Source organism: Rhipicephalus microplus, chromosome X (genome assembly GCF_043290135.1).
Source record: "Rhipicephalus microplus isolate Deutch F79 chromosome X, USDA_Rmic, whole genome shotgun sequence".
NCBI lineage: Eukaryota > Metazoa > Arthropoda > Arachnida > Ixodida > Ixodidae > Rhipicephalus > Rhipicephalus microplus.
This window is the reverse complement of record NC_134710.1, coordinates 328556749-328700927: the sequence shown is the minus strand read 5'-3', so window position 1 is coordinate 328700927 and position 144179 is coordinate 328556749. Positions and strand designations below refer to the sequence as shown.

The 144179-nt window shown below is 44.6% G+C and overlaps 6 protein-coding genes across 8 annotated transcripts; 3 read left to right on the top strand and 3 right to left on the bottom strand.

Moving 5' to 3' along the window:
* The first annotated feature begins 9678 nt into the window (after positions 1 to 9678).
* Positions 9679 to 32796, top strand: LOC142777247 (uncharacterized). Its single transcript, XM_075881572.1, has 5 exons — positions 9679 to 9767; positions 9857 to 10044; positions 11514 to 11610; positions 23653 to 23777; positions 32523 to 32796. Exons 2-5 carry the CDS (start codon positions 9892 to 9894, stop codon positions 32523 to 32525), a joined length of 378 nt encoding a protein of 125 aa, XP_075737687.1. The 5' UTR covers positions 9679 to 9767; positions 9857 to 9891; the 3' UTR covers positions 32526 to 32796.
* Positions 32797 to 67961: 35165 nt separating this feature from the next.
* LOC119186934 (putative nuclease HARBI1) lies at positions 67962 to 97350 on the top strand. The gene is made up of 7 exons (XM_075876674.1): positions 67962 to 68080; positions 68638 to 68825; positions 69489 to 69758; positions 70576 to 70845; positions 73281 to 73358; positions 75508 to 75632; positions 78151 to 97350. Exons 1-7 carry the CDS (start codon positions 67962 to 67964, stop codon positions 78151 to 78153), a joined length of 1053 nt encoding a protein of 350 aa, XP_075732789.1. The 3' UTR covers positions 78154 to 97350.
* Positions 80590 to 84641, bottom strand: LOC142775324 (uncharacterized). The gene is made up of 4 exons (XM_075876673.1): positions 84445 to 84641; positions 82527 to 83652; positions 81961 to 82236; positions 80590 to 81051 (listed from the first exon to the last, which is right to left on the bottom strand). The coding sequence occupies exons 1-4, from the start codon at positions 84639 to 84641 to the stop codon at positions 80590 to 80592; spliced, it is 2061 nt and encodes a 686-aa protein (XP_075732788.1).
* Positions 97351 to 104261: 6911 nt separating the features above from the next.
* LOC119174825 (uncharacterized) lies at positions 104262 to 110555 on the bottom strand. Its single transcript, XM_037425921.2, has 8 exons — positions 110153 to 110555; positions 108514 to 108626; positions 108113 to 108428; positions 106992 to 107128; positions 106697 to 106835; positions 106100 to 106174; positions 105835 to 105955; positions 104262 to 104419 (listed from the first exon to the last, which is right to left on the bottom strand). Exons 1-8 carry the CDS (start codon positions 110553 to 110555, stop codon positions 104380 to 104382), a joined length of 1344 nt encoding a protein of 447 aa, XP_037281818.1. The 3' UTR covers positions 104262 to 104379.
* A 136-nt stretch (positions 110556 to 110691) lies between these two features.
* On the top strand, positions 110692 to 115533 carry LOC142776269 (uncharacterized). Of its 3 annotated transcripts, none has more exons than XM_075879625.1 (5): positions 110692 to 110906; positions 111721 to 111834; positions 111894 to 112043; positions 112308 to 112376; positions 112903 to 115533. In XM_075879625.1, exons 1-5 carry the CDS (start codon positions 110694 to 110696, stop codon positions 115081 to 115083), a joined length of 2727 nt encoding a protein of 908 aa, XP_075735740.1. In that variant the 5' UTR covers positions 110692 to 110693; the 3' UTR covers positions 115084 to 115533. The 3 variants fall into 3 exon arrangements, with proteins under 3 accessions (XP_075735740.1, XP_075735739.1, XP_075735741.1); XM_075879624.1 differs by having other exon boundaries at positions 112900 to 115533; XM_075879626.1 differs by lacking the exon at positions 112903 to 115533 and having other exon boundaries at positions 112308 to 112620.
* Positions 115534 to 129752: 14219 nt separating this feature from the next.
* Positions 129753 to 143799, bottom strand: LOC142775323 (uncharacterized). The gene is made up of 4 exons (XM_075876672.1): positions 143650 to 143799; positions 143429 to 143534; positions 133241 to 133421; positions 129753 to 131638 (listed from the first exon to the last, which is right to left on the bottom strand). Exons 1-4 carry the CDS (start codon positions 143797 to 143799, stop codon positions 131437 to 131439), a joined length of 639 nt encoding a protein of 212 aa, XP_075732787.1. The 3' UTR covers positions 129753 to 131436.
* Positions 143800 to 144179: the final 380 nt, after the last annotated feature.

Here is a 144179-nt window from a genome sequence, read left to right as displayed (position 1 = left end):
GCCAGGCATCCGGCGTTGTCGGCGGTGCCACTCTCACTCCCTCTCCCATCGCAACAGCTGCGGGATCGCGCGGTTATCCTCGTCCCTAGCAACTAGAGCATGTGGTACGAGTGAGTGTAGGAGAGGGTAGGTGCAGTGCTTCGCCATTTGCTCTCTCTTCTCCCTGCACCCCACTTTCTCACCCGCTTGCCGTTCGCTGGCTGGGTGCCTCTCAAGAACATCCGGAAATGTGTGCTCGAGACGCCCCTGTGAAATGCCGAGCCGAGAACGCTGTTTGTTTTGTTCACTTCATAGTATTCTTATAGGACCTTTTTTTTTTGGAGAGGAGGAGTTCCCCTTTTCTGGGCTGTTGCACGAGAGTACAAAAGCCGACGTCACAGCCTCGGCAGTGAATTTTCGGTAGGGCCACGCGCCCTAACAACAGCTCAGAGAGGACTATAGCGGCGCCCAGGGAGCCTTGAGTGAAAAGGTCGATACTCGGCGAGAACTTTTCTTGGCATTGGAGCGAAGGCTACAGAGCCGATTCGCGGGCATCCTACCGCCAGTGAGTGTAGGTTCACAAGAGCGCCCAAATAGAAATAGAATTTCCCATTTATTTTCTACCCGGAGCCATTTGAGACCGAACTGAAGTCCCACCATTAGGTTAGTCGTATTTACTTTAGATTATTCGTCGTAATTTGCGTTTCTGAATGCGCGAGGAAGTCCCACGTTTTTACGTGCCCCTCAAACGCTAAGCGGGCGTCTGCGTCGACACGAAACGCTGATGGTGCGCCGTCGTCATTTAAAGGGGTCGTGAAACACTGGCTCTAAAGTGACAATGCGAAGCCACCGGTGTCCACACGCACTAACTAGGTGACGTCATCATACGTAATTCTTCGTCTATCGAGGAATGCGGAACTTTTCGGTACTCGCGTGCGTGCAACTGGGACACTCGTCAGCGTCTTTGTCATACGCAATCAGCGCTATTAAGCAGCGTCCTTGTGGGACGCGGATCGCGTATGGTAGACGCTGGTGAGCGCCTCTTGCGCGTGCTCGATGTGCCATAGAGTTCCGCGTTCCTCGATAGGCAAAGCGTCTATGCAGGTCCACTCGGGCTGATCATACAGTTAGCGCTTGAGGCTGCTGATTGTGCCGCATTGTCGTTGTAAAGCGACCGTTTCACGACCCCTTTAAGCGTCACGAGACGCGCGCCTAAACGGACTATTTGTCTTAGTGCTACAAATGCAGAAGCTCCGCCTCCGTAGCTTTCCCTTCAGTGGTGGTGGGAGTGGTTAGAAGATGAGAAAAGGCACCTAATTTCTGCAACCCGGACGGGAGCACGGCGCAGTGCCAAGTTGTCACCGAGTGTATATATATCAGGTTCCCTCCGCGTCAGCAGCACGAGTAAGTGAGCTCTGCACATATCTACCTATAACGTTAGCAATTTAGGTTCTAGGAGGGTCAGAGTGGTGTCTATTTGTTCGTGAAGATACAAGGAGTTCAACCGCTACAAATACTGCTATTACAAACGAAAATTTTAAATTTTAGGAGCGGAAAACAAGGTGAATCTCTGAAAACAACAACAGTCGGACCACGTGTTTTTTACGATCGCTTGTAGCTTCGTTAATATTCTACCGGGAAACTTCTTACTTATAAAGTTGAAAGTCCTTAGGGTAGACCTTGCGCTACAGAAGTTTGATCAGGCTAGGTTTAATAGTTGCAGAGTTATTCCGCAATCAAAATTAAGCCTAATCACTAAAAAGATCAAATTGTTAATATCACCTCGCAAACGCATTTAAATTTTTTCCGTTTAATATAATAATGAACCGCACACCATAGGCTACCAGGAGGCTCAATTCCGTACACTCTAGGCCCTTAATTAAGGTGGTAATCAGCAAAAAGCTCATTTCATTAAAACAAATTTTCAAAAAGAGCTACAAACGCCACCGAAAAATAGCTAATATCTTCTTTTAGAACACAACAGTCCGGTTTTTTCCGTGTAAAAATAATTTTGATAGCTTAAGGTAACCGGAAGATACAGAGTTAGAAAGAATATAACAAAAACCGCTAATAAACTTGTGGTGCCCGCGTCTTCCCTCGCTCAGAGGAGGAGGGTGGCTCACTGCTCGGGAGAAAGGTACGCCCGTCAGATCAAAGTCTTGAACCACGTGCTTTTTTTTCCTACGATCGATTTTAACTTTGCTAATAACCTTCCCGGCAACTTCTAACTCATACAGTGCAAAGCCCTAATTGTAGACCTGTCGCCGCTCAGGTTTCATCAGGACAGGAGTAATAGTACCGGAACTATTTCGTGACCAAAATTAAGCCTAATCACTAAAAATATTAATTTGGTAACATCACCTCACAAACGAATTTAAATTTTATCTGCTTAATATATTAATAAACAGCACCCCATAGGCTAATCGGAGGCCCAACTCCGTACTCTCTAGACCCTTAATTAAGGGGGTAAGCAGCAGAAATCTCATTTCATTAATACATTTTTATAAAAATAACCACAAACTTGACTGATACACCGCTGAAAGCTACATTTAGAACATAACAATCCGGGTGCGGCGATGGCGTAGTGGTTAGAGCATCCGCCTCACATGCAAGAGGTCCGTGGTTCAAATCCCGGTGCCGCGCAGTTCCCAACCGGAAAAAAAAAATCCGCGTGCGGATGGAACTGCATTAAGAGGCTTGGGGTGCGGCCTCACCTGTAACCACCGCCGGGAACGCACTCCCTCACCAGAGAAGGATTGGCCACCCTGGTGCAGTATCTGGCCACTACCTCCCACGTGCATACGTCAAATAACTCACGGCCCTCAGTTCCCAGCAGCTGCGAAGCAACTGACCAAGGTGGCGGTCAGATCTGCAACGCAGCAGAGGGTGCTAAGAATCTCTGGACTACAGGACGCCATTGGAACCTGAACTTGGCAACGTTTAATGCTAGAACCTTATCTAGTGAGGGAAGTCTAGCTGTACTATTCGAGGAGCACTGGGAGTGGGGTTCCTAATTCACAGAAACATAGCTGGCAACATAGAGGAATACTATAGCATTAATGAGAGGGTGGTAGGTATTGTAATTAAACTGAATAAAAGATACAAGATGAAGGTAGTACAGGCTTACACGCCTACATCCAGCCATGATGACGCTTCAGTTGAAAGCTTCTATGAAGACGTGGAATCGGCAATGAGTAAGGTAAAAACACAGTATACACACTACTGATGGGAGACTTTCATGCAAAGGTAGGGAAGAAGCAGGAGACCAGGCAGTAGGAGATTATGGCATCGGCACTAGAAACGCTAGAGGAGAGCTACTAGCAGAATTCGCAGAACGCAATAATTTGCGGATTGTGAATACCTTCTACCGCAAACGAGAAAACCGCAAGTGGACATGGAGGAGCCCTAATGGCGAAAATAAGAACGAAATAGACTTTATAATGACTGCACACCCAGAAATCGTGCAGGATGTGGAAGTGGTTGGCAAGGTACGATGCAGTGACCATAGAATGGTACGGTCTCGAATTCACCTAGACTTGAAGAAGGAACGACAGAAACTGATACGCAAGAAGCCAATCAATGAGATAGCACTGAGAGGGAAAGTACAGGAATTCAGAGTGTCGCTGCAGAACAGGTACTCGGCTCTTAGTGAGGAAACCAACCTTAGCGTAGATACGATGAAGGATAATCTGACGAGTATCACTACGGAGTGTGCAGTGGAAGTTGGAGGCAGGGTAGTTAGACAGGACACTGGCAAGCTTTCCCAGGAAACGAAGAACCTAATTAAGAAGCGTCAAAGCATGAAAGTGTCAAGTACAACAGACAAAATAGAACTGGCAGAGCTTTCGAAGCTGATTAATAGACGTAAAGTATGCAATGTAAGAAGGTATAACATGGAGAGAATTGAACAAGCTCTGAAAAACGGAAGAAGCGTCAAAGCAGTGAAGAGGAAACTTGGGATAGGCAAAAGTCGGATGTATGCACTAAGGGACAAAGAAGGCAAAATAACTACCAATATGGATAGGATAGTTAAAATAGCGGAGGAGTTTTACCGAGATCTGTACAGTAGCCGAGACAACCACGACCTTAATACTATAAGAACTAGCAGTAACCCAGATAACACCCCACCAGTAATGATAGAAGAAGTCAGAAAAGCTTTGGAGAACATGCAAAGAGGCAAAGCTGCTGGTGAGGATCAGGTAACATCAGATCTTCTGAAAGATGGAGGACAGATTGTGTTAGAAAAACTAGCCACCCTGTTTACGAGGTGTCTCCTGACGGGAAGGGTACCAGTCTTGGAAGAACGCTAACATCATCTTGATACATAAGAAAGGAGATGACAAGGACTTGAAGAATTACCGGCCGATCAGCTTGCTCTCTGTAGTATACAAGCTATTCACAAAGGTAATTGCTAACAAAGTAAAGAAAACATTAGAATTCAATCAACCAAAGGAACAAGCAGGATTTCGAACAGGCTACTCAACAATTGACCACATTCATACTATCAATCAGGTAATAGAGAAATGCTCAGAGTATAACCAACCACTATACATAGCCTTCATAGATTACGAGAAGGTGTTTGATTCAGTAGAAATATCAGCCGTCATGCAGACACTGCGGAATCAGCGTGGATGAAGTATATATAAACATTCTGGAAGAAATCTACAGGGGATCAACTGCTATCATAGTGCTTCATAAAGAAAGCAACAGAATACCAATCAAGAAGGGTGTAAGGCAGGGGGACACAATCTCCCCAATGCTATTTACCGCGTGCTTACAGGAGGTTTTCAGAAGCCTAGAATGGGAAAAGTTAGGGATAAGAGTTAAAGGAGAATACCTTAGTAACCTGCGCTTCGCCGATGACATTGCATTGCTGAGTAACTCAGGGGACGAATTGCAACTCATGATTACGGAGTTAGACAAGGAGAGCAGAAAGGTGGGTCTTAAAATTAATCGGCATAAAACGAAAGTACTGTACAACAACCTCGGAAAGAAGCAGCGCTTCGAGATAGGTAATACTGCTCTTGAAGTTGTAAAAGACTATGTCTACTTAGGGCAGGTAATAACCGCAGAGCCTAACCACGAGATTGAAGTAACTAGAAAAATAAGAATGGGGTGGAGCACATTCGGCAAGCATTCTCAAATTATGACAGGTAGATTGCCACTATCCCTCAAGAGGAAGGTATATAACAGCTGTATCGTGCCGGTACTTAGCTACGGAGCAGAAACCTGGAGACTTACAAAGAGGGTTCAGCTTAAATTGAGGAAGACGCAGCGAGCAATGGAAAGAAAAATGGTAGGTGTAACCTTAAGAGACAAGAAGAGAGCAGAGTGGATTAGGGGACAAACGGGGGTTAAGGATATCATAGTTGAAATAAAGAAGAGCAAATGGACATGGGCCGGGCATGTAGCGCGTAGACAGGATAACCGCTGGTCAATAAGGGTAACTAACTGGATTCCCAGAGAAGGGAAGCGGGCTAGGGGGAGACAGAAGGTTAGGTGGGCAGACGAGATTAAGAAGTTTGCGGGTATAAATTGGCAGCAGCAAGCACAGGACCGGGTTAACTGGCGGAACATGGGAGAGGCCTTTATCCTGCAGTGGACGTAGTCAGGCTGATGATGATGATAATGATGTAGCTACGAGAGCCCGAAACGCATACCGCCTTTCTCGCGACAGAAAAACGACACGTGCGGCGAACGGTGTTATTGGCTGTGCGGCGTAAAAAAAAAAAAAAACATTCTTCTAACGCTGGGTTCGCACGTGCGAAACGCCGTTTTGGACGCTACGCAATGCATTTGAATTTCTTCGAGATTCCCTTCGGAAAGGGGGGGACATTTTTTGCCGCTTTCCTTTATATATTATATTTTTAATGCTTGTTTTACCAATGTATTCGGTTTTAAGCCATACGTTTTAAACGTATTCGGCTCGCAAAACAACCTTATCTCTAAAATGAGGGGCGCCCCCTTTTTCATGGCTGCATTATTACCTGCGGTGGGTGCAAGCCATCGTGTTGGCAACAAGCTTTGTCCACATCTGCGTTCCACGTCGGCTGACCGTTCGTCGAGAAGGTGTCGGAGGTGAGCTAATGTGGTGTAGCCCCTTGGATGTGGGAAAGATGCGAGAAGCTATAGGCCAGAACGCTGAGTGCTAAGAGTTCGTCAATGCGATTTCTCTCGCCGTTGTTGCGATGGATGTGGCATAAAGTCTAGAGTGGTGAGATATTTTTGATATTCAAGCTATTCTCGATGTAACGAACGCGAGGCCCCTTTAACGATTGCGACGCTTCATTACTCCCTCGATAAAGAATAAACCTAGTGCTACAAACATTTTTGTCGCGAGTTTGCGATGCGAGCTGTCTCCCGGGCTACTACGCTACGAAGCCACGCTGACGCCTGGCTGCAGCTCACGCGTTTGCATCAAGATGACCATGTGCAAAAATCAGTGAACGTAGCATAGAGAAATCTGTCAAGATGGAAAGTCGAGCGCTAGTATCGGTTTTCATCACTCATTTTCGCGTAAGTTTTCGTCATTATTTATTATAAGGTATACGCTTTATCACAGGGGGAAAAGCGCCGCCATGCTGCAGTCCGCGCCGGAGTACAAAGGCTGAAAGCGCAGCCTCGGCAGTGCTTTTTTTTTTTTATGGTCACGCCAATTTGCACAGCTCAGAAAGGAGTATGGTGGCACCCAGGGAGCCGTTTTTAAAATTGGCTGTTCACGAAAACACTAAATTTGTGACACATTGCCAACATTTGCTCATCTGTTTACGTACACCTCATGACCGCGTTATCAAAGTTGCCTGTCAGATAGCTTTTTTTTTCTTTTTTTCAGTCTTCGGAGGAAAACTGAAAAAAAAACAGATAGAACATTGCAGTACACCTTCGCGATTTCACGCTGACCGAAGGTCTTGCAGTTTTTCTTTTGAACCGAGCCAACGGCGGGCTAAAATCTCCGGGGCCGTACTTGTAAGGGCACTCTATCCGCGCGGAAGCAAGGAGCAGGCTTCCTTGCTTCCGCGCTTTCCTTGCGGAACGATTTAGGTGTCGACCGAGAAGCAGCTAGGGCGGGGTACGGGTGGCGGGGGGGGGGGGGGGGGGGGAGCTTTTTATTTGGAATTTTCGCCTGCCCTCTATGCCCCCCCCCCCCCCTAGCGGGCATAGTGAAAACATAATACATCAATTCGTCAGTGGTCCTTTAAGCTGTTCCGCATCTAAAAAGGACTGAAATATGATGTCGCATTGAAATTCGGGTGTCGATACTTCGGAGCGAAATTGAAACATGAAACTGAGAACTTCGTTTTTACCAGTCATAATAGTATATACACATTAGGTAGAACAAACAGGGGTCGTTGGAAGTTGCCGGGCCACTATTCCATATTTTATAACAGCTTGGCCTGGGAACTTTTGACTACCCATGTGCATTTGAACTTGAATTATGGCCTCACAGCAGTACTGATTTTCTCTAGATAGACAGTTACATGGGGTAGGAAAAAGGGCTTGCAAGTATCTGAAAAACTGGCTATTCGGTTAAACCGAAGAAAAGAGAATCCGGCCTTGAAAGCTGGTTATCCGAATTTAAAGAAACGGGAATTCTGCTTATCCGGTTTGAATGAACGTGCACCCGGTCATTCGAATGTTCGGAAATGAATATATAGTCTCGCTAAGAGCTTATTCAAAATTTAAGTGCTATTGCATGTGCACCGACACAACATGCACAGCTCATTAATTCATTACTGATGTAAGCACTAATGGCCCATGCTAAGACTTCCAGTTTCCCAACTGTGCATGCACTCTCACACCCTGCAGATAACGGAATGTTTGTGAATGCATAATCACTAGCCACCTTTGAAGAGGCATTATCACAAGTGATTCACGTAATGTCACCACATTGCAATGATGTGAGGATGTCAATAAGAGCAGTTATCAGACTTGTACAAATGGTTGGAATGTCTGCTACAAACACGAGAATCTAAGAAAAACAAATATTTATCCTAGCATTACAAAATGAAAATGTCTTTATTCGATTATCTGAAGATCACTGTATTGTTAACTGAATAACCAACCGAATATCTGATCAATTCGCTTTTTGAAATCGAATAACTGGTTAAACAAGTTTTGCTACAAAACCGGTTTAATGTTGATGCCCTAATAGAAACCCCACTCTGCAGTGAAACTACCTTTTCAGGGAGGTTACACGCAGGAAACTACAAGTCTATTCATTTGTTTCAAGCACTTCGAAAGTTTAGAGTTGCATCAAAGCAAATTCAAATGCAATATTATAACATTTGTACAAATAGTCAAAGCACTCGCATATTTGTTCATGGAAAAAAATAGTGATCTGCACTGTGTTGGTGTACTCCACCTGGAACAGCAACATTTGGCTGACATTTTTGCAGTGCTATCTTCTACCTCCAGAGTGTGGTCTTTTTTCCAACATGCAAGGTAGATAGATCAGTGTGTCTTTAAATGTTCTGTCGGGTTACATGATGAACGCCATCATACCAGTGGAAGTACTTCACTTATTACCCTACTGCGACACGTAATTTGCCTGTAATTTGATTCACTTTTTGTATAAGCACGACAGTTCGATTTCTCTCAGCATTGCAAGTTACATATTAAGATGTTCTGCATAATCGTTCTGTACTTTTCTCATTTCTACTCATACGAATGAACTTTTGAATCCAATTTGTATGGCTTCGAGGTAAGAATATTGAATATAGGTGCCTGCCTCTCTTCAGCTTTACACAAGCTTTCTGGAGGATCGTTGCATCTTATTAGTTGTGCTTATTTTGTTGGTGTATTCCACCTGTCGGGCACAACTGCAACATTTGGCTGTTTTGTAGCATGTGGGATAGATCAGTGCCCCTCCAAATATTTAGTTGTCCTTCCCACAGCTTTGCATGTTGGCTGTCTTGTGTGCGACCTCATATCTTGCAAGCGAAGCGAGGCATTGAAACACTTGAGGCACTCTTCTATGGCACTCTTTAGTATTACTTCATTTTATTAAGTGAAATGATAGTAATACATGTGTGCCTTTACTGTTATATAGCAATAGCTGGGGTGCTTGTAGCTTGTATACATACAATTACAATCCTGAATCAGGTGCATATGATCTTTGACTATTAAACCAAGGTTCAACAGTGTAAGAAAAAAACGCTGCTATATACTGGAAACACACAGGACAAGAGCTTTTTCTTCTTTTTTTCCCGTACTGTTGAACTTTAAGTATGCCCAGTCAGCTGCTTTGCCGACCGAAATGTCGTGGGGTCGAGTCCTTCTTGGGAGGTAGCATTTTAAGGAAGGCAGAGTGCTGGAGGGTCGTGAACTCGGCCTTTGGAGCACCCCAAAAAACTCCAGGTGTTAAAGGATTCTTAGTCCTCGACTACGGCATCCTTCATATGATTTCAAGACATGAAAAAATCTCAACTGGATTACTGTTGAGGTTCATGTTGAAGTGCTTGAGATGCTTGAAAAATTGGTTCAACATGGGACCATATTCAAATGTGATCCAACTGTCAGTGTGTTGCACAGACTGTGGGCTCATAGTTAACTTTATTTTGATGAATGTTCTTAAAGCCCACTTTTTTTATTTGTTCCTTCTCAACCTAAGCTTGCTCATTAACATGGTAATTGGGGACAAAATACTCCTTATATCACTTTTTCTTTGAACTTCACTTCCCGTTTTTTGTCGCATATGTGCAGTGTTTCACGGATAAGAGACAAGCATTGGACAATACGAGCTCTTGCATCATACACTCTGCATCGCGCTCATCTGTGTCATCCTGCAGGTACCGTACGAAAAAAAAATTATAGCAAGTTTACCCACTCACCCTGTTTGATCGCTTGTTCGACTCGGTGCTTTCTTTTGTTTTCGCAGTTGTTTGGCTTTAGCTTAAGAACAACACACCAGTCATGCAGGCCAAAGCGCGAGACGGGAAATTGGCCGCGCTCGAAAAACTGGGCCGGCAGAACACTTCTGTCAGACAGCGGTCTTCGCCAGAACTCAACATGAGCCACAGTTTTATGAAGAAGATCCAACAGATGCAAATGGAGAAACGGCGACAGGTACGTAGAAGTGCTGCAGTGGCAATTGTGGTCGGTGCATTTCCTCGGGTTGGCGCACGGTGGGAACCATAGAGGTAGAGGGTAATGTGGCGCGGCGATCATCGAGCCATCGGGGAAATGATGGGTAGTGCACGAATTCGCCTACTGTTTGTACTTGCATGCTTCGAGCGCACTTGTGGCTTTGTTTATTGCTGTGTTTTTTGTTTTGTTTCGAACGAAAGAACAGACCATTGCAAATATCATGACCCGATTTAAATTGCTGAGCCCTAAAAAATGACGGTGGTGAAGTGCAAGTGCTGAACATTTGCTAATTGCCATCTCAAAGTAAAGCGGCCCCCACCACGTGAAGCAAAGCGAAGCCGAAAGAACTACCCACCATTTTCATACTGGCTGAAGTGCCATGCGTTGCATCTCTCTTAGACACTAGCACCAGAGTTATCCCTCTAGTTCTTTTATAGGAAATTCTGTGGTGCGAATCATCAAACCGAGCACTAATTCTATCACGTGTCTTCAAATATGAGAAATGCGAGAGAATCTAACACTTCATTGTGGTATCTCTTGCGGGTGCCAGCGCAAGGCGCTTGTTTCTTGTCACAGAATTACCAGGTAACCATCCGCAAAGCTGTATTTGCAGACAGTCATAGTTTCGGATGTTTTATTGTTGTTATTTGCCACCACGTTTACTCTTTTGAGCCAATAATAAAGTGTTCGAAGGGAACTCATTTGGTGAGATAAGAACACAGTGATAACAGAAGCGAACGCTCGCCAAAACATGAAAAGATAAGATAGTGACGCATTTACTTTTTGGCAAGTGTCTTTTTGTTTAGCATCCTTTTTACGGAATTTTGCAAACATGTTTTCAAAACAGTGAGGGCGATAAAAATGGTACATGCAAGAGCATGCTTGAAAAAAAAATTAAACAGACAAAAAAAAAAAATAGAAACAGTACTGCGGAAATGAGGTCAATATGTTTGGTAAAACACTAAAAACACTACAAAAGAAATCCATAATAATCAAGATTAGAATGTTGATTCGATTATTGAATTCCGTTCAGTTATAGTATGAAATAAAGAGAATTCCTAAATATGTTTGTTCTAGCACAGTAAGGTGTTAATGCATCTTGTCTACAGTGACGTGTCGTTCTGATTATTAGGGGCGATAGATATATCTGGGGGAGTAGTTCGTGTGAAGCAGTTTAAGAAATTCATTTTTCAGATTCTGTTTTCTTGTCTCCAAGGTTCAATATGTATAGCTTTCGTAATTTCTGAGGGCGAATTCAATCTTTAGAATTTGTAAAAAAATATAAGTCTAACTGCCTTTTTCAGCACTCTTTCAAGGTTGTTGATATTAGTTTTAGTATACGGATCTCAAACAATACATGCATATTCCAGTTTGCTTTAAATTGAGGTGTTATAGCTAGTTTTACAAGACTTATTGCTGAACTGGACAATCTTGTTTACCTCACGTAGCTCGCATTGAAGAACGCTGCTAGGATTAATAAAGAACTCCGGGCGGTTAGCCCCCAAAGGTCAACCAAGCCGACGATGCAGATATACAGGCCGCCTGGTGAGTTCATTCAAACCTGTTCACTGTTCTGGTTGCCCCACTATTACTGTGTACCAGTGTCCACCACGAGCTTTTACACATGGCATGTCAGAAGATATTCACTTGTTTCACATGCACGTGGGCATCTTCATGCACAATGTCTGTTTGTATTGTTCTAAGGCCAGTATAGTTTCTGTGTGTGAGTGAGCGTTGGTGCCAAAGTGTGGTGCTATCTTCATGTGCCATTATTTGCAGCATTGCCATCTATGATAGTCTCGGATTCCACGACCTCTTATGTAAATGCTTTGCTATGACTTTCCTGGGGACATGCCTGGGATACTTAGCCAACAGCAGATTAGAACGCAAAGCTGGGCACAGGTGTATTTGTACAAAATGAGCCCATAGAGACCAGGAGAACCCTACTAAGGAAAAAAAAGTGCACACTCAAGGAATCAGCATCACCACATTCACCCTTAAAGGGTCAATTATTTTCATTGCTTATTCGAATTCTTCAGATGAATCTATTTGAGAAAAATGTCGTAATTTTTAAAGTGACTTTATGGTGACAAATAATCATTTGGATTTATCCATACACATAATTTATCTATGAGTAACAGCAAGATAAATTGAAGAAAATATTATATGACTGTTAAAAAAATTAAGTTGCAGTATCTGTTCGTGCAGTTCACAGATGTACAAATGTAAGTGGACGAAGTGACGTAAGCTGTAAACACGGAGGGAGAAAAGCCACTTTTGATCTGGCCAGCTTTTTTCTCGCCCTGCGCGCTTCTCAGGTGTCACTTGCTCATCAACATCCGTGTCTCAACTGATTAGTAACTCCTGATACGTTGGGCTGACATTTCGTGAATCATATTTCGATTCAGCGGTTAAGTGATAATTCGAAGGAATCTCCTCTAGACACACTTGCAGCAGAGAAACTGGCGTGCGCTTTCATGGCACAAGCAGACTGTGCACATGAGAGTACTGAACAAAACTGTTAATTTGTGAGCACTTCCCGAAAGCGAGAACAAGTCCGAAAGCCATAATATATATTCTTCTTGTCAGCGAAGAGACGGAGCGGTTTTTGTGAGTCCCCAGAACAGGAATTAAAACCACAGTGCGGCATCATTTGTGTGAGTCGGCACCTGCATGCAAACGAGTGTAATCACTTACTGGGGCGAGATAAATGAGAGAACAATAACTCGTTCGCTTTTTGAAGGACTCCAAACCAGAAAGCCATCTGTTACGCAGGCGCAATAGGCAGAGACTGGCTGAAGGACGAGATCAAAACCAGTGAATACACTGCTGTAGTAAAGCTTAAAAAAGCATGGAGAGGCATCAGTACTAGACAAATTTAATGTATTCCCAAAATGTGGCAGCACACACCAATCAAGAAAAATCATGCAGGCAATGACATAAATGTACACCTGTGATTGTCTTGATGTATTTGTGCGCCTTTGCCCATCAAAAGGTTAACCCTTTCACAACCAAAATAAAAGAAAAAAAATGTGCCTCAGTCAATAAAATTTTACTCCCATTTTGAAGACTTTTGTTAAAATAATAATTGTAGCATTATTTCCATTCGCTGGCGTTCAATAATTTCACTATGTGCGAAGAAAGAGATCTCGAGAAGGCGGCTTCACTGCATGGCAATACAATAATAAAATTACAATACAATAAAAACAGAGACGAAAGTGCCCCAACATGGACTGCTGTAACCATCAAGCATCCAGAAACGCATGTATGACGAGTATCATCTAAATTGCTTTTTTGCAGCACCACTTCCTGCTGATGACAAGTACAGGTCGTTATCCGTCATTTTATTGGAAAATCTTATGAAGACTATACTCATAAACGGTTGAGAAGCTGTTAAAGCTGGCACCAACTCTTAAGATTGGCTTCTGTGCTGGCAGTTGTTTGAGATGTCTGCAATGCTTGATTAGCTTGCTTGAGATGTCTGCCGCATTGGATTGGCCTGTAGGTTTTGACCACTTAAGACACTTCAGGGGTGTGGTACCCGATCTGATGAGAATGCTCCGCATGGTGACTTCTTTATTAGCCCACTGTAAAGCTAGTGAACTGAAGAATAGGCAATGCCTCTACAAAAAGTGCTCTTGTCTGATCATGCCCTCATCGAACCAAATCTACTTTCACGAATGGGTGGAACGCTTTACCAATGTCAGTTCACTTGGCAAAATTTTAAACAGCCTAAACGAGAAAGTGCTCATCACTCTTAAAACAGCAAGCAACGCAAGATCAAAATGACACACCGACCCTTACTTATAACCATTTTTTCCTGCATTCTTGGCTTGTCTCATATTGGCTAGCTGACTAAGACAACTGGCAGAGTAAGCATACGAGTTTTTTTTTTCTTTTTTTGACGCAAAACACTGGTGCAGCACCCTAGCTGTATGTACATGTACAGTCAGCAGGAAAAGTTTGCGGGGGACATCAACTAATGCAGATTCTTTCTATATCGGTTATTAATGCTTGTAATCAAGCTGGCGACTGTATAGTCCGGAATGCTAAATGCAGTATTGAACATTCATTCAGAGATTATATTTCCAGAAAGAAAAAGAGAGAATTGAGATTTATCTATCATATTGTCACGAGCCAAACAAGACCTAGTTCACCTGAACAAGAGCAACGAAAATGTTCTCTTCTTCTCCGCAGCCCAAAACGGGTATGAGCCACAGCGGCTTGTTCATCAATGGTGGCATTACTCTCTCTCCCAAGAAGCATCGTCTCGATGCTGAACATAAAATAAAAAAAATGACACAAAAATTACCATGCAAGAAAAAAGAATGGCGTTAGGCGGAATATTATAGTTGTTTGTGAAGTCAAGAGCTAAATGAGAAATAAGAAAAATAGGAAAGAATAAAAGGAAAGGACAAAACAAAAAGAAAGATGCGAAGGTACCAATAAAGTGCACTCACTGGTTATTCACAGCGCGAAAAGTATGGTTAGAGCTGTGAAACGTGAATGACTTCAGTTTACGGGGTGAAACGGGAACGTCTCGAAGTGCCTTCTGGGAGAACCTCGTAAGTGACGCACGACCTTGTAAGGGCCGAAGTAGCGACGAAGAAGCTTTTCTGAACGGCCACGCTGTCGGATAGGCGTCCACACCCAGACTTCATCACCAGGCATGAAAAGAACTTCAGGGTGACGACGATCGTAGCGGCACGCGTCTGCAGTTTGGTGATGTTGAATATGGTGACGAGCAAGTTGACGGCCTCTTCTGCGCACTGCGCGAATTTGGTGGCATCCGTGTGGTATATTCCTAAGTTGTCGGGCAGGAGCATGGCGTCGAGCATCGTCGTGACCTTGCGACCGTGAATTAAGCGAAAAGGTGTGATACCGGTACTTTCTTGAACAGCAGTGTTTTACGCAAAAGTTACGTAGGGAAGTATTGCGTCCCAATTTTGTGATCGATGTCCACAATTCTTGTGATCGATGTCCACATACATTGACAGCATGTATCAATTGTCTTATTGAGTCGTTCAATCAGCCCGTTTGCTTGCGGGTGGTAAGCCATTGTTTTATTATGTTCCGTGCCACTTAATCGCAAAGCTTCCTGCAGCATCTCTGCAGTGAAAGCTGTTCCCCGATCAGTTATGACGACAGCTGGCGCACCATGACGTAAGATGATGCTGTTAATGAAAAATTGGGCGAGGTCTGCTGTGGTGGCTTTTGGAAGTGCCTTTGTTTCACAGTAGCCTGTTAAGTAGTCAGTAGCGACCACAATCCCCCGGTTTCCAGATGAAGACATGGGGAATGACCGCAGCAAGTCCATGCAATTCTGATGAAAGGGCGCCTTTGATGAGCCTATTGGTTGCAGTAATCAGCTGGTCGTAAAGGTGGAATCTTACGTCACTGACAGTCGTGACATGTGCGAACATAGTGCTTCACAGTCTTTGCAAGATGTGGCCAGTTGTAGGAGCGTGTGATTCGTTGCAGTGTACGCGTATAGCCGAGGTGTCCGGACAATGGCTCATCATGAAACGCACGTAAAATGTCACCACGAAGCGTAGTTGGTGCAACAAGGAGATACATAGCTTGTCGCACTCATCCACTGCTATTTGCCAGTAGCCGCTACGCGAATTCATGGAGGAAAAATATTTAGCCTTGCATATACGGTCCAATGAGTAATCTATCCGGGGTAGAGGATAAACGTCCTTGTTGGTGACCTTGTTCAGTTTATGGTAATCAACGCAAAAACGCAACGTATCGTCCTTCCTCTTTACTAGCACAACTGGCAAAGCCCAGGGACTGGTAGATGACTGGATGACATCGTCATGAAGCATCTGCTGGACTTGGTCACGTATAGCATCTTCTTCTTTTTAGACACCCTATAGGCATGTTGTCGGATGGGTCTCTCGGTGGGTTCCGTGATGATACGATGCTGAGCAAGTGGTGTCTGTTTAACCTTTGACGTAGTGGCAAAACAGTCTTGAAATGAGCCGACTATACGCAAATGGCTGTTTCGTTGAGCCCAAGGTAGTCTCTCGTTTACGTCGAGAGTGCTTGCGAAGGCCTCGTCAGGGTGGCCTTTCGATGAAAATGAAGCTAACGTGGACGAACCATCGGCATCGGCAAGTTCTTCACAATATGCAACGGCAGTGTGTCTCGTTAGGTGGCGATATAGGTCGCTGAAGTTCGTGACCAGCAGTTGAACATGCCTGTTACTAGGCTGAATGATTCCTCGGGCAACACAGATCTGTCGTGAAATAAGGAGAGACAAATTGGTCTCTGCAACACGGAGCGCTCTTTTCAGGAATTGTTTTTGTCAGTTGCAGCGCAAAAAAGATCCTCGAACGACACAAGTGATTCACAGAGGTCGATGACGGTGCCGTATTCACGAAGGAAGTCCATTCCTAGAATGAGTGGCCGAGAGCACACGCGCAATACGAGGAAAGATTCCGTAAATGTCGACGTGCGTATTCGAATGCGTGCCGTGCACATACCAGTACGCATCCCCAGATGGCCACCTGCCGTGCGCAACTGGGGTCCTTTTCACGGTGTGGTAACCTTCCTCAATTCAGATGCCAGTGTGGCGCTTATTACGGAATAGTTGGCACTGGTGTCGACGAGGGCATTGACAACATGATTGTCGACGAAGATGGCGATTTCTGCAGAAACAATCTTTTTGCTGTTGGAGAACAATGCAAAACCGGAATGGTCCTCGTCCGGTCATTGCGTTGAAGGAGGGTCTTTTACAGTTTGCCGGGCTGCGACTTCACCCCCAGAAGTTGCCGTTCCTAGTTTCCCCTGCGGGGACTTGGTGATCGGATTCTGGAAAGAGCGGAAGATGATGAGGGCAAACTGGGTGACGTAAACCGGCGAGGCGTGGTGATCTGGACTGATGGTGCTGAATAGTCGAAGGAGTTCGCTGGCCCGTGGATATAGGGTTCGATTCCGCGCATCGAACATCAGCTAGGGTGGAAGCCACCGAGACCTAGTCTGGTATTGACAGTTCCGGTATATGTGACTCGCTTCGCCGCAGTGATAGCAGAGCGGACGGTTATCCAAGGTATACCACGTGCTTGCCTTGCTACCACTTTGTCTTGAGGCAGACGGCAGATAGGTGGATGTGCTCGGAAACCTTGAGCCGAGAGGCTGGCTTGAAGCAGTGTCGTGGAATGGCTGCATAGCCTGGTACCTTGGCCGCATAGCAGGATCTGTAGCCGGTGGCGCAGAAGATCGCAATGCCGCTGCGTATGTCAGGACTGGAGCCTCTAGAATCGATGGTGCGATGGAGCCGGGAATGTGATGGCCTGCCGGACTTCTTGTCTGATTACATCCGCGAGGGCGGACACAGGTGGATGGGATCCCACTGCCTGAAGCTGTCGCAATTCATCCCTAACGATACTTCGAATGAAGTCTGCAAGGGCTTGTCTCTTGCTGTCAGAGCCAATTGAGCATGCGGTGGCTGGGATCTGGAGTTCGTATAGTGACGACCACTGCTGCAGACTACGTTCCATCGTGGTTGTCTCACTGATGAACTGAGCGACTGTCGTCAGTAGATTGTGCACGAGCCCAGCGAAAAGCTGCTCTTTTACTCGGTGCATCCAATGCCGCACCTTCTTTGTCTCTGCCATGGCAGGATCCGTGCGCTTGAAAAGCCGAAGCATGTCCTCGACAAACATGAATACCTGTTCGTTCGGCCGCTGGTTTCTACAGGATATGGCTTGTTCAGTTTCCTTCTTCTGGGTGTTGGGATAGGCGTCACGGAGCTGTCGGCTAAACTCTTGCCAGGTTGCAAAGGAGCCCTCGTGGTTCTCGTACCACGTTTTCGCAGAATCCTTTAAGTAGAAGTAAACTCTGCGCAGCTTGCGAACATCCTCCCATCCGTTGATACTGGCAACCCGATAGAAGTGGTCGAGGCAGTCATCAACATCCTCAAAAATGTCTCCATGGAACGGCTTTGGTGTCTGTGGCGCATGAAAAACATAAGCGAGAAGAGAAGCATGGGCATTCCTGGTTTAGACCACCTGGCTTGTCATCGGAGTTGCCATCTTTCTGGGTGTTGATGCCAAGGAACAAAATTCAGGGGGTAACCCACACAGGTGGCGACTGCTTCTTGCTGTGGGAGATGTAACTTTCTTCAAATGGCCGACACAGCCGAAGTACACGTACCCAGCGTCTCCACCAATAGTGTCACGAGCAAAACAAGACCTACAGCCAGGAGTTCATTTGAACCAGAGCAATGAAAATGTTCTGTGCTTCTTTGCAGCCCAAAACGAGTACAAGCCTTAGCGGCTCATTCATCAATGGTGGCAATATTGTGTCTTGCAAAGTTTTGCTCTTGAATGTACATCCTTTCATATGCACGTGTGAAAGATAGTCTTTCTATCTTGCAACTATTTCAGCACATTGATTTCATCAACCAGTGTCTCCTCCTCAACACATGGTTACTGTGTGACTTGTTTCTCAATTTAGATTGCAATTTACATGGCTGTGGATTGATTACCTTGAAATAACTTACCTTCGAATGCACTTACGTTGTCTTTAATTCAGTGCTCGCAGGCATACTTTTGGCATCACGTACTTGGGGTTTTGTCATTATTCCTCAGTCTTCATACTGTATTTCAAATGTGAAGCATTTGTTTGCGAACTACAGCATTTTTGAGTGCTTCTATCTACGTATCTATCAATCTAACCTAGTCACCTATATCTGGGTGCTTTTGTGATCAGCTGCTTATTGTGGTGTGAACAAAAAGTGGCACTGGAGGGTAAGCGGGTTTGAAGAATATAACTGTATTGTCACGACATGAATAATTGTGCAAACCCTTTCCCATGCATCATCGAACCCTCTGCTCCCAAGAAGTAGCACATATCCCTTATCCCACGGGCCATGATGCATGGTTATGTTGGGTAAGTGATCGGCAAAATGTAACTACCCAGAAACAGTGAGAACACAGATTGTTAATTTAAATGCGAGAGCATCGAAGGGGCTCTGCAACACTTTTTAAAGTAGCCATTGAATTGTTTCAATAAAGGAGATTAATGCCTGATGAGTTCACCACCGCGAAAAGTTTTAGAATCCATCCAGTTCGAGCAGAGTTACATAGATTTATAGCACACTGCAATTGCATTCTCTCTTCCCAATGAAAGCACTGGAAGCTAAGCAGGGAGAGAAGGCACAGAGAAAGAAAATACGTCACGTGCATCAAGTCTCCTTGAACCCTCTTTGTTTTCTTTTTCCTCCGAATGCGCAACTTGTCAGTGCGATAGCGCATGCACAAGTAGACAAGTCGTCCACTCCTGTGGCAGCCCCAGTAACCACCGAGTGCGCCATGCTCAAATCGTGCCATGTAGAGATTTTTGAGCCTGTAGTGTCGTTTGTTGAGAGAAGAGATTGAATTTAGCTGACTTTAAGAACTTATTGTGAATTCTAGGCTGCGTTCTGTGATATAATCCTTGTGTTCTTGGGAGGCTCAGCTACTGATCGGCGTTTTCTGATGATGCAAAAAGTGTTGCAGGGCCCCTTTAGAAAAACTGCTATTGGCAGCACTGACCCAACAAATGCAAAAAATAAATATCAGTGTCCCAACGGAAATTCAACACGAGCATTCTGCCTGGCAATCAAGTATTCTGCCAAGCAGCCATGCCACATCTCAGAAGTGCTTTGGAAAAAGATCCTTATGTAGGCGGAAGTTTGGTGAAACGTAAATTGCAGTTGCAGTGCTGGATATCTAATTTTACAAATATTACAAATATACTCCTGTGATGCAGTTATGACATCAGGCTAAGGGGGGCGTGACAATGGAAATGGTAGATTCGATCTAAATGTTAAATTTTTACTCTTATTTTCCTACACAATCCTGAGACCATGTTTTACACCATGGTTAAATATTAGACCAAGATAAACAGTACAAGTCAAGAAAAAAAAAGCATTTTACAATTGTGCTGTCATCACAAAACTATGACTATTTTGAGCATTAGAAAATTCATATCGGCAGCTTTCTGTTATCAAAGTGCCATCTTATTGGCATCATTGTAAAGAGGAAAGATCGGAGCTCAAGATAGCATCAGTGCTGTGCTTCTTCAGTGAAAAATAAAGTGAGCTTTCTTCTGAGTTTCATTTTCTCCGCGTCTAGCTTCATTTGTTGAGCAGTTGCTGTCAGTGCAGATGTAGCAGTTCAGTTTTCTGCACTTACACTAATAAACTATGAACCAATAGCATTACAGCACAGAATGGGCCTTTGTGAATATTGTTATCTAAAAATCTTGGTGAATGTCAGATTCATTAGGTTTGGGATGACGATGAGAGCCTACTAAGTGTTCCAACTCAGAAGCTACATTAGACACCTCAAAGCCATTTAGGTTATGATATCAGTGCAACAAATCTCATTAGTATCTTGAATTTCATTATTTTACCTCCATAAATAATTACAATGATTTTCATTGCCATGTTCCTCCCTTCTTACTGCTTTAATGCCATCCCTTGAAATTGATCAATGCCGCACTAGCCAGGGCTACTCTTCTCACTAGCACAAGTGTGACATATCAAGCTATCCATTCTGGTGCTTTTAATTACTACGTTGCTATTAGCACAGTTATACGAATGTGAACAACTGGTTCAAACATATTCAACTGCTGAACATGCATGTGTGCGCATCTTTAGCATTATTTTCTAATGTGTCGCTTATTACACACAGAAAAAAAATCACAGCATGTCCACGAAGTGAATGATGATGAGTGGGTCAGAGCGCTGGAGGGTTTCACGGATAAACCTTGAACCCCCCACGAATATCGCCCACGGGATTATCAAGGACGTCACAAACACTGTCTATATTTATACAAAAAACTTCACTATTCTTAAGTGGTAGCTATACGTCGCTTCCGTTCCCCCTTCATTAAAACGACTTTATGGTTGGTGAAGTGGTGGATCGGTGATGGGGCATAGTGGGATGTTTGCAAGGCGAAGTAGTTAGCAGTTTGCAAAGGTGGAACTATAGGCAGTCACGTACATACATAAAAGGATGGAGAAACCCGTGCCTTTAGGAGCTTTGCCCCGAAAAATTACGCCGGTTGCCTTTCATCCGCATGCTTCACGTAAGATTGATTTCTATGGTACGTGAGATATGTTGTAATTTTTAGGGGCCAAGCTCCTAAAGGGGAGTGTTTTTCCATTTCTTGTGTGTATGTACATAACTGACCATACTTCCACCTTTGCCGACTGCTCACTACTTCGCCTTTGCTAACATCCCACTATGTCCCATCACCGATCCACCACTTTACCGATCATAAAGAAAGTATTGTTGAGAAGTAGCCAATATGAAATGGAATATGGTCATATACTTGTATCCGGGTGGACGTTGAAGAACCATAGACTGTCCGACTGTGTCCATCTCTTGATTGTACACGTGACCGCCAACAGCTCCAACTTTGCAAACTGCCCCTAATTCGTTCGTCCTTCCAAACATCCCACTATGCCCCATCACTGATCCATCACTTCACCAACCATAAAGTCATTATAATGAAGGGGGAACGGAAGCGACGTATACCTGCCATTTAGGAATAATAAACTTTCTTGTATAAATATATACAGTGTTTTTCTCAATCTTTGATGATGTAGTGGACAATATTCGCAGATGGTTCACGGTTTAGCGATTAAACTCTCCAGCGCTTCCCCCCCCCCCCTCGTCATGATTCACTCCAATATGCTGTAATTTTTTTTAGTCTTGGCATAAAGAAACTTGAATAAAGAAATCAGGACTATGATGCGTGTTGCAGCTATTTGGGCTGTTTCTTCTGTGTTTAATTCTTTACATGGCTGCGGCCAACCTCCACGCTTGGTCTGCTTGTTGTATTGCTGCTCACAGCTGCTAGGCTTGCTGGTAAGTGCCTTTCTGGTTCAGCTGCAGGCAGGTAACTGTGGTACCTGGAAGTAGAAATGTGCTGCGAAACTCACTCTTTCTATTGGTGCAAGGTTCCTGCCCATGATAATAAAACAGATGAATTCTCTCATACGTGATGCTCTCAGCAAAAGCAGAGTCCTGTACTTTTACTGGTCATGAAGCTGAGGCGAGAGTTTGATATCGAGGCAGGAGCAACGACTGGGGCCGCCCTCATCGGCACTGGAAATCCGGAGCGGCCCCGGCGCTGCAATCGTGCGGCACTCGCCGGAACTGTGAAGTGTAAATGTACCCTTGAAGACTAGTTACATCTTCAGAGTGATGTTACCTTCAAGTAGGTTTGGGAAAGCTCTAATACAGTAAAATGTTGCATCAAATGAAGCCTTGAAGCTAGAAGTTTGACGGCAACTAGCACGTGCTGCTTCCACTCTAAGATATGCTACCGCTACAAAAGCGTGCTTTTTTTTTATTGAAACATCTAGTAAAAATCTGTGGACAATCCAGAGTTATTCGAAAACTCTGGTGGATTTTAACGTCTCGTGGAAGTGCAGTGGTTGCAACTTTTGACAGTGCATATCCAATCTTTCAGGCTATATATACATTACTGTTTCTATACAAACTTATATATCTTAAAATAGCCTGGTATTTATTGAACCAACTGCCAGTTGGTTCAATAAATACAAGGCTATTCTACAAATGAGGAGGGTCAAGCAATACTTCATGTAGGTTTTGCCTGGTTTTCATGCATTTTCTTTCTTTATTTATTTGTCACTATAGTGCTGTAGCATGCTTAAAGTTTAATTGGTCGTCCAGTACAGTTTTCCAGTTTACTCTGCTATGTAGCTTACTTATGCTGCGTTTTCCCTGTCCTTTTTTTACTGTTTTTATTATTCTTAAGCTTGTGAAAGCCTTACACATCTCCTAAAACATGAAAATTGACTGGCTTCATCCAGCATCAGCAGCAAAAACATGTAGTGCAAAAAATTATCTTCTCGTGCTCATGTTGCATTAATAACGAAAATTAATTTTTTGCACTTTTACAGCTCGCGCAAGTTTTGTACAGTTTTTTGCTCCATCCATGAGCCGTCACCCTAACAAGCATCAGTTGGTAGGGCTGATGTATCTGTTGCAGGCACGGATGTGTGCTTTGAATTTTTTACGCGATAGCATTAAAGAGCTCGTTTTGCAGAAATTAATCATATGTTAGCAGTTGACACGGATTTGCGCCAACGAGAAGCCTTCTGTGTCTTGTTCTGCGAGCACGTCAGTGATGATATGAAGCAGAGAGCACTTTAGGGTCTTGGGTTGCCATATGCTGTCATTGCTTGGTATAATGCAGACAAAATTATGTATAAACATGGAAAAAAAACCAAGTAGAAAGCAAGGACTAGTAAGAGATATAAAAAAGGGGGGGAGGAAATAGGAAATAAAAAAATAAGGAAAGAAAAATAAATACTAAAAAAGTGCAAAGGAGATAAAGAAAAAAAGAGGTAGGAAGAAAGAAAGAGAAAATACAAGAGAAACAAATAAGGTTGGCAGGCTCCGCACTTCAGGCTTGCCACCCCTTGTGCAAAGCTGCCTTAATTTTTCTTTATTCGATTCTTATGGCAATGTTTGAGAAACACATATGGTTAGTATTGGATGTAAGCCGTAGCTAAAACAGAGGTTCTCATAGCTGTTCTCGTGTGCTGTTGCTTTTCAGAGATGGAGCGCCAACAACACTCCAGTCCCCCCAGCACTGAAGACGCCAACAGGTGGCCCACGAACGGCGATACTGCCGCCTGCGGCCCCGTGCCTGACCCGAAGCCAGGACCGAACCACTGCGAGGTTGGTTGTGCAGCTCTTGCAATTTCGGGATTTGCCCCTTTTTTGTGTAAAAGTATAGAAAATTGGGCGAGTTAGTAGGAATTCATTAGGGAAAGTTTCTCGGTGTGCACAAAACATAGAAACATGCGAGGAAATGAGACGAGCAATTTTCCTTCCTTACATCTGCTTACGATGTGACTGCCGAAAAACTATCCACAATGAGTCTTCAAACAGATGCCGTTTAGCGAATTGTTCCTTGTATCTCGTATTACGGAACCATCAACATCTTGAACAGGCATGTGCCACCGAAATTTGGTAAACCCTACTACTCGCTCTGCTGGTCAGCTGAAAACAAAAAAAAACTATGGTGAGGCCAACATGGCTATGCGAAGCTCTTGAGCATGGTCAGATCATTCCAGTTCTTGTCGACGGTTAGCACTCTGAGCGGAGAACCAAAAATACTTCACTCAGTAGTTTCTGTTGAAGTACCCTTCGGACATTCAAATAGTTTCTCCAAAGCACAAGAAAGGATGCCATGGCATTTGCGTTTCGCTACTTATAGCAGAGAAACCTTGGACTTATTTGATACGAAATAGTGGCACTGCTGCTCGTGTGCATCGAAGCATTCATCGTGGGTCTTCGTTGTGGTGTGGAAAAAAAAACATGCTGCTGAACCAGCGTGCACAGAAATTGAGCCGTACAGACACCGACGTGCTGCGAGTTGCACAAAATGTACGACTTCGCTAAAAGCTCTTGCTATAAAGTGCTGTTTTAACCCAAACTATTTCTGTCAGCTCCACAATTGGTCCACAAAAGTGGCTGCCAGCCTTAAAAGTTGTACCGGTTCTCACCCATGTGTTAACTGCAATTTCTAGCATATACGGCACAGCCATCACGTGCGCACCGCTAGTCTAGAGCGCCGCAGTCTCACGAGTTGCTTTGTTGTACACAGAATGCCAACGTTCTGATGCCACTTGCGGTTGCTTTGGTGAATCCAACGTGGAGCGCAAAATTATTTCCTTGAAATAGTAGACTCTGTACTTTCAGGGGAAAGAAATGGTATATATTCAAATTAATTTTAAGCACTGTCATTACTACTCCCTCTGCGGAACCCTGTTTGTGAGCCCCCTGGCACCTCTGCATCCTATGAAGTGATATTGATGGACGAGGACAAGAGGAGTGAGGTGGTTTGTAGGGACTACTGCACGTAATCATTTTGAAAACTAGGAGGGCATGACACTCTAACGCCTGCCACTTGCGCCTATCGTGCCCGCATTGAGCTTAGTGCATCTACGCATTAGCAGGATAAATGCGGCTAAAGGTTGCGGACTTATCGAAGTGCGGCTCCAAGCGATCCCAAACACCATTCTGTCTGTTCCAAAAGAGCTCTCTCCTTTCTGCTCCTAAATCTGCGTTGATTTTTGAACTGGTTGAACTGCCACTAGAAAGCTCCAGATTGTTTTCTTTAGTTTTGTGCGTGTAGGCGGCATGCAGTCCTGACACGTTTTGCATTGTTGATTGTGATGACGTTGTGAACTTGTTTATTCTCAAATCAGGGATTCTCAAGCATGTTGCTTGTGGGGAAGGCTGCTAAGCTCCATTAAGTACCAAGGAACCTCTACCCCCTTTCTCTTTCATGTGACAATTTTTATTCCGTTCACACTACATTCATTTGCAATACATTCTAACGCCAGGGTATATGCAAGATTCACGCACTGGCATGCAACTTGACTTGTTTTCATTGCATTAACAAATTGATATGAGGCTCAGTTACACTAGGACAGTCGCATGTTGACTGCTGGATTCAGCAGATTCCTGTGCTTATTTTTCAGATAGAGTAGCGTTGCAAATGCCTGATCACAAGCATACAATGTTGCAAATAGTTGTAGCATGCCCCTTGTCTCATTTTCACCACCTATTTTTAGACAGGAGAAACGTGCATGGCGGTAATATAAGGCCTCCTCGAGTGCCATAGCTTAATTACACAGCCTTTTTTCATAGTCTGGCTGGTTACAAGCTGTTTCTGTCATACACTGACTTAACTGAGATGGGCCATTTGGCACTCGGGCGCCCTTATAAAGGTTCCTCAATCTGATTGCATCCTGGGTTCGCCGAGTGACCGAGCGAGTGAAGAACAGGGCAAAATTTCAAGAGTGTCGCTCATTGGGCAAGTCGATGCATGCTTAAACTCCAGGAAGTACACTGAAACGTCAAAAAATGCAAAACTGAGAAGGCAGAGACAGCACGGATATGGCAGAGACAGTGAATATGGGAAAAACGTATAGCGGTTCACGTAAATACCAAAGAAGGAGTCTACAGAACGCACTTTGAGAAACAGTGCTCTAAATTGAAGCTGGTTGAGGTACCCTTTCATACATAACATTATTCCTAATAATAAAAATGATGCTTCGGAAATACGACCAACTCGAGGCTGTCAGTGCCATCGGCTGTGTTACGACGCTGAAGCCCCACTCTCTGACACAATGAAGTGAGTTTGCTGAACACATTTGCTGGTGAGGGCATTATGCTGCAAGCATCATTAAACGTCTTCTGCTGCAGTGGCATGTCACACTGGCAGCAGAATGCACTCATTTGAATGCACTCAATAGCCCATGTAAAAGAGGTACTGGTAGACCAAGCTGCTGTGTTCTGGTCAGAGACCATAGGACATTATATTGAGCTAGTTTGGCAATTTTTATGCAGTGTAGCAATCACTCATTGTCCTTTGTTATATGGCTCATCAAGCCTCTTCTGATGCATCAGATAGTTCTTTTTTCTACTGTTAGAAGAATTTATAAGTTACTAATACCAGTGAAGCAGCTGGATTTTTCAATGTATTCTTGCCAAGGGCCCCCTCACGGGGTTGTATTTCAAAGTTTCAGTATTCAAATGGGAAATTGCAAGATAATGCCTTTAAATCCTATTACCGAAATAATTTTTTGAATGGAGTCACTATTGGTGGAATCACAAAACCAACTAAGCTGTGGGGGATACTGCTCTTAATAAAGGTTTTTATTCCTAATTGAATTAGATTAAACATGGTGAGGTTATGTAAAATTGTGTGCCCGTTCAAATTTCAAATACTATGCAATTATTTTCTACAGTACAGTGTGTAGTTTTTAAAGGAGCACTGACATCAAATTTGGCACTCTAGGTAGCACACACTAGGTAGAAGACAATGTGCACGGTTTTGCTTCACAAGAAACATGTATTGCAGTTATGTAAAAAATTTGTTAACAGGAATTCTGTCGAGCGAACCAACAAACTTGTCTTCCTCGAAGTTCTGTTCTTTCCTTGAGGAAGAGGAGTCAACTTGTGAAACATTAGGTTTGACAGAAACCTCATTTACAGATTTATTCATTGAAAGCTTCTATCGTCTCCTTTCTGCCATATTTTTGTATGTTCCGGTAATGAAACAGACGCTTGAAAGTCTTCAGCCATCCATACCTGTACAAATTTTGTAGCTAGCAGTTTTTTGAAAACAGTTGTATTGTCTTTCGCAAAGCACTCCTTATACCAATATGCTCTGTGAGCAATACGCAAGTAAAATTTTGTACACGAATTATAAGGCTCGTATGAGTGCACTAGTGTGGGTAACAAGAGAAAAACTTTCGCTTGGCTGTGTGTACTTATTCAACCGTCAAGTCTGAAACACTGGTTGGCTGCAAGCTGAACATTCATGCAGCATTCTCGTTTAGCAAATGTCATTTCATGTATCACTATTTGCGATTATAATGCTTAAAGATCCTTGCTGCCATGCTTTGCAAATGACAAAAAAAAATCCATGCTGTGCTCTCTAAAATGATTTCCTTCTTTAAATATGGGGCGAGCAAAACATGGAACATTTATTTTCTGCACTGCTATCATTTTTCAGAACATTTATACTTGGAGCAGTAGATTGTCACTGGAAATTCAGGTGTAAGTGTGGACACCATAATAGTATAAGTTGTATGTGTAAAGGCGTGTCTACAATAGAGGAACTCGACACTTATTTTGGTCGGCTGATTGTCTTTGGGAGCGTTTTTTGTCTAGTCATCGGCCGATGTACACTGCAACGACACAAACAGTCTGCCTATGATCTCAGGGAGGCTTCGTTCGCGCCTTGTCATGCCCACAGCCTTTAGTTGGCCAATTCTCAATTGGAGTCACACTGGGGGGCACACGCATTGACACCTACTAAATTTACACAAAAGATTTGCGACTGCTTCTCATTTTCAGCCATCCTCCGGGCGTTCCCATTCTCCCTTTTGGGGTGAAGGGCCAGGGGGTCGGGACAGACAAAGACAAAGCGAAGGAATGACTTCTGTGGAGTGCACAAGATGACCATTGAAGGAGCCCTCCAACACTATTCAACCCCCTATGTTTTATACGTGTGTTGTGTACACGGAAGTACACACTAATGCAGCTAGTTATTTGACTTAGAAAATTCAAAATACAAAAAGCAGAGTATGGACCCTCAACTCTATTTTCACAGGGTCACTTGACCGCATTTCACTTGCCCGTGTCGTCGGAAGGCTACCCCAACTAAATAAGCTGGAAGCGCCTACTCAGGGGAACCTCGCACCTCACTGTTGCTTGTTTCTTTTTTCTTTTGCAAAGTAATGTTGACCTTGTTGCTACCATAATTGACGTCTTGCTTGACGCATGGCTTGCCACAGCGTGAGTGAGAGCAACTGTGTCGAAGCGAGGCATTTTCTGCTGTTTTTTACAATATCCCAAGTCACTTTCTCTTATTCTGAGAAAGGTATTTGTGGAACCAGAACAGTGAAGTACTCTAGAGCCTTTGCATGCTGTTAGATGAGCCGCCCAACAAACAATGGTGCACTGCACCTCTATTACAGTGCATGTGCAGAAACAGATAGCTCGTATAGTCGAGAAAGCAAGAAGAGGGAAGAAAGAAAAAGAGGTGCTTCGTATGGACATCTGACCCGCGCAAGCTAAAAATCCAGTGCCGAAATGGCAGCCAGCATCTCTGTCATGCTTTGTAGTCACCGTGATCTTTTTTGTTGTGGTTCCGTCTGTTCAGGGTTTGATGAAGAAGCACAGAGAAGAAAAATGAAACAGATTAGTAACCTCAGTTTGATCCTACACCACGATCGCTTCTAGCGTTACATTTAGACAATCATATGGCGGCAACTTTCTAGTGTCATTTCCGTCCGCAAAGTTCAGACGAGCGTCGCTACGTGGCGATAAAGTTGGCAGCGATGTGTAGTTTGTTGCGTAACTAAAATACTAAATCAACTGCTATTAGCATTTAGACCTATGCTAAAATTATTTCCACCTACGGTATCGGTCTCTGCAAACTACAAATAAAACATAGCTTGTTCAATAGTGTTGGAGAACACCTTTAATTAGTGTGCGAAGCCTTTTACCTCTGCCTAAGATCTCTCTCTTAGTTCTTAGATTGAACGACAAAGGCAAGTTTTTGCTCGACAATCGATCTTCTGACAATCTGCGGGTGACAAGTCTGCTAATACGCTTTGCTGGTGTTTTCGGTCTGCCATCATAATACACGACGACAACGAGCTGTCTATGAAGCGTCGTTGTTTTCGGCTCAATGTGACCAGATTGTCAGGTGCCATTGTCGGTGGGTAGCTCAGCCGATCGTCTGCGTCGGGGTCGTGTCAGCGTCGGGTTGCTGTAGTGCAAACACGCCTTAAGCAGACCAGTGAGTGCAAGCACATGTGTAAATATAACCATAAATACAGACCACAACGAACATCATGGTCTGGCTCAGCTTATGCATGGAGATTCCATAGTGTGAGCAGTTGTGCTGTAAAATATTTAACATCTCTAACTTCTTACATTTCCTTGAATCAATCTCGCAAGGATTGAGCCAAGCGGTAGTTCCGAAACTTTTTCAGGACATAATTGTGGAAAGCTTCACCTCCTACATCACCAAAGTGAGCTTTTATCATAGCACATGTGTTGTTAGGTGGAAGTAAGATATGCACCTGCCAATTTAGCTATAAAGTTGCACTTTTTGTTTGCTTAGTGTTGTGCACAAGGTAAATGATTGGAAGCATTGCATATTATTGACCCTGCCACACTACTCAGGACAACAATGTAGTTTCACTGTGCAAAAAAGCTGTGGGTATAACGAATGCTCCTTCTTGTGCACTCAGAATTTCTCTAGCTTTCAGTATCTTTCAATTGGCACTCAAATGGTGTGCTCAAGTGTACATGAAAAAGTTTTCTCAGCTACTAGTGGCAAGTAGCTGATCTAGCATTGAGTAACTTTAGAGCATCTGTGCAGCTGCTGTGAGAAATGAGGCTCTGATGATAGCTGGTGCATAATCACCTATATTTGGCAAACTTTCCCATTGTTCATGAGACAGCATTTTATTATTTCGCATGTGTGGTCTATCTACTTTCTCTCACCATAAATGCTACCAAAAGCATGCCTCTGAACTAATGTTTTTGCTGAGCTGCATTAATGACTAATTGGAATTGAAAAAATTTTCTTCTGTGCTTGCAACTTGCTTCTAGCACCGAATTGTTGTACACTCTCAATGAGATTGCTGTTTTGCCGCATGAAGAGTTATCACCTAACTTTCTTTTATCATTTTTAGATTTGTTGAATTTGTTTTTCTATGGAAATAGGTTTCTTTTTTTCATGCTGCTTCTCGAGATAGATAGATATAGATAGACAGATAGATAGATAGATAGATGGATAGATAGATAGATAGATAGATAGATAGATAGATAGATAGATAGATAGATAGATAGATAGATAGATAGATAGATAGATAGATAGATAGATAGATAGATAGATAGATAGATAGATAGATATATGTGCATATTGGGTACTTTTAAAGGCCTGTAGAGGCACAAAAAATTTTGTGGCCTAATTGCCTTCTTCTTGGCTACTATTCGCCCCTAGATTAGTTTATGACTGGTGATGCAGGCACTGGTATTTCATTATATGGTTCCAAAACATGGCAGCTGAAGTGTGCGTGTAGCTCCGAATGTTCAATTTTGCTCTTTCATTAGAGTAATTGACTTTATCCAGAGAGTGGTGCAGTGGCCTAATAAAATGTAAAGGTCAGTGTCAGATAGTAGCACAAATATGAAGACTACAGGTTCGTAATGCCAGTTAAGCCCTCCTCTTTTTCTCTATCTCTCACTCACTCACTCTCACTCACTCACTCACTCACTCACACACATACATGCACATACACACACAGGGGTAAGTGCTTTGAATGCCTTGTTGACACTTGTTTAGAACTGTTTGTTGCATGGGGGCTGATCGAGTGGCATTCATCGAGATTAGATATCAAATATTCTACACTTCGGGTGACAACTGAAAGACTAGTGTTCATAAGGCAAAGACAAGACAACACCAGCACTCACTAACAGTTGTATGTGTGCATTTCTGGGGCTGGCTTTGCCTTCTGCCTACTGGTTGTCAGTGCTCTCCTTAAAGATTTGTACCAAGTTTTACCCTCCGATCAATCCTTCTAGGATATTTTATGAACTGCTTGTATAATTTTTTAGTCCTGGGTATAGACAGCAGCTGTTAGTTCATTTTTATTAAAAAAAATTCCTTGCGAAATGGGCCTCAGTTTGTTTCACTGCTGTAAATGAAAGTTTGAGCACTAATTATTATGATAGCAACGTTTAGTCACTTGAACGATAGTAAGAAAGTCATGCAAGATGAGTGAACATAGAAAAATACAGCTTAGAACTACATTGTTATGCAAAACACGATTGCCAAACTCCAGAATTTTGGCTTCAGTCTCGGGAGTGATAATTTCGATTTGACTATGCAGCACACATTTACATTTTGGCGAAAAACTGTTGTATTTAGTGATTTAAATGTAAAAAATAGAAGTGGTTTCCACTGTTTTAGGTGGCAAGTCTGGGCTAGTTTTACTGCCCTAGTCTGCAATAGTGTTTTTCTCATTTTTTAGTTAGTTTGCCAGTTCTACATAGCGTGTTTGTTTTTTATGCTGCATATCTATAACATAAATTGATTTGGACTTGGACAAGACTTTGCAAAAATAAAAAATATGTTAGGACATCATTTCTTAAACCTTTTCATGTGGGCATGGAGAACAGTCGTTAGTTCAAAAGTACACTGAGAAGACCTGACAAGTAAAGGTAGTTTGTTGCTTGTATTAAAGCAGTTAATTGAAGCATTTTACTGCAATATAAGAATTTGCTTTTTCTGTGTGCACTTAATTTTCAGGAATCAAGTTTATGATCTTGTTGAGAACTTGAAGGAAGGTGCTTGCACCTGCTCAGATTATATCTGTTTACCAACGAGACAGTGCTGATAAATGCTTCAGGCTTGTATTCGTTAAAAGTGTTCCAGCATGTATTACAGTGCAGAGGTGTAATACAGAACCAACACAGGGATGGATGGTACGTCCACATTACAATTTCACATGACAACACAAAATATCTGCCCATGCAAAGCTGGTTTCGGTAATGTTACCTCATTTTTGGTCAGGCTTTGAAAGACGCAGCCAAAACATTCACTTAAAAAAAATTTAAATTGTTTTCACTGTAATTTGGCACCACTCAGTTTCCTTCAAAATGAATTCTGTGCTTGTGCAGTTTAACCTGCAAAATTCTTTCCAGAGCCCTTGCAGTGCGCTTGTGAGCTCTGATAATTTTTTTTTTATTTTCGAGTATGTGCTCGAAGAGTTCTTGTTCTTCTGGAAATAGAAGAGAAAAATTTGTTATCACATATTTGTGTCACAGTGCACCTTCATACATGCAACTGCCCTAATTACTATTTCTACTTTTTCCACATTCCAGTAATGGCACTACATCTGGCACTTCATTGCCATGTGCTTTATGGCTCCAGCAAAGCTGACAAATAAATATCTCGGATTTTACGTCCCAAAACAACGATGTGATCACCTGAGACACCCTAATGGAGGATCATCTCATGTTTTTCAACGTGCACGGATATTGCACAGTACACAGACCTTTATCACTTCGCCTCCATTTAAATGAGACAGCCGCGGCTGGGATCGTACCCACGACCTTGAGATAGGCAGGCACCTACTCTAGCCACCGATTTTCCAAGGGGGACAAAGTTGACAGATTAACAACGACTATTAGTGATCAGGCCGAGTTGTTCAGTGTACTACTCAGATTGATACGTACATTGAAATAGCTGGAGGACTTATATTTGTATGCTCACTACTGATGTATATGCACTTCAAGCTTTGTGCAGTACGCCCTGCTGTAGATACTTTTCATCGAAGATGGAAATGTGTATTGTTAATTGCATTTTGAAAGCAATGTTACCGAGTGACCTTGCGTTTACCGCCCCAGAGTAGTTGTCGTGGTCAGCAGTCAAAACTTTAACGCTCGGTGCTGCAACGCAGTAACTGCTAAGCCAGCAGAGTGTCATTTTTTTGTTTTTTACTTGGTTGCCAAGGAAAACAGAAGCACAGCAATAATGACCTTGTGTAAACTCTGGACTGGGTACAAGAGTGAAATAAGAATCTTACTCCACCTTATGTGCACATTTATATGCTTTATCTCCTATGTAATGTTATGCCACTGCCTGCCAGTCTTCTCTTAAAATGGACCTCGATGTACAAACTATGTATTTTCTTGTGCTGTTCACCCCACTAAACCTCGTTGCTATGTAAATGGTTTCTCACTTGTGTAGTTGCGTGGTTGCTGTCGCCACCGCGGAGTGCTGCTGCTGCATTGCTGTGGCTCACCTACATTTTAAAATGACATAACATGACTTGTACCTCATGTTGCACAAAGGTCATATGCCATTTGGCGGTCACTAAATGCATGGTTGATACCTTTAGGAGTATCGAATATGGTTCAAATGTTATGAATATGGTTCAAATGTTTCACTAGGTAGATTTCACTAGGAAGATTCGACTGCAGTAGATGCTACTGCAGTCGAATCTTCCTAGTGAAATCTACCTAGTGAAACGTCAACGTTCCTTATTTCTTTTTAACACAATGATCATGCATAACAGACGTTGTTGTGCCCTAATAATGATGCATGACAGTCCTTGTGGCTCTCCACACAATGGATTTTACACGAAAGTGTTTGCGGATGTATTATTGCAGAGGGTATGGTTTTTTTCCTCTCAAGGTAATGCAATTAATTGCTTGGAAGCATTACACATTTATGTTTAAGATTATCTGCACTTTTCTATATCAACAGGTCATCAAAGTACTATGCCTCAACTAGTGAAAAACGGTGATTTTTAAAAAAATTATTGCGGCACATATAAAGAACGCAGCGAACAGTACAGTTGTCTGTGTTCTTCTTCACTGGACTTCCATCGGGAGCTGCCCCACTTTAGAGTTTGCCAGGCCAACGTGTGCAAGCTTAGACTGCGTGCTGCATTCATTCCAAGTATCCAAGAGTATTTGCAAATATCACTGATGTGCTTCTGTGTCTTTTCATTAGGTGAACTGCTGCTTTCACCTTCTTTCAATCGTTCTAAAATTTACAAAATTGTCTAATTTTTTCTCAGATTTGCATTCCTGATAAATATGTGGGGTTTCACGTCCCAAAACCACCATATGATTATGAGAGACGCCGTAGTGGAGGGCTCCGGAAATTTGACCACCTGGGGTTCTTTAACGTGCACCCAAATCTGAGCACACGGGCCTACAACATTTCCGCCTCCATCGGAGCTTACGCTAATCCAAGCTTACATACTTACAACCCTAAAAGAGTGCATATGTTACAGCACGTGTGCGAACAATTACGTAAAGGAGCCTTACCTCGTGCCTTGGAGGCGCTCTTGACGTCGCACCATTTCTCTCGAACCTCGGCGGGCGTTCGAACGATCCCTGAGACAGCGAATAATGTTGCCGTGATGTTGTCCCAGGTACTGACGAGAACGGGGAGGGGGGGGGGGGGGATTCGTCTTGTATCGACGAGAATGGCTAGCTCCTCTTGTGAAATTCGGCTGTCACGCTCGCTTAGGCTGGTTCGCCGACATCTTCACGTTGACCAGGAACCCTTATCAAAACTGGGCCTCATGCGTGAGCGCACTTGCGATAACCGCCGACCAAGTCATCGTCGATTTACCTTCTTTCTCTTTAAAAACGGTTATCACTGGACACCCGGCGAAACGCGATCACAGTATCCAGACGTTAAGGAAAGAAAACGCAGGAGGAACTATTTATTGCATGTAGTGCGCTGAAGAAAACATAATCTTGGGTTTTCGTCACTGCTTGACAATGAGAGCGGGCTTTGGAAACTGTCACCTACTAGGACATTAAAACGAACATTGCAATAATAGACATGCGGTATATGCCACATTAAAATAGTTTTCTTAACTGGGTGGGGTGAATAAAACGGCTCTTAGGCACCTGTTCCTGTGTTGAGCGTCGTTCTTTGTAGGCCGTCATTTTAGTCGCCTGTATGACATTCCGCTAGCCACGGGACGGTACACTTCCACAGCATGTGCTGCAGCGTCGCTCTGGCTCCGCACGCCTTACACGCGTCGGACGTATAAATTTCTGGGTAGCAGAGGCGAAGGATCACCGGATTCGGGTACGTGTGTGTCTGTAGTTGTCTCCAGGCAACCTGCTGTTTCTTGTTTAGTTTGGCGTGGGGTGGTGGATATTTGCATCTGTTCCCTCTCTAGTGTTGCGTGATGTCTCTGAAAGTGGTCATGCGATCCCCCCACGTCCATTCCCGCATCGCTGTCGAAGTGTGAAAAATAAATGAGAAGGGGAAAAAGAAAAAACACAGAGAAAGATTACCTGGCACAACGGGTGGCTCCAAGAAGGCTCCCTGCCCCCCCCCTCTCTCCCCCCCGTCCTCGTCAGTGGCCCCACCACCAGTAAAAAAAATCCTGGCGCCGCCCCTGCTTAGCACACGCACCTCGAGTCATGCGACTATCTTCTTTTGCCGATTCATAGTCGATTGCTGAGATGCTTACGCGGCCAAAACAGAATGAAAATAGGCAAAAACAAAACAAAATGTGAGAAAAAGTGCAAATGAGGTATACGTTAACGATTAAAACATCAAAGATGTTATACAGAAATTGACAATTATCGAAAAAACTGAAATAATTAGGTGAATAGAAACAAGTTGTAACATTACGTACGAGCAAGGCGCTCCGAAATTCCTTGCTTCAATAAATCACCTAATAACACCGGCACTCACATTTTTCGCTGAGGGGTGCTCTAATCGTCGCTACTTATACATTTCACAACGAAAGCTGTTACGACATCACAACAAGGGTCGCGTGTGGCGCCATAGATGTCCGCCGCCGCCAGTGTCTGCAATCACTCTCGCGCGAAATGAAAAAAAAAATTATGAAGGGAGAACATTAAAAGGGCTGCGGGACTCGAACCGTGGTTTTCTACGCTTAAGCCCAGTGTTCTACCACTGAACCAAGCCGCTGCCCACAAGCCGCTGTTCACAAATCTGTGTATATCGGAGATTTTGTAGATAAGCAGATAACGGTTGTGGTATACAGACATGTCTGAGTTTCTCTTTGCGAAGCAGTGTATAAAGCTTCTTATGGGTAGATGGCTTTTTCGCATCCATAAACGTCGGATATAGATGCGTTTTTCGAAATATTTCCCTATCGCTGGATTAGTCGAAAAACATTGGTCCATTCTACATCTCTCCAAGAAGTCAGCTAAATGTCTAGGTTGATTGAAGTTGGACCTTTTTATAAAGTTAGTGCAACTGCCTTTGCGAATGTTTTTACTTACTGGACAGAATAAGCTGATCGGCTTATCAATAATGTGTTGTTTGTTTCGTACTAGGGCTATGAGAGTTCTACCTATAAATCTGTAAGCGCGGCTAAATTAAAATCGCACATTTATTGGCCAAACTTGTACTCCTCAGCCACTTTGCTTAAAAGAATAATTTTCTTGTGCAGGTAAAAAAAGCTTTGTAGCATTTCACCGCTTTGATAACGAATTGATTCGATTGATATGTGAGGTTTCACGTCCCAAAACCACCACATGATTATGAGAGACGCCGTAGTGGAGGGCTCCGCAAATTTCAACCACCTGGGGTTTTTTAACGTGCACCCAAATCTGAACACACGGGCCTACAACATTTCCACCTCTACCGGAAATGCAACCACCGCAGCCGGGATTCGATCCCACGATTTCCGGTTCAGCGGACGAGTACCTTAGCCACTAGACCTTCACCTTGGGGCGCTTTATTAAAGAATGAATTTTTACTTTGGTGTGGGCCTTGGTTGCTAAGACATGCTTGATTTCCTGGCGAAATTGACACACTAAAGCGACAGCTTCACGTTTTATTTCGTTGCGTTAGGCTAAGCTCAAGTTTCCGATATTACAAGATGAATACTTTACAAGCGAAACAGTCAGATATTACAAACGAAACACAGTCTAGTGCGACAACATCGGTGCGGCCTTTGTGGACGTACAGGAGATCCGCCAGAATATTGATGCCGGCAACATTTTTGGCGAATGTCCTTCACCCGTGCGCGCAGTGCCTGCCTGCTGGAGTCTTTCGGCAATGCCACCATGAAGTACATGCTAATCTACGTCTTAAACATGCTGTCACTCCTTCGTCGGGGTCCATACTAAGTTGCGAGGCGAGTTAGATTACGCTGAACTGGCATACCATGTGTCCTCCTGAAGCGGCACTCGCGGAAACCATCAACACGTACGGAATCCTAAAACATTGATAACGCCGCACTTTGGTAATACGTAAGAGAAAAGGTAAATATACGAATTTGTATGAATCTATATTGACTGTACGCAACAATAGGTAAATCGCAAATAAAAATGTTCGCAGAAATTACGCAAAAATAGCGGTCGCTTGCAGCAAACCAGGCTGTAAATTCGGACGTGGTGTTCGTCTGGTGACCTGAGCAGTCGGCCGGTCGTGATGTCGCACATCTTCTTGCTTCCCCCGCCTTCCGCTGCGTTCAGCGACGTGTCAACGCAGGCACCCTCGTCTTCAGGGTCAGCGTTGCGAAGGCGTGGCCCAGTGGCCACGAGAGCCTCAAACTCCTTCAAGAGGTTTCTATTTCCCGGACTGAGGCTTCGGGCAGGGCTACGGCAACTGGAGCATTCCGTTGGCTCTTGTATGACTGCACTTCGGACATACGTCGCTGTCGACGTGCGCTTTCGTCACGACGTATTGGATTAGGGCTCAGGCCACCAGTGCTTCTGCTTCGGATTTGTTGCGGCCACTGCCTTCGTACACTCGCATGGCCACTTCACCGCGATGTCCAGTGAGATACATAGAAGGTGTTTTCAGAGGACATCGTTCACCATTCACTTCTAGGGTGGCCCTTGTTTAATGTCTTGAAGAACCTATTCTCCGCAGAACTTAGCACATGCGAGCACTGGCAAACTTGATAGCACCCTTCTTAGTTGATGTTATTGCATCGACCGACAATTCTCTGGGCCAGGAGACAAACTTGTGCTTTCCATAACTGCTGGCCATCTGCGAAAAGAATATAAGACTTCAGAGAATGATTTCGTCATGGGTGCTGCCACATGTGTCGGTAGGCTGCTGCATTGCTCGTCAAGGCGCGTGCATGATGCTCGGTGTTATTTACAGTTCCGCTATGTTTGAGACCTCCCTGAAGGCGCATATGGCAGACGAAACAGCGTGGCGACCCGTTAAATCGCAATACAGGCCGTTTCGCGGCGGAGGGGCGAAAGCGAATCTGTTTCGCCTGCAGCTCTTGAGCACCCGAAGGCCTCATCCTTCCCGTAGACTTTTGTTGACGCCTCACGAATACAGTAGGGACAAGTCTTCGAGAGGAGGGTGCCTTTCGGAGCTCTGGCCATCTGCAGCGAGTTTCGCGGCCTCAGTGAAGTCGAGCTGTGCAGGTTCAGCTCGATGCTGTGCAGGTGAAATTCCTTTCCGCATCCGATGGTCTGGGGCGGACGAGATACCAGAACCTTGCTGCTTCGACGATGTGCCTATGTCGACCCGTAGCAGCAGTTGTCACCGCCGCAACGAGTTCCGATCAACATCGTCCGGCTGGTGGACGGGTACAGGCAGGTCGTCGATCAGGCGCGGAGGAACCAGCAGGCCGCTTCGAAATACACTCTGGGGCGTTGCCGAAGAAGGACTGACTGGACACGCAAGGCTTTGTCACTGTTGCACGAACGCTGGATAATTCGGCCGACACTTCGTGCCTGCGACACATAAGAAAATAAATGAAAAATGCGATTTCTTTTTGTAGTGGCACCAATGCGAATAACACAGTTATATCTAACACTATTAGAACATATAGCGTTTGCTGGATATCAAGCGGCGATTGCAATATGTGGTGAACAAATTTTCAAAAGATTGGGCGTACGATGCCATCACAGAAAAAAGAAAAAAAAAATGGATTTTTTGTGGTTAAGCCTATGTGAACAACTATACCACAACTAAATCTAACATTAATAAAAGATATAGCGTTTTCTGTATGTCAAGTGGTCATTTAATTAAGTGGTGAACCAATTTTCAAAGAATTGGCGTAGTTTAACAATTTGTTACGTTGTTGCACCACGAATGGCGTCGTCCTCGATTTAGCTATAGAACAAGGGGACAAGGTACTCGTATATCACTATTCTTAAAAGTAAGTATTGCTGGGCAAGATAATTTAGTTGACTTCAGTTGCATCAAATATAGATCTGAAAAGAATCGGAGAAGCTTGAGTACAGCGAGTATATTTTTCCCAGAAGGAAGACCACTCGGACTGGATAAGGTCTCCAGTAGTTTCGACATGCCAGAACGACGCAATCCTATGCTGTTGAATTCTCAGATAAGTGCCCGAGGTGGAAGTTGAAGGAGATATCTGCCATACGTTTTCCACAGTTTATATTTCTTTAAAAATGGTATATGACAGCCACACACCCTTTAGAGGAGAGTTCAACTGAAACATCGAAGGTTACCACCAAGGCCCGGAATACCTTTTCTTTTATTTTCACAATAATTGCACGTGATCCGACATGGCATTTCAATGCTGATATAAAAACAGCATGGAAGAAGAGCTCAGACCGAAACTATTATAGGCGAGGAAGTGGCTTAGCGTGAATAACAAGCGATTGCATATACTAAGAAGAGGTTGCATGACTTGTGTCAACAGAGCAGTGGCCAAACAGAGAACAAAGCGCGTGCACGATGAGAGCGAAGGAAATAAACCTGACCACCATAACCACGCGGTGAAACATGCCTCATTTACACATTTCGAGCGCCCACCAATGTACGTCGAACGTTGTGACGGAAAATTTCTGCCAGTAAGTTTAAAAGAAAATATTAGGAACCGTGGTTTCGAATGCCAGCGCGTGCTTTCTGGCACAAGAAAAAGAAAAAAAAGTTCTCTCGTGAGCACCATGACGGCGCGCTCGCGCATTAGCGTAACGTTTCACACACACACACACACACACACACACACACACACACACACACACACACACACACACACACACACACACACACACACACACACACACACACACACACACACACACACACACACACACACACACACACACACACACACACACACACACACACACACACACACACACACACACACACACACACACACACACACACACACACACACACACACACGCACGCACGCACGCACGCACGCACGCACGCACGCACGCACGCACGCACGCACACACACACACACACACACACACACACACACACAAGAAATACTACGCGAATGGGAATATCGCTTTCTTAAATGGACAGTGGGTATCGATCGATCCACAAAGGATTGCTCGCAAGCCGTGAAGTCAGCTGTTCCGATACGACGAGTGTTTCTCAGGGCCTGAAGGTCAACGCCAATGGAGGTCTTGAGAAACGCACGGCACATGCCAAACACTCGGCGTATGCAGAAAGCCCGGACACTGGCGATTGCGGCACTCAAATGCTCCACCCATAACCTATGGGCGGACGACGCTTACCTCCTTCTGCGGACATGACTGGCACCGAACAGCAGGGAAGGCAAGCCTCCGACGAGCGTCTGAGCACATGGATGACCTGCCGCTGGAATGGCGAGAGCCACAGAACACCTACCTGCGCGAGCTGCTCGTGAGACCGAGCTCGCTTCTTCGTCTTCTACCGAGCACACGCAGCCCCTAGCACAGTCGGGGAGCACAGCGCGGCTAGACACGAATTATTTGTGATTGTTGTTGCTGATGCTGATGCTGATGACCTCTGATGGATGGCGCTTACCCACAAAGGGGGATGGGCCAAGAACCGGGCGCAGGATACTTAAATAAAACTAAAATGAAAATGAAGCCAATCTGAAAAAGTAGCTTAAAATATCACTACCAAAAAACAAAAATGTTTGCTGAGCAAACGGTCAAACCATCTTTTGTTTTTGAAAGACATAACTACGAATTATAAACTAAAGATCTGAAAAGGTAGGGGTTCACTAGCACGGTAATCTTTTAGTTGAGTTGATGTAATCAAACACAGCGGGGCATACATACCTGTGGCAGTAACCAAATGAAGTTCCGCCACGTGATAAAATTATTGGTAGATTGACTTGTATTCCTAGCTTTTGTAATGGGGCTAATAAAAATCTTTTTCTCTGATAAGAATAACGATGACAGAATAAAAAGAAATGTTCAATTGTTTCAATTTCGTTGCACCAAATGCATAGCGGTGACGCCTTGAGCCGAGCTTTGTTAAGGTAATAATTTAGTTCTGGAACTGCACAACGCAATCTGGTATAAGTGACCTCTAACTGGCGAGGTGCACACCACTGTTTATTCCAGAAATAGCTCAAATGCTCGAAATCTTTGAAATTATCCAAATTACCTTTTCCCCATTGCAGGCAAGCATTTCGGAACCTTAGCGCTGTTACGCAAGCCGTATCTGGCAAAACTGGGATGGTGGGCCCACCCAGTGATACTGCTGCTAAAGAGTCCGCCATTTCGTTCAAATATAATCCGCGGTGGCCTGGTACCCATAGCAAATGCAGTTTTTTTACGTTTTTAGGTACTAAATGCCGAAACGTATTCATCAGCTCTGAATTTACTGCCGCAGAAAGGGCATTACAAACTGATAACGAATCTGTTATGATAACTGCTAATGATTCGCTTGAGGGCAATTTGCGTAGGGCAAGAACAATGGCGAATAATTCTGCAATGAATACCGGGGTATAATCTCGGAGTCGAATCGAAAAGGACCAGTCCAAAGAAGGAGTGAAGATGCCAACCCCAGCCTTTTCTTTTGACGCAGATGCATCAGTTGCTATGATATTGATTATCTCTAGGTGAGCTAGATAATCTGCTAACTGGTCATTTAAATACCTATATGCCAATTGTTTCGCGTTATGAGGAAATATATCATCGAATTGTATGCTAACCATTGACTTTAGGTTGTGTATTGGACCAATATGTTTAATTTTTACATTCAATTGCTGTAGTAGCGCTTGTGCAAATACTATTTGCGGGGTGTGTAGTCGTGACCAATGGGTTTCGAGAAATAAAGTCGGTTCTTGAATGAAAGCGTAAAATGAGTGTCTTTGGTGTGAACTGTATATATTTAAGAATGCTTGCACAGTAAGAATTTTAAACCTGTTTAGCAGAGAAGGTAGGCGAGCTTCCATATACAACACGTTATTTGCAACAAACTTTGGTAGACCCAGACACAAACGCAACGCTTCTCTTTCCAGTAGTATGTTGGGTCTCATTTTATAAGCTGCGCTTTCAGAAAATATTACACATCCGAATTCCATGATGGGCCGCACATAAAGTTTATATATCATTATTAGCACATCTCTTCTTCAACCCGCTTTAAGGTTTGCAAGCTTCCGTAGCCACCCCATGGCCCGTGTTGCCTTGGAATACACATCATCAATGTGACTTCTCCAATTTAATGTGTCATTATATATGATGCCCAAACATTTAAGGGAATTCACCTGCGGAATGAGCTCATTACTGTACATTAACGAGATGTTGATAGGCTGCAGAAAAGAGAATGCAAGAAGCACACTTTTCTTTACGTTCAGGGTCATATGAATATTTTTAAGCCATCTTTCTATCATATTGAGATAATTTTGTAGACTCTGGTATAATGATTGAAGGTCGGTATTACTTACAAAGAAAGCAATATCGTCCACGTACACATATAACTGAATATCCGTAGTTGATGGAATGGAGCTTAAGAAATGTTAAATAAAACTGGCGACAGGACAGCCCCCTGTGGTACGCCACGTGACTGCTTATATCTATTCGATGAGTACCCATCTTTAAAGCAGTAATATTCTCTCCCTCTAAAAAACTCCGACACCCACGCAGTGATGTAGTTGGGAAAGTGCCGATATTCCATCTGTTTTAATAAAATTGAATGCTCAACCCTATCGTACGCTTTAGCCAAATCTAGAGTAACTAAAGCACAGTATTGGCGCCGACGCCGAGCCAGTTGTATTCGGCTCTCTAAATCAACATGCGCACACCATATTGAGCAACCGGATCTAAAACCAATTTGACTGGGGTTTAATATTGCGTTACTATTAATATACTTTATTACCCGGGCATTCAAAATTCTTTCAATTAGCTTAACCAGATTTGACGTGAGTGATATCGGCCTTACATTGTCCGAGGCGTATCCTTTTTCTTGCTTTTTAAGAAGTGGAATCACTTTAGACAGCTTCCATTCCGCAGGTATCCAAGCTTTTGTCAAAGAAAAATTCACCAGAATAAGTACTTCAGTTGGAAAAATCTCGAATATTACTTTTATCATTGCATTTGTTACCCCGTCTGGTCCAGGTGCCGAAGGAGACAAGTGCCTTATTATCTCTGCCAGCTCATCTAAAGTAACCTCCTCGAAATCCTCGCCTGCCGTTGGGTTCACAATGTGCAGTTGTATAGTGCACATAAATCTATCTTGGAGCCCTTTAGCAATATTTTCTACTAAATCAGAGAGATCACGGGGGGAAAGAACAGAAGAGTCAGTATTTTCAGCGGGTGGTAACATCTTTTGAGATCTTAAAAATCTGAAGAGCGCTTTTTTGTTTTTAGCCCTAGAAAGATACTCATGTCGTTTCATATTATAACCATCTTTTGCTGTACTTACTGCACGTTTGAAGTCTGCTGCTGCGAATTTATAATCACACCAATTTTTTGGACATTGGTTTACCAGCAGTTGTTTCCATGCTGCTTTCCGTTTTCTATAGCTCCTCATGCACTCTTCAGTCCACCATGTACTAAAAGAACCTCTTGTGGCCGAGTCTAATTTAAACGTTGCGTGTTTTACTGATCTTTTTAACACTGCACATAGACTCATAGCCCTAATGTCACCTTGTATGTCCTTGCGGTAATCAAAAGTAGCCCTCAAGTCTTTTTCTAATTTTCTATAGTTGAGGAATGAGCGGGCCTTTTCGGCGACATGTATTCTTGGAAAGTTCAATACAAAACTAATAGGCAAGTGGTCACTGTTAGTAGCACAGTCTAAAGTTTGACACGAACATATATTTAGAGATGAGCTTGAAAACGTCAAGTCAATTACAGATTTAGAGAGACCTCAGACAAAAGTAGCAAATTGCGAAATTAAACAAGATAAATTCTTGTCAATAGCCCATTCCCACAAGCGTTTTCCGCTTAAATCTGTTTTAAAACCCCAGGCCACATGATGTGAATTGAAGTCTCCAGTGATTATTATATCCTTTCTGCAGGCAGAGAACATATCGTCTAGACTTCGTGTGTCTTGCACCCCGGCTGGGAAATACGCATTTACAAACGAAAAGGGAGAAGCGTCTGGTAATATTATGTCTACTATCAAAATTTCGCAATCTGAAGTCACACAACGATAAGAGATCGTAGCTTTGTGACTAAACCTAGTTGCTATCAAGACAGCAAGCCCACCACCTCTGCTAGGTCGGTCCAGTCGAAATAGCCGATAATTTTTTAGGTAAAACTTCTGGCTGGTTGACAGCCAGGTTTCTTGCAGTGATATAATATCCGCGGAAAGTTGTGAAGAAAGGTATGATAGATCTGTGGCTGCGGAAAATATAGATCTGCAATTCCACTGTAATATGGTTAGTGAACCTATTTTGACGACAGAACCGTCGCAGAAACTGCTTGGTCCCAAATGTCTTTTCGCAAAAAGTCTTTCTTAGACATGTTCTCAAAGAATTTTTTTTAGATAGATACTTTTTAGATTTCGAATTATGCGAAGAGTTTTTTGAATGGGGAGATCGGGTTCGCTTCAGAGCCTTATGAGAGTCCATATCCATATCTGCACATGCTTCCGAATCATCCGTAAGATCACCGTCTTCCGTTGTTTTGGAAGTCCCTGCCTCAGGAGAAATTGCTCGCTGACATGTTGTCGCACTTTCTATTTCCGTACGCTGCGATACCAATGATGTCTGAGGAGCCCAATCGTTCGTAGATGCTACACGTAGAATTTGAGATAGTTGATTGGAAACCAATTGTGCCAAGCTTTCAAAAAGGTTGTTTGCGAGGCGTTCCGATGCCCTTTCCATAGCCTTCTCTGTGGCCTCTGCGATAGATGTTGCGAGAGATGCATCCATGGCGGCGGTATTACGTGCTGCAACACCTGCATATCCTTTGGATCTCTCCTGCATTTCTGCAACGGCTTCTCTCCGAGAGCACCGCTTGCGTTCTACAATATCCAATATGGCAAGCTCCCTTTCTTTTGCTGCACAGTCTGCGGAGTCTGCAGGGTGCGCCCCATTACATAAGCAGCACCTCTCTTTCTCAGAGCTGCACTTGCGGCTGTCATGATTTTCACCACACTGACGGCATCTAAAAACTGATCGGCACCCTCTGACGCTATGTCCATATCGCCAACATTTTAAACACTGCAGGGTTTTGGGAGAAAGTGGCTCTACCTTATAGATCAGTGGCCATGCCTTAATTTCGGAAGATCGGACTGTTCCTAAAAAGGTCACTATCACCGATTCCGTTGGGGATTTTATTTTGTCAATTGTACGGGTGCACCTGTACACTGAAATTACACCCGCCACCGAAAACAAATCGAGCACTTCTGCAGGTGTCAGGCTTGTGTCTACACCGCGGACTAATCCTTTCGAGCATGCGAGGTGTGCCGGAATAAATGGGCCTACCGGATGCGCTGCGAATTCGGAACAATGCAGGAGCTCACGAATGCATTCCTGATCTGCGGAAGAGCACAGGATGCCTCCACGACCAAACTGGCGGACCTCAGTGATCTCCTGAAGATGCGAAGTGGCTTTTCGAAGCTCCACTTGAATCGCTTTTGGGTTCTTCAGCGGAATACTGCCCCCATCTGTAGGTACCAGGGCCACAGGGACACTTCTCGCTCCACTGCGTAACAAATAGTCTATCGGCCAATCCTTGGCGGGAGTGGAAGCTAACCAAGGGGAGTGCCCTTGGCCGGGGGAAGAAAATGACATCAAGATCGAATGACTCGCTTCAGCTGAGAAAGACCAATACAGTTACCGGAAAATAACGAACTCTCAAAGAACAACAAGGATGCTGCCGCCCAATCCTGAGCCCGGGCAGCTTCTTCATAATCGAGCCTCACAGTCGAACAGTCGTATTTGGTCTGCTTCTGCATGATTGTTAGCCACTCAACAAGATCATTCCTTGTTCTTGTTCACCTTCACTTGAGGCTCATAATCACTGTGGAAGATCGGCCAAGAATTGAGTGGTCTTATATTAAGCGGGCGTGTCTAGAAGCTTTCTCTGGTCTTCTAGGACCGGGGTCGATATTACAATCGATGCTTTTCAAATGATCGAAGCACTAAGCCAAAGTCGAGCATTAATTCTCCCTATTCGTGAATTCGCGTAGCTATAGTGACAATTTGTGTTAGATCAAGGAAGAAAGCCAGGTCTAAAAGAACTCGAAACACAGGTTGTTCATTTTGACCTTCCAGATAATTCCCCCAATTGATACGCGGTAAAATAAAGTCTTAGGTCAACATAGTATAATAATTTGGATGGTTAAACTTGTATATTGGGAATTCTTAAGCAGTACCATGATTTCTTCAGGAGTATACTGGGGAGTGATACACCACGATAACTAAAAATATTGCAAATAGTCATCTTTGTCGTGCACGCAACTAGTTCCAATTCCGGTGAGATGAACATTTCAGTACAATGAACTGAAATTTTCGGCCAATTCACACGTGCAACATTCATAAAACTGGATAGCCAGCCCTGCAACCACAATAGAAGTTTGGCCAATACGCCTAGATAGGGTCTATTTTTCGAAATCAGTGTCAAGATCTGGCGGGGTTCTGTGGTAGTATATTTGACTGCCACACTGAATGCTTAAGTTTGAGTCCTGCTCTGCTGTGATACTGACATAAATTCTTTGAATTTGTCGGGCCGACGCTGCCGATGGAATAGCTTTTCTTAACGCTCTCGCTTCAAAATTAGCCAATGTTCGCGCCGTTCTAGGGTAGAACTGTAAGTCATCCGTGGCACATACCCGCATACTATGGCGTATACCCAATCGTGCTATACTTGTGCGTACCATACGTATTTGGAGGAAAAAGTTTGATGAGGCACGTGATGAAATTGTCACATTTATGTTATGACGAGGCTGTCGCATTCGTCAAACCATCGTACTCTGCCAAACTAACTTTGGTTCACTCCAAGTGAAGGGGGTGATCGCGAGGGCACCCAATCGTAGCTGGTCAGATAGATAGATACGCATATACATTTATAGGCTCGCAGAATTCCCTGCAGTCCGCGTAGAAATGTCTCGTATTTAAAACCACCAGCCCTTCGCTCAAAACGGCTAAACCACAGCGAAAACTGGAAGGGTGGACTTAGCACATCTTCAAAACTCTCTTGCGGCAACTACTACATTTACACAACACTTGTATGGTACCCAGTACACGATAACTCGTCATCTTTTTTCGAGTAGTTAGTGCACTTTGCCATTATTCATCATTCTTCGGAAAAGCGTGGTGTTCGCTTCACATTTGTAAGGCATCATGTGCATTTTGTTGATGCTGTGGCGGACGACAGTAAAGATTGGTTCCTGAAACATTTGTGACGAGGGGAGGGGGCGGCAATACTCAACGACTATTTCGCTGTGTCGCCTGGGGTTCGTACTTCAATGTTGTAAAACGTGCTGTTACAAATGTCAACGTGATTCCTCAGCCGACATAAATCCTGCATAGGGTCAGTATAGAACGTATTCTATAGTTACAAACAACATCGTAGCTTAGTGGTAGAGCACTGGCTTGTCACGCAGAGCTTCGGCTCAAGTCCTGCCCTTTGTTTCAGTTTGTTTAGTTTCTTTTTTTTTCGCGTGATTGTGGGTACAGACACTAGCGTTGGTGGTGGTGGACAACTACGGCACCAGAATCAGTCATTTTTTGTGGTCTCAGAACATCTTTGGCTTTAAATTCACTTAGGAGGAAAACATCTCTGTCGCACTTCTCGCATTTTAGTTACGTACATGGACTCAGTCAAAAATTTGTTTGTTTCGATGATTGCTCTGTGCATATATGCTCCTTTTAGAGACAGGGGGATCTTCGTTGTCAATCAAGTCTGTGAGCGCGAAAAACAGCGTCTGTGAGCTTTCGATCCCCCCCCCCCTCCTCCACACTCTCTTTCCACAAAATAAATGTCAGAAGGCAAACACACAAGCTGGTCGTGGAGACGTCGAAATTTGTGTCTCAGTAAAAAAACTAAATACGAGTTCTGCACACTACGTATTTCGGTATGAAATAGGCCGCAATATGAAGCAAACGGGCGACCGAGGTGATACGAGTGGCCCTGCAATCGCCACCCTGATTACTAACAGCTTCCATAGTTGTACATGCAGAGCTCTAAATTGTTGCAGCGGATCTGTATATGGCACACCTCCTTGGAATCGTGGCGTCGTTGCATTTCCAAGAAACCCCACGTGAGCTCAATTGAAGTGAATAACGTCATTGTGTCACATATCTCTTAAATTTGTGATATCATCGTTATGCCTACGTATTTGGAGTGTCATGCGGTTGCATCACTACCACATTACGGCGCATGATTACGTCATCATCGACATCGTAGATTAGTCAAATGTTTGTCGACATCGGAGGTAGTGCCACGCCTCATGAAGTGGAGAACGTTTCAGTGGAGCGGCCCGCCCTTCGTAGGCCTTTCGTCACATCTGTCGTGTGAAGGCACCGGCCACCTTGGCGCAGTTGCGCGTGGCAAGTGTGGGCCCACTGCGCATACCCACGCTGGAAGATTTGCCAAGAACCGGGTAGTTTTAACAGAATACTTTATTTTGTTTGCTTATTTTTTAGTGATAAAAGACCTGGATAAAAATAATGAAATATTAGATATTGACCAATAAGAATCATGGATATAGAACATGAAGTTGATGATTTCAACAACAACAATACCAATAACAACAATAATAAGTAGGTAAATAAATAAGTAAAAAAATAATAAATAAATAATAAAGTACTTTGGGAACAAGTATTCAACACCAACTCATTTTTGTCATCCTTTTGTTCTTAACTTTCTGTCAAGGTCGCCTTGTCTACGCTGTTAAAGTTTGGAGGCCAGGTTAAGTTCCTGCCTACGGAAAACTAGGTCAGAATTCACGCATTCATTTTCTCCATACTCGGGGAAAGATACTCCTACTAAACAAAATATGCTAGCCCGTCACTTCAACATTTTTTTAATGAAAAGCCGGCACTCTTGTTTCCCGTAATGTGTGCTAACGTACCCCTTTGCGAGCAGACACAGCACGCGGTCAGCTTTCATAAGCTGCCATCCGCACCCGCCTTGTTTGAACATTCTGGGGGGCCGTTACCTGGTCCACTTACAACTCGCTTCACATGAACGTTCGCGTACTGTGGCAGCTTCTGAAAACACGGCGTCCGAGACCAGCCCGAGCAGAATGAACTACGTCGTCGTGGAGAAGATCGGGAAAGCACCGTGCGTACTGCGTCGTGTGCAAGGCTAAGTGCAAGTTCAACGGCGAAATCCTGGGAAGAAGGTCAGAGTCAAGGGCAAAGCGGAAGGCGTGCCGGCCACGTTCATACGAGAGGTGTCCATCCACATGGCAGCTAAAACACGACAACGTAGTGCGTCTCGTGTACGTTGTCATGACGGCGTCTGAGGCTGCACACTTGCTCTTCGAGTGTATGACCATGGACCTTAGGAAGCGCTTGGATGCACGGCTCGAGCGCATGATCCTATAGATGGCTCCATCATTAGGAAGTGCCTCAGCCAGATCGTTTATTAGTGTGGCAGCAAGGTCAACGACACTTCGAAAAAAAAGAAAAGCAACAATGCGGTGTGGTATCCCGCTACGTAGGCGCTTCCAGCTTACTTTATTGGGGCAGCCCTCCATCGTCACGAGATAGTGAAATCTGGTCATGTGACCCGCGAAACTCGAGTTGAGGGTCGGCTTTTCTGTATTTAAAATTTTGTAAGTATACCTTCAGACGAAGTGGCAGTGATAACGGCACGCAGACTGCGTGCCGTTATCAGTGCCACTTCGTCTGCATCAGTCTGCATGTGCTTCAGTATACTCAACCCACGAATAAAACATGCTGCTTTGAATAGTGGTTGAGGGCCCCTTTAATTTTCCGGAGTCCTCCAGTACACCATCTCTCATAATCATGTGGTGGTTTCGGAACGTCGAACTCCACATATCTATCTATCTATTCGTTAGACGCATGAATTACGTAGGGGGTGCCGTGTACTCCGCTCCCCGGCCAACTCTACCCAGGGAGTTCTCGATAAATATATCTTTTCTTGTCACCTGTTTCAAGAAGAATGCCTTTGCTGGTTTGCAACACATTGTAATTTGTACTCGAAGGTACTATCTCAAAAGGCGCCAAGACGAGCACCAATTACGTGAGATATTGATGTTAAAGTGCATTGACACCATCATAGAAAAGCTAATTGTAGATTTACGGACTCATTGGTCGACTTACTCGTACTCCGACTAAGATAGAGCCGCGAGTCCGAGTGAGTCCGGTCGAAAAATGTTTTTCGTAAGCGTGAGTCAGCCTCAGTGAGTTCGGCTCAGGATATCTTTGGCGAGTGCATGTCTGAGTGAGTCTTAAGCGCACAGTACTTTTTCGCAGTGGGTCTTACTGAGCTCCATATGTAATCCTGCTTTTTCTGTAGCGTATTTTACGTCGAGAAATATTTGTGAATTGGTGCCATTATTGGTGAAAAGTAGGATGTCATCTGTAAACTATGAGGTATTCAGAGTTAATTTTTTATTTCTAACTATTTCAAGAGTTCAGTCATTTTTCTTCTAAAAATGCATGTAGGAAATAATGGGGGGATCGCATCCAGTCGGCCGATCTTTTTTCGTCGCAACATTTACTTTTCCTTCACAAATCTGTGTATATCGGAGATTTTGTAGACAAGCAGATAACGGTTGTGGTATTCAGACATGTCTAAGTTTCTCTTTGCGAGGCAGTGAATAAAGCTTTTTATGGGTAGATGGCTCTTTCGCATCCATGAACGTCGCATAAAATTGAGTTTTTCAAAATAGTTCACAATCGCTGGATTAGTCGATAAACGACGGTCCATTCTACACCTCTCCTTGAAGTCAGCTAATCTAGATTGATTGAAGTCTAGGTTGATTGAAGTTGGACCTTTTTATAAAGTTAGTGCAACTGCCTTTGCGAATTTTTTTACATATTGGGGAGAATAAGCTGATGGGCTTATCAATATTGTGTTGTTTGTTTCGTACTAGGGCTACGTCATTTCTACCTATAAATCTGCAAGCATGGCTAACTTAAAATGGCACATTTATTTGCCAAACTTGTACTCCTCAACCACTTTGCTCAAAACACCTATTTTCTTGTAATGGGAAGAAAGCTTTGTAGCATTTCACCGCTTTGATAAAAAATTGATTTGATTGATATGTGGGGTTTAACGTCCCAAAACCACCATAAGATTATGAGAGACGCCGTAGTGGAGGGCTCCGCAAATTTCGACCACCTGGGGTTTTTTAACGTGCACCCAAATCTGAACACACGGGCCTACAACATTTCCGCCTCCATCGGAAATGCAGCCACCGCAGCCGGTATTCGATCCTGCGATTTGCGGGTCAGCCGACGAGTACCTTAGCCACTAGACCTTCACGGCGGTGCGCATTGAGAAATAATAAATTTTTACTTTGGTGTGGGCCTTGGTTGCTAAGGCATGCTTGCATTCCTGAAGAAATAGACACACTAAAGCGACAGTTTCACGTTTTATTTCGTTGCGTGAGGCTATAAGCTCAAGTCTTCGATATTACGAGCGAAATATTTTACGAGCGAAACAGTCGGATATTACAAGCTAAACACAGTCTAGTTCGACCACATCGGTGCGGCCTTCGCTGACGTACAGGAGATCCGCCAGAATATTGATGCCGGCAACATTTTTCGCGAATGTCCTTCACCCGTGCGCGCAGTGCCTGCCTGCTGGAGTCTTTCGGCAATGCCACCATGCAGTACATGCTAATCTACGTCTTAAACATGATTTCGCTCTTTCGTTGGGGTCCATACCGAGTTGCGAGGCGAAATTACGCTGAACTGGCATACCATGTGTCCTCCTGAGGCAGCACTCGGGGAAGGCATCAACACGGCATCCATAAATCGTTGATAACGCCGCACTGTTGCACTACGTAAAAGGAAAGTCAAATATGCGAATTTGTACGAATCTATATTGACTGTACGCAACAATAGGTCAATCACGCATAAAAATGTTCGCATAAATTAAGCAAAAATATCGGTCGCTTGCAGCAAACCAGGCAGCCAATTCGGACGTGGTGCTCGTCTGGTGACCTGAGCAGTCGACCGGTCGTGATGTCAGGCATCTCCTTGCTTCCCCCGCCTTCCGCTGCGTTCAGTGACGAGTCAACGCAGGCACCTTCACCTTCAGGGTCATCGTTGCGAAGGCGTGGCCCAGTGGTCACGAGATCCTCGAACTCCTTCAAGAGGTTTCTATTTCCCGGACTGAGGCTTCGGGCAGGGCTACGACAACTGGAGCAATCCGTTGGCTCTTGTATCACTGCACTTCGGACTCAAGTCGCTGTCGACGTGCCCTTTCGTCACGACGTATTGGATTAGGGCTCAGGCCGCCAGTGCTTCTGCTTCGGATTTGTTGCGGCCACTGCCTTTGTACACTCGCATGGCCACTTCATCGCGATGTCCAGTGAGATACATAGAAGGTGTTTTCAGAGGACATCGTTCACCATCCACTTCTAGGGTGGCCCTTGTTTAATGTCTTGAAGAACCTATTCTCTGCAGAACTTAGCACATGCGAGCACTGGCAAACTTGATAGCACCCTTCTTAGTTGATGTTATTGCATCAACCGACAATTCTCTGGGCCAGGAGACAAACTTGTGCTTTCCATAACTCCTGGCCATCTGCGAAAAGAATATCAGACTTCAGAGAATGATTTCATCACGGGTGCTGCCACATGTGCCCGTATGCTGCTGCAATGCTCGTCGAAGTGCGTGCAAGATGCTCGGTGTTCTTTACAGTTCCGCTATGCTTGAGACCTCCCTCAAGGCGCACATGGCCGACGAAACTGCGTTGCGACTCGTTGAATCACGATACAGGCCGTGTCGGGAGGAGGGGTGCAAGCGAATCTGTTTCGCCTGCAGCTCTTTGGCACCCGAAGGCCTTATCCTTCCCGTAGACTTTTGTTGACGCTTCACGAATACAGCAAGGACAAGTCTTCGACAGGAGGGCGCCTTTCGGAGCTCTGGCCATCTGCAGCGAGTTTCGCGGCCTAAGTGAAGTCGACTGTCCGAGTGGCGAGGAGAAAACCAAGCTCAGCTTGCCGCTTTCAGCTCGACACTGTGACCATTGAAATTCCTTTGCGCTTCCGATGGTCTTGGGAGTACGAGATGCCAGAACCTTGTTGTTTCGACGATGTGCGTTAGTCGACCCGTAGCGGCAGTTGTCACCACTGCAACGAGTTCGGATCAACATTGTCCGGCTGGTGGACGGGGACAGGCAGGTCGTCGATCAGGCGCGGAGGAACCAGCAGGCCGCATCCAAATCCACTCCAGGGCGTTGCCGAAGAAGGACTGTCGGACACGCAAGGCTTTGTCACTGTTGCACGAACGCTGGATAATTCGGTCGACACTTCGTGCCTGCGACACATAAGAAAATAAATGAAAAATGCGATTTCTTTTTGTAGTGGCACCAATGCGAATAACACAGTTACATCTAACATTATTAGAACATATAGCGTTTGCTGGATATCAAGCGGCGATTGCAATATGTGATGAACAAATTTTCAAAGATATGGCGTACGATGCCATCACAGAAAAAAAGAAAAAAATTGATTTTTTTGTGGTTAAGCCTATGTGAACAACTATACCACACCTAAATCTAACATTAGTAAAAGATATATCTTTTTCTGTATGTCAAGTGGTCATTTAAAAAACTGGTGAACGAATTTTCAAAGATTTGGCGTAGATTAACTATATGTTACGTTGTTGCACCGCCAATGGCGTCGTCTTCGATTTAGCTATAGAACGAGGGGACAAGGTACTCATATATCACTATTCTTAGAAGTAAGTATTGCTAGGCAAGATAATTTAGTTGATTTCAGTTGCATCAAATATAGATCTGAAAAGAATCAGCGAAGCTCGAGTGTATATTTTTGCCTGAAGAAAGACCACTTAGACTGGACGAGGTCTCCTGTAGTTTCGACATGCCAGAACGACGCAATCCTATGCTGTTGAATTCTGAGATAAGAGCCGGTGGTGGAAGTTGCAGGAGATATGTGCTATACGTTTTCCACTGTTTATATTTCTTTAAAAAATGGTATATGACAGCCACGCACCCTTTAGAGGAGAGTTTAACTGAAAAATCGCAGGTTACCACCAACGACCGGAATACCTTTTCTTTTTTATTCACTATAACTGCACGCGATGCCAAATCGCATTTCAATGCCGATATAAAAAACAGCATAAAAGAAGAGCTCAGACCGTAACTATTCCAGGCGAGGAAGTGGCTTAGCGTGAATAACAAGCGATTGCATATACTAGGAAGAGGTTGCATGACTTGTGGCAACAGAGCAGTGGCCAAACAGAGAACAAAGCGCGCGCACGATGACAGCGAAGGAAATAAACCTCACCACCAGAACCACGCGGTGAAACATGCCTCATTTACACATTTCGAGCGCCCACCAATGTACGTCAAACGTTGTGACAGAAAAACTCGGCCAGTAAATTTGAAAGGAGATATTAGGAACCGTGGTTTAGAATGCCAGCAGCGTGCTTTCTGGCACGAGAAAAAGAAAAAAAAGTTCTCTCGTGAGCACGATGACGGTGCGCTCGCGCAGTAGCGTGACGTTTCACACACACACACACACACACACACACACACACACACACACACACACACACACACACACACACACACACACACACACACACACACACACACACACACACACACACACACACACACACACACAAAACTACCCGAATGGGAATATCGCCTTCGGAAATAGACAGTGGGCATCGATCGATCCATGATGGATTGCTCGCAAGCCGTCAAGTCAGCTTTTCCCATAAGCCGAGCGTTTCTCAGAAGCTTAAGGTCAACGCCAATGGAGGTCTTGAGAAACACGCGGTGAATGCCAAACACTCGGCGTATGCAGAAAGCCCGGACACTGGCGATGGCGGCACTCAAATGCTCCGCCTATAACCTATGGGAGGACGATGCTTACCTCTGGCCGCGGACATGACTGGCACCGAACAGCAGTGAAGTCAAGCCTCCGACGAGCGTCTGAGCACATGGAAGACCTGCCGCTGGAATGGCGCGAGCCACAGAACACCTACCAGCGCGAGCTGCGCGTGAGACCGAGCTCGCTTCTTCGTCTTCTACCGAGCACACGCAGCCCCCTAGCGCAGTCGTGGCGCGCAGCGCGGCTAGCAACGAATTATTTGTGATTGTTTGCTTGCTTGCTTGCTTGTTCCTTTCTTTTGTGGCTCTCACCCACTAAGGGGGATGGGCCAAGAAGCCGGTGTTTAATGCAATACCTATAGATTTTCTAGACTAGGGGAATATGATTACTGTGTATTGACTGTGAAATTAATTAGGTGCAATGTAAAAAAAGAAAAAAAGGGGAGGGGGAGAGAAATAATAAAATTTGTTGAATATCAGAGGTGGTATCGTTATATGAAATTATCCTGAAAGTTGAATCATTGCAGTGTATCAGCTAAATAATAAGTGGTAGTGTGGTTAGTAAAATTCGAGATCTGATCGCTGACTCAGCAAGGTAATCTTCCTGTGTTATATATAAATTTGCAGAGAGCCCCGCAGATGTTCCTGTCGGTGTGTACCAATGAAGTGGCCCCAAAAGACAAAATATTGGGAGTATTAAGTGATATTCCTAGTTTTCTGAATAAAATTTCGAAGCAGTTTTCTCTTTGATTTTCGAAACGGTGACATGGGATAAGAAAATGGTCGATATGTTCAGGTTCGTTACAGCTTCAGCACAGAGGGGATGGCACCAGACCAGACATGTTTAAGTAGAAATTAAGAGGTGGTACACGGCAACGTAATTTTGTTATGAAGACTTCCAATTTACGCGTGGGACACCATTTATTATTCCATGTGAAGTGCAGGTGCGAGAAATCTGGATTCGGTATCATGATTTTTGATGAGTCTTCAAGAAGGGAAAGTTTTCTAAACCTCGCTGCTGTTACATAAGCTGTAGGTGGCATGATTGGCCCAATCGGAAGATCAAGAGATGTTCGCGCAAGTGTGCCAGCCATCTCGTTTATAAATATACTACGATGGTCTGGCACCCATATCATTCGCACTAGACGAATGTTTGCTGGGAATAATGATTTAAAAGTTTCTAGTACTGCTGATGTCGACGACGATGATAAAAATGAACACACGGAATACGAGTCAGACACCATCACAGCTGTCGAATGAGTCGCAGGAAGTTTACGAATAGCTAGTATTGTTAGCCACTCAACAAGATCATTCCTTGTTCTTGTTCACCTTCATTTGAGGCTCATACCCACTGTGGAAGATCGGCCAAGAATTGAGTGGTCTTATAGAACCTAAGGCTTCTCCACAGAGCTCCTTCCTTTTTGCTGTGTGTTCTGGTAGCAGCAGCACGGCATAAGCGGGCGTGTACAGAAGCCTTCTCCGGTCTTCTAGGACCGGGGTCGATATTACAATCGATGCTTTGCTAATGATTGAAGCAGTGACCAAAGTCGAGCATTAATTCTCCCTTTTCGTGGATTCGCGTAGCTATAATTTGTGTTAGATCAAGGAAGAAAGCCAGGTCTAAAAGAACTCGAGACACAGCTTGTTCATTTTGACCTTCCTGATAATTCACCAAATTGATACCCGGTGAACTGAAGTCTCTGGCCAACATAGTATATTAATTTGGAAGGTTAAACTTGTATATTGGAAATCGTTAAGCAGTACCATATATTCTTCAGGAGTACCTGGGGGGCGATACACCACGATAACTAAAAATATTGCCAATATCCTTCTGTGTCGTGCACGCAACTCGTTCCAATTCCGCTGAGGTGAACATTTCAGTACAATGAACTGAAATTTTCGGCCAGCTCACATATGCAACATTCATAAAACTGAATAGCCAGCCTTGCAACCACAATCGACGTTTGGCCATTACGCCTGGATAGGGTCTTTTTTTCGAAATAAGTGTCGAGATCTGGCGGGGTTATGTGGTGGTATATTTGATTGCCACACCGAATGCTTAAGTTTGAGTCCTGCTCTGCTGTGATCCTGACATGAATTATTTGGATTTGTCGTGCCGACGCTGCCGATGGAATAGCTTTTCTTAACGCTCTCGCATCAAAATTAGCCAATGTTGGCGCCGTTCTAGGGTAGAACTAAAAGTCACCTGTGGCACATACCCGCATACCAATGGCGTATATATACCCACACGTGCTATACTGGTACGTACCATACGAATTTTGAGGAAAGAGTTTGACGACGTACGTGACGAAATTGTGACATTCATGTTATGACGACGCTGGCGCATTCGTCAACCATCTTACTCTGCCAAACTAATTTTGGTTCACTCCAAATAAAGGGGTGATAGCAAGGGCACCCAATCGTAGGTGGTCAGATAGATCGACACGCATATACACATATAAACTCGCAAAATTCCCTGCAGTCTGCGAAGAAATGTCTCTTAATTAAAACCACCAGCCCTTCGCTCAACACGGCGAAACTACAGCGAAAACTGGAAGAGTGGACTTGGCACAGTTTTGAAACACTCTTGAGGAAACTCCTACAATTACACAACACTTGTAAGATACCATATACGCCATTACTCATCTTTTTTCGAGTAGTGAGTGCACTATACCGTTATTCGTCATTCTTCGGAAAAGCGTGGTATTCGCTTCGCACTTGTAAGGCATCATGTGCATTTTGTTGATGTTGTGGCGGACGAATGTAAAAGATGGTGCCTGAAACATTTGTGACGAGGTGGGGGGGGGGGGGGGGGGGGGTAATACTCAGCGACTAACTCGCTGTCTTGCTGGGGTTCGTACTTCAATGTTGTAAAACGTGCTATTAGAAATGTCAACGTGATTCCTCAGCCGACATGAATCCTGAATAGCGTCAGTCTGGAACGTAGTTACAAACAACACCGTAGCTTAGTGGTAGAGCACTTGCTAGTCACGCAGAGCTTCGGCTCAAGTCCTACCCTTGGTTTCAGTTTGTTTACTTTCTTTTTCGCACGTTTGTGGGTACAGACACTAGCGTGGGTGGCGGTGGACAACTACGGCACCAGAATCAGTCATTTGTTGTGATCTGAGAACAGCTTTCGCTTTAAATTCACTTAGGAGGAAAACATATCTGTCGCACTTGTCGCGTTTTAGCTACGCACATGGACTCAGTCAAAAATTTGTTTTGTTTCGGTGATTGCTCTGCGCATATATGCTCCTTTTAGAGACAGAGAAATCTTCGTTGTCAATCACGCCAGTGAGCGCGAAAAATGCGCCTGTGAGCTTTCGATCCCCCCCCCCTCCACACTCTCTTTCCACAAAATAAATGTCAGAAGGCAAACACAAAGGCTGGTCGTGGAGACGTCGACATTTGTGTCTCAGTACAAAAACAAGATACGAGTTCTGCACACTACGTATTTTGGTATGAAATAGGCCGCAATATGAAGCAAATGGGCGACCGAGGTGATACTAGTGGCCCTGCAATCACGACCCTGATTAGTAACAGCTTTCATAGTTGTACATGCAGAGCTCTAAATCGTTGCAGCGGATGTGTATATGGCACACCTCCTTGGATTCGTGGCGTCGTTGCATTTCCAAAAAAACCCCACGTGAGCTCATTTGAAGGGAATAACGTCATTACGTATCTCTTAACTTTGTGATATCGCCGTTATGCCTACGTATTTAAAGTGTCATACGGTTACATCATTACCGCATTACGTCGCATGATTACGTCATCAATCGACATCGTAGATCAGTGAAATGTGTGTCGACACCGCAGGTAGTGCCACGCCTCATGAGGTGGAGAAAGTTTCAGTGGAGCGGCTCGCCCTTCGTAGGCCTTTCGTCACATCTGTCGTGTGAAGGCACCGGCCACCTTGGCGCAGTTGCGCGTGGCAAGTATGGGCCCACCGCGCATACCCACGCTGGAAGATATGCCAAGAACCGGGTAGTTTTAACAGAATACTTTAATGTTGTTTGCTTATGTTTTTTATTGATGAAAGACCTGGATAAAAATAATGAAATGTTAGAAATTGACCAATAAGAATTACGGATATAGAACATGAAGTAGATGATTTCAACAACAATACCAATATTAACAATAATAAATAGGAAAATAAATAAGTAAAGAATAATACATAAATATTAAAGTGCTTGGGGAACAAGCATTCAACACCAATTCACTTTCGTCATCCTTTTGTTCTTAACTTTCTGTCAAGGTCGCCTTCTCTACGCTGTTCCAGTTTGGAGGCCAGGTTAAGTTCCTGCCTCCGGAAAACTAGGTCAGAATTCACGCATCCATTTTCTCCATACTCGGGGAAAGATACTCCTAGTAAAAAAAATATGCTAGCCCGTCACTTCAACAATCTTTTAATGAAAAGCCGGCACTCTTGTTTCCCATAATGTGGTGCTAACGTACCCCTTCGCGAGCAGACACAGCACGCGGTCAGCTTTCATAAGCTGCCATCCGCACCCGCCTTGTTTGAACATTCTGGGGGGGCGTTACCTGGTCCACTTACAACTCGCTTCACATGAACGTTCGCGTACTGTGGCAGCTTCTGAAAACACGGCGCCCGAGACCAGCCCGAGCAGAATGAACTACGTCGTCGTGGGGAAGATCGGGAAAGCATGGTGCGTACTGCGTCGTGTGCAAGGCAAAGTGCAAGTTCAACGGCGAAATCCAGGGAAGATGGTCAGAGTCAAGGGCAAAGAGGAAGGCGTGCCGGCCACGTTCATACGAGAGGCGTCCATTCACTTGCAGCTAAAACACGACAACGTAGTGCGTCTCGTGTACGTTGTCACGACGGTGTCTGAGGCTGCACACTTGCTCTTCGAGTGTATGACCATGGACCTTAGGAAGCGCTTGGATGCACGGCCCGAGCGCAACATCCTATAGACGGCTCCGTAGTTAAAAGGTGCCTCAGTCAGATTGTTCAATAGTGTGGCAACAAGGTCAACAACACTTCGAATAAAAAAGCAACAATGCGGTGTGGGATCCTCCTACGTAGGCGCTTCCAGCTTATTTCAATGGGGCAGCCCTCCAACGTCATGAGATAGTGAAATCTGGTCAAGTGACCCGCGAAACTCAGAATCAGAAATCAGAAATGCTTTTATTTTCCAACGAAATTGTTGGGGGTCCTTCGGGCGAAAAGCTGCATAGTACAACTTGAATGTGCCTTAAGGCCCTCACATGGCAGAAGTAACACTAAAACCCACATAAATACAGATGTTTAGCATATATCCAAATATAATACTCCATTTTAATTGAAACTAGGAAATGGCAACATGTTGAATAACACTAGTGATTTCCTACGAACACATGGTACTTAAATATAACATAGAAGTGTAATACATATGTGAGAAGAGATGTGAAAATACATTGTGATACTTCAGAAACGATTATATTTACAACACTAAGAAAAGCACTGCTATAAATATGACTATGATGCACAATATGATGATACTTTTTATATTGAAACACTGTGCGCGAAGTAGATAATATAGCAGAAAATGCGAAAATGTAATAAAGATGTCTTTCATATGTTTATTCCGATATACACAAGTATTGTCTAATTTGTTTGCGAGTCAATGTATTCGGATTAAATGTTTCCCCTTGCACTTTATTTAACAACGTACGAAGGTAGGCTATGTCGTAGTGACTGCATAAGATAATTTGTGCGTCTGAATGGTACTAACCAACTGTCTTGGCTACGAGTGCGCGAGTCGCTTTTTTTTGTATTCGAGTCGTGACGTATGTTTTAGGAATGATTCGATATTGTCGGAGGCGAAACAAAATGAATATAAAAGTCGGTATTTGTAAAGATTTGTTGCACGTATTATAATATGTTTTTTGAAAAAGTTGAGCGCTAGCATGAAAATAGGGTACATTGGCTATTTGTTTGAGCGTGCGTTTTTGAAGTTGAAGAAGTGTACAAATATTAGCTTTCATGGTGGAGGCCCATACAAGCGCACAATAGTGAAGATGCGATTCAAAGAAGGCGTAATATATTTGCAACTTCACCTTCTCAGGAAAAAAAATGCCGACAGCGAGACAGCACACCAGCGGCAGATGACAACGATTTTGATATTAGTTCAATGTGATCGGTCCAATTCATGTGTTCTGAAAACGTAACGCCTAACACTTTGTATTTCCTCAAAATTTCAATAGGAGCACCGTCTAAGAACAATTATTGATTGAAACAAGGTATCCTGCCTCTCACCCTGAACAATATGGCTTTCGATTTCTAGCTGTTAATTGTTAGAGCATTATTACGAGACAATGCCGACAGATTAGAAAGAATATTGCGAGATTTCTGCGACAGATCATCAAGTTCATGGGCAGAGACAAACAAACTTGTATCGTCAGCGTACAGCACAATGGATGCATCACTAACAATTTCAGAAATGTCATTTACATAGACATTAAATAAGGTTGGTCCCAATACGCTCCCCTGCGGTACTCCCTATTTAATATCGCGATATGAAGAGCAGAAATTTTCAATAGCAACGCACTGAGTCCGCCCGGAGAGATATGATCGAAACAAAAAGTTTGCCACGCCCCGAATACCGTAGCTGTCAAGCTTTCTTATTGAAATTTCATGATTTCAGCGACCGAATGCCTTGCTATAGTCTATAAATATACCTAAAGTTAGTTTTCCTGCATCAATGTTATCAATTATTTGCTCCTTTTGACCTAACAATGCAGTCTCTGTAGACCTGCCTGGGCGGAATCCATGCTGACGGTCAGCCAGAATGTTGTTCTTTAAAAAAAAAGTCATTGATTCTAGCCGAGATCACCTTCTCTAAACCCTTAGAGAAGGTGGAAAGAATAGAAACATACCTATAGTTCCGTAAGTCATTTCGATTACCGCCTTTTAAAATCACTGAGACCCTGGGTTTCTTCATAGCACTTGAAAAATGGCCAGTTTCTAGAACAAGATTAAACCCAAATGCAAGGTGGATTGCGATGACGTAAATTACAAATTTTATTGGTCTGATTTGAATGCCATCTGCATCAACAGCATTGCTGTTTTTTAGGCCCAAAAAAGTACGAGAAATCTCAGTGTCATCAGTCGCTTCGAAAAAAAAAAATGCTGTGCATACATCTGTTAATAGCTCTGCCAGTGACTGCGCTATCCAATGACGTCATCATGTTCACGAAGTGATTATTGAAGCGTTCAGTCAAAGCGACGCCTGTGACCTTTTCATTGTTTAGGGTGACTTCACGGAAAGGCTGTTTCACATTTTTTTTTTTGTCTTATGGCATCGTTGATAATTTTCCACATTTTTTCTGGATTTTTCTTCTGTACCGAAGAAAACGGGTTTCATAATAGTGGGATTCAGCCTTTCGCAGTTCTTTGTTTATTGCATATCGTAACTTCTTAAATGCAACGAGATCGCTTTCTTCACGCATGCGTAAAAATCTATGGAATAAACTATTTTTCCTACTTATTATGTTAACGTATTGAGGCTGCACCCAAGGCTTTCTAACACGTTTCTTTACTTTGCCTTTTTTTCGTGGAAAAGATAAATTGTAAGGATGAGTGAAAATTGACAGGAATTCGTCGTATGCCTCACTATAGCATCTTTTTTGTTATATAAAGAGGATCAGTCTGTGCGCAGTGCAAGTGCGCGAAAATGTTGCATATTTTCCTTAGATAGACATCTATAACTGAACGTGGTATTAGGCAAGCAATTTTCATTAACAGAAAATGAGCATACTACGTATATTGGGCAGTGGTAGCGGATATCATAGTTGATGGTCCCAGCTGTATAAATCTGTGTACCAGCGTTAACTCTGAAATTATCGAGACCCGATAGACAAGATGCCGTCACACGAGTAGGTGTTCTGATAACGCTGCAGAAACAGAGTGAATCCATAATGTTAACAGTTGCACGGGTCGAAGTGCCATCATCGAGCATGTTAATGTTGAAGTCGCCACCAAGAAGAACTTTGTACTTGTGAAAAGAAGCCTGCTCTAAAAGTTTTTCAGTGAATTCTAAGAAATTAGACACGCTTCCAGTAGGTTGTCGGTAAATCACGACAAACAGAATGTTGTCCGATTTAACGCTGAGCCCTTCATGATGGGGCGTGGTGCAGGTGAATTCCTCAAGCACGTCGCAATGTATGCCGCGCTTAACATGCAGTGCAACGCCACCACCACGTTTTCCTGCGCGATTAACAAAGAAGTGGCTATACCCATCTATGATAAGCATTTTACTCTGTTATTGACACCATGTTTCAGAGAACTTAATAACATCAAATGAAAAAGTAATCTCGGCAAGAAACATTGCTAGAATGCCTTGTTTATGAGCGAGTGAACGCGAGTTCACATGAAGGGCAGAAATATTTCTCCCGTGTGAAGGCAGGGATTTTCAGATGGTAGGCGAAATTGTCGATACATTGTGCAGTCAAAAGAAATATGAAGACTTCAAGATTACGTATACCGTATTCTACGCGATCTTTTGAAGGTCAGCCTCCGAAGCAATATGGATTACACTGCTATAGCCTCAGTTTTGTGCGCAAGTACCTTTCCGTTTCGCGTCCAGACAAAGTGCCATTGATATTCACGCCTTCATGCCAAGGCAAATGAAAGAAGACGCTTCAACGCTGGGCATAGATGCTCATTACCAAATACTCTGGCATCATCAGGAATTCCAACCTGGTTATTTCGCACCCCGGGCTTCCGCGCCTTCTCAAAGACAGTGTCCCTCTTCTGTACGCTCTTGAACTGAACAATTATGTTAGACTTTCCAGCTTCTCAGGTGGGCACACGGTGACAAAATTCAATATCAGAAGGTGCTATGTGCTCACCAAGTACATCACCAATTTTTCCAACGAGTCCTGCAACACATTCGTTTTCCTGTTGTATAAGCCCTTTAATTTCTACGTTTGACCTGCGCGAGTATTGCTCAGATTGAACAACTCTCTTCTGAAGTTGCTCAATGATGTTATCATTCTCTTTGCACTTAGCACGTAGTAGCTCTTCATTAGCTCTCCTCAAAGCTTCCCTTTCCTCTGTGGCCTCCCTAAGGCGCTTTTTCATGTCATCGAACTGATTGCTCATGAACTTGACACTGCCTGTTAAAGACTTCATTCCAGCACGAAGTTCCCGAATTTCGGATCGGCTTTCTCTTTCATTCGTAGGCTTTGTCATGTCTTTCGAAATGAAGAATAGTAGCAGTTGAAACAATGTATAACGCAAAAACAAGTGCACGAACAAGTGAACAGCAGGTACACAGCAACACAGAAAGTCAGCAGCGACGGCATAAATCATTCAGTTACGAACTGTACACCAACCTGCAGTACAGGGAACAGTTCTTTTAGCTTTGCGCCGATGTGCCGTCACTCTGCCAAGTGTGTGTCCAGCGCCAGGCAAGCAGCTTTTGTAGGGCTTGTCCCGATGACGTCGTCGGCGGAAGAGCAGTCAGGGAAATGATGCAAGCAGACCAAGGCTCACGGTGACCAGCAAAATTTGGGATATCTGCAGTACACGGAACAGAGGCCGGATTCACAAAACTCACTTACGAAAAAATGTTCGCGCAAGAGAAATTTTGTTGCGTAAGTCGATTCACGAAACGGAAAAAACGTCGTAAGAGGCCATCGTTGTCACATCGGCCGCTGCAACTGAGCGCGCTGTGACTGCCCGGGAACATGTCAGCGATGGTGATGCAGTTGCTATATGTGCTTACGTCACCGAAAAGTGCTCGTAAGTCACAGAGTCGTGTCGTAAGTGGATTCCTCCGTGTTGTAAGTGGATTCACGAAGCAAAATTTTGCGTAAAAACAGCCTGGCTACGAGAAAATCCTAAGAGTGATCCGGACCACTTTTACGAACAATGTGGCTGCTTAGAAATTGCAGCCGTGGCGGAATACATGGGTGCCATTGGCTGATTCTCAGTTTATTGATGGCCATATAAGGCTGCCTGATGATTGCTGGTGTGTTTTGGTTTATTCCGGTGCTTTGAGTTCATTTGTTGTTTCCCTCGGATGCAATGGACAGTATTGGCAATCAAAATCATCCTATTAGGTTGGCACCGCGGTAATCAAAGAATTCTATTGGGAGTCAGGGGCGTATAATGATACATGCAAAGACATGTGGTTGGATGAAAACCAAAGTGCAGTGTGAATGGTTGGTGAACTTGAAAGTAGCGCGGTATATGGTTAAAATGTTTTGTTATGTTGTTGTTGTGCGTTCCACATCTTCCAATAATATGTACAACTTGAGATATCTGCCCGATTGGTCGAGATTACCACCAAAGCGTTTAAGAAGAGCACACCACCTTGATGCTATTGGATACCGGCGTGAGAGAAACTTTTAAGTTAGCCATTCATAAAGACTATTCTGTGGTTGCACTTTCATATACTTCGATTGGATATAACTGTCCAATGAACACGATCTGTGAAATACAGCTGTCGATGCACTTTTGGACGATCTGGAAGGGGTGCGTACTTCGCAAATGAAAGCGTATTGGGGGTGTTCGTGATGATGCATTAAACTGCAAACAAATGCAGCTTTTCCGCGTTCACTTTTTGAAAACTGAAGTTGGGTGCGTTAGTATGGCAAGCAGTCAGGATATAACCACCTTAGTAATTTGAAATGACACCGGAAATGTGCAAAGCCTCACAATTCTCGAGCAAACCTTGGCGGAGGCTCGTCCCATCGGCAATAAAAAATCATTTAACTTGGCGTAAGAATATCTGTAAAATGTGGTGCCAGACGCTGACACGTGTTTTGTGCGAATCAGAGACCACTTGTCCTGGAAATCATTTCGTGACGACGGTGAAACAGCCGAAACCCCCCACGCGTGCTCCCATCGAAGTAGACGACAAACGGAAGCAGACGACAGCTAAGTCGTGAGGCGCAGCTTGTGATTGGTTGACAAGTGGTGCTCTCACTTTATGAAGTTGCAAAACGCTTCTTTCATCAGGCATTCCTGTCCTGTTCGTCATATCTTCCCCCTCACATATAAGAGCATATTTTGTCTTGGTCTAAAAGTCGCGCAAGTGATTTTTCCAAATTATTTTAGCGCCTACCCCTGCTGCGCAGTTTCTAAGAACAACATGGCGACCTAAACAACAGCAGGGGGTCATTCCCGCGGACACCAGTCGCTGTACTGGGACTCGCTCGCTGGATTTCGTGCCGACTGGTTGTGCGCCCACGCGCTTGCGACCTTCGGCGTCACCGTAGCTCTGGCCGACTGGGCTCGCCCTACGTCACCTCCTGCCGCCGACGGTCATCGACGACAGTGAAGCTCTGACTTACTGGACCTGCTCCACGCCATCTACAGACGCCGACAACATCTCCCGCAAGTGTACCCCGTCCTCGGACTCCAGTGACCATGCTTCCATCTTTCCTGTCTCTCCTATCCCCTCAGTTTGTTGTTGCTTCTTCTTCCTCTTTCCTATACCTTTACTACTGCCCTTTTATCCCTCCTTCCCCCCATCCCTTGTGAGCCCTGTGGCGGTGTCGCTCACTGAAGCAGACAATAACGGGGCTCACTTTTCTCTTCCTTTCTCTTTATTAAGAACCACTCGCAGTCGCTCTACTGTGGATTCCGTCGCCCTTCCGGATTGTGCAGGCCGTGCGAAAACCGACGGCAGTGTCTTTCGGTGAACGGCGAAACGTGAAATGTGTGCCTCGACGTGTTTGTGGTGAGGAAGACGGCGCCAGCGCTTCGTCGTAGCCGACTTCTTTACGGGGCCTTCAAAGATACTTCAAAGTGTGTTTGAATACGGCTGACAGCTCGTTCGCATCGCGTTCCGGAGTAATTTGTTCATCTGGCATCGAAATCCTTTGGTCACGTAACTTGAGTTATCCTGAAGAGTTGCTGTAACTCGTAAGCGAGGCTGTTTATTGGATTCCGGTTTCAGCAATGCGCTTCTATTGTCGCTGTATTGTGGACTCCGTGGCTTATCTCTGTGTTGGGAATCCCGTTGCGCCTTCGGGGGTCCAAGTTGTGTGAAAACCGACGGCAGTGTCTCTCGGTGAGCGGTGGAACGTGAAACGCCTGCTTTGGCGTGTTTGTTGAGAGGAAATAGGCGCCAGTGCATCGTCGTAGAAGGCTTCTTTACGGAGCCTTCAAGGTGTGTTTGAAGACCGCTGGGCGGACGTACTTATCGCCTTCCGGAGTACTTTGTTCAGGTGCAGTGTGATATCTGGCATCAGAATCGCTTGGGCAAGTTCCTTGACTGATCAAGAAAAATGGCTGTAACTCCTAAGCGACGGTGTTTTTTAATTCCGGCTTCAGCATTGCGCCCCTATTATTATTTTTCTTACTCGTACTCGAAGAAAGCGCTTTTTTCGATAGAGCAGCGAAGCTCAGTGGAACGCTGGTTCTGTACTAACACATCCAAGGCCTGTGCGGAGGCTGTGTGACAGCAGGTCAATAGCTCAACGGTGTTTACGCCTGTGTGTCTTCAGACTAGCGATTGCAGGTTTATAAAGTTGCCAAGATGCTTTATGCGAACTACAAGGATTCGACGTAGCTTTTTGTGTCAACTCTTTGCTTCTCTGGTTGCTATGGTAATCTCAGCATCGCGATGGACAGAACCGGAAGTCACAAACCTATGCGTTCTGCTATAAATATGGGTGCATCGGCAGCTATTACCCTTGACCTATGCTATCCGAACCATGGAGTACGTCCTGGCAGCCATCGCTGGTCATCGGCAACCTTCCCTGCGGAGAGAGCGCACCTTCCACCGGCGCCTAGCCACGGACGATGTTCCACACCAGCCCCTGCGTTACTACAGGTCCCCGAGGGAACATATTCGGACCCTTTGTACGACACTAGAGCCTCGAATGCAGCGGCCTACGGCACGGTCTCGCGCCTTACCGATGGATGTGCAAGTGCTGCTCGCTTTGCGCTTTTACGCAAGCGGCAGTCTACGGTAGCGTCGGCGTGAGCCAATCGAGTGCGTCGCGCATTAAGGCACAAGCCATAGAGTTTCCCGAAATTAATGCACTCTGGCGCTGCGATCACTCAGCGACCATGAGAATGATGGGTAGTACACACATTTGCCTAGTCTTCGTACTTGCGGGCGGCGAATCGTACTTGCGGCTCCATTTATTGCTGTGTTTCGGTTTTGTTTTTAAAGAAAGATTGAGCCCTTTTGAACTTCGTGATCCAATTTGGTGAGCAAGTCTTAAAAAATAAAATGGTGAAGTGCAACCGCTGAATATTTGCTAATACTTGTTTCGTAAGAAGACAGCTCCAAGCCACACGAACACACATGGAGCCAAAGGCAGGCCAGAAGTACGAAGATTAGACAAATGTGTGTACTACCCATCATTCCCATGCTCGTTGAAGCGCCGTGCTAGAGTGCCTAGAATATTCTAGGCACTCTAGCCGTGCGTTGCAGCTCCCATCTAGCGCCAGAGTTCCCTCTAGTAAGTATTGTGGGAGTTTCTATGGCACAAGTGACGCCCTGTGCTCGCTGGCTGCGGAGCACATACGCTTCCCGGCGACACTGAGGGCTGCTAATGCTACGGCCATCGGTGAGTTGAACTTTGTCAACTAATGCTGTTGCATGACGTGTCATAACGACTACAGTGTTTTGTTAGTGTGGCAGATTTAATGTTAACCAGCGCAAATCTCTTGAGAGCTACTACTAGGCTACCACGCATCTTGGTACCAGTAATAATTTGCAGAATATCCTGCTACACGAGGGAGAAGTTTCTACAGCTTACATTGTTGAGCAATTCTTTGTTGTTTGCCGTAAGCACGATTTTCCCAGTTTAATCGGAACCTTTCTGTTCACTAAGAAGTGTCACAGTCTTGGGGAAAGTAATTTATGTAGTTAACATTCCTGGACTCATCTAGTTGTTTTCACAAATTATTTTGATTTCAGGTCACTAGTTGCACGCAACCTTATTTCGGTGGCAGCACCAATATGTCACCAGAATGCACGGTTATGCAGCACAATTTTTATTTCTTTATCATACACTGCCTTGCTCGCCATCTTGAGAACTTAATCATTTGTGAAAAGTCTCAGCTCACTTCTTTACGAAATATACCGACATGCAGAGCTTGGGGGGTATTTCACAGTGTTTCAAGGTGCTCAAATGCCTTAGGTTGCCCTGACGAAATGATGTCATTATCTTACTGGCTAATATGTCTTAGCAGCACTTTCAATTGCTGTTCATTCATGTTCTTTTCAGCCTTTTCAGAGATAGCTGGGTTTCTTAAGGTCTTGGGATGCATTCATGGCACTCATGTGCAAAGCAAGCCTCCTAAAGACCAGGAACACTTGTACAGGAACCGAAAAGGACTGTACACAATCAATGTACAAACGATCTGTGATGCTGAGGGTGCCATTACCCAGCTGACATCGAAATGGCCCGGCAGCACCCACGACAGCTTCATCTGGGCAGACTGTGACCTTCGAAGGTGCTTCCAGAGACGGCAATCGCCCGACGGTTGGTTACTAGGTAATTTTTTCTGAAAGATATACTTGCGAAAAACAGGAAAGCATTTCCTGTGCTCGCCTCCTGAACATTTTTAATATGCTTTAATAGCAGCTGTTTGCAGTGTTCTCACACAAGGGTGTTAATTGTACTCTCGTTATCAAGTATACCAAACAAGGACAAATGTTTATGCAGTGATTGCTCCAGTTTAATTTAATATGAACAGGAATGGCAAGCTTTAGTTGTTGAGACTTTACGGTTCCTGTTGTCCTTCGCAGTGCTTGCAAGCCTTTCTCTCTCTCTCTCTCTCGCTCTCTCTCTCTCTCTCTCTATATATATATATAATATATAGTATACAAGTATGATATGTATACAAGTATGAAAGTAGAGGCACTTTCATATAAGAACTGTATATTCAGCCGGCACTTCGACGCGTCGAAACGTTGGCTGAATAAAGAGTTATGTGATAGCGCATCTACTTTCATACTTGTAACCTTGCGGCAACCGAAGTCATTCTTCTGCATGTACATATATGTATATATATATATATATATATATATATATATATATATATATATATGGGTGTGTTCTTTGTTTGTGGGGGTTGTGCACATACATACATTTTGCTGTTTGCCACTGGTTTGAAGACAGTTGAAATTTAAACCTGATGCCACTAAAATGAAGTAATAGTGCAATTTGCCTGTGTTCCATAATTCTGCGAACTATTTCCTTTGGCATTTTCGCACCGTACATGTTTTCAGGCTATATGTGATATCTTTAGATTTTTGTTCATTTCGGCATATCACCTGTGACATGAGTACACCCTTGTTCCTCTGTTAAGGTGGCTCTGGGTATGACTTAGAGCTATGGCTGCTCACCCCTGTAAGGTCTCCGGTTGGCCCTGCCAAGGAGCAGTACAACTCGGCCCACACTCGGACGAGGCAAGTCATTGAGAGGACCTTCGGGGTTCTCAAAGGACGCTTCAGGTGCCTGCACCAGTCCGGGGGTGCTCTACAGTACAGTCCGCTGATGTGCACCAAAATAGGGGTGGCATGCGCTATGCTGCGCAACATGTGTGTCCGACATGGCATTGACTTCAACTTTACTGATGGTAAGTGTTTGCTGTAGCTGTAGTAGCTTTATTAACATGTTTTGCAGAACAACTGCTTGGGTAGAAGAAATATTGAGACAACAGCTGCTCTAGCAATTGCCAACTGCCGTGCTGTTCGAGAAAGTGATCTTGCTCAAGCTTCAAAGATGTGCAGAAGTAGATATTTCATTCCTCATAATGAAAAGTTCACTGTTAGCATGGTCAGCTCCTACTTCATACTAGCTTGGTTCTTTCAGAAAACATCGAGCTTGCTCAAACCACTGGACATGGTTTGCCAGTTCCTCTGTGTAAATGTTTTGAAGTTTTTACATACCTGTACTCGTAAAAACATATGCTGCGAGTAATAGTACCATAAGATATTAGTGAGGGTTTGGAGAAGAATGGCTGTGCTGCACATGCATAGTAAATTCAAACGAGACTGTGGTTGCTAAAACGCGTAGCACAGGAACAGGGGTACCACGTATCATTGCTTTTATATACAAGTTTCTTTACCCTTGTCAGTACGTCAATGTTGCTCCAAGGGGGAGGGAACTTTACTCATTTTCCCTGTCCTGGTAGTCACACTGCATTGAGACCCACATAGTAGAAGACCGTGTACAGTCGATGCATCTTAAATGAGTGCTGGATGGTCGATTTATCCTGAGCGATGCACTATGGTATATCGCATGTTGATATATCTGTTTTGAGATCTAAAACCTTAAATATTATTATGATTAGATTATTATTATTTTATATCAGATTTATAAAAAAGCCAAAATTGCCAGATGTGACAGTTCCCTATTTTCACGGAAACATGTTCCTTTGAGCAGATTATTTTTCATATACTGTTTCCTGTTTAAAACATTGTGATTTTTCACCAAACAGGCACACCACTGTGAGCTCCACAATTTCTTAGCTTTGCTAAAATTTTGCAGCTTGAGAGCTTTTGTAGTGGGGAAATCTTTGTAATGTTTATTAGGCTAAGCAAAATGGTGTCAGTGTCCTTAATCCATGCTGACAATTACTGCCATAACATAGTCTGTGAAGGTTGCATTAGTAAATGCATCATTAAAGTATGCGCAGAATACATGCTCGTTTTTCTTGGCACAAAGCTTCTGGAGCACCTTAAAGCCTGATATTAAGACACTAGTTAGAAGACGATGTGCAAGGTTTTGCTTCACAATAAATATGTGTTGCAGTTATGTAAAAAATCTGTTACCAGGAATTGTGTCGAGCCGACCAACAAACTTGTCTTCCTCGAAGTTCTGTTCTATCCTTGAGGAAGAGGAGTGAACTTGTGAAATATTAGGTTTGACAGAAACCTCATTTACAGATTTTTTCATTGAAAGCTTCTATCGTCTCCTTTCTGCCATTTTTTTGTATGTTCCAGTAATGAAACAGACGCTTGAAAGTCTTCAGTCATTCATACCTGTACAAATTTTGTAGCTAGCAGTCTTTTGCAAACAGTTGTATGGTCTTTCGCAAAGCACTCCTTATACAAATCTGCTCTGTGAGCAATACGGAAGTAAAATTTTGTACACGAATTATAAGGTTCATATGAGTGCACTAGTATGGGTAACAAGAGAAAAACTTTCGCTTGGCTGTGTGTATTTCTTCAACGGTCAAGTCTGAAACACTGGTTGGCTGCAAGCTGAACATTCATGCAGCATTCTCGTTTAGCAAATGTCATTTATGTATCTCTATTTGCGATTATAATGCTTAAAGATCCTTGCTGCCTTGCTTTGCAAATGAAAAAAAAAAATCCATGCTGTGCTGTCTTAAATGATTTCCTTCTTTAAATATGGGGCGAGCAAAACATGGAACATTTATTTTCTGCACTGCTATAATTTTTCAGAACATTCATACTTGGAGCAGTAAATTGTCACTGGAAATTCAGGTGTAAGTGTGGATACCGTAATAGTATAAGTTGTATACGTAAAGGCGTGTCTACAATAGAGGAACTCGACACTTATTTCGGTAGGCTGATTGTCTTTGGGAGCGTTTTTTGTCTGGTCATCGGCCGATGTACACTGCAACGACACAAACAGTCTGCCTATGGCCTCAGGGAGGCTTTGTTCGCGCCTTGTCCTGCCCACAGCCTTTAGTTGGCCAATTTTCAATTAGAGTCGCACTGGGGGGGCACACGCAGTGACACCTACTAAATTTGCACAAAACATTTGCGACTGCTTCTCATTTTCAGCCATCCTCCGGGCGTTGCCATTGTCCCTTTTGGGGTGAGGGGCCGGGGGGTCGGGACAGACAAAGACAAAGCGAAGGAATGACTTTTTTGGAGTGCACAGGCTGACCATTGAAGGAGCCCTCCAACACTATTCAACCCCCTATGTTTTATATGTGTGTTGTGTATACTGAAGTACAGACTAATGCAGCAAGTTGTTTGACTTAGAAAATTCAAAATACAAAAACCAGAGTGTGGACCCTCAACTCGATTTTCACAGGGTCACTTGACAGCATTTCACTTGCCCGTGTCTTCGGAGGGCTACCCCAACTAAATAAGCTGGAAGCGCCTACTCAGGGTAACCTCGCACCTCACTGTTTTTTCTTTTGCAAAGTAATGTTGACCTTGTTGCTACCACAATTGATGTCTTGCTTGACGCATGGCTTGCCAGAGCGTGAGTGAGAGCTACTTTGTCGAAGCGAGGCGTTTTCTGCTGTTTTTACAATATCCCAAGTCACTTTCTCTTATTCTGAGAAAGGCATTTGTGGAACCAGAACAGTGAAGTATTGTAGAGCCTTCGCGTGCTGTTAGATGAGCTGCCCAACAAACAATGGTGCACTGCACCTCTTCTACAGGGCATGTGCAGAAACAGATAGCTCGTATACTCAAGAAAGCAAGAAGAGGGAAGAAAGAAAAAGACGTGCTTCGTATAGAAATCTGACCCGCGCAAGCTAAAAATCCAGTGCCGAAATGGCAGCCAGCATCTCTGTCATGCTTTGTAGTCACCGTGATCTTTTTTGTTGTGGTTGCGTGTGTTCAGGGTTTGATGAAGAAGCACAGAGAAGAAAAATGAAACAGATTAGTAACCTCAGTTTGATCCTACACCACGATCGCTTCTAGCATTACATTTATACAATCATATGACGGCAACTTTCTAGTGTCATTTCCACCCGCAAAGTTCAGACGAGCGCCGCTACGTGGCGATAAGGTCGGCAGCGATGTGTAGTTTGTTGCGTAATTAAAATACTAAATCAACTGCTATTGGCACTTTGACCCATGCTGAAATTATTTCCACCTATCGGTCTCTGCAAACCACCAATAAAACATAGCTTGTTCAATAGTGTTGGAGAACACCTTTAAGTAGTGTGCGAGGCCTTCTACCTCTGCCTAAGATCTCTCTCTTAGTTCTTAGATTGAACGACAAAGGTAAGTTTTTGCTCGGCAATCGATCTTCTGACAATCTGCGGGTGACAAGTCTGCTAATACGCTTTGCTGGTGTTTTCAGTCTGCTATCATATTACACGACGACAATGAGCTTTCTTTCGAAGCGTCGTTGTTTTCGGCTCAGTGCGACCAGATTGTCAGGTGCCATTGTCGGTGGGTAGCTCAGCCGATCGTCTGCGTCGGGGTCGTGTCAGCGCCGGGTCGCTGTAGTGCAAACACGCCTTTAGCAGACCAGTGAGTGCAAGTACATGTGTAAATATAACCATAAATACAGACCACAACGAACATCATGGTCTGGCTCAGCTTGTGCATGGAGATTTCATAGTGTGAGCAGTTGTGCTGTAAAATATTTAACTTCTCTAACTTCTTACATTCCCTTGAATCAATCTCGCAAGGATTGAGCCAAGCGGTAGTTCGGAAACTTTTTCAGGACATTGTTGTGGAAAGGTTCACCTCCTACTTCACCAAAGTGAGCTTTTATCATAGCACATGTATTGTTAGGTGGAAGTAAGATATGCGCTTGCCAATTTAGTTATAAAGTTGCACTTTTTGTTTGCTTAGTGTTGTGCACAAGGTAAATGATTGGAAGCATTGTATATCATTGACTCTGCCACACTACTCAGGACAACAATGTAGTTTCACTGTGCAAAAAAGCTGTGGGTATAACGAATGCTCCTTTTTGTGCACTCAGAATTTCTCTAGCTTTCAGTATCTTTGAAATGGCACTCAAATGGTGTGCTCAAGTGTACATGAAAAAGTTTTCTCGGCTACTAGTGGCAAGTAGGTGATCTAGCATTGAGTAACTTGAGAGCATCTGTGCAGCTGCTGTGAGAAATGAGGCTCTGATGATAGCTGGTGCATAATCACCTATATTTGGAAAACTTTCCCATTGTTCATGAGACAGCATGTTATTATTTCGCATGTGTGGTCTATCTACTTTCTCTCACCATAAATGCTACCAAAAGCATGCCTCTGAACTAATGTTTTTTCTGAGCTGCATTAATGACTAATTGGAAATGAAGAAAATTTTTTTCTGTGCTTGCAACTTGCTTCTAGCACCGAATTGTTGTACACTCTCAAGGAGATTGCTGTTTTGCCGCATGAAGAGTTATCACCTCACTTTCACAGATTTCTTTTGTAATTTTTAGATTTGTTGAATTTGTTTTTCTATGGAAATAAGTTCCTTTTTTTCATGCTCCTTCTTGAGATAGATAGATAGATAGATATAGATAGATAGATAAATATAGATAGATATAATGTGTGTGTTTACGTTTTCTCCTTAGATGACCCTTTCTTGGACGAGGGAGGGGATGACCCTGAACTACGACGTCTGCAAGAAGACACAGGAGCTGGGATTGCTGTGGGTCGCCAAGTTATTCAGGCCATGCGTTCATTGGCTGAGCAGATGGTATGGCAGCTAATGTTTTTCTTTAATGTACAATATGTATACAAAAAAACTTTACCTCTTCATGTTGTCTTCATTTTCCAAGTAGGAGTTAATGCCGTAACGTAGGCTGGAAAAGGTAACGTGGTCACAATAGTTTGCCATGCCGAAATATGAACTTTGCCAGGCACTTGTTCCACACTTGCTGATGCTGACTTCTGTCTCGTCACCTTGTCCATGCTGTTTACAGTCGGTAAGGAAAGGAAACCGTGATAGACATTCCTTCCTGCTTCTTTTCTTCTACACTGCATTGTTGAATTAAAGGGATAAGCTGTGTTAAACCTCGTCATTCTATTAGTCATATGTAAAGCAGACGTGCAATTAGTACCTCCACAATATGGGGCTGTCGCATCCAAAAGGGCATGAGAGTAATATATTAAGATACTGTTTTTCAATTTGCTGTTAGAGGAGCTACCAGGTATAGCTACATTGTGCATATTGGGTACTCTTATAGGCCTGTAGAGGCACAAAAAATTTTGTGGCCTAATTGCCTCCTTCTTGGCTACTATTTGCCCCTAGATAAGTTTGAGTGGTGATGCAGGCACTGCTATTTCATTATATGGTTCCGAAACATGGCAGTTGAAGCGTGCGTTGAGCTCCGAATGTTCAATTTTGCTCTTTTATTAGAGTAATTAACTTTATCCAGAGAATGGTGCAGTGGCCTAATAAAATGTAAAGGTCAGTGTCAGCTGGTAGCACAAATATGAAGACTACAGGTTCGTAATGCCAGTTAAGCACTCCTCTCTTTCTCTCTCTCTCTCACTCACTCACTCTCACTCACTTTCTCACTCACTCACACACACACATGCACATGCACACACACACATGGGGGTAAATGCTTTGAATGCCTTGTTGACACTTGTTGAGAACTGTTTGTTGCGTGGAGGCTGATCTCGCATATTACCCTTAGCTGAATGTGAATTTAAAGGATAATTGCAAGCTAACACAATTTCAAAACAATCTGCATTCACTGCGCTTGACATTCATCGAGATTAGATATCAAATATTCAACACTTCGGGTGACAACTGAAAGACTAGTGTTCATAAGGCAAAGACAAGATAACACCAGCACTCACTAACAGTTGTAGGTGTGCACTTCTGGTCCTGGCTTTGCCTTCTGCCTACTGGTTGTTAGTGCTCTCCTTAAAAATTTGTACCAACTTTTACCCTCCGATCAATCCTTCTAGGATATTTTATGAACTGCTCGTATCATTTCTTAGTCCTGGGTATAGACAGCAGCTGTTGGTTCATATTTATTAAAAAAATTCCTTGCGAAATGGGCCTCAGTTTGTTTCACTGCAGTAAATGAAAGTTTGAACACTAATGTTATGATAGCAACGTTTAGTCACTTGAACGATAGTAAAAAAGTCATGCAAGACGAGTGAAGAAAGAGAAAGACAGCTTAGAACTACGTTGTTATGCATAACACGATTGCCAAACTTGAGAATTTTGGCTTCAGTCTCGGGAGTGGCAATTTCGATTTGGCTATGCAGCACACATTTACATTTTGGCGAAAGACTGTTGTATTTAGTGATTTAAATGTAAAAAATAGAAGTGGTTTCCACTGTTTTAGGTGGAAAGTCTGGGCTAGTATTACTGCCCCAGTCTGCAATAGTGTTTTTCTCATTTTTTAGTTAGTTTGCCTGTTCTACATAGCGTGTTTGTTTTTTTTGCTGCATATCTATAACATAAATTAATTTGGACTTCGACAAGACTTTGCAAAAATAAAGAATATGTTAGGACATTTCTTAAACCTATTCATGTGGGCATGGAGAACAGTCGTTAGTTCAAAAGTACACTGAGAAGACCTGACAAATAAAGGTAGTTTGTTGCTTGTATTAAAGCAGTTAACTAAAGCATTTTATTGCAAGATAAGAATTTGCTTTTTCTGTGTGCACTTAATTTTCAGGAATCAAGTTTATGATCTTGGTGAGAACTTGAAGGAAGGTGCTTGCACCTGCGCAGATTATGTCTGTTTACGAACGAGACAGTGCTGATAAAGGCTTCAGACTTGTATTCGTTAAAAGTGTTCCAACATGTATTACAGTGCAGAGGTGCAATACAGAACCAACACAGGGATGGATGGTACGTCCACATTAGAACTTCACATGACAACACAAAATATCTGCCCATGCAGAGCTGGTTTCGGTAATGTTACCTCATGTTTGGTCAGCTTATGAAAGACACAGCCAAAACATTCACTTTAAAAATTTTTAATTGTTTTCACTGTAATTTGGCACCACTCTGTTTGCTTCAAAATGAATTCTGTGCTTGTGCAGTTTAACCTTCAAAATTCTTTCCAGAGCCCTTGCAGTGCGCTTGTGAGCTCTGAGAATTTTTTTTTATTTTCGAGTATGTGCTCGAAGAGTTCTTGTTCTTCTGGAAATAGAAGAGAAAAAGTTGTTATCACATATTTCTATCACAGTGCACTTTCATACATGCAACTGCCCTAATTACTATTTGTACTTTTTCCACGTTCCAGTAATGGCACTACATCGGGCACTTCATCGCCATGTGCTTTGTGGCTCCAGCAAAATTGACAGATAAATATGTGGGATTTTACGTCCCAAAACAACGATGTGATCACCCGAGACACCCTAATGGAGGATCATCTCATGTTTTTCAACGTGCACGGATATCGCACAGTACACAGACCTTTACCATTTCGCCTCCATTGAAATGAGACAGCCGCGGCTGGGATCGTACCCACGACCTTGAGATAGGCAGGCACCTACTCTAGCCACCGATTTTCCAAGGGGGACAAAGTTGACAGATTAACAACGACTATTAGTAATCGGGCCGAGTTGTTCAGTGTACTACTCAGATTGATACGTACATTGAAATAGCTGGACTTATATTTGTATGCTCACTACTGGTGTATATGCACTTCAAGCTTTGTGCAGTACGCCCTGCTGTAGATCCTTTTCCTTGAAGATGGAAATGTGTATTGTTAATTGCATTTTGAAAGCAATGTTCACGAGTAGCCTTGCATTTAGCGCCCCAGAGTAGTTGTCGTAGTCAGCAGTCAAAACTTTAACGCTCCGTGCTGCAACCCAGTAACTGCTAAGCCAGCAGAGTGTCATTTTTTTGTTCTTTACTTGGTTGCCAAGGAAAACAGAAGCACAGCAATAATGACTGTCACGCACTTCGGGTGAGGCCCCGCCGATCCAACATCGACGTGCGACAGACTCGCAGGCTTCCACTTTACGCTTCAGCCTGCGACGCCTGAAAGGCCTCGAAGTGGCACATTTCAAATTTATTTGCAGGTTGGTCGACCCATGCGGGGTTGCCGTGTGGTGATGTGTGGGCCTGACCAACGCACTCATAGACCAGACACGGAGTTTGATTACACATAAACAAGCATTTAATTAAAACAAAGGCAAAGGCAGGAGTTAACAAAAATAGCAGAGGAAGAATGACACTGATACGCGATGGGAAGAACGGCTATGAAACAAACTATGCTCTAAAAGAACACAAGAGGTACAGACAAAAACAAATACGCGGAATATTAATAAAACAACAAGATGGAACTACAGGAGAGACAAGGAAAATTTACGAGAGAAAGAGAAAAAAAAAACTCAGGCTCGCGCTTCTGAGCTTTAACGTGCGACGCAGCGCACACTACAAATATTAAAAAAAAAGGCTGGTTAAAATAAATTAACGATTTAAAAAAAAAGTCGCTATGAAAAGTTCCATACGGACCAGGCCAGCTCTTGGTGCACGTAGGGGAGTTGACGGGTGCCGCTGAAGGTCTCGCCCGGAATTGCAGCCGTCGGAATTGCAGCGACGAGGGGGGCACCCTCGTCGTCTCGCCCGGACGACGAGGGTGCCCGGAATTGCAGCCGTCTCAATACGTTGCGCGGGTCACTCCATGCTCGTCGCCTACGCGAGACTCGCGACACCGACGACCGCTCTTGTTGCTGGCTGTACGTCAACTGCTCTTCCGATGCAGTTCAAACCTCCTCAGGCGCGTACACGTGCTCCCGTCTCATTTGGGAGTAATTTTCCTTGTTCAGACCGCCGGTGCCCCTTTCAGTACAGGTGCAGGGAAGACGAGCCGGCGGCACGCGGGGTCGTTACAGTCGCCGGATGTCGTCCCCCCAACACAAAAGCGCCCTTCCTTGGAAGATGGGGCCCGCGGATGATCCGAAAATTGGGCTCGTTTGTGACACAGCCCCCTTCTCCAGAATATTGCTGTGTAATATTCAAGAAAATCACAAATGCGCAATGTTCGCGAGCTTTCAGTGTTCCGGTCGTCCACCAACGCGTTTCTTTTTTTTTTTCGCGCACCATTTCGCTGACGTGGACGACACGGCAGAGAACACCCGACATACCACACTTTCACGGTCACTATACGATGAATGTCATACCCCGCGCACCACGACACGGACACACACATGAAACACGAAGAAACACACACTGCTAGAATCGAGGGAGCTACATTCGAAGCACCCCTTCGGGCCATCACGACACTGATCACAAGATAATCACAACACATAATTCTTCCAATGCCACGAGAAAAAAAAAATACCGAGCAATTCTAAATCAAAGTGATACAGAAAAATTTCAGACGAAATTAAGAAGGTACGAAGCATCCATGTATGCAAAAAACTTAAAAATGTGGCCTTATGGCATGAATAAAGTGGAAACCAAAAAAAGCGAATGTCAAAGGTCGCTATGCGCGACGCGATCATCTGCATTTCATTGAACCTAAGTACACTCAGGCCTCCTCATCGCCGACTCGGCTCATGTAATCAGCCCCTACATTCTCTGAACGCTTTATGTGTTGTACTCGGAAACTGTATTGTTGGAGCTTAAGACTCCAACGAAGGACTCGTCCATTGGAACATTTCGCCCCCTGAATGAACTTTAGAGGTTCATGTTCCGTCTGAACAAGAAAACGTCTCCCGTACAAGAAAACCTAGAACTTCTCTACTCGCCAGACAAGAGCAAGAGCTTCCTTTTTGACCGTTGAGTATGCTACCTCTCGGGGTAGCAACTTTCGACTAGCATAGGTCACGGGGTGGAGAATCTGCTCGTGTTCTTGGAGGAGCACCGCTCCGATTCCCCTATCCGATGCGCCAGTCCGTAGGACAAACTGTCGTTCGAAATCTGGAAGCTTCAGTATGGGTGTGGTCGTCAGGCATTTCTTGAGCTGAACGAATGCGCTATCCTGATCCGGACCCCATTTCACAGTGTTAGGAAGCCCCTTTCGGGTGAGGTCGGACAATGGGCTTGTCAATGTTGCATAATCGCTAATGAACTCCCGGTAGTATCCCGTTAGCCCAAGGAAGGATCGCACCTGTCGCTTTGTGGTTGGCCGGGGTCCCCTCTGAATCTTCTCCAATGTCGCGGAAAGCGGAGAAAGCTCCCCGGCGCCGATCTGATGCCCAAGAAACGATATTTGCTGCATGCCTATTTCGCACTTTGCCGGTTTTACCGTCAGCCCCGCTTCATTGATGCGGATGAATACCGCCCTGAGGGTTCGGCAGTGCTCCTCCCACGTGGTACTTGCGACTAGTACGTCATCATAATAGTACGCGACGTCTGGGACGTGACGCGTCTCATGAGTTTAGTGAAAATGGCCGGTGCAGTTTTTATTCCCAAAGGCATATAGCAAAACTGGTAGTCCCCCGATACGGTAGCGAACGCTGTTTTAGGCCTTGCCTCAAGGGCAAGAGGTACCTGCCAATGTTCGCGAGCTTTGCCAGTACCTTTTGGCAAAATCCAACTTAGAGAAAAACCGCTTCGTACCCACCGTCGCAAGCAGCTCATCAGACCGCGGGATTGGCTCAGCATCGTCCACCAAGACTTCATTAAGTCCGCGAAAGTCGATACACAGTCTGTGTGTTCCATCTGGTTTTCGCACAGCGATGACGGGGGAATGGAAGGGTGACTCAGATCTTTCCACAATACCCAGCTTCAGCATTTCGGCTACCTCTTCCTCTATAATGCCTCTCACTGAGAAAGGCATTGGGTATTGTCGGACGTGCACGGGTCGTTCGCTGGTCAGTTCGAGCTTGCATTCCGTCAGCCCTGTTCTTCCAGGAAGGTCCGAAAAGATCTTCTGCTGCTCTTGGAGTAATTGGGTGACCTCTGCTTTGTTGCACTGACAGGTGATCAGATATCTTCACGTCCCGGAAAGACTGCAATTGATGAGGCTGTAAGAGCTTGATGTCCCCACTTTCCGGGTCTTCGCAATTGACAATGGCCCCAGCTCCAGCAATTTCGGGACTTCGCGTTGATAGCGCTTCAACATATTTATGTGAAAAATTTTGCAGGAGCTGCCGACCTCGACTTCATAATCGGCGTCCCCCTTTTTGCTCACAACCATGAAGGGTCCCTTCCACTGCATTAGCAACTTGTTGTTATCCGTGGGCAATAAGATCAGTACTTGTTCCCCCGGTTTTAAGGAACGCTTTCGGCTCTTCAAGTTGTAGTACTTGCCATAGCGCTCCCCTGCACGCTCCAACTCCTCGTGCGCCAGTCGACAGGTGTGCTCTACTCTTCCGAAAAAGCCGTATTTGTCCACAACTCCCTTAGAACCGCCAGCGGCCCTCGAACAGTCCTTCCGTACAACAATTCAAATGAAGAAAATCCGAGACTTTCCTGTGGGACTTCGCGGTAAGCAAATAACAACGAAGCGAGATAACGGTCCCAGTCGTGCGGTTTCTCCTGGCACATGCGTTCTATCATCTGTTTGAGCGTCCCATTAAACCGCACGACCAGGCCATTCGCCATTGGATGGTACGGGGTTGTGTGGAGCTGATTGAGAGATAGCAGGCGGCTGACTTCCTTCATAACTTCGGAAGTGAAGTTTGTGCACCTGTCGCTGAGTACTTCGCGAGGCACACCTACGTGCGAAAACATTTCCACCAGCGCTTCGGCCACCCTTTCGATTTCTACAATTGGTAGCACAACAGCATCTGGGTACCGAGTGGCATAGTCGACCATCGTGAGAATATATTTGTTGTCCTGGGTCGACCTGGGAAAAAGCGGTCCAACTATGTCAATCGCCACCTTCTCAAAGGGAGTAGAAATGATGGGTACTTTGACCAGGGGCACTTTTCTGGTATGCCCCTTAGGTGCAGTTTGCTGACAGATGTCACAGGACGCGACGAAGCGCTTCATGTCAGCCTGCATCCCCGGCCAGAAAAATTCGGTTCGAATCTTCGAGAGCGTTTTCTTCACCCCTTGGTGTCCTCCCATGGCGCCATCATGGTCCAAGTGCATTATTGGGACACGCAATTTTTCTGGTACGACAACTTGTGAGGGCTCTTCCCCGGACTTCGACACGTACCTTCTTTGGAGCAATCCCTCTTGTATGAAAAACGTGTGGTGGTCCCCGTTCTTGCTGTGTTTCTCAACATTTAGGTGATTGAACCCAGCTTGTAATGTCAAGTCGTTTTTCTGCTCGTTGACCAGTGCTTCCCGGCTAATGTCCAGGGAAGATTCAGGTACCCGCAACTTCTTCCGAGTTGTTTCCCTACAGCTTTGTGAGCGCGTAACCGCGGGGTTGGCTTGAGGTACTTCTTGTCCCTTTGGCTCCTCCCCCGTACCGTCATCCGTCAGCAGCTCCTGCATCTCTGCCTTGGCGTCTTGGGATGCGTCCACATTGCTCCCAACATCATATTTTTTTGGGAGGTTCCAGTGTAGATCGGGGTCATCAGCCGGTCGTACGCCATCTACATTACCCAGGATGAGATCGTATAGGGGGTTCTCAATACATTTTGCCTTCAGTCGGCCTGAATAAAATGGGGTCTCCACGTCGACCCATGCCTCACGCAGCATCCTCACTGAGCGTTCCAGGAGGTAGACTGGTGCGCTTGTTCCAGTAAAGTCATCGTGATAGACCAGACTAGTTTTGACAATGACCGTGTTGCAGCCGGTATCCCTGAGGATGCGAACTTCTCTGTCTCCTACCAAGCCGGTCAGCACAGGAAGCCGCTCAGTAACTTCAGTGTACTTTTCCGTGATGCCGGCACTGACGACAGGGACTCTCTCGCTGTTCTTTAACTCTTAAGAATCCTTCATCAATGCAGGCCGCTGCCGATTCTTTCGTTGATGCACGGTCATTGTTTTTTCCCTTCTTCCAGCACTTCCAGGAAGGGTGGCCTGGCCTTCTGCATATCTGACACGGTTTTCTCTGATCGCCCTTGCCACCGTTGGAGAGCTTGCAATTTTCGGCGTTATGTGCGCTACTCGAGCACAAGAAATACCGTTTCTCTGTTTGCCTTTTAGCTCCATTCAGCGGCTGGTAGTCTCGACTCTGTCCCGTCTGGATAGCCGGCGCTTTCGGCCTTTCTCTTGCTGCCGCCATCCTTGAGAAGTTGCGCCAGCCATGCGCCTCCGTGTATTGTTCAGCTCTTTGTACCATATCCCTTAGTGAAGCGTCTGTTTTTTCCCTCAGGAAAAGTTCCAAGGTGGTTGCGCAAGTGCTCAGAAATTGTTCCTTTAGGACTAATTCAAAGAGCGCCTCGTAGCTGTTGCCACTACCTGCCAGATCAACCCATTTTTTTAGGAAATTTCTCAGGGAGTTAGAAACTGTGAGCAAGTTTCGTTGTTATTTGGTGTGGCTCTTCGGAACTTCTCGCGAAACCCCTTTTCAGTAAGACGGAAACGGATCATTAGTGCTTTTCGCAGCTTCTCGTAATCAGTACAATCTGACGCGGGCATCCGGCTGAAAACAATCAACGCCTCCCCACTGAGACAGAGGCTTAAGGCTGTAGCCCAGTCTTCGCGGGGCCACCTTTGACTTTGCGCGACGTGCTCAAACCTTCTCAGGTAGGCGTCAAGGTCGTCGCGTGCCTCATTAAATGGGGGCATCAGTTTGTGTGGGCTAATGAGGTGCATGCGCCCGGCCGTTTCTGAGCCTGTGGTTTGTCCCGACTGGGGAGTGGACTGCTGATGCAACGACAAAAGCTCCCTCTCCTCCTGAATTCGGAGCCGAGATTTTTCCCTTTCTTGCTCCATTTCGAATTCCCCGAGTTGCCTGAAATATGCGTGTTCCACATCACGCTCTTCTTTACGCTTACTGCGCTCTCTTTCCACAAAATCGTACAATTCTCTGCCCTCGAGACCAAAACCCCTGCCCTGTTTCATAAGTTTATCGAAGTCAGTGTCCTCCATTGCTACGACTAGCTGCCGAACAACGGGCCAATATCAAGGCGACTGCACACTGTTGGCTCAGAGTTACGTCGGTCTCCCAGACACCACCACGTGGTCGGCCAGTCCTGTCGCGCGGACGCCAGATAATGTCACACACTACGGGTGAGGCCCCGCCGATCCAACATCGACATGCGGCAGACTCGCAGGCTTCCACTTTACGCTTCAGCCTGCGACGCCTGAAAGGCCTCGAAGTGGCACATTTCAAATTTATTTGCAGGTTGGTCGACCCGTGCGGGGTCGCCTGTGTGGTGATGTGTGGGCCTGACCAACGCACTCATAGAGCAGACACGGAGTTTGATTACACATAAACAAGCATTTAATTAAAGCAAAGGCAAAGGCAGGAGTTAACAAAAATAGCAGAGGAAGAATGACACTGATACGCGATGGGAAGAACGGCTATGAAACAAACTATGCTCTAAAAGAACACTACAAGAGGTACAGACAAAAACAAATACGCGGAATATTAATAAAACAAGATGGAACTACAGGAGAGATAAGGAAAATTTACGAGAGAAAGAGAAAAAAACACTCAGGCTCGCGCTTCTGGGGCCGAATTCACAAAGCTTTCTCTTTGACTACACATTTTCTTAGCCAAAAATTTTCTTATCTGGAGGGATTACTATAGCGCGGGTATGAATTTAACTTATTCGGCACTTAAGAGGGCAAGGAGGACACACGATAGCCAATGAAACGACAAGGAAAGAAAGAAGTGTGCGCCGATAATATCAAGGTAGCATGCAAAGCGTCTAGCATCGAGAGTATACGATGATAGCCAATGATTTGCTGCATCTAAGTTTCAGTTCCGCGAGCGTCTGCTACAGCGCTTACGGGATGCTGTGTACGTTGTAATAGACGTTTTGGTGGGCTGTGCAAAGCCAAGCACTCGCCTTTAATCAACGACTGTAGCTAAAAAAAATAATTGCTCGATGGCTTTAAGCCACCGAGCAATCCATGCACTATCTCGCCAAGTACAAGTAAACAACACTCCAGGTGCACCACATAAATGAAACCACACATAAATCGATGCATGCAATGTTTGAAAATGTGCCTCGAATGTCTTCCCCTATTTAACGTGACCAGTTACCTTACATTTCATTGAAGCTGCGCTGCTACTTAACTAATTTGGTGCAATCTAGCACGGTATAGTGGTGAACGTAAGGGTGTTTTGTACCTATAGTCAAAGGTAGCCTTTGTTACAATGTTCTTATTACAAGACACATGAGCGACTTTGGTGCCTGCAGACGAATTGTGCGGAAATAGATAACAGCAGTAATCAAATGAAATTGTGAGCGCAATTTCGCTGGTTCCATGCACCGCAGCATTTTTATAAAGCCGGAGTGCGAGAACGTGCATACGCTTACGCTTAGGTATATGTCTACGTAAAATGAGGGAGACTCGTCGCGAGGTGTCTCAGGGCTAATGCTTTTCACAAAACACGGTGCAAATATTTCGTCCAGCGTTGTTTGAGTGCGCAAACAGGACGTGTATACGAGTCTTGAGGTCGAGAGACGTTATCACACGTGCGAAAAGGATGAAAAGAGAGAGAGAGAGACTCTCGTTTCGGCTTCGCGAAAGCTTTAAATTGATAGATAATAAAGACAATTTTCTGGCCCAGCAGACATCAGGTAGAGTCTCTGCAAAGCAGCGTCAGATGCTCGGAGGGCATAAAAAAGTGGGGTACGCGTTATATGGGAGTGGCAGCCACTCAGAAAGCGAGATGAAGTGTGACTGTCCTTAGATGTGAGAATCAATGCTAATTAGGAGAGTTGAGTTAATGAGCCAAAACTTGATTGATTTGTGGGGTTTAACGTCCCCAAACCACGATATGATTATGAGAGACGCCGTAGTGGAGGGCTCCGGAAATTTTGACCACCTGGGGTTCTTTAACGTGCACCCAAATCTGAGCACATGGGCATGAGCCAAAACTTTCCTAAATAACGATAATGGAAGCAAACTGAGCATTCATCTAGTGAAAGTGACACTAGTGACAGTGAACTCATAATAGTTGATTAGCGTTGTCACAGGCCGATATATATTTTTATTTTCTTATTTATATTTGGCAAACTATGAGAAGGTAGCCTACATTAGAGCCGGCTATCCCAACATCGTGACAGTAATGTACAAGAATAAATAGCGCACGGTTATACAGTCACACGTGGCGGTTTCTATCTTCTAGTAACCTTGGGCAAACGCATTCTAACTATTTTTTTTTCTATTTTTGACAAAGTTTCACCGGACCTTTTTGCATTTGGCTTCATTCGAAGGAATGACGATATATCAGCAATAGGGCAAATGCAAGCACTGCTGCAGTGGACGAGTGGTTACAGCGCTCAACTACAATCTAGGAGGTACTTGGTTCGATTCGCAGAATCACTGAGCACTTTTTTTTTCAAGAGGTTGCCCGGCATGACTTTATGCGTGGTGGGGGGGTACTAATTTTTTTTTTTTTTTTTGAGGAGTAGGCTTTCGCACTTGCTTCTTTCACTCCCCTTTTGACCCAAAAGCGCTGTACTGTGCTCCTTCAAAAATTAAACAATTCAGGGTTCATAATTTTCTCCTCCATCCTCTCTTATTGCAAAAGTGTCCAGTGCTGAAATACCAATATCATACCTGGTATATTTTCACGTGTTTGGATATTTGACCAGCAATCAGTCTTCACAGTGTTTTGAAGAAAATCTACACATGCAGTGAGCTAACTGCTTGCAGCCAAGTTGACTGCCTTTGTAGGGACACGCTTTCGTGCTAGTTTGGTGGGCATCATCACATGCAGCAAGACCAAAGAGCACGGACAGTTAGAGCTGTGCAAACAGAGTGATTAGTTTGTGTCTTTTCTCCCGCTATTTGTCATGCTGCACGCTTCAGTGTAATGTCGCTGTCAATGGTTAAAATGAACTATAGCAGTTAATCGAGTTCTGCTGTGAGGGTCCCCTATTGTCCAGAATGGAACAGAACAATGGCAATTTGATTTGTGTGATAAAGAGATACCCTGCGTTTGGTTACTACAATAAATTTCTAAACTGAAGTTTATTTTTTATTAACAACAGTTCCAGTGCAGATGAAAGGTGCATGGACAAAATTCGTGTATTCAGCTTGACTAGGTTTGTGACCTTAATTGTAATTGCGAACCGGTATCACAGTATGCATAAATATCACACACATATACAACCACGGGTGATAGCTTGCTTATTATGATTAAAATTGAAAGGTTGAAATCGACATATTCAACCAATGCAATGTGTACGAGATATGCCATGTAGAGTAGCTATGCTCTAAACTAATCTTCGCAGGTTCGTTCCATTTTACCCAATTTCTTGCCCATGACTGTAGGTTGGTAAATGAAACAACTTCTTCGTACACACATATTCTGTGTAAGGTTACATTTATTTTTATGCAGTACAAAACAAATTGAAATGTGTAATGGCTCAAAAGAGAAATAACTAGAAACAAATTCAGCCAAATCATTACCAAACTTACTCACCAATGATAAACGGATTCTCATTTAAAAGATACATACATACATACATATACGCACACACACATATACATATGTACACCCATACATACATACATACACACACTCAGGTGTAAATATTAAAATGAATGGCTATAAAACAACAATTCTAATACACTCATTTTGAATATACTACAGAAAGTAACTTACGAGAGAAATCCACCGGCACTGTTATGTCTGAAGACGGTGTTTCTCTAACCATCTCGCAAAAGCTTGATGCATAGTTTTCCACTGCTGCCCAGTGACAAGCAGTTTTTATAAAAAACACAAGAATAAAGCCCTTGACAATGTCATGCTAAAGAAAAGGGCTGTACATCAATATTTTGTACATGTCTGCAATATCACTCTGTTTATTTACATAGCTTGGCTCATTCACAACCCACTAACAAAGCATGTTAGGACACTTGGGCTGAAAGTTGGCACAGCGCGAGTAAATTCTAGACAATACATGAATAATACAATTATAAGCTACTAAGCTTCTTGGTGCAAACAGTGTTTATATTGACAGCTATAGGTGCCACTTCGTTTCCCCAAAACACTTCTCAAAAGTAGAATCAACTTTATTTAGCTAAACGTTTCTATTTTGGCGCGTCGTGGTGGCTCAACGGTGGAAGTGACTCTTTCGGCCAAGAAAACAAAGACCAACTATTTTTCCAGTTCGTGAATTCACCCCATGCTAACATTGAGGCAGCTGGTAGGAGTGCTTTTGGAGAGAGGAAACCACCACATTCCCACCAGTTGTGGCTTTGGGTAGCTACTTCACTTGGACAAAAATGATAAAAAACACTCCTCAAGAAGACTTCAAAGTTTGCACATCAACACAGTTCCCATACAGCTGTCTATTAGTCTGCTTGAAAAATATTGAGTTTACTGGTGGGCAAAGACTGTACACTATGTGAGGTGATGCTCCAGTGCACTGCATGTATGTCTTGCTGCTGGCTTCAACTACGATGTTGCTCAGCACATATGTGTAAAATAACAACTAATACTGTGCCACTGCAAAGTAATTATGTGTCATTTGCATGAAACAGGGACCACAATAAAAGAACATAACATTTGCCTTCACAAAGTTCAAAAAATGTAAAGAAATTTCCACAGAGTTTTCACAGTTCATCTGAGGATAGTAATATTGGTTGTAAACACATTCTTTCTTCCACTAACAAACTATTTTAAGATGCCAGATTCAATATTAGAGTATACCAGCACTTTTGTAGGGCTAAACAATTGTACAGGCACCTAGAAAAACACAAGTGAATGCATGCTATAGCTACATATAAAAATACTTTTATTTCTAGTCTGAGTAGAGCTGCATAGATGATAAGTCACTTGCATTACATTATGAACAAACCTATCCGAGCAAAGTATACATTTAAAAAGTTACACTTACACAGTAGATAAGTAGACTGTTGAAGAACGGACAGGCAGTGGGATAATACCCAAGCACTAAAATCTACTGTTAAGATATACTAGGAGCAGTGATGATCCTCTTCCTTCCAAATAAAATAATCCACATAGATTCACTTCCCAGAGCTTATACACTCATGGCATCATTGGTGCTATACAAATGAGTGTACACTGAAGGATTACATTGACTAAGTACATGATTACTGCATCCATCGCTTTACTTCTTGTACTACAAAGAATGCAAACACAGTTATCATTGGCGACCATGGATGCTGTGAATTCTGGCATGTAAATGTAGAGGCACGCAGGCACTTAACACACATGTTAAAAACTTCAGCTCAAAAATATTTCCCCACTAACACTACAGCAGCCTTTAAATTAGTGTCATAGTTTGGTATCTTCCATGCAAAATTTAAATAATTTCGAATGCAAGCAAATGAACTGCTGAACAATGCACTGCTAAGAAGTTAAACAGCAGCTGCTCCTGACATCACAATGTGCTCTTTCTGCTGTTGTAAACTTTGAGCAGGAGAACAGTCACTGGCAGTCCCTTTATACTTGTTGGTCTTCTGTGCTCTGTTCTTGATACACTGTACATGACCGTGGAGCACCGAACCTCTTGTTACTGCTGGAACTTAGAAAAATACAGATCATTGTTACAACCATGCTACATGCAAGAGTGTATAGTTGTCAATTATGTGCTCATATTTACAGATATTGTATTTTCAGAAGCCAATGACAAGCCTCAACACACACACACACAAACAGTGAAGACTGAAAATATATTTAACATGATACAAGAGCAAAACTACAATGTTATAGATGAAGGCATGAAACTTCTGACAGGCATAAAAAGCCAATAGAGTTTCTTCTATTTCGACTTTACACTAGGTGCGAGAAGTAGACCACAAATAAGTTCACTAAGAAACACAAGTTAGACAGCATTACAACACAACAGCCAATGTTCATAACTTTAAGGCTGTCTAACATAGCCAGCTCACCATACCGCATATAGGAGCGAATGGGCAGTCTAGAAGACAAAAAGAACTTGTGGATTATGAGTGTGCTTGTTGCTGACATCTATTATTCTAAATGAAGAAAACCTTTCAAAAATGCACTTCATCAGGGGAAATAATCATACGCAACCAACACAACGGGCTCCTACAGGTGCCACCAACACTCGCCATTATTGTTGATACCAGTGTCTTGCCGAATGGATATGCTGCGTCCTGCACAGAACACCAAAGGAGTGCTCCATGACTTGTATTGCATGTGTGCTAGCTGCATCACTCTGCTGCTGAAATAGGCTAGCCACAGACAGAGAAATGAGAAGCCATGGCTTTGAAACACACTGAACATCACCTTTAGAGATCAACAATGCATACTTAGGTCAGGTACAATTTGTAGAAAAATATATATCACTATGCAATCGTGGTGAACATGTTCGGCTGAAACGCAAGCAACAGCACTGAGAGAGAAAAAGCTACATTAGGTAAAAGATGCAGTTACTGGCCCTATGTCATCTGAGGCTTCTTCAATAGGTCTTTCTCTTTGCAAGTTGTGAACAGCCAGGCAATTTTCACCCACTTGCTATTTCCTTCCAGAGCACTTGATCCACAGAGGGAGTCACAAGCTCGAGAGCTCAATAAGGAATCACAGTATTTGTGCTCGTTTCAAAGCACAAGCGTTTGAGTCTCGGATTATTGAAGTTTCATTCATAAGCTGCAGGCTTTAAGCTTTCAACATTCTCAATTATCTTGCAATTTAGTTCTATAAATGTTGAATAAGAATTATGTGTAAGAATATTACAGGTATCCACTGAAAGCAACCATGCTTGGGTTTTCAATTTGTGCACAGTAAGTGGTGTTCACGTAATCGTATGTATTAAAGAAAAACTAACCTTGCAGCCAGCCGTTAGACAGTTTTGTGCCCTCGAAGCTCCCAAGCAGATTGCAGTCCTTCCAGATGAGGCTGCCATGCATGCTTCCACGCCACATCCGCTGAATGATAACAGTCCCAGCAGTAACATAGGCTTGCACAGTTAGGGAGAACGTGTCCTTCCTATTTTTGTACAGGTGCTCCAAGTAATGATGAGGATTGATGTGCCAGAATGTGCAACCAATGCATCACAGGACCTTAACAAACCAATCTCTGCGATCTGTGAAGAGCTAAAAACAATCATTAAAAGCCCTCGCTTCTAATACTTATTTGAGGAAGCTATCACTTCGTTAAAGTGACCAAAATCTGCTATAATCACTTTGAAATAAACTGAAGCCTCATGTGAAATTTACGTACCGCAATATATATGTCCTACTGAAGTATAGTACTACCACAGTGGTAATCGTCTATAGAACTAATTTTCCAAAATAACAAATTGTTTAAGTGCAACCTGGCTTCTGAAAAATAAATTCACATTAACTTTCCAACTATCAAACGTGGTCAATCGACAGGCCCATCCTCATAATCAAACAAGAGCTCACTTGTATCAAATCACAAGAAACTTTTTATGTATTTGCTCCATAATATATGTATGTATATAACAGTAGTAGTAAATTTTTCATGCTTCAACTTACCATAGAGAAACATTACATCTGATGAGCTTAAAAACTTGCACACGTTATAGAACTGCGTGAATTATAGTACCGGTGAAATTTAGTTCTGCAAGGTGAACTCACCGATGGCAGCATTTAGTAGCCGTCGGTGTCATGAGGGACCAAGTACGGCCAACAGGCAAAGGGCATCTGCAGACTGGAAGCTGCCAATGACAGCAATGAAGGGCTGGCTAGGCGTGCACGTCCATTGATAAAGTGTAAGAACTGGCCATGACCGGCTGTTGTCAAGGCTCTAGTGCCGTGCAAAACGATGGCCAGACGAACTCGGAAACCTGTAGTTAGGCGATATTGGCCTACAACTTCATCCAAAGCAAGGCACCGGTGAAATCTTTGCTTTTTCTGGGGGCCGGAGGGAAGCTTGACGTTCATGGGCTCTTGCTGCCACCTAGAACTCTCAAGTTGTTACCGAAGAACAGTCTAGGCGCGCTTCCGAAGTAACACGATCCACAACAGAACGTAGCATCTCGCAGTTTTGATTTATCACATCGCAGCGCTAGGACTATGGTTATCACAAAAAGGAGAAGTGACAACTTAACAAACAAAAGCGCCAAGCTGCCCCACCACAACTTCGCAGGACAAAACAGTTATCAACGCTGTCTTTCAATTTTCGGTCACACGAGCACAGCTTGTTCACAAGTCTTGGAACGTCAACACAGCACCACTGTTCACAACGAACATCGTTTCACTCCCGAACAGTACATTGCTCTCAAGTAAATAGAAGCGTACGGGCTAACTAGTGGCGAAGCAAGAACCGAGCGCGTAGTTCATACGTGTCCGTACGTACTTGGGGTCACTCAAGTAACGTGTCAAAATGCTGTCAATCCGAAATGTCGCACAGCACCCAACTGAGAGACTGGAAAGTCAAGCGGACGAACTGTTACCGGCACAGAAACACACATTGCAGGCTTCTCGAGTGCTAGTTGCCGTCGATACATCGATGCCGATCCACGGTTGATAACCACACTGACGCACAGGCTTCGCTGCGCTTCACCGTACACCATTGCACTGCCACAGCTTTCCGCACTGCTTACACGCACCGAAAGAGCTGCTGTAATTACAACACATCCGGTCAAACGCTGAAGTAACTCGTGCGAGAAGCGTTTGCTGAAAGTCGCACCGACCGATATGCTGTTTACGACGCCTAGTTGTTTTCGACAACTGCGCAGCACATAAGAGAGCTCTTAAAAAGTACTTGAACTATTTTCACGGCGTGAAAAAATTTTCTCTGATGTGCGAGGGGGGTGATATGACGAACAGGACAGGCGTGCCAGATGAAAGAAGTGTTTTGGCAACGTCACGGAGTGAGCTGATGTAGAGGGTGTTGCTTCACAACTAATCACAAGCTGTGCCTGTCGGCCAAGCCGTCGTCTGCTTGCGTTTGCCGTCTGCTTCGATCAGAGCATGCGACAGGGGATTCGCCTTCGCAACGCTAATATTCTCAGGTCAAGTGGTCGCTGCGTCGCACAAAATACATGTCAGTGGCTCGCTCTACCTTTGAATGATGTTCGTGCGCCAAGTTAAATGGCTGGTAATTGACGTAGGGATGAATTCAGCCAAGGTTTGCTCCAGAATCGTGAGGGTTTGCATATTTTTGGTGTCATACAAAGTTACTAGGGTCATTTCGTTCTGATTGCTTGCCATATTATCACGGTCCATATCGGTGTCTGAACAGTGAAGGTGAAGATGCATGATTTGTTTGTAGTTCCACGCGTAATCACGCGCACGCCTAATACGCTTTGGTTTACAAAGTACGCTTTGTTCCAGATCGTCCCAAAGTGTATCGACAGCTGTATTTCAGAGATCGCAACCATTGGAGAGTTAGAGCCAATGAAAGTACACTAGACCACAAACTTTATGAACCACTCATTGAAAACTTCCTCTCATTTTTATTTCCAATAACGTGCAAAGAATGTGCTCCCATTAACCTCTTTGGTGGTAATTTCCACCAATGAGGCAAGGATCTCGAGTCGCACTTTTAATTGGATGAGATGGGGCGCAACACAACAATATAACAAATAAGGTTGATCCTATGCCATGCCGCGTTCGAATGCACCGACCATTCACGTATCACATTGGTTTTCATCCAACCACAAATCTTTACATGCGTAGTTTTATGCCATTGACGCCCAATAGAATTCTTCAATTACTGCGACTTCGAACTTATTGGACGATGGTGGTTGTCAACACCATCCACTGCGTACAAGGGAAACAACACGCGAAGCTCAAAGTGCCGAAAGAAATAAAAACGCACCAGCAGTCATCAGGCAGCCCTTAATGGGCGTGAATTAACTCAAAACCAGCCAGGGCACCAAAGTATACCGCCGCGGCAGCAGGTTCTAAGTAGCCACAATGTTCCTACGAGTGGTCCGGACCACTCTTAGGATTTTCTCTCAGCCATGCTGTTTTTACGCACAATTTCGCTTCGTGAATCCACTTACGAGCACTTTTCGGTGATGTAAGCAAATATAGGAACTGCATCACCATCGCTGACATGTTCCCGGGCAGTCACAGCGCACTTTATTTGCAGCGGCCGATGTGACAACGATGGCCTCTTACGACGTTTTTTCGTTTCGTGAATCGACTTGCGCAACAAAATTTCTCTTGCGCAAAAATGTTTTCGTAAGTGAGTTTTGTGAATCCGGCCCCAGGCCAGCTCTTGGTGCACGTAGGGGATTTGACGGGTGCCGCTGAAGGTCTCGCCGGCTTGGTAGACGACGAGGGTGCCCGGAATTGCAGCCGTCTCAATACGTTGCGCGGGTCACTCCATGCTCGTCGCCTACGCGAGACTCGCGACACCGACGACCGCACTTGTTGCTGGCTGTACGTCAACTGCTCTTCCGATGCAGTTCAAACCTCCTCAGGGGCATACACGTGCTCCCGTCTCATCTGGGAGTAATTTTCCTTGTTTAGACCGCCGGTGCCCCTTTCGGTACAGGTGCAGGGAAGACGAGCTGGCGCCACGCTGGGTCGTTATAGTCGCCGGATGTCGTCCCCCCAACACAAAAGCGCCCTTCCTTGGAAGATGGGGCCCGCGGATGATCCGAAAATTGGAGTTGTTTGTGTAAACTCTGGACTGGGTACAAGAGTGAAATAAGAATCTTACTCCACCTTATGTGCACATTTATATGCTTTATCTCCTATGTAATGTTATGCCACTGCCTGCCAGTCTTCTCTTTAAATGGACCTCGATGTACAAACTATGTATTTTCATGTACTGTTCACCCCACTAAATCTCGGTACCATGTAAATAGTTTCTCACTTGTGTAGCTGCGTGGTTGCTGTCGCCACTGCGGAGTGCTGCTGCTGCGTCGCTGTGGCTCACCTACATTTTAAAACGACATAACATGACTTGTACCTAATGTTGCACAAAGGTCATATGCCATTTGGCGGTCACTAAATGCATGGTTGATACCTTTAGGAGTACCAAATATGGTTCAAATGGCATCTACTGCAGTCGAATCTGCCTAGTGAAATCTACCTAGTGAAACGTCAAGATTCCTTATTTCTTTTTAACACAATGATCATGCATAACAGACGTTGTTGTGCCCTAATAATGATGCATGACAGTCTTCGTGGCTCTCCACACAATGGATTTTACAAGAAAGTGTTTGCAGATGTATTATTGCAGAGGGTATGGTTTTTTTCCTCTCAAGGTAATGCAATTAATTGCTTGGAAGCATTACACATTTATGTTTAGGATTATCTGCACTTTTTTATATCAACAGGTCATCAAAGTACTATGCCTCAACTAGTGAAAAACGGTGATTTTTAAAAAAATTATTGCGGCACATATAAAGAATGCAGTGAACAGTACGGTTGTCTGTGTTCTTCGTTCTGGACCTCCATCGGGAGCTGCCCCACTTTGCCAGGCCAACGTGTGCAAGCTTAGACTGCGTGCTGCATTCATTCCAAGTATCCAAGAGTATTTGCAAATATCACTGATGTGCTTCTGTGTCTTTTCATTAGGTGAACTGCTGCTTTCACCTTCTTTCAATCGCTCTAAAATTTACAAAATTGTCTAACTTTTTCTCAGATTTGCATTCCTGATAAATATGTGGGGTTTAATGTCCCAAAACCACGATATGATTATGAGAAACGCCGTAGTGGAGGGCTCCAGAAATTTCGACCACCTGGGGTTCTTTAACGTGTGCCCAATCTTCAAACTCGGGCCTACAGCATTTTCACTTCTATCGAAAATGTAGCTGCCGCAGTCGGGATTCGCTCACGCGACTTGCAAGTCAGCAGATGAGTACCTTAGCCACTAGACCACCGCAGCAATGCCAGATTTGCATTCCTGCACATGTTAAATTTCTTCAATATCTTTCTTGGTGCCCAAAAGTTTTTTTACCTGTATGTATAAATTATGTGCATGATGACTGGATGATTCGTTTTACTCTTTGAAGTTGCAAACAAAAGTGTGCAAACTGTAAAATCAAAAGATGTGTGCTAGCTTATCTGTTCATACAATGGACAGACAGTCCACTGTTTAAGGGAACGCTTGCGTGCTTCATGTGTCTGGGTTTCACATTCTTGCATGAGCATCGGGCTTAGATTTGCATGGTATTATCAGTGATTGTAATTTTTAACTACTTTTGACAGCTTAGTGCCATGTACGAGCATTGTTTTTCGCTTTTAAAAGGCCGGAAATATGAACTGGGATCTTTGTTGCATTCTTTTACAAACAGACCGTAGTGTACATCGCTTTCACGGAATAGTGAGGTATGGGCACCACATGCAGATGGCTTGATTGCAACAAGCATGTACATGCCTCAAGGATAGAAAAAACAATTCTCCAAACGTTTGCTCAAGACTGCATGCACCTGTACATATGTTTTCTACTACTCTCTATTATTGTATGTGTAAACAGATACGGGTAGGGTCACATATGTTGTCAATCTGAATAAGCAACTTTGCTAAGAACTTTTGGTTGCTGTACTTTGTGTGTTTTATGAAGGAAATAAAAATACATGGTTCTGTGTGCTTACAAGTTGCACTGTCTCCGTCTTGCTGGCTCGACCTGTACAGATGCAGAAAAAAACTTGATATACAGAGTACCACATTTTGAATTATTTGAGGCTTACCCGGCACTAGACGGAACATTTCTGACGGCGTCACAGGTGCCTGCAGTATAAAATGCAATGGAGTCAACATTTAGTAAAGAATGAGTTGTTTAAATCTCATATATTTAAATTTTAGTAGGCTGCTGCTTGTGGGGGGGGGGGGACATCATTTGTAGTCTTAGTTTTCAGCAATGACAAACGATGTAACGTAAGATCAATATATTGGGACTCTTGCAGGACAGATTTTCGGAAAAGTGTATTTTCTTTTGTGCGGACAGCTGCAACGGGGGTGTGTGAAAAAATCTTCATGAAAGTTGTGTACCTCTCCCAGCTACATATGTGGTATTTTTAATATGTAAAAATATTTACCTAGGTTAAGTATATTCATTGCCATTTCGATTGCTTTAGTTAGTATTACTTTTATTGTGCACCATTATTTTTGTAAAGCTATTTCCCTTGATGCAACATTACTGCTTGAAAGCCTGAAAGGGACAATGATGTGCATAAGTTTACCAGACCATCAGCAATTCCTACTTTACATAAACCTTAAGCTGCAACACTGCAACCTGCACCTGTGTGCCAGCCACAAGATAAGCGGCTGCCCTGACAAGTGATTGTGAAAGGTGGCCTGCAGCGGCGTTGTATGATATTTCATTGGTGCAACTGTTCACTTAATCTTTCCCTTTATTTAAACCAAAAGTAAGGCACACTGAACAGTGCAACTCGTCGAGAAGCCTCCAACATTCATATATGCACACATCACCAATCGTAAGTGGTCTACCTTTTACTGTTGAACTTGATGAAAAAAGAGTTCAGTGCATACAGGCATTTTTTCAATCTCGCAGAGTATTTGTGTATGAATTTTTGCAAAGTTTTATAGATATTGCATAAAATGTGGACCCTCGCTCCTTACCCGCTTAAAGTTATTCAACCATGCCAAATAAATAATAATGTCGCTGTGGTTGACATACAAACATGTAAAAACATCTCTTTATTGTTAAGGTTTGTAATTGCTTTTGCTAAAGTTGTGTCTCACTTTGTTAGTACTATAGCTTCTGTGCATTTACTTATGCCTTCTATCACATGAATGACTAAATATGCTTGCAATACTTGCAATGAGAAGTATGCTTGCATTACACTGCTAATTTATTGTGTGTTTTTTGCTCATAATATTCAGTTATTAGGTGCAAACACACAATTACCTACAGTGCTCATACAAATATTTTCACAAGCAAAACCAGCAAATATTGGCAAATGGGCCACTAACCTTCCCCGAGTTCTTCATATGCCATGTGGCTGGGCCTGAAAAAATGGGACATCATTTTTATAATACTTGGTATTTCAAACAGTCTTGTAACAGTTATTCTCACCCTGGTATTGACAGCTCTGCAATGAAGGGATTGTCTGGCTGTTCATCTAACAAGAGAACATAAGTACATCATTTGATTAGGGTCAACTCGTGCACAAGCACAGTATGCAAAATTAGTTTTCATGCAAGAGCAAACAGAAGCGTTGCACACAAAAAGGCTTCATAACTGTATAGTTTCGCTAAACAAGGTCTGTTTCCCCTGTACTCGTCATCAGTTTTTGTCAAGGGTGTCTTCACCTAGTGTACTGGATTACAATACTGTCACGGGGTCGTGACGTGGCCAAAGACAGGAAACTTCGTGTTGGAATTTAACTGTTTATTTGGGCGAACCTGTGCCCGGTAAAGGGAAAGTCTAATTACAGCAGCAGTCTTGCACAGATAGCAGTCTCGGACTGATAGCGGTGAACGCAGCGTCGGCCTTCGATCAACAACTGACAAGCGGCGAAGCGCGTCGGCATTTATACCCTTGCCGTCGAATGTTCTAGCGTTATCGCTGGCGGTGGCGTAGGTTCCAGAACAATCTGTATCGTTCGCACAGTGGGCGTGATCTTATCGAAATGATCTACTACAGTCCGGAACCTTCTCGAAACCTGCAGGCGCGGTTTGCGCCGAGAATCGTGTGGTGTTTCGGAACGATAACAAAAACTTGTGAAATGGAACGTGGCATTGCCCCCCTCTGAAAAAAGGCATCGTCCCGATGCTTTAATTAAAGATGAAGGTACAATAATAATGCAAGAAAGTACAATGAATAAATTACAATACAACAATAATACAAAAAACACTGTTTCAGTTTGTTAACGTGCATGAAAAGGCTTGAGGCGCGCGACACGAACGACTTCAGGTCGCGATCGGCGTCGTTGAGAGTTCGTGATGCCGTCGGGGACAACCTCGTAATCAAGTGGGCCGAGACGTCGAACCACCTTGTACGGTCCGAAGTACCGTCGCAGAAGCTTTTCACTTAGTCCACGTCGGCGTATCGGCGTCCACACCCAAACACGTTCACCGGGCTGGTATTCCACGAAGCGTCGTCGAAGGTTGTAACGGTGGCTGTCGGTCGTCTGTTGATTCTTGATACGGAGACGCGCAAGTTGTCGGGCTTCTTCGGCGCGTTGAAGGTACTCGCTCACATCGAGGTTTTTTTCGTCGGTGACGTTGGGTAACATGGCATCGAGCGTCGTTGCCGGGCTCCTTCCGTAGACCAATTTGTATGGAGATATCTGCGTCGTCTCCTGCACCGCCGTGTTGTATGCGAAGGTCACATACGGAAGAATGGCGTCCCACGTCTTGTGTTCGACATCGACGTACATTGACAGCATGTCGGCGATCGTCTTGTTAAGCCGCTCGGTGAGGCCGTTGGTCTGTTGGTGGTACGCTGTCGTCCGGCGGTGGTTTGTTTGGCTGTATGCCAAGATCGCTTGAGTTAAGTCGGCAGTGAATGCCGTTCCTCTGTCGGTGATAAGGACCTCCGGGGCGCCGTGACGTAGGACGATATTTTCGACGAAGAACTTAGCTACCTCGGATGCACTGCCTTTTGGCAGGGCTTTTGTCTCGGCGTAGCGGGTGAGGTAGTCGGTAGCTACCACGATCCACTTGTTTCCGAAAGCCGACGTCGGGAACGGCCCCAGTAGGTCCATACCAATCTGCTGGAAAGATCGGCAAGGTGGATCAATTGGCTGCAGAAGTCCCGCTGGCCTTGTCGGCGGTGTCTTGCGTCGCTGACAGTCCCGGCATGTCCTCACATAACGAGTGACGTCGGTGGTAAGACGTGGCCAGTAGTACCTTTCTTGTATCCTCGCGAGCGTGCGGGAAACACCGAGGTGCCCTGCCGTCGGATCGTCGTGCAGGGCCTGCAGGAGTTCTGGTCGCAGAGCTGAAGGCACCACAAGGAGGTACTTAGCTCGAAGCGGTGAAAAGTTTTTCTTTTGTAGAAGACCGTTTCGTAGAAAGAACGACGCAAGTGCGCGCTTGAATACCTTCGGGACTTCGGCGGTCCTGCCTTCGAGGTATTCTATTAGGGCTTTAAGTTCCGGGTCGGCCCGCTGTCGTTCAGCGAAGTCGTCGGTAGTTATCGTTCCCAAGAAGTAGTCGTCATCCGAGTCCTCGGGTAGCGGTTGGTCGACAGGCGCACGAGAGAGACAGTCAGCGTCGGAGTGTTTTTTGCCGGACTTGTAAATGACAGTAATGTCATATTCTTGAAGTCTCAGGCTCCATCGTGCGAGGCGACCTGAAGGGTCCTTCAAGGTGGCTAGCCAACACAAGGCGTGGTGGTCGCTCACAACTTTGAAGGGCCGGCCGTAGAGGTAGGGGCGAAATTTCGACGTAGCCCAGATGATGGCGAGGCACTCCTTTTCTGTTGTGGAATAATTTGCTTCTGCTTTGGATAGCGATCGGCTGGCGTAACTAATAACCCTTTCAAGTCCGTCAGCCCTCTGCACAAGAACGGCGCCAAGACCTACGCTGCTTGCGTCAGTATGTATTTCTGTCTCGGCGAATTCGTCGAAATGGGCAAGTAACGGAGGCGTCTGGAGGCGATGTTTAAGCTCCTGGAAAGCGTGTTCCTGTGGCGTTTCCCACTTGAACTCCGAGTCGGCCTTGGTAAGGTAGTGAGAGGATCGGCGATGCGAGCGAAGTTTTTCACGAAGCGCCTATAATAGGCGCACAGGCCCAGAAATCGGCGCACGGCCTTCTTGTCAGTGGGTGGCGGGAAGTCGGCGAATGCGGCTGTTTTCCGTGGATCGGGACGAACTCCAGACTTGCTGATAACGTGCCCCAGAAACAAGAGCTCCTCATACGCAAATCTGCACTTTTCTGGCTTCAGTGTGAGTCCGGACGTCTTTATGGCTTGAAGTACAGCTTCAAGGCGCCGAAGATGCTCGTCGAAACTTGAGGAAAACACGACGACGTCGTCCAAGTACACAAGGCAAGTCTGCCACTTCAATCCTGCCAGTACTGTATCCATAACGCGTTGAAAAGCTGCAGGCGCTGAGCAAAGGCCGAAGGGCATCACCTTAAACTCGAAGAGGCCGTCCGGCGTTATAAACGCCGTCTTCTCTCGGTCTCGTTCGTCGACTTCGATTTGCCAATAGCCAGTCTTGAGGTCCATTGACGAGAAGTACTTGGCGTTATGGAGCCGATCAAGTGCGTCGTCTATTCGTGGGAGAGGATACACGTCCTTTCTTGTGATTTTGTTCAGGCGGCGATAATCGACGCAGAAACGTAGGGTCCCATTCTTTTTCTTCACTAACACCACGGGGGAAGCCCACGGACTCTTGGACGGCTGGATAATGTCATCTCGCAGCATTTCATCAACTTGTCTCTTCATTGCCTCACGTTCTCGCGTCGAAACCCTGTACGGACTCTGACGGAGTGGTCTGGCATTTTCTTCGGTTATGATTCGATGTTTCGTGATTGGGGTCTGCCGAATTTTTGATGACGACGAAAAGCAATCTTCGTATTGCAGGAGCAGGGCCTTGAGCTGTTCTTGCTTATCGTTCGGAAGTCTGGGATTGACGTCGAAAGCTATGGGAGGGGCTTGGTTCCTCTGAGCAGGTTCTGCAGAATCGGCGAGGGCGAAAGCACTGGTGGCTTCGACAATTTCTTCTATGTATGCGACCGTTGTTCCTTTGTTCACATGTTTGTACTCATTGCTGAAATTCGTGAGCATAACCGTTGCTTTGCCTCCCCGCAGCTCTGCAATTCCTCTTGCGATGCAAATATTTCGGGTGACCAACAGATGCTGACTGCCTTCAACGACGCCTTCCAAGTCAGGTGATGTAGGAGCGCCGACTGAAATAATGACGTTTGAGCGAGGCGGAATGGTGACTTGTTCTTCCAGCACATTCAAGGCATGGTTTCCTGACGGCGTGCGCTGCGGTAGTGCTTCTTCTGTGGATAACGTTATTGACTTTGTTTTTAGGTTGATGACAGCACCATGGAGGCATAAGAAGTCCATGCCAAGGATGACATCTCTCGAGCAACGCTGTAGGACTACGAAGTCTGTAGGATAAATACGGCCGTTAATGGTGACTCTCGCTGTGCAGATTCCTGCAGGCGTTACGAGATGACCTCCGGCTGAGCGGATTTCAGGGCCTTTCCAAGCTGTCCTAACTTTTTTTAACTTCGCGGCGAACGACCCACTGATGACAGAATAGTCGGCTCCAGTATCGACGAGAGCAGTCACACTGTGGCCGTCGATAAGAACGTCGAGGTCGCTAGTTCGCCGTCTCGCATTACAGTTAGGGCGTGGCGTCGGGTCACGGCTGCGTCGGCTTGTTCCGCTGCTTCCATGTTGCGTCGTCCGGCCACCTTCGGTAAGTGAGCTTTTGCCTTCAGGGCTTTGCCTGGTTGCCCAGTCAAAAAAAATCAATGGGTCCAATTGGACAAATACCAATTGCTACGAATTGGTTCTCGACCAATTGGAATTTCGCCACCAGTTGGGAGCGTACCAATTATATCCAATTGGTAGACCAGTTTACGTCCAATTGGTGAACCATTTGGACAGTGCCGGTGGCCAATTGGTTTTCCAATTATATTTAACTGGACGTAACCGAATCTTAATTGGTGCCCAGCTTTCTTTTCACTGCAACCAGTTAAAGCTAACTGGTGTCCAATTGGTCAACCAATTCTAGATAACTGGTGTCCACCTATTCAACCAGTCAATGTAAATTGGCGTCCAAATGGTTATCCAGTTAAAGCCAACTGGTTATCCAATAGAAGCTGATTGGCGCCCAATTGGTTAACCAGTTGAACACGTATGGTGATCCAGTTAAAGCCAACTGGTGCTCAACTGTTTAGCCAGTTGAACACATATGGTCATCCAATTAAAGATACTGGAGTGCAATTGGTCAACCAGTCAATGACAATTGGTGTTCAAATGGTTAACCAGTTGAAAACATGTGGTGATCCAGTTCATGCCAACTGGTGCCAACAGGTCATCCAATTGAAGCTGATTGGTGCGCCATTGGTCAGCCAGTCAAACACATAATGATCCAGTTAAAGCCAACCGGTTAACCAGCTCACGTGAATTGGTGTCCAACTGGTTAACCAGTTGAAAACGTATGGTCCCCCAGTTAGAGTGAACTGGCACCCAACAGGTCATCCAATAGAAGCTGACTGGTGCCCAAATGGTTAACCAGTTGAAAACATGTGGTGATCCAGTTCAAGCCAACTGGTGCCAACAGGTCATCCAATTGAAGCTGATTGGTGCGCCATTGGTCAGCCAGTTGAATGTACATGGTCATCCAGTTAGAGCTGGCTGGTGTGCAACTGGTCAACCATTTGAAGTGAACTTCTAGCTTGGTCTAGCTTGAACCTAACATTCTTCCATTACAAATTGGTGTTTGGCTGAAATACATGGGCAAAGAGCACACCAAATTGTTAAAGCAAAAATGTTCATCCTGACCAAAATGATCCGGTATGCTTGGTCGTGAGTGATGTGTATTGCACATGCATAAAATAAAAACCATAAAATGAAGGTACTTGATTTACAATAATTTATTACTTGTACAAGTATTGCAAAAGTTGACTGGAAAATGACTAGACCAAATTTGCAGGCACGGCTTACTCTTGACCTTGGAATTTGCTGGCCTTATTCACAGCTTTCCTGTGGCTTAAGGTTGTCCTTCTCCCTGAAAGTGTTGAAAAATACACAAGTGCATGAAAGTTACAAGTTCACATCGCTAATGTTACATATACACATGATGCAACGACATTGTGGTGCTTGAACCACACTACGACTTCAAGGCATGAGAGCTGGCCCTTTGCAACATTTTCAATGGTAGCCTGCTGCAGAACTATCCTTAGAAATGGACCTGTCAGAATATTAGGGATAGGTAATGACATTGCTTATTGCTGTAGGCAGAGTGTGTATCATATTTACGCAAATCTAGGCCAATAGTCTTTCTCAAACTCAAATACTGTCGGGTTGGTTTATATTTGAGTACTTAAAAAATTGTTACAGTTGAGTGATAGCAGTAATTGTTTCCACCAGCATAATAACCATGGATTGATCATGCCATCAAGGCTCATAAGCTTGTTGATTCAAGGTGCACCCCGCAACTCTAGGTGTGGCCAGTAGCATGCTGTACTGTGCAAAATATTTCACATTTTCATTTGGACGCACCGGCTGGCCATCGATTAAGACTTAAGCACATGTGGCGATGGCTGCAAATGTGATAGCAGCCACTGACAAACATGAGAGTGCAACGGATTGCCGACAGCCCTATTGCACTAGGCATTTTCGACTACCTGTTTAGCAGCATGTAAGGCACAGCGCCATTTAAACTTACTGCATACTGCTAATATGCAACAACCCAAATGCGTTGGTGCCATGGTGGAATAGCTAAAACCGCCTTAACTGCACAAAAAAGCATAGCCGCCACATTGGCCCAAAATGATGCACGCAACACCCGCTTATTGTCAGAAGTGAACGCTTACGCACAAGAAAATGTTACTGCACAGACACTGACATAGTAAACAAGCACGGAAAGGGGTCCCAGTGCAGTAATATTGTGACCATACATAGCAGGCTACACATTGTAGCAGGCGCCGGGTTTCAAGAGAACAGCACTGTTCAGCAGAGAATCATTGTACACACAAACACACACAGGAGAAAGCTGGACGAGTTGTCTGCTTTGCTGCCATATCAAACTATTTTGCAATCTCCTTTATGGCTCTATATATATATCTGGGTTCTACTGTATGTGTTTTGAGTTTTTTGCATACTGTAAACGTTTTCCTGCTGGGTCTACATTTGAGGTAACATTTTCTTTTCTTTTTTCTGGCTTCAAACCTTAGGGGGTCAGCCTAGAATTTGGGCCTGCTCAGATGTGAGTAAAGTGCTAACTTGATGTGCTAGGAGCTCAAGACTAGTTTTTACCACATGATCTCACACATACTTCACAGGTGTGAGTAAATGCACTGGCATGGCATTTAATCAGTATGATGCTTTGAACACTTTTTTTTACAAGGCTGCATGTCATTTAAAACTACATACAAGAACCTTCCTGAAATTCATCAAAACACATTTACAACTGCATCTCACCGTTTTGCCATCCTCTCAAGGTCTGCCAGCTTCTCCACCACAAAATGGTTTAGCTGCTTGAGTGCAGCAGGCACAAGGTTTTCAGGAATACCTTGGCGCTGCAGTCGCCGTCTGTAACAATCTAAAACAAAAGGTTCACAGGGCATCACTAACTGGCAAGAAGAAACAGTTCTTAAACAAAAATGGAGTCTATAAGAATATGGTCTGAGGCAGAATGAACAAAGACAGTCTACACCAAAATATCTTAAAAAGCATGGACACTTACCCCGCATCACTTCCACTTTCCAAGGCGTCAGTGGAGTTTTTGCAGGCCGATCCGGAAATCGTGGACACCGCTTTCCTGCAAGACACAAATGAACAGTGGTTAACTATAATACTGCTACTTCTAGTTCACAGCGCTAAAAAAAATTATGGCAGCTTCGCATTAGTGGTGCCAAGCCTGAAGAAACAGCGGAGCGGGGCAGCCTTCCTTGTTGCTCCTTTTAATTTCTCGGTTTCTTTCTTGCTCTTTCTTCCCTTCCTTTCTCTCTCTACTGATTACTTCCTCTATCTATGTCTCTCACTCTCTTCCTGTTTCTCTTTGTCTTGCTCTCTGCTTTTCTATCTCTTTCTCCGAGTCTAGTCTTTCGATCATTTTATGCCTTTACTCCTCTTAGTTCTCTTTCTTCCTCTCCCATGTTTGACATGCTCCACTCCGTCAAGCAGTTTTCATTTAACACTTGCACCTGCTGAACTTGCATTGGGGATTGGCCAATTCCTGTGGCACATACCCACCTAGGAATTTCTTTGCCTTGAACAGAATAAGGCTAGCCTAAAGAGCTTTGTCGTTATAAAAAAAAAAATCTATAGAACAGCAACATACCTTGCAAAGAGCGGTTTTTCAGCTGCTCCTTTGGCCAAATTCCAAGAAGCAGGTCTTTCACAAAAAGAGAATCCTTTTGATGGCCCTGGATGTGACTCCACGCACAAGAATTTATTCGAAGGCCACTGCCAATGTCCACCTGCATCAGAGGAATGTATTGCAAAAAAAAAATCATAACAACCATCTGAAAAAGCAGCATTTACAGTTAAGCAAGCACAAAAAAAATTTCACCTACAACGACAACTGTATGCAAAACTAAACATTCCTGAAGCTGCCCTTTAGATATGCACATTACCGTGGCATTCTCTTTTCTTGGGCAATCATCTGGTGGCGGTGTTGTCTCCCTTGGAATCACATCCATGTCAATATCTATGAGCTCCATCCTTGAGTGCTCCGGTTTGCTCTTAATTGAGCACGCAGCTCTACTGTTGCCTGCACCATCAACATGAAGCGAGGCTCACTACAAACAGCAGAACTCAAGTCACTTTAAGAAGACAGCATTGTCAGCAATCAACATTCAAAACATATGAGTTTCAATATCAAGGCTCTCACCCAAAATATAGCTACATCAAAGAAATTGTACCAAATGCAAGTATTGTATTAACTTGAGTTTTTTTCTTTTTTTTTTTTTTTGTAACTAACAATTTGAGAATGCACCTCATATTAGATGTGAAACCAGGCTACACATAAAACAGCAATTTTATTATTTTGTTTCAAAGCACCTTCAAAGAGCATTCTAAGTGACAATGGACGTGTTGGATCTATGCAATGTTTTGCACATGCAACCACTGCCTGGTAAAACATGAAGAAAATGCAAAAGGATTTGCTTAACAATAAAACAATAAACTGTCCAAAGATATTCGAAAATCATAGGCAGTGGCATCAAGGCGTAAATGAGCATATAGTTGTTGGGTGATGAAGAAGTGCGACAAATTCTTTCATGCTCCGCTGACTTGAAAAGCCTTTTGTGGTCCTATGCAAGGTCGTCACCACTGGTCAGAAGAGAAGCTCTCCAACATAGGATGGCGAGCTCATGTTATAACTGCAATACCCTATATTTTTTTGTAATTTTCTTAAATAAGCAAACTCGCTCCTTATCGTAAGAATGTGTAAACATGGTAGTATGCACAAACATCACTTCGTTCGATTTTGTGGTTTGAAATTGTAAGGAATAGCTTTAAATTTAAGGAAGCCCATAATTCCCCCCCCCTGAAATTTCAGTTTGGCATGTGTATAAACGCGCATACAAATGCATGCATAAACATACATAAAGCATAGCTGAGTGCCCCCTCCCCCCCAAACCTGAAAAAAAAAAAAAAAAATGTGTGACCATGCTACTGGCATACAAATTACAAATAAGTCTACGTACATAGCAGCCACAGAAGCCACAAAACTACGAAAAGCCGAATTCCATACCTTTGCCTTCATCTAAGGCTGTCAGAATTTTTTCCTGCAGCCTCACATTAAGCCGCCTCAGCTCCATGGCCTCCTTTTCTAATGTGTTATTCTTGTTTTGGAGCTGCTCTATTTTTTTGCTCTTTCTATCCATCAGTTGTTCAAGCCTCTGTAGCTTGTTCTTGAGCTCACTGACTAGGCTGCCCCTATCGTCATAGGTCTCCCTCTTTTTTTGTTTCTTTGTAGCTGTTTCCTCCTTTCGGCAGATGTCATCCTTTTTTCTCTTCAGCATGTCCAAGAGCTCCTGTTTTGGGCCAGAGGGCTTTTTCACGGGACGCTGTACACAAACAAAAAAATGTCTTATGAGGCTGTTTAAGTTGTGCAATGCATAAAGAATGATATGGCACTGCATAAACAAGTACCTCTGGCTGGACATCATCTTCATCCTCACTTCCGCCGTCAGGTGAATAAGCCATTTTTTCAAACCTAGGCCTCTGCCGGCTTCCTCCCTCCCCCTCCAAGTCGTCTTCAGATTCTGGAAAATATTGAGGTCGTACACATTGAAAAATGTTACGAGGAAATAATTTCATTATAAGCCATGGATGTGCGACTAGGCTGCACTGCAAGTATAAAGAAAAACACAGAAGAGTGACAACAGATTAAGTGGGAAGGAATATTATGCTAAGTGTACACTTAAATAAGCCTTCTACTTATATGAAAGGATCCTTGAAATTTCCGGTAGTCTTTGTTTCAATATTAAAAAAGTTCATGCTCTATATGCATGTAAGCCTTAAACAGAAGCAGGGAGAATATATATGTGTGTAGTATCACAACCATAAAACATGTGCTCATTAACTGTCTTTGCATAAGACTACTGTATATACTGTATAACTGAGCTCTAGATGTTTGCGTATATGCATTTGTGTAAGGAGAGGTCAAATACGCAATATATACATATATATATACACGCAAATCCTGGTTCCTTTTTTTTTTTTATTTCGGGGAGGGGGGATCTGACTGCTATGGTGAAGATAATGAATTAATGATTATTGCATGAACACAGATGATCAAAAATAATTATTTTATTTGACCTACATAATAGTTGAATGCACTTATGGAAGGGCGCCGCTATGAAGACTACTACAAAGAACGCAGTTTTACAGACTGAGCGCAAGCATCAACTAGCCTTATTATTCACTACGCATGAAAATAAGACCACTTGACGGTTGCACTCGTTCTGTTAAACTCTGTCCTGTGTTCTTTGTAGTCTGTTCTTTGTAGTCTATGCTTGTTTCTGGTGTATCACTGACTGATCAATAAATTCTCTTGCTGTCACAGCCTGAATTTAATTTATGAAATTACCTGCCACAAACATGTAGTATCACCTAGTTTGCGGGAACGAGTCCAGAGGTGGCTTCTCTGGGTTCTCCACACAGTGTGGAACAATGTCTTCATTCTAGCGCCTGCGCAATTTTTCAACTCCACTTAATACGAACAATTTTATAGTCCCATTCGAGTTCGAATTAACGAGCTTTTACTGTATTCTGAAAACATAAAGGCAGCTGGGAAGGACTCAACAAGTTTGCCACGTGCCGTACGCTGGAAGCTTCGCAGACAATAGCGTCAAAAGTTGGAGGAGAGGGGTCTATGATCTGGATCAGTGCATACATTTTAAGGAATATTATCGAGTTGTGCTGTACCGCATGAAGAATAGAAAGAAAGGCGATCCCTTAGATATCCATCTCACTTAGCAACAAGTTTTAGGCATATTAATTGCATTTGCAAGAGCGCAAAAGACAGTTGAGTATATATAGTAATTTTTATACACTAGCTTCATTAGGCCTATTTATAAATAACGGAAGTTGCAAGACTATATTTGAACTACGCTCATTTCAAGACAAAATTATGTTTCATTAATCAAATTATACCTGCCGACCGACCGCACGCACCGGATAGCATCAACGATAGGCATATGCGCACCGCGGAACACAAAAATGCACTTAATGTTGAACTTGACAAGGCAAAATAAATGTGTGCCAGGGTCGCAAACGAAGAGCTTACCTCCCAAAGCTAGGATCCGAGCCCGGTAGTAATCAGAGGTCCCGTCCGGATCGGTCCACTTTACAGAATAGAAGAACTTGGACTTGAAGTCCTTCGCGTGCTCTGGTTTGAAGTTTTCGATGTCGCCAACATCCACAATCGCAAGTTTCCGATCGTCTTCGTAACGTACTTTAGCGTGCGTGATCATTCTGCAGTACACTGTGCCGTTAGTGCACGAAAAAAACACAAAGAGGATACGCAGCCGAATGATCACTTCGCAGGATCGCACGCAAATCTGCGGCCAGCGGTCAGACTGCCGTTGCACGTGCTGAATGTAAACGTACGCGCGAGCCGCGAGCTCGTACTTCAAGCCGACTGGCAGATACAGGTTTCCACGTAAACACATCGTGCTACATAGACGCATATGACTTCAATATTAATATGTCCATTTTATTTAGGTTTTATGAGTATATATTGGTTTACCAGATGTACAGATATTACAGTAATAAATGAAATATTGAAATACGAAACTGGACATCTTTTGTGACGCTGACCAGTCAGGATGTGCCATGGTTGCCGTTGTGCTGAAGTGGTGTTCGGTTGTGCGCTCAACAACAATCTGAGGAGCATCCACACGTGCACCAACAAATCGTCTAATGCGGTCATAATGTATCAACTTCCAAAGAGAAAGAAGAGAGGCCCATATAAACGATATATCAACCATGGATCGGACTTTGTGCTACCGAGAAGTACTGAGAGGGGTTGCCAACAGCGTGTAAGTTTACCTTTGTTTTTGTTCTAACGCCTTCAATTGGCGCTGGTGTTCAAGACTCACACGAGACTGCATGTCTTGGTTCGCATAACACGCCTAGCGTATTAACAACAGTTTGTGTGGGCGAACAACCTGCGTTTGTCCGCACATGTAGTTGCCGAGGGTGAACGTAAATATTGACGGCAGATATCGCTCGCTTGGCGGTACCGAACCACGCTGTAAATTACTGTTTAGTGAACAACTGGTAGTGAGCAAACTGGTATTGCTGCGACATTTGAGTACAAATAAAGCGGCTGTGAATGGCAGCCGCTATTTGAGCGGGTCATTGTAACCGATTTTAACATTGACTTAAAATTTTTTTTAACAAATCTCTAATAGGGCATTGAAAGCAGTTGTAGCAGTTCAGTACATTGCATCTGTTAGAACATTTAAAGCGGACTTTTCTGTCTGAATTCACGGCTTACGTAAAATGGTAACAATGTTCGCAGGAGTTTTGCGAATATCTTGCCTACAGGTTAGTTATATTTTACATTAATGCGTAATTAATCGATTTTGCGTGCCTTGGGTTTGTTATTAGCAAAATTGTGATGTCACTTGTCATTGCTGAGTCAGTCATTGAGTTAAGTTTTTGTCTAAGTAAACCCAATATTATTATTAGCATTGGGTTTAAATGCAACAAACCCAATGAGAACTGATGCTGTCATTCTCAAAAACAAACAAAAACCTTTCTCTATTACGATACATTAGATAGGAGCTTACACAGTAAAGCTTCGACTTAAGGCGTGCACATATGTCTAAGATACTTCTTCGCATTCAGGAGGTGCCTATGGACACATCCTCGTCTGATGATGAAGCAGCAGGACAAGCTTCAGTCTCGACAGATATAAATGGCATACTTCGAACTGATACGTTGAGTAGTGAGGATGAACAGGTGAGGTAGTATGTTCGAGACGTTAAGTGCATTTTTATTAATAAGCTGTTTTCTTGCAGGAAACTTCAAGCGATGCTTGTAGCACAGCAGCCTCCAGGGTGACATCTGCTCCGGTCAGTCCCACTACTCCAGAACTGCAAGCAACCAATGATAGGCCACAGCATGCCAACCCGATGGTTTCCCATGACACATTGCTAAATGATGAAGAGGTATGCACACATATCTATATTTATGTGGGTATTTTTTTGTATAACAGAAGTGGTTGTTCGGAGTATTTAGTAATATGCGGTGACATCGCAGAGGCATGACAGCACTTGTGCCTGTTGTGTCTCCATATGTGGTGTCATTGCAGATTTTGCACTAAAAATCGAACATGGCTTTGTCACACGTCGAGGTGGTGCCGATCTCTGACGAGTTCCCTTTTCTCTTGGTTTCATCGTTTTTGTGTTTTCTCTGCTCTATTTGTTTTGCAGCTGTCCATGTCTGATGAGGATGGTTCAGAGCAACATGATCCTGGAGAGCTGCCTTCAGAAGATGACATGGTAGGTCCATCGGAAGTTGCAAAAATTACACAAACATGGCTGATGTCATTAACTGCTGGGGGATCACTTAGCTTGTTTAGGCATTGGAAATGCAGAATTTATGAACGGTAAGAGCTCACTGAAAACGAAGACACAATGAAGGCTCACACACACACAGCGCTATGTTTGTGAAAGCAGTGCAGGGAGGGGGATGACAAGGGGGCAAGAACATGTGCCCCTTTATCATTGTGCATCATGACCTTGAGCACCTTCTTGTTTTTCTTCAAATGCGTGGCTTACTGTCAGTGTAATCACAAGTGCACGGAGGGAGGGGGGTACATGGCGGCATCCCGCGGCGGCCACGGTAACTATATGCAGCAAATCAGCCAACCGTCATGGACGTGGGTATGTGGCACAGAAATTGGGATATATGGCATCATTTGTCGAGAAAAGAGGGATCGATTTCTAGCTGACTTGGATAATTAATTGTGAAGTCTCAGTCGAGTGCTGCCATTTTGAACAATTATTTCTTTTCTCCTTTCAGCAGCAAATGCCTAACAGTCCCACGGGGCCGAGTCATGGTGGCAAGTCGCAGTTTGGAGAGTTATTTACTGATGTTATCACTGAAAGAGTGGTTTTGTCCAGAGGTGACATTCTCCTCATGGTGCTGAAGCACGCTGTGAAAAATAATTTGTCATTCACTGGGCTGACCAGCATGTTGGACCTTATTAACAGAATTTTCGAACATCCAATATTGCCTGATTCACGGTACCAGCTCTCCAAACTTTTGAGCAAAACTGGCACAACCATGACATATTATTGTTTTTGCCCCAAATGCTTCACACATATAGAAAATGCTGAAACAAATGCCTCTTTTCAGTGCATACAGTGTGGGCACAGAACGAGTGTTTCCAGTCTATCTGATATGCCTTTTTTTGTGACTCTTGATGTGGAATCACAGTTGCAAAGATTGTTGAAAGACTGTGCACTCCTTGACCTAACAAAGCCACTTCACCATGATGGCTCACTGGGTGATCTATGTGATGGTGAAATGTACCACAAATTCGCAGCTTCAACACAGCAGTGTGGGCCCAGAATCACCTTCACCCTAAATGCCGATGGCACACCGCTGTTCAAATCAAGTGGCACGTCCATTTGGCCTATTCAGTTAATTGTTAATGAGATCCCAGCTGAACAGAGAATGTCAAAACTCGTCCTTGCGGCATTGTGGTTTTGGAAGGAGAAACCAAATATGGAGCTTTTTCAGAACACATTTGTAAAGGAAATGAGCCACCTCAGTGAAAATGGCTTTGTGTTGGAGCGGAAGGGTCAACTGCAGACATACAAAGCTTATTGCATTTGTTGTGCAGTTGACTCTGTTGCCAGGGCACCTATGCAAGGTGTCACACAATTTAATGGTTATTTCGGATGTAACTGGTGTCTGCAGAAAGGTGAACGAGCTGGTGGTTCTACTAAGTACCCTGTTCAACCATTGAACCCCACTGAGCGCACTGAAAGCCAGATGGTCGAAGATATGATGACTGCAGTTAGGGAAGGTGTGACTGTTAATGGTGTTAAAACAGCATCTCCGTTGATCGGCCTGCCCTATTTTAATATCGTATCAGGCTTTGTTCCTTACTACATGCACTGTATTTTACTCGGTGTAGCACGGCAGTTTTTAGACTTGTGGTTTGAGTCATCAGGTTATGCCTACTCCCTCAGTCGCAAGCAAAACATGGTCGATGAGAGGCTTTTGGCTATCAGGCCACCGAGAGACGTGAAAAGATTGCCGCGAGCAACAAAAGAGCGGAGATGGTGGAAAGCTAAAGAGCTGGAGAATTGGATACTATATTACAGCATCCCAGTGCTCCATGGTATTCTGGAGAGAAGATACCTTGAGCATTGGGCATGCTTGGTGGAAGCTTTACATATTATGCTGCAGCGCAGTATCGAAACTGCTGAAGTTAACAGAGCAGAGAAACTCTTGTTAGAGTTTCATGTGCGCTCAGAAATGCTTTTTGGAAAAGCTTTCATGACATATAACATGCACCAGCTGACACATATTGTCAAGAGTATCCACGACTGGGGACCCCTGTGGGCACATTCCGCATTTCCATTTGAATCGGGAAATGGGAGCCTCAAAGAGGCCATCAAAGCTGCAAATGGAATTCCACACCAGCTGTGTAGAGTTCTGCAGATTGAAAACACTGTAATGGAGCTGCAGGATCTGACTGCCAGCCCTAGCGTGGTGCTGTATTGCAATTCTTTTGATGCCAAGGTCACTCACAAAAGCAAAAGCAGCAGTGATGGCACCCGTTTTTTTGGAAGTGGTTCTTGTATTCCACCAGCCTGTTCATCACCTGAGCAAGAAATTCTGCCACCCTCTGTAAAGTACAGAAGAATGATGGTAAACGGTTCAATCCTGACAGACTGCTTGTACGCGTCAAAGAAAAAGACTAATACTTCAGTTGTTCAACTCTTGGATGGATCATTTGCCATTATTGAAAAGATCATTTCAAGTGGTGATAACACATGCATATGTGTCTGGAAACTTCGGTGCCGACCAGTAAAGTATGACTTGGTGACCGTTAACCATGTGCACAAAGTGTTATTCAAACAGTCTCCTACAGTAATTATTCAGCCTCTAGAAATAAGAAGTGTTAGTGTATTAATCAATGTGGAAAATGTTTCATATGTATGTGCACCTCCCAGCACTCTTTCTCTGTAGTCTTCTTCGACAATTCTATGTTCCCTAATTCATCATCATCATCATCATCATTGATTGATATTTGGGGTTCAACGTCCCAAAACCACCATATGATTATGAGACGCCGTAGTGGAGGGCTCCGGAAATTTCGACCACCTGGGGTTCTTGAACGTGCACCCAAATCTGAGCACACGGGCCTACAGCATTTTCGCCTCCATCGAAAATGCAGCCGCCGCAGCCGGGATTTGATCCCGCGACCTGCGGGTCAGCAGCTGAGTACCTTAGTCACTAGACCACCGCGGCGGGGCATCATCATCATTCTCAGCCTGTGTTAGTCCACTGCAGGTTGAAGGCCTCTCCCAATGATCTCCAGTTTACCATATCCTGTGCGAGCTAATTCCATTTTATTCCTGGGAACCTCCGAATTATGTCGCTCTGTCTAACTCCCTGCCTTCCCCAACTGTGTTGACCATCGCTTGGTAACCATTCTGTTGCTCTTATTGTTCACCAGTTGTCTGGTGAACACTTTTCTCTTTAATGATAGTGGCAGATTTCCTGACATTATTTGAGAGTGCCTGACGAATGTGCTCCAGCCCATTACAAGACCAGCCCAGGTCCATTTTTTTCGCTTGATGTCAGCTAGGACATCTGCAACTCCTGTCTGTTCTCTTAGCCATGCTACCATCCTCCGGTCTCTCATTGTTATTCCTACCATTCTACGTTTCATTGCACGCTGCGTGGTCCTCAGCTTTCGCTCTAGCTGTTTCATTATTCTCCATGGTTTATCACCATACATCCGAATTGGCAGTATGCCATGGTTGTATACTTTTCTCTTTAATGATAGTGGCAGATTTCCTGACATTATTTGAGAGTGCCTGACGAATGTGCTCCAGCCCATTCTTATTCTTCAGTGAATTTCTTTTTTGTGGTTAGGTTCTCCCATGAGTAGTTGTCCTAGGTATACATATTCTTGTGTACTCTCGAATGTATCGTTTTCGATCGTAAATTCTTTCTGTTTTGCCAGGCCATTCAAAATTAAGCAAGCTATTTTAGGTGTTTTAGCCCTTTTTGAGTAAGCCATAGGTGTAATCACTAAGAGATTATGGGGCACTGCTTTCTCCATTTGCTCATTTTCCTTGGAAGAGTGCTAGTGATAGTGCAAAACAACTGGTGCATTTGTTTGCATAAGCAGGTACAGTGGCTGCTCATTGTACTCTTGATACATATATAATGAAAGCCATGCTTCTGTGGCATCATTATGTGAAATAATAGCACTACAAGCTGGGTTTGTGCACATGAGCAGCATTGCAGCTCTAGTGACACTGGTGTGAGTGACCGTACATTGAAACTTGGTGCGAACACGACATCTCGCAGGACGAGGACACAGTATGAGCGCCGCCTAACAATTGAACTTTATTGAAACTAAATTAAACGTAGGAAAAACTAAGATCATGCATGCTCAGAAACTGCAGGTCACGTAAAGGAAATTGCTAACCAGCAAATTTTACGGAAATCCATTGACCTCTTAAAATTGTCTGAGTTGCCTAAATGCAAGCACGTCATGGCCAGTGTGCAGTGGGTATTCGGCACTCAGTTTTGTCAGAGTGGCATATGTCATTCAAGTTGCTATACCTTGTGAAATTTTATGTGCACTGTTAATTTGTAATTTAATTTCAGATGCAACTATGTGCAAATTTTGTGCATTTGTGTATTATTTTTTACATATGTACATATATTTCATGCATATTATTATTTTTGTGTTTTGTTTGAGTGTTCTTATGCCTGGACTTGTTGTATTTTTGCCCATTTTAATAAACATATTGTGGTGGAATGCCACGAGCTTTTCTCGGAAATGCGTGGTTGTCTTCTGTTGTACAAACAGCACCAAGGTTATACTGCTGTGATTTCATTAATTTCAAAAGCACTACTGTGCAGAAAGAGGTTGCATAGTCTATCCATTAAGATATATCAAGACCTATAATTAGGCAAGAAATGCTGCCATTTTTGGGCATGAAGCACTTGGAACGATGAAGGACAACAGTATTATTATAGGACAATTTGTTGTCATTCGGCAGCATTCACTTACTGCGTTATGTGCTTGAGGATACAAGCTGACTTCATTAATTTGTTCTTCCTTTCAATTTTCAATAAAATGTTACGTATTCTATATTTTGGCCACTATTCGGCGTCATTAGAATCAAAGATGAAATTTCACTATTCACACACCACTAGCTGTGAGTGATTCACAGGCTATATCAGCCCAGACATTGGAAATCTTAACACAACAGTGTGAATGAGCTCATGTCGCGAAATATCCAGATGGCAGCAAAAAATAAAAATCGTGGGTGAAGCCAGAATCAAACCCTGGAATTCTGCATGGCAGCCTCCACTCAGTCACTGCTTCAAACTACTTTAGAAAGATACCTTGTACAATGAAAAATACCTTGTCAGGACAAAGTAGTTGCAGAGTTGGCTTTCCTGTTTTATATCAATGTGATAAGCTTTACATATGTGCACTTAGGACTGTGCGAGCAATATTCAAGGGTTGCACTTGTCTGTATATAAGCACATCATCACTCGATAGCATGCACTTCATGGTAATATAACTGAAGTGCAAGCTCCAATGGGAACACTGATGTTATGTTGTGCCATAAGCTACCTTTCACGCGTCAGTGTACTTGATGTGCCTGGAAAGTCTACAATATGCACAGAGCTAATCAATTGGGACAAAGATGTCTATCCACCTCGTAACGCTGAAGGCTCAAAATGAAATTTCCAGCATTGGCTGACGCATGCTGACTGCTTCGCATATGACTAATTCCCACAACATGTGTGCTGTGCTGGATTTTTACACTCCGTTTGCACTACAGCTTTCGTGCACCAACTTCAACCTTTAATTTTATACCCACATCAGTGACTATTACTTCGTCTACACAAAATATCCAAGAAAAAAAAATGACAAAAACAAGTGATGAGGCTTGCATGTAGCAATGGGCCTATTTTTGTCCAGGCAATCACCCAGCAGGAGACTGAAAGTACTGCTTCTATGAGCACAGCTATAGGTCACAAACCAGCAGAACTAGCTGCATTTTTAATTGTACCATATTCAAACTCATGTTAACTGTTAATGCTATAACTGTCCCACTGTTTTGAGTTAAAATGTACCTTATAGTAAACGCCACAGCTCTAGAAAAAAAAGTTGCTTATAAGGAACATAAATGACTGAAGAACATAACCTAATGCACACTACAATGAAGTTTTCAATTCAAAATATGTATACATGGCTCAATTGACTCCAATATATAAGAATCATGACAATTAATTGAGCCTGGAATTCTGCCCTGGCCTATAGCAAATTAAGTTGCCATGTAAATAACAAATATCAACTTTTATGTATATGAAACAAATTTTAATTGAAAGAACAATGTTCCAACACTCTCCCAAATTGTAGTTGTACAACCAATTGGACCAACAAGCACACCATTTGGGATGCCAATTGGGAGGCCAATTGGAATGCACTGTTCCAATGGTTTTCCAATTGGAATGTGGGCAGCCAATTGGACTAACAAGCATTCCAATTGGAGATCAAATGGTCAGCGGTGAACCAATTGGACTGGCCAATTGGAACTATAAGGTCCAATTGGTCTTTCCTATTGAAGTTCAGCATTCCAGTTGGCTTCCAATTAATGCCATTTGGGACCAATTCATGGGAACTGGTATGACCAGTTGGACCCATTCACTTTTTTTGACTGGGTGGTGTTGTGTTCAAAAAGCTCCGTCGCGTCGGCGTCGTCGTCGGAGGATCTTCGGTAGTTCGTCGCACAGCAACCGCACCTCCATCGGTTGCTGCCCTTAGTTTCCCGGATACGGGCTAGGAGACCGGCCCTGCGTTGGGCCAGAGTACTGCCGGGGGTGCGATGACATGCGGTGGCTGGGCGACGGCGAACGGGAAGGACTTCGTGGTGTCCATTGAGTTCCTGCCAGGTAGTCGGCGATGTCACGTGGCCGATCTCCTGGCTGCGGACGCGGTGCATTGACGGCGAAGCCACGTAGTCCCATCTGTCGGTACTGGCAACGGCGGTATGTGTGCCCGGCCTCGCCGCAGTGGTAGCAGAGCGGGCGGTTGTCAGGTGCACGCCAAACGTCCGTTTTCCTCGGTGCACTGCGCTGGCCCACTGGGCAACGGTAGGACGTCGGTTGGGTTGGCGGCGGCGGTGGCGTCTGGCGACGGAAGTGTGACGGGGCGGCGTTTTGGCGTGGACGAGGAGGAGCGTTGTGGCGCACTGCAGCGGCGTAGCTCATAGTTTCTGGCTCGGGCGGCGGTGTTCGGGGAATTCGAAGCGATTGCCGGACTTCTCGCACAATGTCGGCGATCGAATCCACTTGAGGCTGCGCCGAAGGCATCAGTTTGCGCAGCTCTTCCCGCGCGATCGCTCGGATCGTTTCACGCAGGTCGTCGGAGTCACTGGCTTGAGCAGCAGCGCATTCTGGAGTAGGCGACGATTATACTGTCTGGTGCGCATGCCCAGCGTTTTTTCGATGGTGGTCGCCTCGAATACAAATTCTTGGATGGTGTTCGGTGGATTCCTCATTAGTCCCGCGAAGAGCTCCTGTTTGACCCCTCGCATGAGGAAACGAACTTTCTTTTCCTCAGGCATGTCTGGGTCAGCGTGACGGAATAGGCGGGTCATCTCCTCTGTGAAAATTCCAAACTTTTCATTTGGTAGCTGAACCCGGGTCTCGAGTAGAGCAGCGGCCCTCTCTTTGCGAGCGACGCTTGCGAACGTTTGCAGAAATGCGCCGCAGAAGACATCCCACGTTCGGAGCGTGGACTCCCGATTCTCTAGCCAGGTCCTTGCGGTGTCTTCCAGGTAGAAGTACACACGACGGAGCTTTTCTTCGTTGTCCCAGTGATTGAGGGCGGCCACACGGTCGTATGTTTCTAGCCAGGTTTCCGGGTCTTCGAACGATGAGCCATGGAACGTTGGTGGTTCCCTGGGTTGATGAATGACGATCGCGGGCTGGGACGCTCCGGTTGTCATTGTCGCTGCAGTCGAGGTCATGGTCTTGGTCTTCCGCGCCTTGTCTTGTAGAAGGCCGTACTCCGGTGGGAGACCTTGCTGTCGGCGGCTCGTTCGCTGCTCTTGGTTGGCGTCGGTGTCTTCTCCGCGACGGGGGCTGGGTTCACGGCTTGACGGGGGCGTCCGGTACATGAACGAAGCAGCACCTCCACCAGATGTCACGGGGTCGTGACGTGGCCAAAGACAGGAAACTTCGTGTTGGAATTTAACTGTTTATTTGGGCGAACCTGTGCCCGGTAAAGGGAAAGTCTAATTACAGCAGCAGTCTTGCACAGATAGCAGTCTCGGACTGATAGCGGCGAACGCAGCGTCGGCCTTCGATCAACAATTAACTGACAAGCGGCGAAGCGCGTCGGCATTTATACCCTTGCCGTCGAATGTTTTAGCGTTATCGCTGGCGGTGGCGTAGGTTCCAGAACAATTTGTATCGTTCGCACAGTGGGCGTGATCTTATCGAAATGATCTACTACAGTCCGGAACCTTCTCGAAACCTGCAGGCGCGGTTTGCGCCGAGAATCGTGTGGTGTTTCGGAACGATAACAAAAACTTGTGAAATGGAACGTGGCAATACTTTCAGGCACCCCGCGCAGTCAACTTGCTTACCCTTGCCAGAGGTATATGTGCTCTGTTGTTTTTTCAAAACAGAAAAATAAAAGGTAAAGGGCTTCTGAACGTGTAACATATGCAGGATAGTTTCTTCCAAGGGTCAAACCATAGGGAACTGTGAGATTAATGTCCATCAGGCTTTCATACCAACAAGATGGAAATGAAATTTTATGTTCTCTCTGGCTACTTCTGTGAATAAGGAATTTTATTGCTTGGTTGCTGACTCAAGAGTCGCGGCATGGATCCTGTCCTCGACGGTCGTATAAAGGTGGAAGCTTATTGATATCTGTGTAATGTGTGGCATCCACTAACAGTAAAAAATCGCAGGTGATAGAAATTTACCTATCTTTCTGCTGCAGCGTGGCTCATAATGATGCAGTGGTTTGCTGTTCTCCTCATAAGGTCATCATAAACCCAATGTTCATGATTGATATCCGTTTTTACCCTTTTTTCGTTCTTGTCAGTGATCGTCTGCATTGCTATGAAATTGTTCTCATCGCTTTTTTTCCCATGTTTTTGTTGGAGTGCACATTTAATTGATGATTGATATGTGGGGTTTAACGTCGCAAAACCACCATATGATTATGAGAGACGCCGTAGTGGAGGGCTCCGGAAATTTCGACCACCTGGGGTTCTTTAACGTGCACCCAAATCTGAGCACACGGGCCTTTAACATTTCCGCCTTCATCGGAAATGCAGCCGCCGCAGCCGGGATTCGAACCCACGACCTGCGGGTCAGCAGCCGAGTACCTTAGCCACTAAACCACCGCGGCGGGGCTGGAGTGCTTATTTAGTACTCTTAATATTGCATATAGGTTCCGTGGGCGTCTGAAGGGGTAGAGGGGGCTGCAAAATGGTCATATGCCCCCCTCATGCCGCACCAGTACTTATAGCACACCCTAGCAGCATCACTGCTATATCACCTCCCTCCACTGCGATGCAACTAGTGTTTCCATCCTGGAAGGCAAAATCCATGCGGCGCCCATGATTGGCTTTCTTTTACGAATACACCCGCTGTTGCACCTAGTTTCACTATTTTTTGTGTGCAATTTATCTACTGCTCCTTTGCATGTGTAATTTCTTTGCAAAATTTTCTCGTACAATAGCTACTTGGATTCTTGCTGCAACTGCCTAAAAGTTTGGGCACATTAGAACTTTCTTGACTTATTGTTTACATATTTTTCAACAAAATCTGCTGCGAGAAGGTTAGGAGTATAAAAACACCATTATTATTTCAATTTTCAGCTATACCGACATACGTTCATCTCCGCATTACCGAGACCGCCGTGCAAGCGCGCTGTCTAGCTGTATATACAGGCACACCTGTTCGCATTCATACCTGCACTCGGGGCACTTACATCCAGGCCGCCAGAGATTCCGGAAATCGCTTCCGGGTCCATCGCCACGCGGGTCTCAAATTCGTCCAGAGGTGGCAGGTCTTCTGGACGGCCACCAGTTGTCGCCTGGCTGCGGCGAAGAGAGGCGATAATGAATGGCGTACCTGTATCTGCAGCAGTTTTCTGTGGCATATTGTAAGATTATAAACTGGGGGACGTAACACTCCCGAATACGCACCAAGAACTACCGCACGCTTTAGTAAACAAAGATATTACAAATATATTGCTTTAGGTCTCAGCATCACCAATGCCATGAAGTATAGCGAAAGCATGAAACGCGAAGTCATTTCTCTTCTTCCACTTTGCATACCCAGCTGAGGTAGGTAGCTCGAAAGCATTGATGTCACATTTTTTAGGGGCGAAGCTCCTTAGGGCGTGGGCTGTGCGTCCCCTGTAGCCTGTATGTAGCCACCTCTAGTTTAGTTCTTGCAGTGTTCACTAGATGGCGGTACCGTCCCCTGTATGTAGTCACCTCTAGTTTAGTTCTTGCAGTGTTCACTAGATGGCGGTACCGTCTCCTGTATGTAGCCACCTCTCGTTTAGTTCTTGTAGTGTTTACTAGATGGTGGTACTTGTAGCTGATGATGAAAAGATGCAAGATGTTATAAACTAGAAAGCGGTACTTGTAGTTGATGAAAGACGCGAGATCTTATAAAATAGGAATGATGTCACATATGGCGCGTGTCATTGGTTGAAGGCAATCGTTCGATTTAGTGCGGCGACGTACGCTAGGGGGAGCGTTGTAATAAAATCCGTTCGCTGTTGGCGCGCGCTCGGAGTCGCCGGATGGATAAGGCTGCACAACGGAGAGAGCGCAAGGCGGCAGCAGCGCGCGCTCGCAGACAGAATCCCGATGTGCGAGCGCGCGAGGCAAGGGACATCGCAAGCCATCTATCGTCTAAGAACAAATAAAAGTTGATTTGTGTATATACACACACAGCGTTTCTCACGTCTTTACATGATGATCGACTGGGCGAATTACACGGAAGATTCACATTTTACCGATGAATCCCTCCGGAGCTTCGCCCATTCATCATCATTCACCCCGTGAATATGCCGTAATTTTTTTTAAGTGCCCGGGAGCCGTGTTGTGGCGCGCAACAAAAGCACACGCGGCCACTTAAAAGTATTTAGGTGCACGGTAAAACTCCTCAGGCGATAAAAGTTCATCCCATTATCGTTACTATGGCATTACATGTAATCTTGTTTCGGCGTGGAGCTCTTCAAATGGTTATACCGCTCAATTACATGCTTGCGGTTGTCGTGGACTAAGAACCAGCGACCACACGCTCGTTTACACGACGTGATATCCGGTGGGCGGCCGCAGTTGATACGCAGTGACTTTATCGATGTTGCCAGAATTCACATCGGTCATTGCGGACTAATTATTTGCGTGTTTACGTGCGCTTACGCTAATACAAGCTTACATGTTTTACAAACCTAAAAGATTGCATATGTTACAGCAAATGTGCGAACAATTACGTAAAGGAGCCTTACCTCGTGCCTTGGTGGCGTCTTGACCTTGGCGGGCGTTCGAACGATCCCCGAGACAGCGAATAATGTTGCCGTGATGTTGTCCCAGGCAATGACGAGGACGGGGGGGGGGGGGGGTTCGTCTCGTATCGACGAGAATGGCTAGCTCCTCTATTGTAAAATTCGGCTGTCGCGCTCGCTTAGGCTTGTTCGCCGACATGTTCACGTTTACCAGGAAACCTTATCAAAACTGGGCCTCATGCGTAAGCGCACTTGCGATAACCGCCCACGAAGTCATCGTAGATTTACCTTTTTCTCTTTAAGGACGCTTATCACTCGACACCCGGCGAAACGTGATCACAGAATCCAGACGTTAAGGAAAGAAAACGCAGGAGGAACTATTTATTGCATGTAGTGCGCTGAAGAAAACATTATCTTGGGTTCTCGTTACTGCTTGGCAATGAGAGCAGACTTTGAAAACTGTCATCTACCAGGACATTACAACGAACATTGCGATTATTGACATACGGTATATGCCACATTAAAATAGTTTTCTTAACTTGGCGGGGTGAAGAAAACGGCTCTTAGGCGCCTGTTCCTGTGTTGAGCGTCGTTCTTTGTTGGCCGTCATTTTAGGCGCCTGTATCACATTCCGCTAGCCACGGGACGTTCTCCGTTTGCCGTGGTTGTCTGCGCTATTGTGATACCTTGGCCTCCGAACGAAAAAAGAAAATGAGAAGGGGAAGAAGAAAAAGCACAGAGAAAGATTACCTGGCACCACAGGTGGCTCCAAGAAGGCTCCCTGCCCCCCCCCCCCCTCTCTCCCCCCGTCCTCGTCATTGCCCCCACCACCAGTAAAAAAAGTCCTGGCGCCGCCCCTGCTTAGCACACGCACCTCGAGTCATGCGACTATCTTCTTTTGCCGATTCATAGTCGATTGCTGGGATGCTTACGCAGCCAAAACAGAATGAAAATAGGCAAAAATAAAACAAATCGTGAGAAAAAGTGCAAATGAGGTATACGTTAACGATTAAAGCACCAAAGATGTTATACAGAAATTGACAATTATCGAAAAAACTGAAATAATTAAGTGAACAGAAACAAGTTGTAACATTACGTACGAGCAAGGCGCTCGGAAATTCCTTGCTTCAATAAATCACCTAATAACACCGGTACTCACATTTTTCGCTGAGGGGTGCTCTAATCGTCGCTACTTATACATTTCACAACGAAAGCTGTTACGACATCACAACAAGGGTCGCGTGTGGCGCCATAGATGTCTGAGGCAGACAGTGTCTGCAACCACTCTCGCGCGAAATAAAAGGGCTGCGGGACTCGAACCGTGGTTTTCTACGCTTCAGCCCAGTGTTTTATCACTGAGCCATGCCGCTTTTTTGCCCTTTTTTTCCTTTATTTCCGGTTAAATTTCACAAATGAGTTTCAAAGATAAATATATTACAATTCACAACGAATAATACAAAAAACTTAAAAATAACTAGGCCCTCAAGCATTACTATTACACATCACGTCCTAGAATTCCTTCATGGTCAGTAGGGCTTCTACCCTTTCTACCCATATAGGTACACATTCGTCTGTTCTTACTACCTCGAGTAATCTTGAGATGCTTTCCTTAAAATGCTCTCTTGCTGGTCTTCTGTCTGGGTCACAATGAAATCCAGCCATTCTAGAGCGCCATATACTGTGCAAGGCAGTCATCATGATAAAATCGAAAGGTAATCCATCCTCATTCTCTATTGCCAAATACCTGATCCCATGAGGGTCTAACGGGAACTCTTTTTTGATTGTCCTTTGTAATACGTCCCAAAAATAAACTCCTTCCCAACAGTGCAGAAAAACATGGTCAATAGTTTCCGGTTTCTTACAGATTAGACAGTGAGATCCCCAAGGCATATAAAACCCACGCTCCTCTAGGAAGGTTCTTACAGGAAGTGTTCCAGTGTGTAATTTGAAAAAGAACGTTTTCGCACTTAGAGCTGCTGGCATTTTTTTAACTCGTTTAGGTACATTCTGACCCTTGCGTGCTGTATATAGCGCTTTGTACAGTGGAATAGGGAGCATCGTGTCACATAAATCTTTGTACAGTTTTTTCTTTCCAACAGACCACAGGTAGTCAGTTGAAAAACGAGCACACAAAAACCGCACGCTGGCCACAACTTCCTTCATGTATCTTTGCACAACCACTGTGGTAACATGAGTGCTCACAACAAAATCGGGCAACAGTCTACTTAGTCTTGTTTGACACACTGTTAGTTGGAAAGGATCTCTTGTCTCGCGAAAAAAGAAAAACCTGTTTACTAACTGCTTGATAAACAGATGTCCTAGCCCAAGGCCTCCACATTGTCTCGCGAAAAAAGAAAAACCTGTTTACTAACTGCTTGATAAACAGATGTTCTAGCCCAAGGCCTCCACACTTCACCCGTCTAAACAAATTCGTGCGACTGCACCTTTCCCAGTTAGACCCCCACACAAATATTGCAAACACCCGATGTAATTTTTGCACATTGACCCGGGAACAGTACAGCACTTGCATCACATACCACAGCTTAGACACAAAAAACCAGTTGCGTGCAGGAGCCCTAGCAAACATGGACAGATAAGTTGCATTCCACCTATTAGCTTTCTCTTTAATTTATTTCGTTTGTTGTGTCCAATATTCATCAGTACTTTTGTATGACTCGAGCGGTACTCCGAGATATTTAACTGGCGTTCGTGTCCATTTAATGGCTGCGAAAACTTCTGGTGTTGAAGGCTAATATCCATGCCAAAAGCCGAGGCTTTTACACCAGTTTATGTGGCTTCCTGTAACTTCGGCGAAAGATTTAGAAACTCTGATTGATTCTTCAATACCTTCATAGGAAGTGCTACAAATCGCAACATCATCAGCGTATGCGAGTAGTTTGACCTCTGAAGATTGTACTCTAAACCCATTAATGATGTCATTCTGCAATATCGACCGACATAAAGGTTCAGTATAGATGCAAAACAACAGTGGACTGACAGGGCAACCTTGACGCACTGAGCGCTTAATTCTATGGGGGAGGCGGCCCAATGTCTTGTTGATAATTAGTCTTGTACTACCATTCCGATATGCCATGGCTACTCCGTCGATAATTATCTCACCAACATTAATGTGCTCCAATACTGCAAACAAAAGAGCGTGGACAACGCAATCGAACGCTCTCTCCAGATCCAGCTGGAGTACGGCCACACGAGCTTGACCTGTGTCAAAACATTCGAGCACGGTCCGCATTTTATGAACGTTTGTAACTATGGGCTGACCTTTGATTCCGCACGTTTGGTGTGGACCGACAATATCTTTTATTACTGACTGAAGTCTAGCCGCCAAAATTTTCATTAATATTTTGTAGTCTACGTTTGTCAGTGCGATTGGCCTGTACGCTGTGACGTGCCTGAGCTTTTCAACCTTGTGTGTTTTCGGAATCAGAACGGTACGGGATTCACCAAGGGATGCTGGTAATTTCTTTTCCTCATATGCCTCATTAAAAACGCCCGCAAGTATTGAAGACAATTCGCTTTTAAAACATTTGTACCACTGGCACGAAGACCATCTAGTCCTGGAGATTTCCCGGGATTTATCTTATCACTCGCCCGTTCAACTTCAGATGCAGATATAGATAATTCCAAAGCGTTTTTCACTTCCTCAATCACTTGCGGCATGCGTCCTAAATATTCTTCTTTAAATCTTTCTAGGTTAACCTGTCTACACGCAAAAAGGTTTTCAAAATGACTTGAAAACACGGATAAAATGTTGTCCGTATCGGTTACTTCGTGACCATCCTTCTCTATTTTTTCGATATGATTCCGTCGAGCGTTCGCTTTCTCCACCCCTAACGCTCTTTTGGATGGCGTCTCTCCAGCCGCTAAAGCCTCAGCCCTAGCACGGACGAGTGCACCGTGGTAGCGTTCCTCGTCATGCAGTGCAAGTTTCTGCTTAATATTGCGTATGTCAATTTTATACTCTCCCGGCTGTTTGCACTCCAAGTCTATTAGTCTTTCCAAAGTCTTTCGTAGTTCTTTTTCTTTCTTTTTCCTTTCGTAACTCAATGCGCATGAACGATCAATAGCTTTTATTTTTATTCGCTGCTTGAACACTTCCCATTGTTTTGCAAGTTTATCTTGATCATCCATATTTATTTCATTGATGCAGTTAATTACCTGATCTAAGAAATATTCGTCAGTGATCAAAGTGGAATTCCTCTTCCACAGCTCCCATGAGAAAGTTCCACCTTTTGTTTTCTCTCGCTTATCACATTTAACTAAACAATGATCACTGAAGTGTATTGGGTAGACAGCATATGTCTTACAGTGGGCTATTAATTCAAGCGACACATAAATGCGATCAAGGCGCACATGGCAATTCCCCTGAAAGTGTGTGAAACGCACAGTCTGTTGTGCTTCAGTATACTCAACCCACGAATAAAACATGCGGCTTTGAATAGTGGTTCAGGGCCCCATTAAATTTCCGGAGTCCTCCAGTACACCATCTCTCATAATCATGTGGTGGTTTCGGAACGCCGAACTCCACATATCTATCTATCTATTCATTAGAGGCGTGAATTACGCAGAGGGTGCCGTGTACTCCTCTCCCCGGCCAACTCTACCCAGGGAGGTGTCGATAAATACATCTTATCTTGTCACCTGTTTCAAGAAAAATGCCTTTGCTGGTTTGCAACACCTTGTGATTCGTACTCGAAGGTACTATGTCAAACGTTGCCAAGACGAGCACCAATTACGTTAGATATTGATGTTAAAAAGCATCGACATCATCATAAAAAAGCTAATTGTAAATTTACCGACTCATTAGCCGACTTACTCGTACTCCGACTAAGATCAAGCCGCGAGTCCGAGTGAGTCCGTTCGAAAAATGTTTTTCATAAGCGTGAGTCAGCCTGAGTGAGTTCGGCTCAGGAAATCTTTGGCGAGTCCATGTCCGAGTGAGTCTTAAGCGCACAGTACTGTTTCAGAGTGGGTCTGACTGAGCTCCACCTGTAATGCTGCTTTTTCTGCAACGTATTATACGTCGAGAAATATTTGTGAATCGGTGCCTTCATTGGTGAAGAATAGGATGTCATCTGGAAACGATAAGGTATTGAGAGTTAATATTTATTTCTAACTCTTTCAAGGGGTCAGTCATTTTTCTTCTAAAAATGCATGTAGGAAAAAATTGGGGGATCGCATCCCGTCGGCCCATCCTTTTTTCGTCGCAACATTTTCCTTTCCTTCATAAATCTGTGTATATCGGAGATTTTGTAGATACGCAGATAACGGTTGTGGTATTCAGACATGTCTAAGTTGCTCTTTGCGAGGCAGTGAATAAAGCTTCTGATGTGTTGATGGCTTTTTCGCATGCATGAATGTCGGATACAGATGAGTTTTTCAAAATATTTCTCTATCGCTGGATTAGTCGAAAAACGAAGGTCCATTCTACACCTCTCCATGAAGTCATCTAATTGTCTAGGTTGATTGAAGTTGGAACTTTTTATAAAGTGAGTGCAACTGCTTTCGAGAATCTTTTTAAATATTGGAGAGAATAAGCTGATGGGCTTATCAACAATTTGTTGTTTGTTTCGTACTAGGGCTATGTCATTTCTACCTATAAATCTGCAAGCGTGGCTAACTTAAAATTGCACATTTATTTGCGAAACTTGTACTCCTCAGCGACTTTGCTCAAAACAATCATTTTCTTGTGCAGGAAAAAAAGCTTTGTAGCATTTCACCGCTTTGATAAACAATTGATTTGATTGATATGTGGGGTTTCACATCCCTAAACCACCGCCTGACTATGAGAGATGCCGTAGTAGAGGGTTCCGCAAATTTCGACCACCTGGGGCTCTTTAACGTGCACCCAAATGTGAACACACGGGCCTACAACATTTTCGCCTCCATCGGAAATGCAGCCACCGCTTCCGGGATTTGATCCCGCAGTTTGCGGGTGAGCAGACGAGTACCTTAGCCACTAGACCTTCACGGCGGGGCGCTTTGATAAAGAATGAATTTTTACTTTGGTGTGGGCATTAGTTGCTAAGGCATGTTTGATTTCCTGGCGAAATTGACACCCTAAAGCGACAGCTTCACGTTTTATTTCGTTGCGTTAGGCCAAGCTCAAGTATCCGATATTACAAGCGAAATATTTTACAAGTGAAACAGTCAGATATTACTAGCGAAACACAGTCTAGTGCGACAACATCGGTGCGGCCTTTGTCGACGTACCAGAGACCCGCCAGAATATTGATGCCCGCAACATTTTTTTGCGATTGTCCTTCACCCGTGCGCGCAGTGCCTGCCTGCTGTAGTCTTTCGGCAATGCCACCATGCAGTACATGCTAATCTACGTCTTGAACATGCTGTCGCTCCTTTGTCGGGGTCCATACCGAGTTGCGAAGCGAGATTACACTGAACTGGCATACCATATGTCCTCCTCAGGCGGCACTCGGGGAAGGCATCAACACAGAATCCTTAAAACACTGATAACGCCGCGCTGTGGTATTACGTAATAGGAAAGTTAAATATACGAATTTGTACGAATCTATATTGACTGTACGAAAAGATAGGTCAATTGCGCATAAAAATGTTCGCATAAATTACGCAAAAATAGCGGTCGCTTGCAGCAAACCAGGCTGAAAATTCACACGTGGTGCTCGTCTGGTGACGGCCGGTCGTGATGTCACGCATCTCCTTGCTTCCCTCGCCTTCCGCTGCGTTCAGCGACGTGTCAACGAAGGCACCTTCGTCTTCAGGGTCATCGTTGCGAAGGCGTGGCCCAGTGGCCACGAGAGCCTCAAACTCCTTCAAGAGGTTTCTATTTCCCCGACCGAGGCTTCGGGCAGGGCTACGGCAACTGGAGCAATCCGTTGGCTCTTGCATCGCTGCACTTCGGACTCAGGTCGCTGTCGACGTGCCCTTTCGTCACGACGTATTGGATTAGGGCTCAGGCCGCCAGTGCTTCTGCTTCGGATTTGTTGCGGCCACTGCCTTCGTACACTCGCATGGCCACTTGACCGTGACCTTCGATGTCCAGTGAGATATATCGAAGGTGTTTTCAGAGAACATCGTTCACCAGCCACTTCTAGGGCTGGCCTTTGTTTAATGTCTCCAAGAACCTATTTTCTGCAGAACGTAGCACATGCGAGCACTGACAAACTTGATAGCACCCTTGTTAGTTTATGTTATTGCATCAACCGACAATTCTCTGGGCCAGGAGACAAACTTGTGCTTTTCATAACTGCTGGCCATCTGCGAAAAGGATATCAGATTTCAGAGAACGATTTCATCACGGGTGCTGCCACATGTGTCCGTATGCTGCTGAAATGCTCGTCAGGCCGCGTGCAAGATGCTCGGTGTTCTTTACAGTTCCGCTATGCTTGAGACCTCGCTGAAGGCACACATGCCAGACGAAACAGCGTGGCGACTCGTTAAATCGCGCTACAGGCCGTGTCGGGGCGGAGGGGCGAAATCGAATCTGTTTCGCCTGCAGCTTTTTGGCACCCAAAGGCCTCATCCTTCCCGTAGACTTTTGTTGACGCCTCACAAATACATCAGGGACAAGTCTTCGAGAGGTGGGCGCCTTTCGGAGCTCTGGCCATCTGCAGCGAGTTTCGCGGCCTCAGAGAAGTCGAGTGTCCAAGTGGCGAGTACAAAACCAAGCTCAGCTCGCCGCTTTCAGCTCGACACTGTGCAGGTGAAATTCCTTTCTGCTTCCAATGGTCTGGGGCGTACGAGATGCCAGAACTTTGCTGCTTCGACGATGTGCGTAAGTCGACCCGTAGCGGCAGTTGTCACCACTGCAACGAGTTCGGATCAACATTGTCCGGCTGGTGGACGGGGACAGGCAGGTCGTCGATCAGGCGCGGAAGAACCAGCAGGCCGCTTCCAAGTCCACTCCGGAACGTTGCCGAAGAAGGACTGTCGGACACGCAAAGCATTGTCACTGTTGCAGGAACGCTGGATAATGCGCCGGACACTTCGGGCGTGCGACACCTAAGAAAATAAAAGAAATATACGATTTATTTTTGTAGTGGCACCAATGCGAGAATAACACAGTCACATCTAACATTATTAGAACATATATAGCGTTTACTGGATATCAAGCGGCGATTGCAATACGTGGTGAACAAATTTTCAAAGATATGGCGTACGATGCCATGACAGAAAAAAGGAAAAAAATAGATTTTTTGTGGTTAAGCCTATGTGAACAACTACAGCACACCTAAATCTAACTATAATAAAATATATAGCGTTTTTTGTATGTCAAGTGGTCATTTAATTAAGTGGTGAACCAATTTTCAAAGATTTGGCGTAGTTTAACTATATGTTACGTTGTTGCACAGCCAATGGCGTCGTCTTCGATTTAGCTATAGAACAAGGGGACAAGGTACTCATATATCACTATTCTTAGAAAGTATCTCTAGGCAAGATAATTTAGTTGACTTCAGTTGCATCAAATATTGATCTGAAAAGAATCGGCGAAGCTTGAGTACAGTGCGTATATTTTTGCCAGAAGAAAGACCACTCAGACTGGACGTGGTCTCCTGCAGTTTCGACATATGCCAGAACGACGCAATTCTATGCTGTTGAATTGTTAGATAAGAGCCCGAGCTGGAAGTCACAGGAGATATCTGCCATACGTTTTCCACAGTTTATATTTCTTTAAAAACTAGTATATGACAGCCACGCACCCTTTAGAGGAGAGTTTAACTGAAAAATCGCAGGTTACCACCAACGACCGGAATACCTTTTCTTTTTTATTCATTATAACTGCACGCGATCCAAAATCGCATTTCAATGCCGATATAAAAACAGCATGGAAGAAGAGCTCAGACCGTAAGTATTCCAGGCGAGGAAGTGGCTTAACGTGAATAACAAGCGGAATGCATATACTAGGAAGGCCTGGGATTACTTGTGGCACCAGAGCAGTGGCAAAACAGAGAAAGCGCGCGCACGATGAGAGCGAAGGAAATATACCTCACCACCAGAACCACGCGGCGAAACATGCCTCATTTCCGAATTTCGAGCGCCCACTAATGTACGTCAAAGGTTGTGACGGAAAAACTCGGCAAATAAATTTAAAAGGAACTATTGGGAACCGTGGTTTCGATTGCCGGCGCGTGCTTTCTGGCACGAGCAAGAGAAAAAACGTTCTCTCGTGAGTACCATGACGGCGCGCTCGCGCAGTAGCGTGACGTTTCACACACACACACACACACACACACACACACACACACACACACACGCACACACGCACACACACACACACACACACACACACACACACACACACACACACACACACACACACACACACACACACACACACACACACACACAATACTACCCGAATGGAAATATCGCGTTCGGAAATAGACAGTGGGCATCGATCGATTCACGAAGGATTGGTCGCAAGCCATCAAATCAACTTTTCCCATACACCGAGTGTTTCTCAGGACCTGAAGGTCAACGCCAATGGAGGTCTTGAGAAACACGCGGCACATGCCAAACACTCGGCGTATGCAGGAAGCCCGGACACTGGCGATGGCGGCACTGAAATGCTCCGCCTATAACCTATGGGAGGACGATGCTTACCTCTGGCTGCGGACATGACTGGCACCGAACAGCAGTGAAGTGAAGCCTCCGATGAGGTTCTGAGCGCATGGACGACCTGCCGCTGGAATGGCGCGAGCCACAGAACACCTACCAGCGCGAGCTGCGCGTGAGACCGAGCTCGCTTCTTCGTCTTCTACCGAGCACACGCAGCCCCCTAGCGCTGTCGTGGCGCGCAGCGCGGTGAGCAACGAATTATTGTTGTTGTTGTTGTTTCCCTGTGCAAATCGCTCGTACCCAAAGAAGGGGATTGGCCGATTATAAGGTGAATTTGCTCTAAACTTTCAGCATTGCGTCATTCCTACAAATTTTTTGTAACTTAAATTTGATTTGAAATACCGATATCAAGTTTGCAGCAAAAAAAAAAGAAGAAAAATAATGATACAGCAATTTAGCAAGAAAATCGTTTAGTCGCAGTGATGTATTCTTGAACGGCGAATAAAACATCCCTGTGGCTGAAACCCAGTGTAGAGGCTCCAAATGAAAGAAGACCAGGTTGTGATAGTTGCAAGCCCAGTCTTTGAAGAGGTGGTGCTAGTATGCTTTGCCTGAATAAATGGAAACGGCGACAATGTAATAAAAAATGACTGATCGTTTCCTCTTGATTACAGTAAATGCACATAAGGGAATTCAATATGCTTGATCTATGCAAGTAAAAATTGAGGGAGGTAACGCGGCAACGACCTGCCGCTGGAATGGCGTGAGCCACAGAACACCTACCAGCGCGAGCTGCGCGTGAGACCGAGCTCGCTTCTTCGTCTTCTACAGAGCACACGCAGCCCCCTAGCGCTGTCGTGGCGCGCAGCGCGGCGAGCAACGAATTATTTGTGATTGTTAGCCACTCAACAAGATCATTCCTTGTTCTTGTTTACCTTCACTTGAGGCTCATACCCACTGTGGCAGATCGGCCACGAATTGAGTGGTCTTATAAAATCCAAGGCCTCTCCACAGAGTTCCTTCCTGTTAGCTGTGTGTTCTTTTAGCAGCAGCACGGCATAAGCGGGCGTGTCCAGAAGCTTTCTCCGGTCTTCTACGACCGGGGTCGATATTACAATCGATGCGTTGCAAATGATAGAAGCACTAAGCAAAAGTCGAGCATTAATTCTCCCTATTCGTGGATTCGCGTAGCTATAGTGACAATTTGTGTGAGATCAAAGAAGAAAGCTAGGTCTGAAAGAACTTGAGACACAGCTTGTTCATTTTGACCTTCCTGATAATTAAGCCAATATGTACGCGGTAAACTAAAGTATCAGGCCAACATAGTATTATAATTTGGATGGTTAATCTCGTATATTGGGAATCGTTAAGCAGTACCATGAATTCTTCAGGAGTACCTGGGGGGCGATACACCACGATAACTAAAAATATTGAAAATATCCATCTTAGTCGTGCACGCAACTCGTTCCTATTCCGGTGAGGTGAACATTTCAGTACAATGAACTGAAATTTTTGGCTAGCTCACATATGCAACATTCATAAAACTGGATAGCCAGCCCTGCAACCACAATTGACGTTTGGCCATTACGCCTAGATAGGGTCATTTTTTCGAAATCAGTGTCGAGATCTGGCGGGGTTCTGTGGTGGTATATTTGATTGCCACACCGAATGCTTAAGTTTGAGTCCTGCTCTGCTGTGATCCTGACATGAATTATTTGGATTTGTCGGGCCGACGCTGCCGATGGAATAGCTTTTCTTAACGCTCTCGCGTCAAAATTAGCCAATGTTCGCACCGTTCTAGGGTAGAACTAAAAGTCACCTGTGGCACATACCCGCATACCAATGGCCTATACCCACCCGTGCTATACTGGTATACGTACCATACGTATTTTGAAGAAAGAGTTTGATGAGGCACGTGACGAAATTGTCACATTTATGTTATGACGAGGCTGTCGCATTTGTCAAACCATCGTACTCTGCCAAACTAATTTTGGTTCACTCCAAGTGAAGGGGGTGATCGCGAGGGCACCTAATCGTAGCTGGTCAGATAGATAGATACGCATATACATTTATAGACTCGCAGAATTCCCTGCAGTCCGCGTTGAAATGTCTCGTATTTAAAACCACCGGCCCTTCTCTGAATACGGCGAAACTACATTGAAAGCTGGAAGAGTGGACTTGGCACATTATTAAAACACTCTTGCGGTAACTACTATAATTACACAACACTTACATGGTACCCAGTATGCCAATACGGGGGTGGCAATACTCAACGACTAACTTGCTGTGTCGCCTGGGGTTCGTACTGCAATGTTGTAAAACGTGCTATTACAAATGTCAACGTGATTCCTCAGCCGACGTGAATCCTGCATAGGGTCAGTCTCGAACGTAGTTTAAACAACATCGTAGCTTAGTGGTAGAGCACTTGCTTGTCACGCAGAGCTTCGGCTCAAGTCCTGCCCTTGGTTTCAGTTTGTTTAGTTTCTTTTTTTTTTTCGCGCGATTGTGGGTACAGAAAATAGCGTGGTTGGTGATGGACAGCTACGGCACCAGAATCAGTCATTTTTTTGTGATCTCAGAACAGCTTTGGCTTTAAATTCACTTAGGAGGAAAACTACTCTGTCGCACTTGTCGCGTTTTAGTTACGTACATGGACTCACTCAAACATTTGTTTTGTTTCGATGATTTCTCTGCGCATATGTGCTCCTTTTAGAGACAGAGGAATCTTCATTGTCAATCACGCCAGTGAGCGCGAAAAACAGCGTCTGTGAGCTTTCGACCCCCCCCCCCCTCCACACTCTCTTTCCACAAAATAAATGTCAGAAGGCAAACACGAAGGCTGGTCGTGAAGACGTCGACATTTGTGTCTCAGTACAAAAACAAGATACAAGTTCTGCACACTTCGTATTTCGGTATGAAATAGGCCACAATATGAAGCAAACGGGCGACCGAGGTGATACGAGTGGCCCTGCAATCGCCACCCTGATTAGTAACAGCTTCCATAGTTGTACATGCAGAGCTCTAAATCGTTGCAGCGGATCTGTATATGGCACACCTCCTTGGATTCGTGGCGTCGTTGCATTTCCAAAAAACCCCACGTGAGCTCATTTGAAGTGAATAACGTCATTACGACACATATCTCTTGAATTTGTGATATCATCGTTATGCCTGCGTATTTGGAGTGTCGTACGGTTGCATCACTACCACATTACGTCGCAAGATTACGCCATCAATCGACATCGTAGATTAGTCAAATATCTGTCGACACTGGAGGTAGTGCCACGCCTCATGAAGTGGAGAAAGTTTCAGTGGAGCGGCACGCCTTTCGTAGGCCTTTCGTCACATCTGTCGTGTGAAGGCACCGGCCACCTTGGCGCAGTTGCGCGTGACAAGTGTGGGCCAACCCCGCATACCCACGCTAGAGGATTTGCCAAGAACCGGGTAGTTTTAACAGAATACTTTAATTTTGTTTGCCTATATTTTTAATGATGAAAGACCTGGATAAAAATAATGAAATATTAGAAATTGACCAATAAAGATTACGGATATAAAAATTGAAGTAGATTATTTCAACAACAACAATAAATAAAACTGTAAATAAATAAATAAATAAATGAATAAATAAATAAATAAAATACTTTGGGAACAAGTATTCAATACCTATTCACTTTCGTCATCCTTTTGTTCTTGCCTTTCTGTCAAGGTCGCTTCTCTACGCTGTTCCTGTTTGGAGGCCAAGTTAAGATCCTCCCTACGGAAAACAAGGTCAGAATTCACGCATCTGTTTTCTCCATACTCGGGGAAAGATACTCCTATTAAAGAAGAAAGTATGCTAGCTTGTCACTTCAGCATTTTTTGTTGTTGTTGAAAAGCCGGCACTCTTGTTTCCCATAATGTGGTGCTAACGTACCCCTTCACGAGCAGACACAGCACGCGGTCAGCTTTTATACGCTGCCATCCACACCCACCTTGTTTGATTATTCCGGAGGGGGGGGCGTTAACTGGTCCAGTTACAACTCGCTTCACATGAACGTTCGCGTACCGTTGCAGCTTCTGCAAACACGGCGTCCGAGACCAGCCAGGGCAAAATGAACTACGTCGTCGTGGAGAAGATCGGGAAAGCAGGGTGCGTACTGCGTCACGTGAAGGGCAAAGTGCAAGTTCAACGGCGAAATCCAGGGAAGATGGTCAGAGTCAAGGGCAAAGAGGAAGGCGTGCCGGCCACGTTCATACGAGAGGTGTCCATCCACATGGCAGCTAAAACACGACAACGTAGTGCGTCTCGTGTACGTTGTCATGACGGCGTCTGAGGCTGCACACTTGCTCTTCGAGTGTGTGACCATGGACCTTAGGAAGCGCTTGGATGCACGGCCCGAGCGCATGATCCTATAGACGGCTCCATCATTAAGAAGGGCCTCAGCCAGATCGTTTATTAGTGTGGCAGCAGGGTCAACGACACTTCGAAAAAAAAAAAGAAAAGCAATAATGGGGTGTGGGATCCTCCTACGTAGGTGCTTCTAGCTTATTTCATTGGGGCAGCCCTCCAACGTCACGGGATAGTGAAATCTGGTCAAGTGACCCGCGAAACTCGAGTTGAGGGTCGGCTTTTTTGTATTGTAAATTTTGTAAGTATACTTTTAGACTGCGTGCCGTTATCACTGCCATTTTGTCTGCATTAGTCTGTATGTGCTTCAGTATACACAACCCAGGAATAAAACACGTGACTTTGAACAGCGGTTGAGGGCCCCATTAAATTTCCGGTGTCCTCCAGTACACCATCTCTCATAATCATGTGGTGGTTTCGGAACGAAGTCAACATATCTATCTCTCTATTCATTAGAGACGTGAATTACGTAGGGGGTGCCGTGTACTCCGCTCCCCGGCCAACTCTACCCAGGGAGTTCTCGATAAATACATCTTCTCTGTCACCTGTTTGAAGAAAAACGCCTTTGCTGGTTTGCAACACCTTGTAATTCGTACTCGAAGGTACTATCTCAAAAGGCGCCAAGACGAGCACCAATTACGTGAGATAATGTTACGAGTAACTTATTTATTAAGTTAAATACGATGCACCGTGCTCGGCGAACAAGATGGCGACAGTTCATCAAAAACCAGCCACTAACGTCGTCTTTCTCTTTCTTGCAGCCAGGCAGTGCCGGCTGTTGTGTATCATAACCCCCCGGCGGTAAAAGCACCGTCTCGGTGCTTGAGCAACTCGGATGCGGTGGAAGGAGGGTGATAAGGCTTGAGTCGAGCTATGTGCAGGATGTCACTCGAAGGTTACGATGATGACGTTGAATCGGTTGGAACGATCTCGTATGCAACGTCAGTCACCTGGCGAACGACGCGGTATGGTCCAGTGTAGCGTGACAGCAGTTTTTCAGAAAGCCCTACACGCCGAGTGGGGGACCAGACGAGGACAAGGGAACACGGTGAAAAGTGCACGTTTCGATGATGGGAATCGTAGAGCTGTCTTTGGTGCTCCTGTGAGGCCTGCAGGCGGCTGCGGGCGAGTAGGCGTGCGTGGTCGGCTCGCGCGATGGCTTCGCCGGCATACTCAGTGACCAAGGGCAGCAAGGTGTCAAATGGTAGGGCGGGTTCTCGGCCGTATAGAAGATAGATTGGTGAATAGCCCGAAGTGTCGTGACGTGACGAATTATATGCGAACGTCACAAATGGCAAATGAACGTCCCAGTCCTTGTGGTCGGCCGCTACGTCTTTAGAAAGCATGTCGGTTATGGTGCAGTTGAGGCGCTCCGCAAGACCGTTCGTTTGCGGATGGTACGAAGTGGCAAACTTGTGCTTGGGAGAGCAAGAGCGCAGGATTTCATCAACGACAGCTGATAGGAAGGTCCGGCCCCGGTAAGTGAGAAGTTGGCGTGGAGCTCCGTGTACTAAAATAATATCATATACCAGAAAGTCCGCCACATCAGTTGCACAACTCGTCGGAAATGCTGGTGTGATAGCGTACCGTGTCGCATAGTCAGTGGCGACAGCGATCCATTTGTTGCCTGAGCTAGAGATCTGGAATGGGCCAAGCAGGTCGAGGCCAACTCGAAAAAGAGGTTCAATGGGAATGTTGATCGGCTGAAGGAATCCAGCTGGTAGGGAAGATGGCTTTTTGCGGCGCTGGCAGGGCTCAGAAGCGGTGACGTAGCGTCGAACAGAGCGGGCAAGACCAGGCCAAAAGAAACGACCACGTACACGGTTGTATGTGGGAGAGACGCCCAAGTGGCCTGCCAAAGGAGCGTCATGAATTTGGTTGAGAACAGTCGCACGAAGATGTGCTGGTATGACGGGGAGCAAGTCATGGCCATATGGATCGAGGTTACGGCGATACAGGATGCCGTCTTTTACCAGGAACATTTGTAGAGATGCGTCGCGAGGCATTGACTCAAGCTTGTCAATGATGGTTCGCAGGGAAGCATCCCGGCGTTGTTCGTGGCCAAGGTTGAGTAGCTGCATCACAGACAGAAGGTCTGGAAAGGTGTCAGTATGGGCAGCCTCTTCCACAGGGTAGCGTGATAAACAATCCACATCTTGATGTGACCGCCCTGTTTTGTACGATACGGTGAACGTGTATTCTTGTAATCGTAGGGACCTACGAGCGAAGCGTCCTGTGGGATCCTTGAGTTAGGCCAGCCAGCAGAGCGCGTGGTGGTCGGTGACTACCCGGAATGGACGCATGGGCGAAACTTGGCGACTGCCCACACAAGAGCGAGACACTCACGCTCCGTGATTGAATAGTTGCACTCGGCTGTAGATAGCAGTCAGCTTACATATGCTATAACACGGTCATGTCCGCGTTGGTGTTGCAATAGCATTGCCCCGATGCCATGCCCATTAGCGTCAGTGCGAACCTCGGTTGGAGCTGATGGATCGAAATGAGCTAAAATCGGCGGTGTTGAAAGGAGCGTCGTGAGCGTGGAAAAAGATGAGGCTTGATCAGCGCCCCAGAAAAACGGGGTGTCCTTTTTAAGAAGGTTTGTGAGTGGGCGTGCAATGATGGCGAAGTCCTTAACAAACCGTCGAAAGTAGGAGCACAACCCCACAAAACTGCGAACGTCCTTTGTTGACTTCGGAACAGGAAAGTCTGTGACGGCGCGAATTTTCTCGGGATCCGGGCGGACTCCTGCGGCATCGACGATGTGGCCAAGTACGGTTATTTGACGACGAGCAAAGTGGCATTTCGACAAGTTCAGTTGAAGTCCGGCTCGACGAAAAACTTCAAGAATCGCCGATAAACGCTATAGATGGGAGTCAAATGTGGGCGAGAAAACGAGAACGTCGTCTAAATAACATAAGCAGGTTGACCATTTAAATCCTTGGAACAATGAGTCCATCATTCTTTTGAAATTGGGCCGGCGCATTACAGATACCAAAGGGCATAGCTTTGAAGTGATAAAGCCCGTCAGGAGTGATGAATATGGTCTTCTCACGGTCCATCTCGTCCACAGCGTTCTGCCAATAGCCAGATCGAAGGTCGATAGTGGAAAAATACGTAGCACCGTAAAGGCAGTCTAAGGCATCGTCGATTCTAGGCAACGGGTAAACATCTTTCTTCGTAATTTTGTTGAGATTCCTATAATCTGAACAAAAGCGCCATGTTACATCCTTCTTTCTGATCAGGACGACAGGAGAAGCCCATCGTATTTATTTATTAAATAAGTTACCCCGCACCTCCACCAATAATGTTACGGGTAACTTATTTAATTAATAAATACGATGCACCGTGCTCGGTGAACAAGATGGCGACAGTTCATCAACAACAAGCCACCAACGTCGTCTTTCTCTTTCTTGCAGCCAGGCTGTGCCGGCTGTTGTGTATCAATATTGATGCTAAAGAGCATTGACACTATCATAGAAAAGCTAATTGTAGATTTACGGACTCATTAGTCGACTTACTCGTACTGCGACTAAGATCGAGCCGCGAGTCCAAGTGAGTCCGGTCGAAAAATGTTTTTCGTAAGCGTGAGTCAGCCTGAGTGAGTTCGGCTCAGGAAATCTTTGGCGAGTCCATGTCCGAGTGAGTGTTGAGCGCACAGTATTGTTTCGGAGTGGGTCTGACTGAGCTCCATCTGTAATCCTGCTTTTTCTGTAGCGTATTATAGGTCGAGAAATATTTGTGAAGGGGTGCCAATATTGGTAAAGAGTAGGATGTCATCTGTAAACGATAAGGTATTCAGAGTTAATCTTTATTTCTAACTATTTCAAGGGTTCAGTAATTTTTCTTCTAAAAATGCATGTAGGAAATGATGGGGAGATCGCATCCCGTCGGCCGATCCTTTTTTCATCACAGCATTTTCCTTTCCATCATAAATCTGTGTATATCGGAGATATTGTAGATAAGCAGATAACGGTTGTGGTATTCAGACATGTGTAAGTTTCTCTTTGCGAGGCAGTGAATAAAGCTTTTTATGGGTAGATGGCCTTTTCGCATCCACGAAGGTCGGATATAGATGAGTTTTTCAAAATATTTCCTTATCGCTGGATTAGTCGAAAAACGATGGTCCATTCTACATCTCTCCATAAAGTCAGTTAATTGTCTAGGTTGATTAAAGTTAGACCTTTTTATAATGTTAGTGCAACTGTCTTTGCGAATTTTTTTACATATTGGAGAGAATAAGCTGATGAGCTTATCTATAATGTGTTGTTTGTTTCGTACTAGAGCTATCTCATTTCTACCTATAAATCTGCAAGCGTGGCTAAGTTAAAATTGCACATTTATTGACTAAACTTGTACTCCTCAGTGACTTTGCTCAAAACAATCATTTTCTGGTGCAGGAAAAAAAAGCTTTGTAGCATTTCACCGCTTTCATAAAGAATTGATTTGATTGATATGTGGGGTTTCACATCCCTAAACCACCACATGATTATGAGAGACGACGTAGTGGAGGGCTCCGCAAATTTCGACCACCTGGGGTTTTTTAACGTGCACCCAAATCTGAACACATGGGCCTACAACATTTCCGCCTCCATCGGAAATGCAGCCACCGCAGCCGGGATTCGATCCCGCGATTTGCGGATCAGCAGACCAGTACCTTAGCCGCTAGACCTTCACGGCGGGGCGCTTTGATAAAGAATGAAGTTTTAAATAGGTGTGGGCCTTGGTTGCTAAGGCATGCTTGCATTCCTCGCAAAATTCACACACTAAAGCGACAGCTTCACGTTTTATTTCGTTGCGTTAGGCTAAGCTCAAGTCTCCGATATTACAAGCGAAATATTTTACAAGCGAAACAGTCAGATATTACAAGCTAAACACAGTCTAGTGCGACAACATCGGTGCGGCCTTTGTCGACGTACCAGAGATCCGCCAGAATATTGATGCCCGCAACAATTTTTGCGAATGTCCTTCACCCGTGCGCGCAGTGCCTGCCTGCTGTAGTCTTTCGGCAATGCCACCACGCAGTACATGCTAACCTACGTCTTAAACATGCTGTCGCTTCTTCGTCGGAGTCCATACCGAGTTGCGAGGCGAGATTACGCTGACCTAGCATACCATGTGTCCTCCTGAGGCGGCACTCAGGGAAGGCATCAACACGGAATCCTTAAAACGTTGATAACGCCATAGTTTGTGGTATTACGTAATAGGAAAGTTAAATTAACTAATTTGTACGAATCTATATATTGACTGTACGAAAAGATAGGTCAATCACGCATAAAAATGTTCGCATAAATTACGCAAAAATAGCGGTCCCTTCCAGAAAACCACGCTGCCAATTCGGACGTGGTGCTCGTCTGGTGACCTGACCAGTCGGCCGGTCGTGATGTCGCGCATCTCCTTGCTTCCCCCGCCTTCCGCTGCGTTCAGCAACGTGTCAACGCAGGCACCTTCGTCTTCAGGGTCATCGTTGCGAAGGCGTAGCCCAGTGGCCACGAGAGCCTCAAACTCCTTCAAGAGGTTTCTAATTCCCGGACTGAGGCTTCGGGCAGGGCTACGGCAACTAGAGCAATTCGTTGGCTCTTGTATCGCTACACTTTGGATTCAGGTCGCTGTCGACGTGCCCTTTCGTCAAGACGTATTGGATTAGGGCTCAGGCCGCCAGTGCCTCTGCTTCGGATTTGTTGCGGCCACTGCCTTCGTACACTCGCATGGCCACTTCACCGCGACCTTCGATGTGCAGTAAGATACATCGAAGGTGTTTTCAGAGGACATCGTTCACCATCCACTTCAAGGGCTGGCCCTTGTTTAATGTCTTCAAGAACCTATTCTCTGCAGAACTTAGCACATACGAGCACTGGCAATCTTGATAGCACCCTTCTTAGTTGATGTTATTGCATCAACCGACAATTCTCTGGGCCAGGAGACAAACTTGTGCTTTTCATAACTGCTGGCCATCTGCGAAAAGGATATCAGATTTCAGAGAACGATTTCATCACGGATGCTGCCACATGTGTCCGTATGCTGCTGCAATGCTCGTCGAAGTGCGTGCAAGATGCTCGGTGTTCTATACAGTTCCGCTATGCTTGAGACCTCCCTCAAGGCGCACATGGCCGACGGAAACTGCGTTGTGACTCGTTAAATCACGATACAGGCCGTGTCGGGAGGAGGGGCGAAAGCGAATCTGTTGCGCCTGCAGCTCTTTGGCACCCGTGGGCCTCATCCTTCCCGTAGACTTTTGTTGACGCTTCACGAATACAGCAGAGACAAGTCTTCGAGAGGTGGGCGCCTTTCGTAACTCTGGCCATCTGCTGCGAGTTTCGCGGCCTCAGAGAAGTTGAGTGTCCGAGTGGCGGGTACAAAACCAAGCTCAGCTCGCCACTTTCAGCTCGACACTGTGCAGGTGAAATTCCTTTCCGCTTCCGATGGTCTGGGGCGTACGAGATGCCAGAACCTTGCTGCTTCGACGATGTGCCTATGTCGACCCGTAGCGGCAGTTGTCACCGCTGCAACGTGTTCGGATCAACATCGTGCGGCTGGTGGACGGGGACAGGCTGGTCGTCGGTCAGGCGCGGAGGAACCAGCAGGCCGCTTCCAAATGCA

Coding starts and splice junctions, on each gene's coding strand:
- LOC142777247 (XM_075881572.1), top strand. CDS start 9,892: ATGCAGGCCAAAGCGCGAGACGGGAAATTGGCCGCGCTCGAAAAACTG. Junction 10,045..11,513: donor AAATGGAGAAACGGCGACAG/GTACGTAGAAGT, acceptor TACCTCACGTAG/CTCGCATTGAAGAACGCTGC. Junction 11,611..23,652: donor GCAGATATACAGGCCGCCTG/GTGAGTTCATTC, acceptor GTTGCTTTTCAG/AGATGGAGCGCCAACAACAC.
- LOC119186934 (XM_075876674.1), top strand. CDS start 67,962: ATGGAGTACGTCCTGGCAGCCATCGCTGGTCATCGGCAACCTTCCCTG. Junction 68,826..69,488: donor TGCTAATGCTACGGCCATCG/GTGAGTTGAACT, acceptor TGTTCTTTTCAG/CCTTTTCAGAGATAGCTGGG. Junction 70,846..73,280: donor TGACTTCAACTTTACTGATG/GTAAGTGTTTGC, acceptor CGATTTTCACAG/GGTCACTTGACAGCATTTCA.
- LOC142775324 (XM_075876673.1), bottom strand. CDS start 84,641: ATGGAGCAAGAAAGGGAAAAATCTCGGCTCCGAATTCAGGAGGAGAGG. Junction 83,653..84,444: donor CTTGACGCCTACCTGAGAAG/GTTTGAGCACGT, acceptor CCCTGTCGTCAG/TGCCGGCATCACGGAAAAGT. Junction 82,237..82,526: donor TGGTGGAAATGTTTTCGCAC/GTAGGTGTGCCT, acceptor GTTGTACGGAAG/GACTGTTCGAGGGCCGCTGG.
- LOC119174825 (XM_037425921.2), bottom strand. CDS start 110,555: ATGCGTCTATGTAGCACGATGTGTTTACGTGGAAACCTGTATCTGCCA. Junction 108,627..110,152: donor TCGGATCCTAGCTTTGGGAG/GTAAGCTCTTCG, acceptor AATATTTTCCAG/AATCTGAAGACGACTTGGAG. Junction 106,175..106,696: donor GAAAAACCGCTCTTTGCAAG/GTATGTTGCTGT, acceptor TGTGTCTTGCAG/GAAAGCGGTGTCCACGATTT.
- LOC142776269 (XM_075879624.1), top strand. CDS start 110,694: ATGTGCCATGGTTGCCGTTGTGCTGAAGTGGTGTTCGGTTGTGCGCTC. Junction 111,835..111,893: donor TGAGTAGTGAGGATGAACAG/GTGAGGTAGTAT, acceptor GTTTTCTTGCAG/GAAACTTCAAGCGATGCTTG. Junction 112,044..112,307: donor CATTGCTAAATGATGAAGAG/GTATGCACACAT, acceptor TTTGTTTTGCAG/CTGTCCATGTCTGATGAGGA.
- LOC142775323 (XM_075876672.1), bottom strand. CDS start 143,799: ATGAGGCCCACGGGTGCCAAAGAGCTGCAGGCGCAACAGATTCGCTTT. Junction 133,422..143,428: donor TATCAAGATTGCCAGTGCTC/GTATGTGCTAAG, acceptor GCGCCACGACAG/CGCTAGGGGGCTGCGTGTGC. Junction 131,639..133,240: donor AGTCATGTCCGCAGCCAGAG/GTAAGCATCGTC, acceptor TTATTTTCTTAG/GTGTCGCACGCCCGAAGTGT.